Source organism: Oncorhynchus kisutch, linkage group LG28, assembly GCF_002021735.2.
Source record: "Oncorhynchus kisutch isolate 150728-3 linkage group LG28, Okis_V2, whole genome shotgun sequence".
NCBI classification, from domain to species: domain Eukaryota; kingdom Metazoa; phylum Chordata; class Actinopteri; order Salmoniformes; family Salmonidae; genus Oncorhynchus; species Oncorhynchus kisutch.
Window position 1 is genome coordinate 829,496 of NC_034201.2, and position 121,272 is coordinate 950,767.

General features: G+C 42.8%; 4 protein-coding genes across 5 annotated transcripts; 3 read left to right on the top strand and 1 right to left on the bottom strand.

Moving 5' to 3' along the window:
- Window positions 1–3,136: 3,136 nt before the first annotated feature.
- LOC109873121 (homeobox protein CDX-1) lies at window positions 3,137–10,812 on the bottom strand. The gene is made up of 3 exons (XM_020464668.2): window positions 10,299–10,812; window positions 4,249–4,397; window positions 3,137–3,951 (listed from the first exon to the last, which is right to left on the bottom strand). Exons 1-3 carry the CDS (start codon window positions 10,708–10,710, stop codon window positions 3,754–3,756), a joined length of 759 nt encoding a protein of 252 aa, XP_020320257.1. The 5' UTR covers window positions 10,711–10,812; the 3' UTR covers window positions 3,137–3,753.
- Window positions 10,813–24,938: 14,126 nt separating this feature from the next.
- Window positions 24,939–53,526, top strand: LOC109873120 (platelet-derived growth factor receptor beta). Of its 2 annotated transcripts, XM_020464667.2 has the most exons (24): window positions 24,939–25,441; window positions 28,382–28,460; window positions 30,918–30,991; window positions 31,168–31,449; window positions 31,828–32,085; window positions 32,258–32,388; window positions 37,756–37,915; window positions 38,121–38,304; window positions 38,424–38,539; window positions 40,528–40,648; window positions 40,951–41,162; window positions 41,482–41,576; window positions 42,175–42,307; window positions 42,442–42,546; window positions 42,668–42,778; window positions 42,879–43,041; window positions 43,213–43,364; window positions 45,102–45,220; window positions 45,384–45,506; window positions 46,136–46,247; window positions 47,896–47,995; window positions 48,109–48,214; window positions 48,309–48,580; window positions 48,833–53,526. In XM_020464667.2, the coding sequence occupies exons 3-24, from the start codon at window positions 30,943–30,945 to the stop codon at window positions 48,993–48,995; spliced, it is 3,267 nt and encodes a 1,088-aa protein (XP_020320256.1). In that variant the 5' UTR covers window positions 24,939–25,441; window positions 28,382–28,460; window positions 30,918–30,942; the 3' UTR covers window positions 48,996–53,526. The 2 variants fall into 2 exon arrangements, with proteins under 2 accessions (XP_020320256.1, XP_020320255.1); XM_020464666.2 differs by lacking the exon at window positions 28,382–28,460.
- A 5,650-nt stretch (window positions 53,527–59,176) lies between these two features.
- On the top strand, window positions 59,177–86,655 carry LOC109872961 (macrophage colony-stimulating factor 1 receptor 1). The gene is made up of 21 exons (XM_031808163.1): window positions 59,177–59,315; window positions 71,861–72,127; window positions 72,210–72,488; window positions 72,584–72,720; window positions 72,852–73,020; window positions 73,272–73,482; window positions 73,626–73,741; window positions 73,882–73,993; window positions 74,168–74,325; window positions 74,516–74,643; window positions 74,735–74,861; window positions 75,167–75,274; window positions 75,617–75,727; window positions 75,839–76,019; window positions 78,433–78,512; window positions 84,430–84,539; window positions 84,642–84,764; window positions 84,872–84,983; window positions 85,091–85,190; window positions 85,285–85,390; window positions 85,829–86,655. The coding sequence occupies exons 1-21, from the start codon at window positions 59,264–59,266 to the stop codon at window positions 85,961–85,963; spliced, it is 2,922 nt and encodes a 973-aa protein (XP_031664023.1). The 5' UTR covers window positions 59,177–59,263; the 3' UTR covers window positions 85,964–86,655.
- A 13,487-nt stretch (window positions 86,656–100,142) lies between these two features.
- LOC109873182 (vascular endothelial growth factor C) lies at window positions 100,143–113,505 on the top strand. The gene is made up of 7 exons (XM_020464768.2): window positions 100,143–100,727; window positions 108,670–108,883; window positions 110,526–110,716; window positions 110,913–111,043; window positions 111,845–111,948; window positions 112,150–112,486; window positions 113,166–113,505. The coding sequence occupies exons 1-7, from the start codon at window positions 100,632–100,634 to the stop codon at window positions 113,278–113,280; spliced, it is 1,188 nt and encodes a 395-aa protein (XP_020320357.1). The 5' UTR covers window positions 100,143–100,631; the 3' UTR covers window positions 113,281–113,505.
- The last annotated feature ends 7,767 nt before the right edge of the window (window positions 113,506–121,272 follow it).

Sequence of the window (121,272 nt, forward strand, 5' to 3'; positions counted from 1 at the left end):
CTGTCAATGGGTACAGTAGGTGAAAACATTAACATTACTGTCAATGTGTACAGTAGGTGAGAAACATTAACATTACAGTCAATGGGTACAGTAGGTGAAAACATAAGCATTACTGTCAATGGGTACAGTAGGTGAGAAACATTAACATTACTGTCAATGGGCACAGTAGGTGAGAAACATTAACATTACTGTCAATGTGTACAGTAGGTGAGAAACATTAACATTACTGTCAATGGGCACAGTAGGTGAGAAACATTAACATTACAGTCAATGGGTACAGTAGGTGTAAAACATTAACATTACTGTCAATGTGTACAGTAGGTGAGAAACATTAACATTACTGTCAATGGGTACAGTAGGTGTAAAACATTAACATTACTGTCAATGTGTACAGTAGGTGAAAACATTAACATTACTGTCAATGTGTACAGTAGGTGAGAAACATTAACATTACTGTCAATGTGTACAGTAGGTGTAAAACATTAACATTACAGTCAATGGGTACAGTAGGTGAGAAACATTAACATTACTGTCAATGTGTACAGTAGGTGAGAAACATTAACATTACAGTCAATGGGTACAGTAGGTGAGAAACATTAACATTACAGTCAATGGGTGCAGTAGGTAGAAAACATTAACATTACTGTCAATGTGTACAGTAGGTGAGAAACATTAACATTACAGTCAATGGGTACAGTAGGTGAAAACATTATCATTACAGTCAATGGGTGCAGTAGGTAGAAAACATTAACATTACAGTCAATGTGTACAGTAGGTGAGAGACATTAACATTACTGTCAATGTGTACAGTAGGTGAGAAACATTAACATTACTGTCAATGTGTACAGTAGGTGAGAGACATTAACATTACTGTCAATGTGTACAGTAGGTGTAAAACATTAACATTACTGTCAATGTGTACAGTAGGTGAAAACATTAACATTACAGTCAATGTGTACAGTAGGTGAGAAACATTAACATTACTGTCAATGTGTACAGTAGGTGAAAACATTAACATTACAGTCAATGTGTACAGTAGGTGAGAAACATTAACATTACAGTCAATGGGTGCAGTAGGTGAAACATTAACATTACTGTCAATGTGTACAGTAGGTGTAAAACATTAACATTACTGTCAATGTGTACAGTAGGTGAAAACATTAACATTACTGTCCATGTGTACAGTAGGTGAGAAACATTAACATTACAGTCAATGGGTACAGTAGGTGAGAAACATTAACATTACAGTCAATGGGTGCAGTAGGTGAGAAACATTAACATTACAGTCAATGGGTGCAGTAGCTGAGAAACATTAACATTACAGTCAATGGGTACAGTAGGTGTAAAACATTATCATTACTGTCAATGTGTACAGTAGGATAAATACATTACAGTCAATGGGTGCAGTAGGTGAGAAACATTAACATTACAGTCAATGGGTGCAGTAGGTGAGAAACATTAACATTACAGTCAATGGGTGCAGTAGGTGAGAAACATTAACATTACAGTCAATGGGTGCAGTAGGTGAGAAACATTAACATTACAGTCAATGGGTACAGTAGGTGTAAAACATTATCATTACTGTCAATGTGTACAGTAGGATAAATACATTACAGTCAATGGGTGCAGTAGGTGTAAAACATTATCATTACTGTCAATGTGTACAGTAGGTGAGAAACATAGTTGCGGCACCCTGGTGTCCAATACAGAGGACATTTCTTGATTAGCTCTTATTTAGCTCTTATTTAATGTGAAACAAATTTTACCCAGTTCTGACAACTCACTTAACTATTCCTGAGATATTCACTTACTAGAAACTATTTGAACATTAAACTCACAAAAAAATTATAACAATTACACACACTTTTAACATTTCCATAAAATATGCACATTTTGACAACATATTTTTTTTTATAAGAGCCAGAAAGATGAAGTTGTCAAGATCACACCCCCACACATGTGATATCATTGTAAAGCCCAGAATGCCCTCTCCAATGTACAACAATACTTAATACAGTGGCTTGTAGATAACGACGAAGAACTGATGTCTACTAGAGAGGACAGAAAATGTAGGGCATAGTGTTTTGGAATGAAACTTCATATCGCCCTCTGTCAGTCTTACAAGCAACACTTTGGTTTGGGCCTCATTATTCAAATAGGCCTTTCTTATCTGTGTGTGTGTGAGGGGGGACTAAAGCATGCTTACTCCATGTTTAATGACACTGTAGAGATAGTTTCTAACATTGTCTGCTAACGTAGGACTCCAAATGGGACAGTATTGGCTCTACCTGCACAGTTTACAGGGTCCTAGAATCTCACCACCCTCCGTACTCTTTCCTGGGCTCAGAATCTCACCCAATGGCCTTCTTCTCCCTGGCCTTGGGTCAAGAGATGTTCCCAAACAGATGGATCCTCCTGCTCTGTTTACTCACCGCCTTTCGCACCTTGCCCTTTGGACGCCGCGCCCTGCCTTTGGTAAGTAGATTGGCAAATAGGTCTGTGCGTGCGATGCAGCAGGGCTGATACCGCAGGCCTCCACAGAGTGCGCCTCTCCGTCGCGGGGCCGTGATAACGGGTAGAGATGATATTAAAAGGACTCTATCCTCCTGGTGCCAATCGCTCCTTATCATGCCACTCAGTTTTACTGTGCAAACAGTCCTGCCTCCTTGGTGAGTTGTCACTTTGACCACTGACTCTATCACTTTTTTTTATTTTTATGACATGATACCTCTCCTTGAACCTGCTGATGTTCGCACAAAGACCCACACAATAATGATCCAAACCCCCGAATAAATTCAATTCGATACGCAATGATCACTTACGTAGTTTTCTTTAACTTTCTCACGTTAGGTGGATTCAGAGACGAAGTGTCGGCTGAAATCACATTTCTCCAATGATGTTCGTCCCAATCGTTCCCATTTTAAATGCACTGTTGCCATTTGAGTGCCTCAAAAACAACACACGCTGCACGGTACGCTTATGGCCACACTTACGTAGCCTTAAGACATTGAAGGAGGATTTCCCATTGGGGACACTTTTGAAATGATGTACTCCTAAGTGTGTGACAGATGGTCATAATATAAACGTGTGATCCAAATCTCTTCCATTGTCCTTCTGTAAAGAATGAGCTCCAGAGTTGACAATAAAGCTTTTAATACAAATGACTTAAAAAATATACACTTATTATTATTCTGGCTTGGAATCAGAACCATTTACAAGTATTCCCAGTATGTGATGGGCAGAGCAGAAGAGATATCAACAACAGAAACAGTAGAAGCCATTATAACAGTGAAATACAACAATTTAATATCCATATATGTTTATAGCAGTTATTTTTCTCTGTTCATTGTCTCCCTTTCGGACAAGACAGACCAACACGAACGTGTGCAGAGCGGGTGGCCGTCCTATCGCCTTCAACCACAGCACATGGGCCGCCATTTTATGTTTATTTCCCGATGATTCTGCGAATTGAATTCGCCATAGTTTTTCGACACCCCGCAGGTGATGTACTGCGCATGGCCGACGTTCGTGTTGGTCTATCTTGTCCTTTAGACGTTTGTTATTATTATTATTATTATTTTTACAGAAGCGAAGGAAACAGCAGCAAGTCTATATTTCTTGTCTGTCTTTGGAGCTGTAGACTCCTGCATTTCACCCCATGATGCTCGAGCTGTTGACCGGGGGGCCGGGTCACTATTGCAGGTTAGATTTGGACAAAAGTATTTTTTTCCCCATCACGTCAGACCATCGTCCTCAGTATTCTTCTTTGATAGTCATTGGTATAGACGGAGACACTAAGCCGCCACTGCTGCTGGTCACCATGGCAACGTTGCCGGGCATGCCAGAGCCTGGGGGAGTAGGTGTTGTTGTGGACGCAGGCTGAGGCTGTTGCATCTTCTTCTTGTTCACTTTCCTCTCTTTGGCACGCCGATTCTGAAACCAGATTTTTACCTATGGAATCAAGAAAAGATTTGATGTAAGTGCTCCGTGACTGGTCCAGTAAACTTTTGAGAAAGGCGAGAGAAAGGCGAGAGAAAGGCGAGAGAGAGAGAGAGAGAGAGAGAGAGAGAGAGAGAGACAGACACAGAGAGAGAGAGAGAGAGAGAGAGAGACAGACAGACAGACAGACAGACAGACAGACAGACAGACAGACAGACAGACAGACAGACAGACAGACAGACAGACAGACAGACAGACAGACAGAGAAAATTGAGAGATTGTCCCCTGTCCCATGATGTTGTGTCTGACCTGTCGTTCTGAGAGGCTGAGAGACGTGGCCAGCTCTGCTTTCCTCCTGATGGTGATGTAGCGGCTATAGTGGAACTCTTTCTCCAGCTCCAACCGCTGGTGATCTGTGTACACCACCCGGTACTTGTCTTTCGTTCTTGTCTTACCACCTGCAACAGAGTACGGCCATCCGTCAACTTTTATATTGCGTGTGTCATGTAGAAAAACGACTTATATTTTGACTAACTTTAATCCTTAAGAGTCTATTGACGCCACCCATGCGTCAATCTAAGTAACAGTAAAAATACATCAATTTCAGCTGGAGATATGCACGGGCTGCATCTCAATCCAACGCATCTGCCTCTGTCGGCCTTCCACATCTGCGGTGGAAGGTGGCCGAGCTACAGTAGTGTTTGTCACATGAGACATCCCGAAAATCGGTCAAACGGTTTAGCCAACAAAACGAATATGACCACAAGATGAGATTCTCATGAACACGGTGTGTCACGGGACTCATCTGAAGGTAACCCATACAAATGAATGAAAGTACAGAGGTAGTTTTGTGCCAACAAAAATAATGGGTTAATTAAATATGTGTCCAAAAAACCTCAAACATTTCCTGAGCTTTCTTATATCTCCTAGATATAGGACAGACACTTTAAAACCATATGAGACATTTCCTGAGCTTTCTTATATCTCCTAGATATAGGACAGACACTTTAAAACCATATGAGACATTTCCTGAGCTTTCTTATATCTCCTAGATATAGGACAGACACTTTAAAACCATATGAGACATTTCCTGAGCTTTCTTATATCTCCTAGATATAGGACAGACACTTTAAAACCATATGAGACATTTCCTGAGCTTTCTTATATCTCCTAGATATAGGACAGACACTTTAAAACCATATGAGACATTTCCTGAGCTTTCTTATATCTCCTAGATATAGGACAGACACTTTAAAACCATATGAGACATTTCCTGAGCTTTCTTATATCTCCTAGATATAGGACAGACACTTTAAAACCATATGAGACATTTCCTGAGCTTTCTTATATCTCCTAGATATAGGACAGACACTTTAAAACCATATGAGACATTTCCTGAGCTTTCTTATATCTCCTAGATATAGGACAGACACTTTAAAACCATATGAGACATTTCCTGAGCTTTCTTATATCTCCTAGATATAGGACAGACACTTTAAAACCATATGAGACATTTCCTGAGCTTTCTTATATCTCCTAGATATAGGACAGACACTTTAAAACCATATGAGACATTTCCTGAGCTTTCTTATATCTCCTAGATATAGGACAGACACTTTAAAACCATATGAGACATTTCCTGAGCTTTCTTATATCTCCTAGATATAGGACAGACACTTTAAAACCATATGAGACATTTCCTGAGCTTTCTTATATCTCCTAGATATAGGACAGACACTTTAAAACCATATGAGACATTTCCTGAGCTTTCTTATATCTCCTAGATATAGGACAGACACTTTAAAACCATATGAGACATTTCCTGAGCTTTCTTATATCTCCTAGATATAGGACAGACACTTTAAAACCATATGAGACATTTCCTGAGCTTTCTTATATCTCCTAGATATAGGACAGACACTTTAAAACCATATGAGACATTTCCTGAGCTTTCTTATATCTCCTAGATATAGGACAGACACTTTAAAACCATATGAGACATTTCCTGAGCTTTCTTATATCTCCTAGATATAGGACAGACACTTTAAAACCATATGAGACAATTCCTGAGCTTTCTTATATCTCCTAGATATAGGACAGACACTTTAAAACCATATGAGACATTTCCTGAGCTTTCTTATATCTCCTAGATATAGGACAGACACTTTAAAACCATATGAGACATTTCCTGAGCTTTCTTATATCTCCTAGATATAGGACAGACACTTTAAAACCATATGAGACATTTCCTGAGCTTTCTTATATCTCCTAGATATAGGACAGACACTTTAAAACCATATGAGACATTTCCTGAGCTTTCTTATATCTCCTAGATATAGGACAGACACTTTAAAACCATATGAGACATTTCCTGAGCTTTCTTATATCTCCTAGATATAGGACAGACACTTTAAAACCATATGAGACATTTCCTGAGCTTTCTTATATCTCCTAGATATAGGACAGACACTTTAAAACCATATGAGACATTTCCTGAGCTTTCTTATATCTCCTAGATATAGGACAGACACTTTAAAACCATATGAGACATTTCCTGAGCTTTCTTTTGATTCATTTACCATTTATGAATATGTTAGTCCAGTGGTTCCCAACGGTTTACGATTATTGTACCAACAACTGAATGTAGCTTTGCCCCGAGTACCCTCGAAGGACCCCTTCATGTGCATTTCAGAGGCAGGCCTATGGTGTTATGTCTCTTCCTGAGGATCGGCCAAGTACCCCCTGAGGATCGGCCAAGTACCGCCGGAGGATCGGCCAAGTTGGGAACCACTGTGTTAGTCAATGCGTTTCTATAGGCTACAGGAGTAAAGGGCAAATTCAATATTTTATCAAATCGTTTAAAAAAAATACATATAGGGGTCCTAAAATAATAAATCAAATAGCTAAATGATCCATGGTATGACCATCTTAAAACAACTCCATATGTTAGCTTAGTAGACCCCAGTATAAACTAGCCGAACAGATGTGATTCTGAGTAGGACTCCTTTTCACTAGGAGACAGGGCTTGACCTGCATTGGTTATAATGGGAGGATGACTGGCCTACTGTCCAGTCACATTTCACATTAACTTGCATGCCGTAAATAAACAACATTAGAAGAGTAAATAAAGATGACATCAGACATCTGTGAAAATGTGGTGTCTGCTTCATTTCATACATGAAACCTTTCACTAAAACACACACACACACAGATAAAGTAGCAAAGATCTGGGATCAACCCGGCCTTTTTAATGAGGTACCGTAAATCAAAAGGCACTTCATTCTGTCCATAGTGAATGAGGCACCTAAGTGCAGACGCAGCGACCAGGTTAAAGATTCAAATGTGTGAGCTGAGAGGGTGAGGGGGCTGCCTGTGACGGCGCCAGGCCTGACGACCAGAGAGTTATCCAGACCATTAGGCTGTTGAAACACAGAACACACCCTCCTGCTCCCATGTTCCCCTAATTGTTCCTCTTCGCCTCCTGATTCATAATTCTCTCATGACCGTTGTTTTCAAACGTCCATGTTGACCGAGGAGGACCGCTCCTAAACGGACGGCATCTGAGGTAGTGAATGAGGCACGTCCTTATTTACGGAATGTGTGTCTACGGGGGTATTGACCCATACAATCGTAATACTGCGTTAATCAAAATCTGTACTGATTGTAGTGGCTCTCATCGCCAGCGGCGACACAGTTTGCGGTCACATGGGAAGGCCACCAAGGGGCTCACTTTGAGCCTGTACATTAGCATTTCATTTGAATGTCAGGTGGCAAAGCATTGTAACGCTGCACTGAGAGAGACGAAACCGCAGAAGAGACAGAAATATTCAACAGTCCGATGATAGTTTCTCTTGATGGAACTACTAAAAATGCCAAACAGCATTCAAAGAACCCATAAAAATAAAAAACATAATTCAGTCCAAATGTGAAAAGTTTGAGAAGTGGTGGTGTTTACATTGCATAGGTGGAGATAAATCTATAACTCTGCTTATTAAAAATGGCAACCACTGATGGCAAAACATTGCACTGTCCATTAATCTATGGAGCGCTGTACTTCTGTAATTACTACCATTGACGGCTGCTGAGATAAATGGTTAAGCAGTTGAGGTTAAGGAGATTTTCTGGCCGGTACGATAAAGTGACATGGAGATAATCTGTAACATGGACCGTAGAACTCTATGTCTGGGACATCCAGATAACCACATGGACTAGAACGACGAATTTTGGATAAAAATGTACTTTTGAAGCATCCACGTCCAATAGGTACAGTAAACAGGACATTTACGGAAGCCCAAAGTCTGTGCCCCTGAAGCCTTTGTAATCAGAAGCAGTCCCAGGCAGCCATTGACGACAACTTGATTTCTGTTGGGTTTTCTACACAGGAAGAAAAGCGTTAAGAGTCATCTAACTCTGAGTCTGGGCAGTTTGGTCTACAGGATTCACATGGGTTCAAACTGCATTCCTGGAATTCAGATTCAGTTATCTACCTATAATCTATGAGGCCAGAAGGAGCATGCATACATCTCTTCGGGCCTGCTTTCTTGTACTGATAAAGGTGATTTAACACAAACTACTCCCGCCTTGAGACATAATTCCTAACACAGTATTACAACATAGAAAACTATTCTAGAGCCCTAGGTCGCTGACATACAAGAAGACAATAAACCTCTTAATTTGCCTAACAAGATCTTCGAACCACAGCAGACTGTTTCTTTAATTTGATCACTTGCAGGTTTAGCCGTCTCAGCTGACTCTAAAGAATTCTTATTGAAATTATGAAAAAATCCTGTAACATTATGAAATATGCAGATGTCGGGGGAAAAGGAGTGATTGCTCACGTAATAATTGTGACATCTAAACCAGACAAAATCCAAATGAATTTGATGATGAGTATATTATGCCTATTATAGACTACATTATGCCTATTATAGACTACATTATGCCTATTATAGACTATGTTATGCCTATTATAGACTACATTATGCCTATTATAGACTATATTATGCCTATTATAGGCTACTAGCCGACTACTATTACTATTCACTACTGATGATAGGCAATTATAATCATAACTATAATCATTGAGCGCTTATTATTTGAATAGGTCAACACACAATGCAATTAAAATGCATACCCTGCTTTACCCTCAACTGTCAATACATTGATTGCCGTGATTGGGAGTCCCACAGGGTGGAGCGTCGTCCGGGTTTGGCCGGTGTAGGCCATCATTGTAAATAAGAAATTGTTTTTAACTGACTTGCTTAGAGGTTAATAAAGGTTAATAAAAAATATGTTTAAAAAAAATTCAACATTACATAGCCCAAACTACACAGATGTAGGATCTTCATTTGGGTGAGTTTGCTACAGCAGGAAAATTATTCTGCAGCAACAGGAAATGTGAATTATTAGGCTATGTGGATTATAATTCATTGAAATTTGTGTATGATAGAGTTTTTGTTGGGGCAAGTCAAGTCTGACATTTCAAAGTGGAAATGACAAACTTTAGAAGCCTTTTTAAAACTCAAATACACTAGAAATGTGCATTTGGGGCGGCAGGGTAGAGCGTTGGACTAGTAACCGGAAGGTTGCAAGTTCAAACCCCCAAGCTGACAAGGTACAAATCTGTCGTTCTGCCCCTGAACAGGCAGTTAACCCACTGTTCCTAGGCCGTCATTGAAAATAAGAATTTGTTCTTAACTGACTTGCCTAGTTAAATAAAGGTAAAATAATATCCTGCTGTCCAGAAAAAATTGCAGTAACAAAAGAGTGATCAAATTAAGATCCCACGTCTGTACCCATAAAACGCACGAGATAATGCACTAATTGAAGATGGCATGCGAGGTGTTCACACAAGCACTGCAGTGAGGAGCAACTGTGCCAATGAGCGCAAAATATAAAGATTATGTCAATGACATATGATATTATATGACAATACACAGCAATGTCATATACTTTGATGGGATTGGACAAAGAAGGAAAGAACTATGAAAAATCAAGCGACAGATAACCCGGTATTCCATCTTTCTGAGTTGAAAAACGAATTCGTCTCTGAATTTAGAGAACAGGTGCACGCATCATTCAAGGAATGTGACTCCCAAGGACAGTGGTTCTGGTTTAGCTTTTCCCTCTACAGTATGTCAGCATCTTTGATTTGAGAAAGAAAATGGGCCAAGATATTGAATTTAACCATTCATATTTCATATGTATGTGATTTGCTACATATACATATAGTTTATTATTATTTTAATAAACATTTAAAAACGTGATTTAGGCTTTACTTTCTATGGTTTTATGGACAACCAAATGATCCACTTCTGATGATTGATTACAAAAATGTATGAAACACCTCAGTAACCTACCTGAATTTGCCGGTGGTACGCTCCGCCTCATCCAATCATAAGGGTTTCTGCGCTGAGAATTGGGAGACAGCTGCCCAACAGATGAGTTGATAGACGGGAGAAGCCCGGATTGTGGAACTGGAGAGAACTCTGGGGGACTATAGCCTATTGGCCCCGGATTAGATGTGGACGGTCCTGTCCCCGGCCCATAGGGTGACCACTCTTCCCGGCTCGGCGGGTAACCGGGGTTCCAGGCCCCCGTCTGGCTGTGGTGAGGGTCATTGTTAATCCCAGCAACGTGGTGGTATCCGCTGAAATCCGAATACTGTGGAGGTGCGGGGACAAAGTTCTGATGGTTCAAGTTTAGGCTGGGATGTCGCACTGAATTTGGGTACATGCTGGGTTCCTTCTCCAAAAGATAACTCACGTACATCTTTCCGTATGGGAACTCGTGCGCATAGTGTGCGTCAAGCGCGTTGCTCCTGCCTCCTCTACCCCAGGTTTCTGTTGAACCAAGGCCTCCTCTACCTGGCTGGTCTATAGCCTACTCTTCAAATTCTTGTTTGCTAAACACGCTGCCAGTCAAGAGGTGTCGCGCTGACGTCAACATTTTATTGCCCTCATCTCCCTCCCTCACCTTATCCCACCAGGGACAATTTGCATTAGAGACGGGCCTGCATTTCAAAGGCAACAGAGCACCGGCATCAAAGCCGTCACGGGCATTTAGAAGAATGCTACAAATCGCACAGGAGAAACTAACATGAGTTCATGTTGATTGTCTCAATGGGAGAACCTGTCACTGCATTGTCCGCATAACGCCCATCCATGCCTTGTGGAGTATAATGGTGAAGGGTCGAGGAACGTTGTAGCAAGGCCTGGAGTGGCCATGGCCTTAAAAAAAAAAACTTAAAGCAGATAGCCTATCTATAAAATCATGTTGTGCATATAAATGTGCCCCAATAAATCCCTATTAAATGTAAAATGACCCTATATACTAACCATACAATTTCCTTAGATAGCCTACATCCTGCCATGTGCTCATCTCTTACTTGTTTTGGGTGATATACTTCTTGTAATATTAGGCCTATATGTATATTTATTTCATGAGTTGGCCTATATATTTGACTCTCCCACTGGAGCATAACATATTTCAAGTGACCTTAAGCGGGAAAGTATGAATATGTTCTTTCTGTGCTGTGCTGAAACAGGTAGCGCGGCTCCAATGGCTGTATCCGGGGATTTCAAACAGATCGCTGAGGTGATATGCCGGTCTAGTCTCGTTGTTCTGAACCAGGAGGAAGTGGCTCATGGAATATTTCGAATTTTAATCCAACTCATTGCTCTCTCGGTGCCCCGAGTTTAAGCTTCTCTGTTGTTACCCCTCTTGTGCTTTAGACATTGAATTGAACCAGTGAAAAAAACATGCAGGTTGTAGCTGAGTTTCATGAGGGTCACACATTTAAAATATATTTTTTCTACATTTAGAAACCATTGAAATACATTGACTTTCAAACGAAATACGACTTGAAAGCTAAATCACACCGTCTATTTTGTAAAAACAATTAAAGGTCAAACATTAGATGTCCATCCAGGTCATTATTCTACTGTAATTCATTCAGACCTCAATGTTCAAGTCATAATTACTAACGAAATAGAATAGAATATTTCAAGTTTTTTTTCTTCTTTAGATCTACAATGAGTTTATTTCAGTTGTATGTTATTACCGGTAATAACAAAACGTAATGGGAATGTCTAGAAGCATTTTTTTCATTGGTTGAAGCGTTTCAATAATACCGTTTTTGTTCTAAAAATATAGATAATTGTAGCTATTTATTTAAACAAAATGCTATTTATTTAAAAACGACATTTTAGATTTATGAAGGAGATTTCAAATATGTAAAATTGTCCTTTCATTCCTGTCATACAATAACACAGGTGCTTATCATAACAACGTCAACAGTATAAACAATACAAACGAAAATAATTATAAACATACAATTAGAACGATAACTATATCATAATAATTCATGAATTCACTGTATTTCAGTTCAAGTGACAGTTTTTAGCATTCTGTCAGTATCAAAAGAAAATCAGACCTAGAAGCATTTGATCTAATTCAACATAATATATTGAAGGCTGTTTATTATATAACACTTTCTTTCCTTGTGGTGAAGTAAGGCAGTTTAACAACCAGCACTAATCATTTTAAACCGTTTCGCCAGTTTGAACCAGTTAATGTTCAGATAATAACCCTACAATAACCTAGTAATAACAGTGGGAGCATACTGTACACCATGAAGAAGCATTTGTGGGCAAGGGTACAGTGCTACCGAGGCGTTGAGCTTCCCAGTGTCTCGTGGTATTCTACTGTTCTCTCTCCTCTCCTTGTCACCTGTGTAGCTTTCTTGGGAGCACTATGTCCTGTGTGGGCTGGTGTGTTCACCTGTGCTCTGTGAGGAGGAGGACTGTGCTGTGAGGTGACCTCTGTCTGGCCCCTGAGGGGGTTCCTCCACCAGGCTGAGGGCCCAGGGAAGTGGCCCTGCTCTGGTTCCCCATGGCTCCCCATGGCTCCCTGTCTGGGACAGTGTTTGTCGGGCTCCGGGAGGACAGAGCGACACAATGACATGGGGAAGCCTCTCCCATCTCACCCGCCCTTAATGGTAAATATGCGTCCCTATCTGCCATTCTCCCACTACTTCCCACAGACTACCAGTCTGCCTGCCTCTCTCAATTCAATTCAATTCAAATGGCTTTATTGGCATGGGAAAAATTGCCAAAGCAAGTGAAATAGATAAACAAAAATGTAATAAAATAATCAGAAATTGAATGTAAACATTACACTCACAACAGTTTCCCAATAATAAAGACATTTCATATTGTTATATTATTGGCTATAATAATGTATAACAATGTTCAAAAAGTTAAAGTACGAAAGGGAAAATAAATAAGCAGACGAATATAGGTTGTATTTACAATGGTGTTTGTAAAATGGCAACAGCTCACAAATCTTGCTGCTGTGATGGCACACTGTGGTATTTGGCCTAATAGATATGGGATTTTATCAAAATGTTGTTTGCTTTCAAATTCTCTGTGAGTCTGTGTAATAAGAGGGGAATATGCATCTCTAATATGGTCATACATTTGGCAGGAGGTTAGGAAGTGCAGCTCAGTTTCCACCTCGTTTTGTGGGCAGCATGCACATAGCCTGTCTTTTCTCAACAGCCAGGAACGTGCAACATCAACAGCAAGGCTATGGTCACTGAGTCTGTACATAGTCAAAGCTTGTATTATTTTTGGGTCAGTCACATTAGTTAGGTATTCTGTCACTGTGTACTCTCTGTCTGGGGCCAGATAGCATTCCAGTTTGCGCCGTTTGTTGGTTAATTATTTCCAATGTGTCAAGTAATTATCTTTTTGTTTTTCCTGTGATTTGGTTGGGTGTAATCGTGTTGCTGTCCTGGGGCTCTATAGGGTCTGTTTGCGTTTGTGAACAGAGTCCCAGAACCAACTGGCTGAGAGGTTCTCTAGGTTAATCTCTCTGTAGGTGATGGCTTTGTTATGGAAGGTTTAGGAGCCACTTCCTTTTAGGTGCCTCTCGATTTTAACAGCTCTTTTCTGGATTTTAGCGGGTATTGGCCTGATTCTGCTCTGCATGCATTATTTGGTGGGTTGACGTTGTACACAGATGATGTTTATGCATAATTCTGCATGCAGAGAGTCTCAATTTGGTGTGTGTCCCATTTTGTGAATTCCTGGTTGGTGAGTGGACCCCAAATGTCACAACCTTATAGGGCAATGGGTTCTATAACTGATTGAAGATTCTTTAGCCAGATCCTAGTTGGAATGTCAAATTTGATGTTTCTTTTGACGGTGTAGAAGGCCCTTCTTGCCTTGTCTCTCAAATCGTTCACAGCTTTGTGGAAGTTACCTGTCGTGCTGAAGTTTAGGTAGGTAAAAGTCTTGGCTCTAAGGCAACGGTGTCTAGATGGAATTTGATAGAATTTCTCTCTGTGTTCCTCAGTCAAAGACACAACTGATTTATAAACATGTTATAGATGAACATGAATGTGAAATGTAATTGTGAATTTTGACACATTTTCATGGGAAGAAATTAATAACACTCATGAAAATGGGTTAAGATGAGAAAAAAGTTCAAAGCAGGCTGGGGAGGGGTGACAGTGTTAGGTCACACTTCACAACCAAGTGTGACTTCCTCGTCAACGCAGGGTGCCATGGAGACAGTCAGGGGGAATGACCCGACCTGTGTGTCATGGAGACAGTGAAGTCCTGACTGACTGGCTGACTGCTCTATTGATTCAGCTCAATGCAACAGGTGGAGAAATGAAGGTGTACAGCCAAGAGGTCAATGTAATTCAGTGGAACAAGAGCAATGGTAAATTCACATTGTATACGTTTGTACAACATTATAATTTGGTCATTGCTTCACATTTAATTCATGCTGAATGGCGTACTCCATGACTATTCCAAATAAAATGTGCCTTGAGAGAGAGATCAAATCGTTTTAAAATAAGAATTTGAGTCTCATTAGGGATCAGTCAAAAAAATACATCTTAATATTGTGGAAAGGTGTTGTGGTGTAGGTTTAGTTGAGATTTGTTGTTTTGCATGTTATGTTACCATTCATTTCGACAAGATGATTGTTTTTAAGGCATGTAGTTGTAGTATTTGATCATATTTAGATCAGATTAAGCGAGGTAGAAGCATAAGCAATACATAAAGTGTAATAATGCTTAACATGGTTAAGCATTATTACACTTTATGTATTGCTTATGCTTATAACTAAATCTAGGATATTAACTAAATATCAATGCGAATATTAAGGAAACCAGGTGAGATGTTTTAGAACGGTGCCCTCAAAACAAGGGCAGCTGTGATTTGTGTCATCCACATTTCAAATATTCTGCAGTCAAAGTTGAATGGGCCAATCTGGAGTTTACAAAGCGCCTCTCTTTCGGCAAAAATCTGAGGGATGGGGATAGAGAAATTTGATCACTCTCAAATTCAAAGACAGAGCTATGGGTGTAAGGGACTGCCCATCAATGATATCAAAATGATAGTTTTAACCATGTTTGAGACGGTATAGAGTTTGTTTACAGTTGCTTTGTTTACAAACATTGGACCAAAAAAAAGCTTCTATTTTGGGTTCTATATTCTTCAAGAATCAATTGGTACATATTGTATCATTAATTTAAGGCCAAAAATGGATGTAGCAAATGCTGAATGCTCCTTTAACGATTGCTTGACACTACAATTTTCAATTCTAATGTCATCACATTTACTAATCTTTTATTTCACATCTGCCCACACACAGTTGTGCATGGTGGTCATACGAGATTGTATGTGAACTGCCCTCTGTCTCCCCCTGTTGCATAATTTAGGAAATTGCATGGGGTTTATTTATTAGTCGCACACGTAGCAAAATGTTTTACATCGTAGTAAAACGTTTTGCACAGTTTCTATTGGACACATTTAGGTAGGTCCCTCCCTGTTTCATTGTGTTTGGTTCTGTTTGGTTCCTACACCCCAGAAGTGGAATGGGAGCAGATAAAGAAGGCATTGTTTTCTTTAAACTTAATTTTGTTGAGATAGTAATAGCAAACAAAACCTTGCATAGGCTTTATAAGAACACAGCAATAGAGTGAAATATGTATAACTGACAAATTGATTAAAGAAAACTAAGTTGAGAGTAAAGAGTGAGTGAACAGCAAATGTAAAAATGTGCAAAGAAGTCATTATTCTCTGAGCTGCCTCCTTGGTTTGGGATTATGTCTTCATGCGTCATTTCCTTTCCCTCAACTCCATTGGCCAAAAGTTCTCTTAACTACTCCAAGTTCAAAATAAATAATTATGACCTCATATTATCTCTGTTTATCGCTGCAGATCACCATGGAAACTGAGGGTCATACTCTGGGCATGCTCCAGTATTGGGATGGATCTGTGCTGCTGGTTTTCATGTGCAGGATCCAGTAGGTTCTCTCTCTCACACACACACACATACTCACACACACACACACACACACACACACACACACACACACACACACACACACACACACACACACACACACACACACACACACACACACACACACACACACACACACACACACACACACACACACACACACAGCTGAAAGAGTCTTGTGTCTGCCTGCAGTCAAGCCTCCGCTCCGCTCCCAGTTTGTCCCACTTCCGGAGGAACATATGGACCTAAATATCCCACGTGTTGACAGATGTGCTGAGTTAGGCTGCTCAAGATAGCTGCTGGACGAACCTCCAACTCACAGAGCCATATGTACAGTGGGTGCTAACCCATTTAATTTGGTTTCTTTACATCAGTCTATTTAGATAAATTGCACTGTCAGATATAGATTTCCCCTAATGGCCTCCCTCACTTTCATTGCCATCCCACTGGGCACTGACTTGCTTTATGCTAAAGAAACATTAGAATACTGCCCACTGGGCACAGACATCAATTCAACATCCATTCCACGTTGGTTCAACAATATTTCATTGAAATGATGTGGAAACAACATTGATTCAACCAGTGTGTGCCCAGTGGGATGCTACTATAATGTGCTCTGGTGCTGTACACCACATTACTTCTCATGTCTATCTAGGCTTTGAGCACTCCAAATGAAATGTTGCTCTACCACTCCTTACTGAAGTCATACATAATTCTCTGATAAAACTGAATGGCAAGCTTAACGACATGCCAGATATGCCCAAGCACCATTCAGGCAACAGTAGAATATGTTGGTGTCTGTCAGCATGCTGAGTAGGGTGGTGAATAGTCCTATTGTTCCTGCCAATCTGGAATACCTCACCATCAAATGCTGATCGCATTACCTCCTTACACTGCCATGTATATTCAACCCCAAGCCGACACCGCAACAGCTCTCACTAAACTACACTGGACAATGCGCAAACTGGAAACCGCATGTCCTGAGGTATGTCCTGGGGAAACCGCATATCCTGAGGTATGTCCTGGGGAAACCGCATGTCCTGAGGTATGTCCTGGGGAAACCGCATGTCCTGAGGTATGTCCTGGGGAAACCGCATGTCCTGAGGTATGTCCTGGGGAAACCGCATGTCCTGAGGTATGTCCTGGGGAAACCGCATGTCCTGAGGTATGTCCTGGGGAAACCGCATGTCCTGAGGTATGTCCTAGGGAAACCGCATGTCCTGAGGTATGTCCTGGGGAAACCGCATGTCCTGAGGTATGTCCTGGGGAAACCGCATGTCCTGGAAACCGCATATCCTGAGAAATCTGAAGAAAACGCAACCGAAATTGTATCAACACATCTCCTTGCTTGGCTCTATTTTATCTCGTAGTGGTCACGAAGGAAGGAGGGTCCGGGCAGTTCTATTTCACTGCATAAATGCTCGCTCAGTCCAAACAACATTATTAGCTCAGAATTGTTCTCCAAGGACGGTGTTTTTGACGGTGACGACCTGCTGACGACCTGCTGCTTCAGAGGACACCAAACGACTGAAAAGAAAACACTTTCTTTACCATGTATTTGTCTTTATATAAGTACATATTGTTAAATAGGAATAATTTATTTAAGCTGTTTTTAGATTGACGTTGCTAGCTACTGTACTTATATACCTCAGCCTGCCTAGTCAGCTAGCCAGCTACAGTAGCCAGCTAGCTAGCCAGACAGTTTTATTTAGCTAACATTAGCTCGCTAGCTTGCAAGCTACTGTAACTGTTATTGCAGCTTTCTGTTTGTATGTACTTGCACTTCAATGGCATCCCTTGAGGAGATTTTATCTTATCTTTCCAACCAGGCAAAGTACTATGAAGACAGCACTGATCTCAGCAAGAGGCGCAACATGCAGAGAAATTCACAATTCAGGGTAATGTTAAGCAGTTAACTTCTATTAGATAACTAGACAGATTTAGCTATGTACAACCATTTTTCAACAACCATTTTCCATCTAACGTTAGCTAGTTGCTAGCTACAGTACAGCATTCCTCACAGAGTTCCCTGAATTCCTATCGGACCTTGTAGTCATGGCAGATAATATTCCAATTTTTGGTGACTTCAATATTCACATGAAAAAGTCCACAGACCCAATCCAAAAGTCTTTCGGAGTCATCATCAACTCAATGGGTTTCGTCCAACATCTCTCCGGACCTACTCACTGCCACAGTCATACTCTGGACCTCGTTTTGTCCTGTGGAATAAATATTATGGACCATTTTATTATGTTTACAATCGCAGCAAATAATTTGCTCAGACTCCAACCAAGGATCATCAAAAGCCATGCTATAAATTCTCAGACAACCAAAAGATTCCTAGATGCCCTTCCAGACTCCCTCCACCTACCCAAGGATGTCAGAGAACAGAAATCGGTTAACTTCATAAGGTATAGGAAGCAGCATTTTCACTTTTGGATAAATAGCAATTTCAACTTCCTGCTACTCATGCCAAGAATAGTTTCTAAAACTGTTTGAATCATGTCTGTGAGTATAACAGAACTTATGTAGCAGGCAAAACCCAGAGGACTAACCGTTCAGATTTTTTTTTTGTTTTGAGGTCTCTGTCTGTTCAGTATTATCTCATTGGGAAACAATATTTCTGAGGAACTTGTTTTCAGTTCCTACCGCTTCCACTGGAGGTCACCAGTCTTTGGAATTTGGTTGAGGTTATTCCTTTGTGCAATGAAGAAGTATGGCCATCTAGGAACTGTGTAACACTGTTGAGACTTGAAAAGTAGCTTGGTTTGTTGTCTTCCTGTATTGAACACAGATAGACCTGTCTTCAATTTGATCGATTATTAACGTTTAAAAATACCTAAAGTTTAAATGTTTTGGCAAAGTTTACAGGCAACTTTTGAAATATTGTGCATTTTGGAAGCTGTTTTTTTCTGGATCAGACGCGCCAAATAAATTTACATTTTGGATATATATGGACGGAATTAATCGAACAAAAGGACAAATTGCGATGTTTATGGGACATACTGCTGTGCTATCATCAGATAATAGCTTCTTATGCTTTCGCCGAAAAGCCTTTTTAAAATCTGACATGTTGGCTGGATTTACAACAAGTGTAGCTTTAATTTGCTATCTTACATATGTGCTTTAATAAAAGTTTAGATTTTTATATCATTTTATTTGAATTTGCCGCAATGCATTTTCCCTGGCTTTTGGCCAAGTGGGACGGTAAGCGTCCCCTATACCATAAGAAGTTAACCACCTAAATGAGGTACTACATTTAACCTTGCGTAATACCTTAGATGCAGTCACACCCCTAAAAACAAAAAACATTTGTGGTATACAGAAAATACCTGAGCCCTGAAGCAAGCTTCCAGATAATTGGAAAATAAGTATTTGGTCACCTACAAACAAGCAAGATATCTGGCTCTCACAGACCTGTAAGTATTTGGTCACCTACAAACAAGCAAGATATCTGGCTCTCACAGACCTCTTCTTTAAGAGGCTCCTCTGTCCTCCACTCGTTACCTGTATTAATGGCACCTGTTTGAACTTGTTATCAGTATAGAAGACACCTGTCCACAACCTCAAACAGTCACACTCCAAACTCCACTATGGCCAAGACCAAAGAGCTGTCAATGGACACCAGAAACAAAATTGTAGACCTGCACCAGGCTGGGAAGACTGAATCTGCAATAGGTAAGCAGCTTGGTTTGAAGAAATCAACTGTGGGAGCAATTATTAGGAAATGGAAGACATACAAGACCACTGATAATCTCCCTCGATCTGGGGCTCCACGCAAGATCTCACCCCGTGGGGTCAAAATGATCACAAGAACGGTGAGCAAAAATACCAGAACCACACGGGGGGACATAGTGAATGACCTGCAGAGAGCTGGGACCAAAGTAACAAAGCCTACCATCAGTAACACACTACGTCGCCAGGGACTCAAATCCTATAGTGCCAGACGTGTCCCCCTGCTTAAGCCAGTACATGTCCAGGCCCGTCTGAAGTTTGCTAGAGAGAATTTGGATGATCCAGTAGAACATTGGGAGAATGTCATATGGTCAGATGAAACCAAAATATAACTTTTTGGTAAAAACTCAACTTGTCGTGTTTGGAGGACAAAGAATGCTGAGTTGCATCCAAAGAACACCATACCTACTGTGAAGCATGTGGGTGGAAACATCATGCTTTGGGGCTGTTTTTCTGCAAAAGAACCAGGATGACTGATCTGTGTAAAGGAAAGAATGAATGTGGCCATGTATCGTGAGATTTTGAGTGAAAACCTCCTTCCATCAGCAAGGGCATTGAAGATGAAACATGGCTGGGTCTTTCAGCATGACAATGATCCCAAACACACCGCCCGGGCAACGAAGGAGTGGCTTCGTAAGAAGCATTTCAAGGTCCTGGAGTGGCCTAACCAGTCTCCAGATCTCAACCCCATGGAAAATCTTTGGAGGGAGTTGAAAGTCCGTGTTGCCCAGCAACAGCCCCAAAACATCACTGCTCTAGAGGAGATCTGCATGGAGGAATGGGCCAAAATACCAGCAACAGTGTGTGAAAACCTTGTGAAGACTTACAGAAAACGTTTGACCTCTGTCATTGCCAACAAAGGGTATATAACAAACTATTGAGAAACTTTTGTTATTGACCAAATACTTATTTTCCACCATAATTTGCAAATAAATAAATTAAAAATCCTACAATATGATTTTCTGGATTTTCTTTCTTATTTTTTCTGTCATAGTTGAAGTGTACCTATGATTAAAATTACAGGCCTCTCTCATCTTTTTAAGTGGAGAACTTGCACAATTGGTGACTGACTAAATACTTTTTTGCCCCACTGTATATGGCCCAGGAGGTCTGTAAACAGTAGCTAACCAGGAGGCGAGGCCTCATTTAGCACTGTATATTCATCAGGCTTAAGTCATGTTTCAGTCAGGCCAATCACATCAACATTATGATCAGTGATTAGTTCACTGACTATAACTGCCTTGGAAGTGAGGGATCTAACATTAAGTAGCCCTATTTTGAGATGTGAGGTATCACAATCCCTTTCAGTAATGACAGGAATGGAGGAGGTCTTTATTCCAGTGAGGTTGCTAAGGCGAACACTGCCATGTTTAGTTTTGGCTGGTCGAGGCACAGACACGGTCTCAATGGGGATAGCTGAGCTGACTACACTGACTGTGCTAGTGGCAGACCACTAAGCTGGCAGGGTGGCTAACAGCCTGCTGCCTGGCCTGCGCCCTTTCTCATTGAGGTGCTAGGGGAGTTAGAGCCCTGTCTATGTTCATAGATAAGATGAGAGCACCCCTCCAGCTAGGATGGAGTCCGTCACTCCTCAACAGGCCAGGCTTGGTCTTGTTTGTGGGTGAGTCCCAGAAAGGGACCAATTATCTACAAATTCTATATTTTGGGAGGGGCAGAAAACAGTTTTCAACCAGCGATTGAGTTGTGAGACTCTGCTTTAGAGCTCATCACTCCCCCTAACTGGGAGGTGGCCAGAGACAATTACTAGATGCCGACACATCTTTCTAGCTGATTTACACTCTGAAGCTGTGTTGCGCTTGGTGACCTCTGACTGTTTCATTCTAACATCGTTGGTGCCGACTTGGATAACAATATCCCTATACTCTCTACACTCGCCAGTTTTAGCCTTAGCCAGCACCATCTTCAGATTAGCCATAACGTCGGTAGTCCTACCCCCAGGTAAACAGTGTATGATCGCTGAATGTTACTAATACTACGAGTAATACTGCAGGCAATGGAGTCGGCATTGACTAGAGTGTTCAATTTGTCAGAGCTAATGGTTGGAGGCTTCGTCGTCTCAGACCCCGTAACGGTTGGAGGAGAGACCAGAGAAAACTCGGACTCCTGACTCCGACTCGTTGCTTTGATACGGCAACATTTTCTCTACGCCCCATAGCAAAATGTGTAAATTGCATACATTTTTATTTATTTATCCCCACTGCCAATAGGGGGCTGCTAAAATGTTTTGCTCGCTATGTGGTGGGGGGTATGTACATGGATACGCAGATCCGGGAGAAACTGCAGCCCCTCATGATGAGGTCAGATTTTTTTGTGGTCCCAACCCCCATCAAAGTTGCCCTTCTCTGATCTAGGAGGAGGAGACAGTACAGGTGCATCAAAGCTGGGACCGAGAGACTGACAATCAGTTTCATCTCAAGGTCATCAGACTGTTAAACAGTCACCAACAGCCGGCCTTCGCCGAGTATTCTCTTAAGAACTTTAGTCACTGTTACTAGCCGGCTATCACCAGGTACTCTACCCTGTGCCTTAGAGACTGCTTTGCCCTATGTACATAGATGAAAGAATGGCCCTCTGATTGGACACGATTCGGAAAGGCACGCACCTGTCTATATAAGTGTCACGCCCTGACCTTAGAGATCCTTTTTATGTCTCTATTTTGGTTTGGTCAGGGCGTGAGTTGGGGTGGGCATTCATGTTTTTGTGTTCTATGTTTTCTATTTGTGTGTTTGGCCGGGTGTGGTTCTCAATCAGAGGCAGCTGTCTATCGTTGTCTCTGATTGAGAACCATACTTAGGTAGCTGTTTCCCACCTGTGTCTTGTGGGTAGTTATTTTCTGTTTAGTGTTTTCTGCACCTTATAGGACTGTTTCGGGTTTCTTTTATTCACATTGTTGTTTTGTGTTTTAGTGTTCAGTGAAAAAAAATCATGAACATGTACCACGCTGCACTTTGGTCTACACCTTTTTCATGCAACGATGACCGTTACAATAAGGTTCCACAGTTGACAATGTCAGGGCAAAAAACAAGCCATGAGGTCGAAGGAATTGTCCGTAGAGCTCCGAGACAGGATTGTGTCGAGGCACAGATCTGGGGAAGGGTACCAAAACATTTTTTGCAGCATTTAAGGTCCCAAGAACACAGTGGCCTCGATCATTCTTAAATGGAAGATGTTTGGAACCCCCAAGGCTCTTCGTAGAGCTGGCCGCATGGCCAAACTGAGCAATCGGGGGAGAAAGGCCTTGGTCAGGGAGGTGACTAAGAACCCGATTGGAACTCTGACAGAGCTCCTCTGTGGAGATGTGAGAACCTTCCAGAAGGACAACCATCTCTGCAGCACTCCAACAATCAGGCCTTTATGGTAGAGTGCCCAGACGGAAGACTCTCCTCAGTAAAAAGGCAGAAGTTTGCCAAGTGGCACCTAAAGACTCTTAGACCATGAGAAACAAAATTATTTGGTCTGATGAAACCGAGATTGAACACTTTGGCCTGAATGCCAAGCATCACGCCTGGAAGAAACCTGGCACCATCCCTACGGTGAAGCACGGTGGTGGCAGCATCCCTACGGTGAAGCACGGTGGTGGCAGCATCATGCTGTGGGAATGTTTTCAATGGCAGGGATTGGGAGACTAGTCAGGATCGAGCAAAATATGAAAATAATAAAATACAGAGAGATCCTTGATGAAAACCTGCTCCAGAGTGCTCAGGACCTCAGACTGGGGCAAAGGTTCACCTTCCAACAGGACAACGACCCTAAGCAAACAGCCAAGCAGGGGTGGCTTCGGGACATCTTGAATGTCCTTGAGTGGCCAAGCCAGAGCCCGGACTTGAACCTGATCGAACATCTCTGAAAATAGCTGTGCAGCGACGCACCCCATCCAACCTGACAGAGATTGAGAGGATATGCAGAGAAGAATGGGAGAAACTTCCCAAATACAGGTGTGCCAAGCTTGTAGCGTCATACCTAGAAGACTCGATGCTGTAATCGCTGCCAAAGGTGCTTCAACAAAGTACTGAGTAAAGAGTCTGAATACTTATGTAAATGTGATATTTCAGTTTTTATTTGTAATAAACTTGCAAACATTTCTAAAAACCTGTTTAGCTTCATCATTATAGGGTATTGTGTGTAGATTGATGAGAGAAAAAAATGTATTCAATCAAATTTAGAATAAGTCTGTAACGTAGCAAAATGTTGAAAAAGTCAAGGGGTCTGAATACTTTATATATTTGTTCCGGACTCTGACATTGCTCATTCTCATATTTCTTAATTTCTTTCTTTTTACTTTTGAATTATGTGCATAGTGTTTTGTATTGTTTTCTAGGTATTATTACTACACTGTTGGAGCTGGAAATACAAGCATTTCGCTACACCCACGATAACATCTGCAAATCTGTGTACGTGACCAATAAACTTCGATTTGATTTTCGCGGTTACCCCCACACACTGGTCGAAAACTGGTGAGGTCAGTAATCAGGGTCTGCCTCATTTAATGTGGGTGTGTGTGTGTGTGTGCCAGTCCTCCCACAGAGCAGAGCCATGACAAACACTGCTGCGTCAGAGAGAGCAGGAACATGCCAGCACTAACATCTCCCTCTCTCTACAGCAGTGCTATGTGGGAAATCTCATATGAATATTATCCCGCACACATTCGGGATAAATAAGATCCAAATGCGATCTCCAAAAAGTCATAAAAGTTTTGAAGTATTGAATTTAGTTTCACTATTATAATATTTTAGCTAATGGAAGACGATTAAACTCATGCATACACAAACACACACTGAACATTTAGACGGTATATGTCCAAGAATGACTTCACAGAAACCAGTTAAATCCCTCCACTGACCTTGCTTCCCCTTCCCCCACAAAAAAAACACAAATAAAAAAGCTCTAGCCAAGGTTCTGGCGAGCGCCCTGCATTTTCTAGCCAGCCACTCACATCCTGAGAAGGAAAAAGAAGGGCTGAAAAGCCAAGATTGAAAACAGAATATAGAGCTTGGACCCTCAAAGGAAGGCAGCAGCCATTCTCTTTTCTCGCTCTTTATCGGAATGGAATGATATTGACTTTCAAGGCAATAATAGACTTCCGCCAGTGGATAAGATATTTATTTTGTATTGATTTGTTTGTCCTTTTGTAGTAAGAACGGACATAGAAACTCTAGCCAGAATGCTGTCCTGTTCAAGGAGGAGGAACTGCTTACCCTAATGGCTTCAAGAGAATTGTTGTGTATTGTTTACTTCCCATACACCCACTCTCCTAAAGCATGCGCCAGACGGAAGGTCTCCACCTATATATCCCTGCAAATTGAAGGAGCTCACTCAACATCAAAATCAAGGACTTCTCTCCAACTCAGAAAGGATACGAGAAATCTTACTAGTCAACAGACAAGACAGGGTGGTGAAAAATGTGGAGAGGAACTCTCCCAAGGTAAGTGACAACAACATCGTCCTTATCACCTTTCTTCTTCCCACCCTTATTCTAACACACAAAAAAGGAGGGTTTCAAGGCTGCGTCTCTCTGTCTGCAACCAGCCCAGACTATTGTACAACTGCCAACCCACACTTTTGCATGTGAGACAGTACTGGTTTCTCTGCTCTCAGGCATTATAAAACCCCCAACTTGGTGATGGGTGACAAAGCTATCCACATCCTGATGGGACTCTCTTGTGGCATTGCCAGAGTGAACAACACAAACGGGTGTTCTTCCGAATAGCTTGTCTCTCAGTGCAGCTGGTATGCGTATCCCCTGCTGTGCATCCCTTCCCATCAGGCAAGGCAGCTAAATGAGGATTCGAACCAAATAGTACTTCCAGATACGGAAGGCTACTCAAAGTACTTCAGTTCGACGGACAAGGTGGTCAAACAGCATATAACATGGGCTGAGAGCCACGACGGCCCACACACATCTATCTGTTGAAAGATTTACTGACCCTCTATGGATATCACTCATCTCCTTCAATGGGGGCTGTTCGACATGAACACTTGTTTGGATTTCAGTTCAATGGCACAATGGTCAAAGAGCACATAGACATCGCGTGTTACCATGCTGTTGCATAATGTGCCATAAGCCACACAGCTCATTATATATTGACTATTCCACTGCGGTTTCAGTAGCATCATTTACCAACATTTTATTATTCTGCACATTGGAGTCAACACTGCTGTGTGCTGCCGTGCTTCTTGCACACTTACCAAAGAACGAAGACAGGAGAAAAGGCATGCGTGGAATGTCACCGCGGATACACAATTCATGCGAAAGCAACAACAACAAAAAAGAAAGGAACCCACTACTGTATCTGTGATAAAAACAGCTCGTCTAGATCACATGGTTCAAAAAGAAAGGAACCCACTACTGTATCTGTGATAAAAACAGCTCGTCTAGATCACATGGTTCAAAAAGAAAGGAACCCACTACTGTATCTGTGATAAAAACAGCTCGTCTAGATCACATGGTGCAAAAAGAAACCAAATTGCAATAGCAGATTGTAGAGTTTCATGCCCATACGCCCTTCCATCTCTACCAGACACTTACTTTCCATCACAGAATGTACTAACCTCAATGGGTTTAAAGTAATACCGCAAGACTTCCCTCAACTAAAAACAATGGCATAAAATACTCTTCTAACCCAGAACTGGGTACCGCTCTATACCCTGTAACCTGATTACTCTATAACCTACCCCTCCCTTCAATCCAGACACTGCATGGAACATGTGTTAAATTGATTAAAGCCTTGTTTTGGTCACAGATGAACATTTGCTTAGTACTGAAAACGACGAAAATGTCTATCGATATACTGCTGCAGGGTCGTTTATGTAACATCTAGACAGGCCAAACTCTCAAGGAGTACAGCTTATTTACGCGTATTTGAAACGGTGAAATGATGGCCTCTGTGTGATTTCATTTCCATTGCATTTTGCTATAGCGGCTACTCGAGCGCCTATTACCATTTAATAGGCCTGCGACGATCTAGGAGGAGCTTGTGTTTCATTTAGTACATATTTTTTAAATAAAAATATGCCATACCCAATGAGAGGGTCTGCTGCAGACTGTACGTGGGCTGAAAATGTACCAGTCATGGAGTCGTTGACGGTGCTAAATCGGATACAGGAGCGTAGGCCATATGAAACAGAGGTTCAGTTTGTTTTGCAGCCTTTCCGATTGGTGGGAAACACATGGCATGCAGTGTGGCTATGGTAGGGTGCCACAGATCAGCATCTGTGTTCGCAGGCTGGTTGCGTCTGGTGTGTCAGTCACTCGCCCCCCACACAAGGGAGGCCAGTGTTCCTCATCACAGAGACACTGTGATGGCCAGGTTCTGCCTCCCTCACAATGATAAGAAAGCAGCTGGCTTCTTTAGCTCAGCTCAGAGGGCTTCGTAAACACCATGCTCCAGACTATAACTGATTGAACTGATGAGGTGATGCCCAGTTCAGTTCCGTTGGCAATTCAGTCTTATCCCGAATTTGCCTAGACCTCTAGATAAAGTATCTCTCACTTACTCAGTGGTACCTCCCTGGTGAGGAGGTAGTATGAGTGTGAAATGAGTTTGTGTGTGTTCATGTAAACAGCCTTTATTTGATCTGAGGTCAGGTCACATAGAGACAGTTTATTTTGTTTTATTAGACATTTTGACTCACAGCCAGCCCCTCTTGGGCAGCGGCTAACTAGCATTATAGGACCTGGGCCAATGTGCTTACATACTATTGATGCTTTTCTGAAAGAGTTCATTTGCAAACCTTTGCCAGAGAGAGGTTTTGGTTTCTGGCAAATAATGTTTGTTTTAATTCCTCAAAGAGCACGAGTCCTGAGAGGATGCTTGATTAGAAAAGAGCTGTTTATCTCAACAAGGTATTTTGATCGCATTGGCTTTCTGGCTTTCCGTGGAAAATTCCCCCTATCTTTGGGGCTCTTTCGCAACATCTCCCTCTATGTGGCCTCCTCCCTTAACCACTCTTCCTCTACCTCTTTATATTTTCCCCTGAAAACACATTGCTTCTTTCAGATGGAATTTCCTTATACTTGGCCTGCGTGGTCTAGTCATTAAATCCATGCCATATTCCGTTTGTTTCCAGAGGGAACACAAAATTGAAATGATCAGGTAGCTAGAGCAATTCTTTTTAATTCTGTCTAAAATGCCTGGGGTCTGTTTATTGAGTTGTTCATTCCCCAGAGAAAAAGGCAGTGTGATTGATGAAAGGATATAGGGGGGGGGGGGGAGTCTTTTTAGCTCTAGTAAAAACCAGGAGGGAAACAGGGAGAGAGAGAAAGAGAGGCTAACAGGGCAGTCACATCTCAGTGAGGTTCTGTCTGTCTGCACCTCTTGCCTGCGAGTTGCCACCAATGCCCCGTCTGTACTCTCACTTTCAGACATACTGTAGCTGGGAAGGACATTAACTTCACTTGCTGAGGATCACGATAGCTGCCTGAAGGGTCTTGTAGCAGAGAGGTATGCTTTTGATTCATGGTACCAGACAGACAGCAGAGCAGTGTCCTGCTGCTTTTTTGTTCGGCAGCCAGTGGTCTGAGACAACCAACGATGTTCGAATCCGAATAGCAATGGCCTTGACAACATAAGGTTACTATGACTGAATGGAAAAGATGAATCATACAAGATACCGTGACTCAGATTGTACAAACAAAATTGCTCTCAATAGGTTAATACAAACCTTTTCTAAAAGTGCAGAGGAAGAAAGACGTGCTGGTTGGTGTAGTGAATTCCAGAAGCAGTATGTCATACATTTTGGGAAACCCCAGCCGCGACATCTCTATTTTGACTGTGAGCTCAGCCTGGCCTCAAAGAGTAGGAGAAACATAGTAAATGCAGTGCCGTGTATCCATGCATGCCAAGGGAAGCAGGGCTTCCCCCAAATATTGACAAAGAAACAAAACAACATATTTAGTCTCTCTGTGTTTCCATAATCGTCCTTAAATTCGCAAGAGCCTGAATCTACCTCACCGGAGAAAGCATCCGAGCAAAACAGCGCCCCTCTGTCTCTGTAGGCCATGTATCTGGTCATAAAGAGTATGGCATTGTTGACGCCAGTAGCATTTTTTCAATTTAACTAGGCAAGTCAGTTTAGAACAAATTCTTATTTACAATGACGGCCTACTTTGGCCAAAACCAGACGATGCTGGGCTAATTGTGCGCCACAATATGGAACTCCCAATCACAGCTGGATACAGCCTGGATTCGAACCAGGTACTATAAAAGCATCTGATGCAGTGCTAGCCATGGATGAAGATAAGGATTTGGACTTGTGGTTTTTCTTAATTCTCAATACTGGCCAATGATTATAATGGCAACTCTGATCCAACCATTAATTCATACATTGTGTCCCTGGACTGGAAGTTCAAAATGTATCTAGATGTAGAAGGCTAATGTTAACTAGCTTACACACACAAATCAGAACCATGGAAAGCCACATCATATTTAGCTTATGTTGACTGAACTAAATCGTTTTTGGTATCCTTTAGTTGTCACTGTATTAGACTAACTATCGGTGAATTTGTGATGTTGAAATGGTGCTGGAATAGTGGAGGCAGCTTGTGTTTTCTTTGCGACTTGCGGTAACTCTCCGTGGTTCTAAATCAATAGTTGTTTAGCAGTCTGAAAATGCCGGAAACATTAACTTGCATGACCATGCTGTGGGTCATGTAACCATTTGCAATATGCTTGTGCTTTGTGGATTTCACCGGACTGAGGTTGCTCTCTGGTTTTGTGAGGAAACAAAGGTGTGGTTGAATTTATTCTGCCACTGTGTCTTCTTATTGTCTCGGTCTTAGGCCTATATATCACAGTCGCAAGGCAAATGAACTAACAGGTCACAGAGCAAACAACGTAATTCTCTGACTTTTCTGACTTGGCTTCCCCAGTGATTTTAGCCACGCACCGCTACTGAGTAAATGTGAATCTGTGACAGATGTGTTACATTTCGTATGGTTATTTAAGCCAAAAATGAAAGAAGGGCGTTTGGGCGGGGGGCGGGCGGGGAGGGAGGATGGGTGGGCGTATACCCAAAGTTTGCGTGTTCGGATCACGTCACGGACAACTTTAGCATTTTAGCTAATTAGTAAGTTTGCAACAACTACCTAAAACGCTTTAGCTACTTTGCAACTACTTAGCAGGTTAGCTAATGATTTCCTTAACGCTAACCTTAACTCCTTAACTCCTGACCCAAACCTTATCCCTAACCTTATTAAATAAAGGTGAAATAAAAAAAATAAAAAATAAAAACCTCAACCCCTATCTTTAACCTTAACCCCTAGCCTAGCTAATTTGTAACATACACTCTTAGGGGAAAAAAGGGTTCCAAAGGGATTCTGCGGGATGTCCCCACAGGAGAAACTTTTTTGGTTCCAGGTAGAACTCTTCTGGGTTCTATGTATAATCCTCTGTGGAAAGGGTTCTACATGGAACCCAAAAGGGTTCTACCTAGAATCAAAATGTTTCTACCTAGAACCAAAAAGTGTTGTTCAAAAGGTTCTCCTATGGGGACAGCCGGAGAACCCTTTCTGGTTCTAGATACAAAACAACTTTTTTTTCTAAGAGTGTATCATACAAAATGGATGATGGACATCCCCAAATTAAAACATACCATACGAAACGTAACATATCATCCTTAATGGAGGGAGACAGATTTACACGTACTATGTTACATCTACCCCTGGCTGGTGAGCTTCCAATTCACAGACCTTATTTACTTCAGTTGACATGCTCTGTGCACTCCCAGTATACCCACTCATTCCTGTCCCAGTGTCCTCGCCATCTTTGTGCTCTCCACTCTTTGATTTGAGCCTAATTGTTTCCAGACACGGCAAGTCCTCCATGTTTACAATCCCTCTAAAAACATCACATACATCTCTCTACACAGTACTCCTTCACCATTCAATGTTTATTTTCCAGAGTGTTATCAATTCACACTGGCACTATGGAGTTGGGCTTGGCAAAGTCTCTGCCTTTGGTGGCCATCTTTACAGGTAAGAAAAAGCTAAATGGGTTTTTACACTGTAGTTGGATCGTGAAGTAGTCAAGATTGCACATTTGTAACGTGTTCACGTTGTTCATCTCATTATGTTTGAACCCCAGGAAGAGTAGCCACTGCCTCGGCAGCAGCTAATTGGGGATCCTAATAAATACTAAATACATTTCCCAGTGCTGCTGCAGTTTTGTCCAGAGGGCTTCAGTCTGGAGCTCAGCCCCAGTGAGAAGGAGGTCATACTGAGCACCAACTCCTCCTTCACGGTGGTCTGTTCTGGTTGGAGCAAGGTGTCCTGGAAGTCTCCCCGCGACCCCAGCCTGGAGGGAGTGGCTGTGGAGGACAGGGGAACCACCAGTGTGCTGGTCCTCCACAACGTCACCTGGAGGCACTCTGGGAACTATATCTGTGAAGAGCCCTCTACAGAGGAGGCCAAGGACATATCGGTGTTTGTACCAGGTGAGACCAAACACCCTCTATGAACCTTCTATTTTCTTTGTCATGCATTTGTCTTTTATTTGATTGGATAGGACAAAGGTAGAGAGGAAATATAGAGGAGCGAGTGTGCTGAAATAGCAGTGGGCTGGATTTGACCCATGCTGCAGCGATATATGTGATCTGGAGGCATTGGCTTAGACCACTAGACCATCCTAGACCACTGAACCTTCTATTGTAGGAGGACTATGGAGGAACAAACTGTTACAATTCGAAGCTAATACAAGTTAGTGCTGGTTTCACAATTGACACCACCCCATACTGTTTGAACACAATATCCCCGTGTCTCCAAAGGCTATTTTAGAAATGTCATTGTTTTTACTTCCCTTTTTACTTCCCCAGACCCTGAGGAATGGTTTCATCCCCTGCAGCAAGCAGTAGTGATGAAGGAGGGAGAGGAAGGTACCATTCCCTGCGTGGTGACTGACCCTGGCATTAACGTGACCCTGTACGAGAGGGCCAGCAAGGCCCGTGTGGAGGGAACATACCACCCCAGTAAAGGGTTCACCGCCATCCTGAAAGACAGCTCCTACATCTGCCGAGGTGCCATGAACGGAGAGGAGAAGGCGTCCCAGGTGTATTATGTCTACAGCATTGTGGGTAAGGCTCTGTGTCAACCCTCAAAGTGAAACTTCAACCAAAATAAAAATAAAAAGTGTCTCAACGCACAATCTTTAAATATTCTTTCAAAAGCTGTAAAATGCTTATTGAAGACCAGGCTGCAGGAAGGTCTGACCTGTTATAATGTCCTCTTCCGATTGACTCTTTCCAGTCCCCAAATCCATGAACGCCTTCATGACACTCTCAAAGACGGTGCTGAAACGAGGCGAGGCCTTAATGGTTAATTGTACTGTAGAAGAAGCAGAGATGGTTTACTTCAAATGGGATTTTCCCCGTAAAGAGGTGAGTGGACAATATGTGACCTATATGACGTGACGTTGTATTAGTTAATGTGACGACTGTTGCTCATCGAATGATTACAAGTTTCTAATTACGTGATTAACTGAATCAAGCAATTATTAACTCATTATCCTGGGGCACCATGAGAAAACTAGTTTTTATTGAGTTTCTATTTCCCAAATTAACTCAAAGAATATCAGAATATCGATTTTACACCAGCCGCTAATTAACCAGTTGCCTCTATCAGTCTCATAATCTGAACGTCGTATAGCCCTTGAATCTGCACGGACCCGGGTCCCACTAATGAATTTGCACCACACCAATCTTAGTTTACTAAGAAGCTAAAATGATGCTAAAAGATACACACAGACAAAACACATTATAGGCTATTGATTTGAACTTAGTACAATGGGGATTTCAAAAGAGAGAGAAAAAAGAAGTACATAAGAGAAATATACATTTGGTGAATTTGTCAGCTATGTTATTCTAACCCTAGCCTTGCCTCAAACTGCCGCTCTCCAGGAATTCTCTGCGAGGACCATTCCACGGTTCGATGACGTACTTCTCCTGCGCGTCCTCCCGGTGTCACTGTCCTTTTTTGGCTTAGAAGTCTGTTCCCCCACTCCTTTCTCTGGAAGGAGGACAGACAGCTCTGTAGCTCAGAGCTCACAGCATAGGAATGAAACCCTTTAGATACCACGATTCGATGGGAGATGGAGGCTAGGTGGTTCGACTTGAATTCACCCGCTTAGACACAGCTACTCATCCGTAGCTTGGGTAGAAAAGGATTGACTTTTGGTTGACTTTTTCAGACCCTGCTGCAGCTGGGGTCACGTAGTCCTGTTGTAGATTCTTTACTCACAGGTTTTATACCCTCGGGTCAGAAGTGGGCGTAACCGCCTTTAGGGACATTCTCTGGGCGTACCTGTTACGGCTTTCTAGTGGTGATGAAGGACAGTCGGACCAAACTGCAGCGTGTCGATTGCGATCCATGTTTATTAGACAAACGTAAAACACGAACTAAACACGAACACTACAAAAACAAATAAACGAAACGAAAACCGAAAACAGCCTATACTTGTGTCAAGCTAACATAGAGTACACATAGAACAGATAGGACAATCACCCACGACAAACTCAAAGAATATGGCTGCCTAAATATGGTTCCCAATCAGAGACAACGATAAGCACCTGCCTCTGATTGAGAATCACTCCAGACAGCCATAGACTTTGCTAGAAAACCCCACTAGCTACAATCCCAAATATCTACACACCAAAACCCCAAGACAAAACACACCACAATACAAAAACTCCATGCCACACCCTGGCCTGACCCAATACATGAAGAAAAAACACAAAATACTAGACCAGGGCGTGACAGAACCCCCCCCCCCCTAAGGTGTGGACTCCCGAACGCACCTCAAAACAATAGGGAGGGTCCGGGTGGGCGTCTGTCCAATGGTGGCGGCTCTGGCGCGGGACGATGAACCCACTCAGTTGATGTCTTAGTCCCCTCTCCTCGCGTCCCTGGATAGACCACCCTCGCCGCCGACCATGGCCTAGTAGTCCTCACCCAGAAACCCACTGGACTGAGGAGCAGATCGGGACTGAAGGACAGCTCGGGAGTGAGAGACAGCTCGGGAGTGAGAGAAAGCTCAGGAGTGAGAGAAAGCTCAGGAGTGAGAGAAAGCTCAGGAGTGAGAGAAATCTCAGGAGTGAGAGAAAGCTCAGGAGTGAGAGAAAGCTCAGGAGTGAGAGAAAGCTCAGGCAGGTAGGTAGATCTACCAGATCCTGGCTGGTTGGCAGATCCTGGCCGACCGGCAGATCTGGAAGAGTCTGGCTGACTGGCAGATCTGGAAGAGTCTGGTTGACTGGCAGATCTGGAAGAGTCTGGTTGACTGGCAGATCTGGAAGAGTCTGGTTGACTGGCAGATCTGGAAGAGTCTGGTCGACTGGCAGATCTGGAAGAGTCTGGTCGACTGGCAGATCTGGAAGAGTCTGGCTGAATGGCAGATCTGGCGGCGCTGGGCAGACTGGCGGCGCTGGGCAGACTGGCGGCGCTGGGCAGACTGGCGATGCTGGATGAAGCAGCCAGAGACGTCAGTCTGCATAGAGCAGCCAGAGCTGCCAGTCTGCAAGGAGCTGTCAGTCTGCATGGAGCAGCCAGAGCTGTCAGTCTGCATGGAGCAGCCAGAGCTGTCAGTCTACATGAAGGAGCCCGAGCTGCCAGTCTGCATGAAGCAGCCAGAGTCTGGCTGAATGGCAGATCTGGCGGCGCTGGGCAGACTGGCGGCGCTGGGCAGACTGGCGGCGCTGGGCAGACTGGCGGCGCTGGGCAGACTGGCGAAGCTGGGCAGACTGGCGGCGCTGGGCAGACTGGCGACGCTGGGCAGACTGGTGACGCTGGGCAGACTGGCGACGCTGGGCAGACTGGCGACGCTGGGCAGACTGGCGGCGCTGGGCAGACTGGCGGTGCTGGCTGCTCCATATGGGCTGACAGCTCTGGCGGCTTCTTACAGACTGACAGCTCTGGCGGCTCCGTGCTGACTGGCAGCCCCTTGCAGACTGGCAGCCCCTTTGCAGACTGGCAGCTCATTACAGACTGACAGCTCCTTGCAGACTGACAGCTCCTTGCAGACTGACAGCTCTGTGCAGACTGACAGCTCCTTGCAGACTGACAGCTCCTTGCAGACTGACAGCTCCGTGCAGACTGACAGCTCCGGCTGCTCCATGTAGACTGGCAGCTCCTTGCAGACTGGAAGCTCTGGCTGCTCTATGCAGACTGACAGCTCTGGCTGCTTCATGCAGACTGACAGCTCTGGCTGCTCCATGTAGACTGGCTGCTTCATGCAGACTGGCAGCTCGGGCTCCTTCATGTAGACTGACAGCTCTGGCTGCTCCATGCAGACTGACAGCTCTGGCTGCTCCATGCAGACTGACAGCTCATTGCAGACTGGCAGCTCTGTCTGCTCTATGCAGACTGACAACTCTGGCTGCTTCATGCAGACTGACATCTCTGGCTGCTCCATGTAGACTGGCTGCTTCATGCAGACTGGCAGCTCGGGCTCCTTCATGTAGACTGACAGCTCTGGCTGCTCCATGTAGACTGGCTGCTTCATGCAGACTGGCAGCTCGGGCTGCTCCATGCAAACTGACAGCTCTGGCTGCTCCATGTAGACTGACAGCTCTGGCTGCTCCATGTAGACTGGCAGCTCCTTGCAGACTGGCAGCTCTGGCTGCTCTATGCAGACTGACATCTCTGGCTGCTTCATGCAGACTGACAGCTCTGGCTGCTCCATGTAGACTGACAGCTCTGGCTGCTCCATGCAGACTGACAGCTCTAGCTGCTCCATGCAGGCTGACAGCTCTGGCTGCTCCATGCAGGCTGGCTTCTCCATGCAGGCTGGCAGCTCCAGCTGCTCCCTGCAGGCTGGCAGCTCTGTCTGCGCTGAACAGGCGGGAGACTCCGGCAGCGCAGGAGAGGAGAGAGGCTCTGGTTGCGCTGAACAGGCGGGAGACTCCGGCAGCGCAGGAGAGGAGAGAGGCTCTGGTTGCGCTGAACAGGCGAGGCGCACTGAAGGCCTGGTGCGTGGTGCTGGTACTGGTGTTACTGGACCGAGGACATGCACAGGAAGCCTGGTGCGGGGAGCTGCTACCGGAGGACTGGAGTGTGGAGGTGGCACAGGATGGGCTAGACCGTGAAGGCGTACTGGAGATCTTGAGAGCAGTGTTGGCACAGGACGTGCAAGGCTAGGGATGTGTACAGGAGGCCTGGTGCGTGAGGCTGGCACCAACTTCACCAGCCGACTAACCCGCACCTCAGGACGAGTGTGAAGCGCTAACCCAGGTGCCATCAAATCCCCGACACGTTCCATCGGGCGAATTCCATGCAAAAAGCACCAACACAGCAACTCCCTCATTTCTCTCTCCTCCAATTTCCCCATTAACTCCTTCACAGTCTCTGTTTCGCTCACCTCCAACACCGGCTCTGGTTCTGGTCTCCTCCTAGGCTCCTCACGATAAACAGGAAGAGTTGGCTCAGGTCTGACTCCTGACTCTGCCACACTCTCCCTGAGCCCCCCCCCCAAGACATTTTTGGGGCTGATTCTCAGGCTTCCTTCCGAGTCGCCGTGCTGCCTCCTCATAACGGCGCCTCTTCGCTCTCGCCGCCTCCAGTTCTTCTTTGGGGCGGCGATATTCTCCAGGCTGAGGCCAGGGTCCTTCTCCGTTTAGGATTTCCTCCCATGTCCAGAAATCCTTATAGCGCCTCTCCTCTTTGGGCTGCTCCTGCCTGTTGACACGCTGCTTGGTCCGTTGGTGGTGGGTGATTCTGTTACGGCTTTCTAGTGGTGATGAAGGAGAGTCGGACCAAACTGCAGCGTGTCGATTGCGATCCATGTTTATTAGACAAACGTAAAACACGAACTAAACACGAACACTACAAAAACAAATAAACGAAACGAAAACCGAAAACAGCCTATACTTGTGTCAAACTAACATAGAGTACACATAGAACAGATAGGACAATCACCCACGACAAACTCAAAGAATATGGCTGCCTAAATATGGTTCCCAATCAGAGACAACGATAAGCACCTGCCTCTGATTGAGAATCACTCCAGACAGCCATAGACTTTGCTGGAAAACCCCACTAGCTACAATCCCAAATATCTACACACCAAAACCCCAAGACAAAACACACCACAATACAAAAACTCCATGTCACACCCTGGCCTGACCCAATACATGAAGAAAAAACACAAAATACTAGACCAGGTCGTGACAGTACCAAGTTAATGAGGCAAGGGCTAGATTTTTCTCAAATACCATTTTAGACAACTAACTTAACATTTCATCTTCCCCAAAACATTCTCTTTGATTTGGATATTGTCCACACAACGTACAATGTATAAACATCAAACATATACTAGGAAAACTCTTCACGTTACAATGTTTTCGTAATAACGTCATATATTAACCTTTAATAACAAAACAAAAATGACATACATTTTCATAGTCCATCTATCGTCATGACCACCATTGTGGCTGACGGAAACCATTGTTCCAAAGTCCCTTTATTTCATGTTTACTGTTCTGAGGCTGGTTCTCCATAGTAACAGGACAAAGGAATTTGTCTGTGGCCTGAGATTTACCAGGGGCGTGAGGGGTCATAAAACCCCCACATCTTCAGACCCCTAGATCTCTCCTCTGTTGGGGTTGAGAGATAATCTGTAGGGTTGTGGTCTCCTGTAACCTGACCTGATCAAGACAGTCATGACATATATTACCAAGCATAATCATCTCTTTTGTTGATAATTAGGTTGTTGCTATGCTGTTCTTACCTCTGTTATAATTTGTTTCCATCTGAAGACAATTGAGCCACTGACAGACTTTCTATCGGAGATTAGAATCCGCTCCTTCTTGAACATCTCCACTGTTACTCTGGAGGACTCTGGCCATTACATCTGCCGAGTGCAGGACCCTTTTTCCGGAACGTCAGCCATGGATAATCTCACTGTCACTGTTCTGGGTGAGCAAACACCCTCAAAACTTTTCCAAACTCACAACAACATAAGCGGAGTAACTTTTCATTAAATCGAATGAAAAGGTGGAAATACTATGCACACTGTAATAGGACCTCAATGGGCTTTGTGTGTGTCTGCTTTGGAAAGTATCTAACTGATTGATGTTCTTGCCATAAGGTAGTGATCTTCTATTCAAATGTCATTTTACAGAACGGGGCTTTGTGGATTTGGAACCCTCCATCAACACCAATGTTTCAGCGCTGCAGTATCAGAGCGTTGCGCTCACAGTGCAGATCGAAGCGTTTCCCAAACCTCAGGTGCTCTGGACCAGAGACAACACCACCCTTACTGGGGAAACTGTATCCATTGACACCAGAGAGGTGCATGAGACCAGGTACCCGTCATATATGATCATGAACAGCCCAACAAAGAAATCTATTATTATGGTGACAATGAAATTGAGAATCAGTACATAAGCCCCATGATATTGATTGTGTTCTGTTTGACCTTAAGTTACCTCAGTACTCTGACCTTGGTAAGGGTCCGGATGGAACAGAGGGGGCTCTACACTGTCCAGGTGGCCAATGAAGACGACGTCAAGGAGATAACCTTTGATCTTCAAGTCAAGTGTAAGATACACGCCTGAATCATTATCAACTCTGGACAGACATATCTACATTAGATGGGATCACTATTCAGCCATTCTTTATTGAGTTATCATGTTTGAATTTAAAGGATGTTGAACAGTTTCTTCTATTGATTAAACAATCAACTACACTGAACAAAAATGTAAACACAACAATTTCCAAGATTTTATTGAATTAAAGTTCATATAATTCAAATAAATTAACTACGCCCTAATCTATGGATCTCACATGATTGGGAATACAGATATGCATATGTTGGTCACAGATACCTTAAAAGAAAATGCAGGGACGTGGATCAGAAAACCAGTCAGTATCTGGTGTGACAACCACTTGCCTCATGCAGCGAGACACATCTCCTTTACATAGAGTCTCACTACTCTTCAATGGCTGTGCGAAGTTGCTGGATATTGGTTGGGAACTGGAACACGCTGTCGTACACATTGATCCAGAGCATCCCAAACATGCTCAACGGTTGGCATGTCTGGTGATTATGCAGGCCATGGAAGAACTGGGATATTTTCAGCTTCCAGGAATTCTGTACAGATCCTTGCAACATGGGACTGTGCATTATCATGCTGAAACATGAAGTGATGGCGGCGGATGAATGGCACGACAATGGGCCTCAGGATCTCGTCACGGTATCTCTGTGCATCTCTGTGCATTCAAATCTCACATGATTGGGAATACAAGATATGCATATGTTGGTCACAGATACCTTAAAAGAAAATGCAGGGACGTGGATCAGAAAACCAGTCAGTATCTGGTGTGACAACCACTTGCCTCATGCAGCGAGACACATCTCCTTTACATAGAGTCTAACTACTCTTCAATGGCTGTGCGAAGTTGCTGGATATTGGTTGGGAACTGGAACACGCTGTCGTACACATTGATCCAGAGCATCCCAAACATGCTCAACGGTTGGCATGTCTGGTGATTATGCAGGCCATGGAAGAACTGGGATATTTTCAGCTTCCAGGAATTCTGTACAGATCCTTGCAACATGGGACTGTGCATTATCATGCTGAAACATGAAGTGATGGCGGCAGATGAATGGCACGACAATGGGCCTCAGGATCTCGTCACGGTATCTCTGTGCATTCAAATTGCCATCGATCAAATGCAATTGTGTTCATTGTCCGTAGCTTATGCCTGCCCACACCATAACCCCATCGCCACTATCGGACACTCTGCTCACAGCGTTGACATCATTAAACCGCTCGCCCACACGACGAGCACACTTCTCCAGCGTACAAGTGGCCATCGGAGGTGAGCATTTGCCCACTGAGGTCGGTTACGAACTGCAGTCAGGTCAAGATCCCGGTGAGGACGGCGAGCACGCAGATGAGCTTCCTTGAGACGGTTTCTGACAGTTTGTCCAAAAATTATATGGAAGTGCAAACCCACAGTTTCATCAGCTGTCTGGGTGGCTGGTCTCAGACGATCCCGCAGGTGAAGAAGCCAGATGTTGAGGTCCTGGGCTGGCATGGTTACACGTGGTCTGGGGCTGTGAGGCCACATTCTCTAAAATGATGTTGGAGGAGGCTTACAGAAGAGACATTAACATTCAATTCTCTGGCAACAGCTCTGGTGGACATTCCTGCAGTCAGCATGCCAATTGCACTTAATCTCAAAAGTTGAGACATCTGTGGTATTGTGTTGTGTTGTGTGACAAAACTTCACATTTTAGAGTGGCCCTTTTTATTGTCCCCAGCACAATGTTCTTGATATGCCACACCTGTGAGGTGGATGAATAATCTTGGCAAAGGAAAAATGCTCAGGGATGTAAGCAAATTTGTGCAAAGGAATTGAGAGAAATAAGCTTTTGGTGCGTATGGAAAATTTCAGGGATCTTTTATTTCAGGTCATGAAACATGTGACCAACACTTTACATGTTGCGTTTATATTTTTGCTCAGTCTATCTATGTTTCACTACCTTTCACTGTCTCATTGGATATTTCCACTCCCTGCAGCTTCCCCGAAGATAATAGATTTGTCTGACCAGCACATAGACCAGGGCCACGGAGTGCTCTGTGTCACAGAGGGGGTCCCCACACCCACCGTCCACTGGTACAGCTGTGAAAGCATTGGAAAGTAAGGGAACAGACCCCTGGAAATACTGAACAACACAATGAAGCATATTCAGGCTTTTCAGTTGTGTTTTGACTTTTAACTCTCAATCTGTATAGGGCAGTGTTACAAAGGGGTCACACGTTGTAATTAAACAATTGAGTGATATTTGTTAGACCTGTTGCTTATTTTGGACTCTCAATAGTCTACATCTGTTTTTTTTTCTGTCCCAGTCACCCCATATCTCGCTCAGACAGAAAGTCTCACGACCTGAACAAGCATTTTTTCTATCACCATTCGAAGCTAATTATGACATCTTCACCCAGATGCAGTAATAAGACCACAGCATGGAAGTCTCTGTCGGCTGACCAAGAGAACGTCAGCATCCAGATGAACGTCAGCTACATCGAGGCCTCAGGGGTCAACCAAGTCCGCAGCCTTTTGACCTTCCAGACCATAGGGGGTATTACATCAGTACGCTGTGAAGCCCGCAACGAGAGAGGGCGCAGGGCCTGGGACATCAAACTGGTCTCGAACTGTAAGCATTCATGCAAATAAGCGATACGTATTTACATATATGCAAATAAGCTATAAGTAGTTACAGTAACTCTCATTTAAAACATTTAATTTAAAATGGAAACAATTTGATTACTTTTGATGTACTATTTCAAATCACAATCTATTTAAAGTGCATTGGTCAAAAGCCTCAATACACTTTAGAGACATATTTATCAAAATAAAGTCATAGAAATGTATTAGTCTTTGGCTAAGTCTTTGACTTTCACTAACAGAGTATGAATAAGGAACGCTGAGGTTCTCCGCTTGTATGAGCTCCTTCTCTGTGTGTGCATCTGCAGCTCTGTTCTCCCAGGTGGCTGTCTTGGCTGCAGTGTTAGCCCTGGTGGTCATTGCCGTCATCTTCCTCATCATCCTCATCGCCCTTTGGAGAAAGGTGAGCCCCCAAACAGAAACCCATCTGTTTGTCTTGATAGTGATGCTACTGTTGAACGATGAGACTGTAAAATTAGCGAAGACTACAATAATTAACTGGAGCCTGGTCAGTAGGTCTGAAATCATGTGGAACTGCCTTAAGTCACAGCCTTGCATGGCATAACAAACTTTCTGTTGATTCTATGTATTCATGTATTTTTGTGGAAGTAGCAGCACTCTTTCATTGTCCAAGACAAATTTCCCCTCGGGGACAATGAAGTATAATTCTGTTTATAAACTGGGTGGTTCGAGCCCTGAATGCTGATTGGTTGACAGCCATAGTATATCAGACCTTATACCACAGGTATGATAAAACATGTATTTTTTACTGCTTTAATTACGCTGGTAACCAGTTTATAATAGCAATAAGGCACCTCAGGGGTTTGTGCTATATGGCCAATTATTCACGACTAAGGTCTGTGTCCAGGCACTCCGCGGTGCGTCGTACATAAGAACAGCCCTTAGCTGTGGTATATTGGCCATATACCACACCCCCTCGTGCCTTATTACTTAAATATATGATATATAAAACTCTGACAGCCTTTTGTACCTGCCTTTAGAAGCCCCGGTATGAGATCCGTTGGAAGGTGATCGAGTCAGTGAGCTCAGATGGCCATAAGTACACCTACATGGACCCCATGCACCTGCCATATGACTGTGTATGGGAGGTTCCCCGGGATAGCCTGGTCCTGGGTGAGCGACTACTAAATTACAGGGAATGTTTTAGTATAATTGTGTGAATACTGCAGCCTATTTATGAATCATCATGTATTGATATATTTGACATTAGCTAAGCTAACAGTACACCTCATGTTCTGTCATACCAGGTCACACTCTGGGTTCTGGAGCATTTGGGAGGGTGGTGGAGGCCACAGCCTATGGCCTTGGTCACTCTCAGTCCACCACCAAAGTGGCTGTGAAGATGCTCAAGTGTGAGTACTTTATGCTTCACTATTACCAACAACTTGACATTTCCTCTATTTTACACACTGACCTCGTTACTCGTTACTCATTCTACAACGCTGCATGTTCTGCTATTGTTTTGACTGACAGCCACAGCAAGGACAAGTGAGACTCAGGCTCTGATATCTGAGCTGAAGATAATGAGCCACCTTGGGCCCCATCTAAACATCGTCAACCTACTGGGGGCTTGTACGAAACAAGGTGGGAACTGGAAAGCATGCCACTGCTTATAGACTTAACATATTCTGATATGTTAGTCAAAGTATGTGTTAACAACTGCCCGCTTTCCTCTGTCCTGAAGGTCCCATTTACCTCATAACTGAGTACTGTTGCTATGGTGACCTGGTTGACTACCTTCACCGCAACAAGCATACCTTCCTGCAGTACTACGCAGACAAAAACCGCAGGGATGCTGATATGTGCAGGAACAGCACAGAGAGTACAGTCCAAATCCAAGGAAAAAGGCAAGACTGATGCCTTCCCGAAGTACACACTACTAATTTTACATTGCAAAATCACCCATCAACATTCTATGTTAAGTTGCATTGGAAAATGGATTCAGAGGCCAATGCTTTCTGTCAAAGATGATAGTACTATCACTTATTGTAACAAATTATGCCCTTGGTTTTTGACAGTGAGTGCGATGGGGGTTACATGGACATGACCAAGGAAGATTCTTTAAATTATGTCCCAATGCAAGAGCTGAGTGACAACATCAAGTATGCAGACATCGAGCCCTCAGTCAATGAGACACCCTACCATCAGGACAGCAACTACCAAGGACAAGGTACATTTTTGTACACATTATCCACCGGGCACACACTGGTTGAATCGACATTGTTTTCACGTCGTTTCAACTAAATGACGTTGAACAATGTGGAATAGTTGTTGAATTGACGCCTGTGCCCAGTGGGTACTTTCTTTTTCAGGGGTTGGAACCAATTCAGGGACCAGTACCGAAAACCTGAAAAATAACTTTACAAAAAAAAAAAAAACTACAAGGAACAGAATCAGAACCGGGAACGAAAGTGATCTATACTTTCCTGGAACAGGAACCGGTTAATAACGTTGTTTAATGTTCTGGCCATTTCTTCCAGTCCCATAAAAAACGCAGCGCCTATTCAAAGCCCTCCCTCTGTCAATCAGAAACTTCCTCCAGTGTCTGCCTGCCAGCTGACAATTTTTGACAGTATGTGTTCATTTAGGCTACCTGCCCATCCCCCTCCAAGCATTGTCTAGGAGCCTACTGACTTAAGTATGATTCAGAAGTTAGGGAGAGAGATTTTTTATTGGAGGAGAATGGATGCAATTTTGCCAATGCTAGTTAGGGATTCTATAGTTATCACATTTCACATTGGATGTATTAACTACAAAAAGCTAAGAGGTGCTTTTAATTCAGGTGCCGCTCTTCACACACAAGCTTGTTAGCTAGCTAGCTCTGGTCCAACATTAAACCAACTCTGAAGTTCAAAGACATTCAAAGTTCCTCTATAAAAGCCAATCCTCCAGGTATGATTATGTGGGCCTAATTCAGATAATGCATGTCATCACAAGATGCCCAGCACTTCAAGCCAAGCTTCCTCCTCCTTCACCCTCTCTTGCACTCTCCACACCAGTAAAGTTTCAGTTGCATCTCGTGCCCTACACTTGTCTTTCTATCACAGCATGTAAACAACTCACTGAGCTATAGTTTTCCTGTTCCATAGCAAGCTGCTCTACCCGCAGTGCATGATTGGTGAATTCATTTAATGTCGAGCTAATTGTTTAAAAAGTATGATTTCAGAGGTTTAACAATGAACAGAAAAGAACGATATAAACCGGTACTTTTTGGGAGGTTTGAACTGGTTCAGAACTTTATTTTGCTGATTGGAGCAGTAGAACAGAATAAAATAAATCATGGTTCTGTTCAAAATGAACCGATTGGAAATGTATTTTCGTTCCAACCCCTGCTTTCTACAAAGAAATGTGTGTTTTATGTCACCTTATTCCCAATATAGTGCACAAATTTTGACCAGAGTTCTATGTGCCCCGGTCAAAAGTAGTGCACTATATAGGGAATAGGGTGCCATTTCAGACACAGGCACACACTTTTTATTAATTGGTTTAAGCAATGTAAATACTGAAGGCATAAAACACTTCATAAAACCAACATTTTATTTGATGAAAACTTGGTTGTTCATCATGTATTATGGTAAGCAGCAGCAAACAATGGTCATCCTCACGCTACTTTTGTCTGTTGAAGACATTTCAACATCCCTGTCAGGCAGATGGTGAGCAGACAAACAGACCCCTGATGTTGAAATACTACCGGAGAGACCAAAATAGGGAAGCCTTTCTCTCCACTTAGAGTTTTGACAACCAAGCATCTTTCAGAAAAATATATACATATGTTTCAACCTCTTGTGTAACCAGACAATGCCTTTTAACACGGTTCTTTTGATAAACACCATCAGTTGATCAATTTGTTTGCGCGGTCTGGCTCAAAGTTTATGACAATTTGATGTTCTCTTTTCATGTTGCTCAGGCCAAGAGAGAGCAGACGTCGCGTTGTCTATCAGTGACTCCCCAATTCTGAGCTACACAGATCTGGTGGGCTTTAGCTACCAAGTGGCTAAGGGCATGGACTTCCTGGCATCCAAGAATGTATGACAATGGAATAGCTTCATAATACATCCTTATTCATATCATGACATTTCTTGCCATGTCACATCGAACGTTCCTTAATTCTTGAGAACACGTGTAACTTACCTTACTGAACCCACATGAACTTCAATAATAGTCTATACTGTTGGCCCTATCCTCACAGTGTGTTCATCGTGACCTGGCTGCCAGAAATGTTCTCATCTGCGAGGGAAAGCTGGTGAAGATCTGTGACTTTGGCCTGGCTCGTGATGTCATGAACGACTCCAACTACATAGCCAAAGGCAAAGTGAGTTCATTTGTTTAGTTTTTTTTGTCGTTGTGTATTTGTTTACAGGCCATTGGAAGATGTACAGTAAGCAAAGGAGGGGAAGAAACAACCAAACAGCCATTCTGTTCGGAGATGAAAGTGATTGAAACTGAAAGACAATTCTTTTATAAGGAACTTCCAGAGATGTGGGTTAATATGACCTACTTATGCAAACTATCTGACCGACATCACTGTAATGTTTAAAAGCGTTTTAGCTATTTTTTCCCCTAACAGACTGCTGTATTGCTGGTAAATTCTGCACATCCTGAGAGTAAAATATGTTTTAGGTTAAAAAGATGGCGCAGGCGCCATTTTCAGGGTTTTTAAATGCTAAAACTTCCTAGTAGGGTGAAGTTGTTTTTGCCAGAAATGCGGTTGAGTTATTGGATATCTGGGCTGCAGACTCTTTCCACTGGGGTTTTCTTGGCTTTTGTTTTTTTTGGTCTAAGATCAGAAGAGGATGTGAAACAGCTTTCCAAAAGTCATTATGCCATAGATGGTACAGGACTTCGGTCAGAATACCAAAACAATGTCAATTTTCTTCACTGTACCAAAAGCAGAAGGCCATTTTCCATAATTACATCTGTAACTCTGTATCGATATCATAGACATTCCTGCCACTGAAGTGGATGGCTCCAGAGAGTATCTTCCAGAACCTCTACACAACCTTGAGCGATGTTTGGTCTTTTGGCATTCTGCTTTCAGAGATCTTTACTCTAGGTAAATATAAAAATCTCTGCAATAGAACAGATGTGTTTTGATTCTTTACTTATTGCAACTAGAGATAATATCTATGAATGTATGTCTTGATATTAGTTACAGTGCATTTGGAAACTAATGAGACCCCTTGAATTTTTCCACATTTTGTTACGTTACAGACTGTATTAATTCTAAAATAAATAAAATATTTTTTAATCTACACAAAATAGTCCATAATGACGAAGCAAAAACAGGTTTTTCCAAAATTTTGCAAATTTATCACAAATAAAAACTGAAATATCACATTTACATAAGTATTCAGACTCTTTACTCAGTACTTTGTTGAAGCACCTTTGGCAGCGTTTACAGCCTCAAGTCTTCTTGGATATGATGCTATAAGCTTGGCACATCTGTATTTGGGGAGTTTCTCCTAATCTCCTCTGCAGATCCTCTCAAGCTCTGTCAGGCTGGATGGGGAGCATCGCTGCATAGCTTTTCTCAGGTCTCTCCAGAGATGTTCGATCGGGTTCAAGTCCGGGCTCTGGCTGGGCCACACACGGATATTCAGAGATTTGTCCCAAAGCCACTCCTGTGTTGTCTTGGCTGTATGCTTAGGGTCGTTGGAAGGTAAAACTTCTCCACAGCTTGAGGTCCTGAGCACTCCGGAGCAGATTTCCAACAAGGATCTCTCTGTACTTTGCTCCATTCATCTTTCCCTTGATCCTGACTAGTCTCCCAGTCCCTGCCGCTGAAAAACATCCCCACAGCATGATACTGCCACCACCATGCGTCGCCTTAGGGATGGTGACAGGTTTCCTCCAGACATGACACTTGGCATTCAGGCCGAACAGTTCAATCTTGGTTTCATCAGACCAGAGAATCTTGTTTCTCATGGTCTGACAGTCCTTTAGGTGCCTTTTGGCGAACGGCAGGCTGTCATGTTCCTTTTACTGTGGAGTGGCTTCCGCCTGGCCACTCTACCATAAAGGCCTGATTGGTGGAGTGCTGCAGAGATGGTTGTCCTTCTGGAAGGTTATCCCATCTCCATAGAGGAATTCTGGAGCTCTGTCAGAGTGACCATTGGGTTGTTGGTCACCTCTCTGACCAAAGCCCTTCTCCCCCGATTGCTCAGATTGGCCGGGCAGCCAGCTCTAGGAAGAGTCTTGGTGGTTTCAAAGAATGATGGTGGCCACTGTGTTCTTGGGGACCTTCAATGCTGCAGAAATGTTTTGGTACCCTTCACCAGATACAATTCTGTCTCGGAGCTCTACGGACAATTCCTTTGACCTCATGGCTTGGTTTTTGCTCTGACATGCACTGTCAACTGTGAGACATAAATAGGTGTGTGCCTTTCCGAATCATGTCCAATCAATTGAGTTTTAATCAAGTTGGAGAAACATCTCAAGGATGATCAATGGAAACAAGATGCATCTGAGCTCAATTTCGAGTCTCATAGCAAAGGTTCTGGATACTTATGTAAATAAGGTATTTCTGTTTTTTTGTTTCTAAAACCCTGTTTTCACTTTGTCATTATGGAGAATTGTGTGAAGATTGATGAGGGGGAAAAAAGCAGTTATCAATTTTAGAATAAGGCTGTAACGTAAGAACATTTGGAAAAAGTCAAGGGGGCTGAATGCACTGTATATACCTTGTTTCGGCCTAACTTCAGGAGGAACGCCCTATCCTGGCATTCTCATGAATGAGCAGTTCTACACTGCCTTGAAGAGAGGCTACAGGATGCCTAAACCTGCTCATGCTACAGACGAGATGTAAGGCCTCATCTGTCTCTCTTTGTCTGTAGGAGCTTTGTGGTTATAAGTCAAATAACGTATGCAAGCATAGGACAAGGTGAAATTCACTCTGAATAAAAATGTTATTTCAGCTATGATATCATGTGCAAGTGTTGGGATGAGAAATTCAAGAAGAGGCCACTCTTCTCCTCTCTGGTTAATTTGACGGGAAACCTGCTGACGGATGCTTACAAAAAGGTATAGAAAACTAGAATAATTCTCAAAACTATGACTATGACTATTTTGATTGCTCATGTATTAATAACTCCATATAATTTCCAAACCATCCCAGAAATACACCCAGGTGAATGAGATCTTTCTGAAGAGCGACCACCATGCTGCAATCAGGTCCAAACCTATACCAGCAGGGAACCCGGCTGTGTCTTCAGATGACCACTCCTCAGGTGATCGAACGGGTCAGGAGACAGGGGAGATAGAGGAGACTGGGACGGAGGCTGGCCCCTCCCAGACTGACTACATAATCGCCATCCCAGATATCCATGTAGCCAAAGAGGCAGAAGCAGGTGGTGAGGTGCTGGACACCGCCACACAGAGTACATCAAGGTAACGTAGGATCTTCTCTCCACAGAATATGTCTCTTGTCTGTCAACTCAAACTGGCTGTTTGCCACAGGAAGAGTGTGGCTGCGTGAGTCAGAGGACTTCCCGATTCTGCACAATCTTTTCTTATGTTTGGTTTTTGTTTATTGCTTATTGTTTTGAATGATTTCCAGTTGACACTCGGTCTTATTGATTTTCCTCTGACATGAATAAAGCAGTAATAATGTAGAAAACAATCTTTGTTCTGCCTTCTTAGTCCTCCGAGCACAACCGACCAGGCTGATACAGCCTCCCTGGATGGACCAGAAGTACCCCTAGAAGAACCAGTACCCACAGAGGAAGCGGTGCTTGCCCCCACGCAAGAAGACAAGCTCCCCCAGTCTCCATGTGTCCCTGAAGTGGAGGAGAGTTTCCTGTAGAGAGCTGAAGTTAGAGGTGTCTACTGTATAGGACAATGTTGTACATGACAATGTGTGTTGTTAGTTAAACACTAATGTTGTAGGCCCTTTTAGGAAACATTATATCGTTATTATTTTTGTATATTGGTAATATACTGTATATCTTTCAGGTACTTTTCCCCTTGTAATGCTATGATTCACAAAAAAAGCATCAGCAGTTTGACACATGGCAATGGTAATATTATATACAAATGTAATCAAATTGAAGTTGTCAAACTGTAAAGAAAAGTATATTTGGCATGGGAATATATTTAATTTCAATCATTAAAAAAATATAATTTAAAGAGAATGTAAGCTTGCAATAATGCACCTCATATTTGCACTACTCATTCTCAATTTTAGACAAAATAATGTTTTGAAAAAGCGATTCAATAAATTGAGGCATACATTTTTGGGACTATTAAATGAATGATATATACCCATTGATTCTCGAAGAATATAACTTATAAATGCCTGCTTAGCTTAACTGTCCTACCCCATCAGAACCCAACATATAAGCTTGCTTTAACTCCACTGTTTGTAAACAATGGGATTGTAAACAAACACTGTAACAAACACTGCCTCGAAACATGGGCCTAAATTCAATCAGATCAAGCTTTAACCGGTGATAGCAGACAGCTTGCATAGGATGCTTTGGCGTGTTGGAGGTGGAACTGCACTGGAGCGATCTCTTGCGATCATTGTAATGAAGCAACACACGCCCCACTCGCGTTAGAAGTGTAGGCAATCTAGAACCTAAAAGGGTTATTTGGCTGTTCCCGTAGGAGAACCCTTTGAACAACCCTTTTTTTGTCATTCCTATTCCATTCACCCAGTTCAACGTAACATCGATAAGTTTAGGCTACTACATGATACTCTAATTTTCCCTGTACCCATCATGAGTTTGCTAAAAACCTAGCCTATTAATGAGTTTAAAACATAGGCGCGCACAAGTCGAGAGAAATTTGAGTAATCAAGGTGACAGACATTGACACATTCATCCGCCTTGCACAATCTTGCCTGCATCTGGCTGATCTAGGGTGTGATCATTAGTCCAACAGTTGCAAACGAGAGTTTCCATTGGACCAATTCAGTTATGTTTATCCCCATTTCAGCTTTTTTTTTCAACAGAATGGGCGGAATGAATACACCCCTGATCACACTCAAACAGTTCAATTTCATAGCAGCCACATACAAACAGCATGATCCCTTTGATCGTTGTAGAATTCCTTCTTGCATCTACTCCTCTCACCTTTTCCCTTGGCTTTTGTGGACTTCAGTGCACAACATAACAGCTGTTCTGTGACCAGGCGAAAAAAACACAGACTACATCTTTGTCACCATATTATCTAACGTCAAGTCAACAGAGCTACTAGAACTAATGCGTTAGTAAACCCACTACATTGCCGTACAGTGTACAGTTAGCAAGCAGTTTAGCCGTTACATTGGCGGCCCCGGTGGCAATAAATTAATCAAACCAAAAGCTTACCTTGACTTGGAAGAGATCCACTGTTGGATAGCCATAGTCAGCTAGGTAACATAGCATCCATCTCTGTTTGAGCCGGGAGTTTGAGTAGGCTAAACTAGCTAGCTGCATTCCCTAGCTAAGAAAGTGAAAGTGAAAGAAACAAAATATAGCTCTCCCTCTCTTTGATCTTCATTTTTGAAGAAATGTATTCGTTCTGTAAAAGTAACTGTTCAACTATTGTCCTTCTCTCTCTTTCAGTCAACTACTTACCACATTTTATGTACTGCAGTGCTAGCTAGCTGGGCTTATGCTTTCAATACTAGATTCATTCTCTGATCCTTTGATTGGGTGGACAACATGTCAGTTCATGCTGCAAGAGCTCTGATAGGTCAAAGGACATCCTCCAGAAGTTGTCATAATTACTGTGTAAGTCTATGGAAGGGGGTGAAAACCATGAGCTTCCTAGGTTTTGTATTGAAGTCAATGTACCCAGAGGAGAATGGACACTAGCTGTCCTCCGGCTTCACCCCCCGTGGTGTTAACCTACAGAGTGCTGTTGAGGCTACTGTAGACGTTGATTGCAAAACAGTGTGTTTTAAACAATTGTTTGGTGACGTGAATATATTTAGCATAGTTTTATCTAAAAAGGATAACTTTCTTAATGTTTCACCAAAAAATAATATTCTGAAATTCACTGAGGATGGTTCTCTGAGGACCCCCCACTGCTTTCCACAGAGGGTTCCACATGAAGCCCAATAGAGTTGTACCTGGAGCCAAAAAAGGGTTCTCCTATAGGCACAGCTGGAAAAACGCCAATTGCAGCAACGCTCCCCAATAATGCCAAAATCCTTTTTTTCTGAGAGTACATAGAAATAATTTTCTTAGAGCTCCAAGACAGGATTGTGTCGAGGCACAGATCTGGGGAAGGGTACCGACACATTTCTGCAGTATCGAAGGTCCCAAAGAACACAGTGGCCTCCATCATTCTTAAATAGAAGACGTTTGGAACCACCAAGACCGGCCAAACTGAGCAATCGAGGGAGAAGAACCTTGGCAGGGAGGTGACCAGTAACCCAATGGTCACTCTGACAGAGCTCTAGAGTTCCTCTGTGGAGATGGGAGAACCTTCCAGAAATACAACCATCTCTGCAGCACTCCACCAATCAGGCCTTATATGGTAGTGGCCAGACGGAAGCCACTCCTCAGTAAAAGGTTCCAAACTTCTTCCATTTAAGAATGATGGAAGCTACTGTGTTCTTGATGACCTTCAATTATGCAGACATTTTTAAGTACCCTTCCCTAGACCTGTGCCTCGACACAATCCTGTCTCAGAGCTCTACGGACAATACCTTTGACCTCATGGCTTGGTTTATGCTCTGACATGCACTGTCTACTGTGGGACCTTATATAGACAGGTGTGTGACTTTCCAAATTATGTCCATTCAATATAATTTACCACAGGTGGACTCCAATCAAGTTGTTGAAACATCTCAAGGATGATCAATGTTAACAGGATGCACCTGAGCTCACTTTCGAGTCTCATAGCAAAGGGTCTGAATACTTATGTAAATAAGGTATTTCAGTTTTACATTTTTATAAATTTACAAACATTTCTAACAACATATTTTTGCTTTGTCATTATGGGGTATTGTGCATAAATAGATGAGGATTTTTATTTATTTAATCAATTTTAGAATAAGGCTGTAACGTCACAAAATGTAGAAAAGGTCAAGGGGTCTGAGTACTTTCCGATTGCACTGTATATAAGCAAACTGTTTGGACTGGGAAGCAAATGGTAAGCTTAACACAGTTCCACCTCAGACACCGCCAAAGCAGCTGCCTTGTGGTTGCAGGGCAGGTTGCAGGTTGCATTTCTCCAGCCCCATCCCTCAAGCTGTTTGCCCAAAACAGGGGCAGGGTGCCGGCTTTGTTATTGTTTGAACTGCAGATTCCCCCCTTAAGCACTACATCTCATTCCTTCCAAGGTCAGGGTTGTTCCATCAGGTTTCGTCAGCATATTAAAAGGTACTGATTGTAAATGCCAGAATTCATTTGTGATGTTACATTTTTCATCAATAGTATATATTCATTGTTTCTAATCTGTTTGCCTGGCTAGAGTACTGTCTTGTACAAAATGCTGTTGAATTTCCAACTCCATATTGAAAGGTCTGTGGCATGTATCCTTGAGTGTTAACTCAGACACATTGAAAGGGCAGTTGATACTTTACATGCAATTTCTTGAGTTGTACTAAATGACTGAGTTTTAATGTTGTTTTAAGGATTTTTCATGTGGTTTAATTTCAAATGAAGTGCCTTTATTGTTAACATTTTCTTCATAATCTTTCAATTTGTACTCTCGGTATGGTATCATTTGTATACAGTCTGTAATGTATGGTACCTCTATATCAAAGCAATGGTAGTATATTCTTATTTATAAACTGGGTAGGTTCCTGAATGCTGATTGGCTGAAAGCTGTGGTATATCAGACAATATACCACAGATATAATGCAAAATTACTTTTAATTATTTTTGTAACCAGTTTATAATAGCAATACGGAGCCTCGGGGGTTTGTGGTATATGACCATTATACCAGGCTAAAGGGATATATCCAAGCCCTCCGCATTGTGTTGTGCATAAGAACAACCCTTTGCCATGGTATATTGGTCATATACCACAGTTCCTCGGGCCTTATTGCTTAAATATACACTTTTCCTTACTGTAACCAGGGCTGGCAAAACATGTATGTGTTCCCTGTTCTGTTAGGTATCTAAATTGTAAATAATAGTAAGATGGAAAGGCAAGCGGCAGAGGGATGTTTGAAAAATATTGTCGATATCTAAACATCTTAGACGGGAAAAAAGGTGCACATTTCTATTTTTAATGAACTCCATACGTTAATTGAGATGCATACATTGCTACACAGCAAATGCACTGCGAGTTGTTTTTTAAAGGCATTTGCTTGCATATTTTTTATATCCGTTAAAATGAATAATGGGCAGCCCATTCTACTGTACATGCAATAAAGATGTTCACTATCATTTCCACTCATGTCTAATTGAATTGACCATCTGTAAATACATTGTATTAACTGTGAACGTTGTTATGTTGTAAAAATGGCATTAGTCATGTAAACGCCGTACTCTGCTGATCTTAATCGGCGTAAGGTCATAATCGAAGTAAGCATGCACTAATTAAAACACCTGGTTTTCTGAGCAATCTTTAGACTTATGTAAGGGATAAACATCGGCGTTCTGTACATTACCTTGGAAACAATGGATGAAGCAGGAGAGTCTCTTTGGGGAGTTCATTTTTCCAAGGTAATGTACATAACAGGTGTTTATCAGGCATACACCACAATTGCCAAAGAAAACAATATCAAGGCACACATTTACAGGTATAAACTATATTTTCATTTTTAGAAGATAATTCATACTTTCGCATCTTTGGGTTGCTAGAGATGCGACCCAGTCTTTCGTTCGACTAGTTCAACATATACGGACGCGACAGAGTTGTTCATTCTATATGCTCTGTTGCCATGCTCACTGGCAACATACTAGTCCCTTGCTTGCTACTGTAGCTAGCCTGCCAACTAGCTATGGCTAACACAGTCACAACCTCTGCAGCCAGAATAAAAGCAAGTAGCCGGATTTGCGTTTGCTTAAGCTGTTTTCTATTAACATTCATTTGGATACATCCATAACAATGAGCTGATGATGTCCGATTGCCTTGGGTAGCTAGAAAAGGTTGCCTTCTTGTCATGACACTCAACACTGTTCATTATGAGGAGATCGCATTGCATATCTAACACTAGACTAGAAGCGAGCTAAATAGTTTGTTTCCAGAAAACCTACCAGTATGACAATCGAATTAAAAGATACCAGTAGCTGAAAACAGCTGTTCAAACTAGAAACATGTGGGAGGATTTGACAGCATAGCGCCACTTGGTCATGACTGCAACAAAGGGACCGGAAAAATTCATGCAGATCACTCACTGCATTAAGTCACCAGATGCTCCCCCAAAACTATGTCTCTATAAAAAAATTAAAAACTATGCTGGCTAGCTATGTTTTTCCTAGTTGGGCCAGCGTTTACAATGTATCCCATTTCGGTTTGTATGGTTGTAGGTTTTAGCTTTCTGTAACTTTGTAGCAAGTATGGCCTGCATTGTGTAGGCGCATATTGTGTCATGATTGCAAGGTGTCCCGATATCTTTTCTAACTGTCCTGAAATCTTTTCCAACTGTCAACTCTAGAATGCCCTTCTAGCCAATCATAAACGAGTATTCAACAATGTTGTGCTATAATTAAGCAATAAGGCCCGAGGGGCTGTGGTAAATGGCCAATATACCATAGTTTAAACTTCTTTGGGATAGGCGTGCCGCTAGCGCCCCAGCTCGACATCATCCAGGTGAAATTGCAGAGTGCAAAATTCTAAATACAAAATTTGCAATATTAAACATTCATGAAAATACAAGTGTCTTACATCTTTAAAAGCTTAACTTCTTGTTAATCCATCCGCTTAGTCAGATTTCAAAAGGCTTTACAGCAAAAGCACACCATGTGATTATCTGAGGACAGCGCCCCGCATACAAAAGCATTACAAACATTTTTCAACCAAGCAGAAATAGCGATAAAATAAATCACTTACCTTTGAAGATCTTCCTCTGTTTGCAATCACAAGGGTCCCAGCTACATAACAAATAGTCCTTTTGCTCGATTAAAGTCCTTCTTTATATCCCAAAAAAGTCAGTTTAATTGGTGTGCTTGACTCAGTAAACCACCGGTTTCCCTCATTCAAAATGCATACAAATGAATCCCGAAAGATAACAAATAAACTTCGCCCAAACAATTCAAACAACGTTTCTAATCAATCCTCAGGTACCCTAATATGTAAATAAACGATCAACTTTAAGACGGAGAATAGTATGTTCATTACCGGAGATAAATAACGAAGTGCGCGCCCTCACCGATATGCGCCACAACACTACAGCCAAAATGGGAGCCACCTAGAAAAACTACAAATTTTAGATCATTTTTCAAAAACCAAGCCTGAAACTCTTTCTAAAGACTGTTGACATCTACTGTAAGCCCTAGGAACTGCAATCTGGGAGGTATTCCATTGATATTCCCATAGACAGCCATTATAATGAGTGGTGTGCTCAAAAACAAATTCCAGGATGGATTCTCCTCGGGTGTTTGCCTGTTATATCAGTTCTGTTATACTCAGATATTATGTTAACAGTTTTGGAAACTTTAGAGTGTTTTCTATCCAATACTACTAATTATATGCATATCCTAGCTTCTGGGCCTGACTAACAGCGAGTTCATTAGAATGTGCGTTGAAGATGTCGTTCCCATAGCAACGATTAACACATTCCCAAACCAGAAACCGTGGATTGATGGCAGCATTCGTGTGAAACTGAAAGCCCGAACCACTGCTTTTAATCAGGGCAAGGTGACCGGAAACATGACCGAATACAAACAGTGTAACTATTCCCTCCGCAAGGCAATCAAACAAGCTAAGCGTCAGTATAGAGACAAAGTAGAATCTCAATTCAACGGCTCAGACACAAGAGGTATGTGGCAGGGTCTACAGTCAATCACGGATTACAAAAAGAAAACCAGCCCAGTCACGGACCAGGATGTCTTAATCCCAGGCAGACTAAATTACTTTTTTGCCCGCTTTGAGGACAATACAGTGCCACTGACACGGCCCGCAACTAAAACATGCGGACTCTACTTCACTGCAGCCGACGTGAGGAAAACATTTAAACGTGTCAACCCTCGCAAGGCTGCAGGCCCAGACGGTATCCCCAGCCGCACCCTCAGAGCATGCGCAGACCAGCTGGCTGGTGTGCTTACGGACATATTCAATCAATCCCAGTCTGTTGTTCTCACATGCTTCAAGAGGGCCACCATTGTTCCTGTTCCCAAGAAAGCTAAGGTAACTGAGCTAAACGACTACCGCCCCGTAGCACTCACTTCCGTCATCATGAAGTGCTTTGAGAGACAAGTCAAGGACCATATCACCTCCACCCTACCTGACACCCTAGACCCACTCCAATTTGCTTACCGCCCAAATAGGTCCACAGACGATGCAATCTCAACCACACTGCACACTGCCCTAACCCATCTGGACAAGAGGAATACCTATGTGAGAATGCAGTTCATCGACTACAGCTCGGCATTTAACACCATAGTGCCCTCCAAGCTCGTCATCAAGCTCGAGACCCTGGGTCTCGACCCCGCCCTGTGCAACTGGGTACTGGACTTCCTGACGGGCCGCCCCCAGGTGGTGAGGGTAGGCAACAACATTTCCACCCCGGTGATCCTCAACACTGGGGCCCCACAATGGTGCGTTCTGAGCCCTCTCCTGTACTCCCTGTTCACCCACGACTGCGTGGCCACGCATGCCTCCAACTCAATCATCAAGTTTGCGGACGACACAACAGTGGTAGGCTTGATTACCAACAACGACGAGACGGCCTACAGGGAGGAGGTGAGGGCCCTCGGAGTGTGGTGTCAGGAAAATAACCTCACACTCAACGTCAACAAAACTAAGGAGATGATTGTGGACTTCAGGAAACAGCAGAGGGAACACCCCCCTATCCACATTGATGGAACAGTAGTGGAGAGGGTAGTAAGTTTTAAGTTCCTCGGCGTACACATCACAGACAAACTGAATTGGTCCACCCACACAGACAGCATCATGAAGAAGGCGCAGCAGCGCCTCTTCAACCTCAGGAGGCTGAAGAAATTTGGCTTGTCACCAAAAGCACTCACAAACTTCTACAGATGCACAATCGAGAGCATCCTGTCGGGCTGTATCACCGCCTGGTACGGCAACTGCTCCGCCCACAACCGTAAGGCTCTCCAGAGGGTAGTGAGGTCTGCACAACGCATCACCGGGGGCAAACTACCTGCCCTCCAGGACACCTACACCACCCGATGTCACAGGAAGGCCATAAAGATCATCAAGGACAACAACCACCCGAGCCACTGCCTGTTCACCCCGCTATCATCCAGAAGGCGAGGTCAGTACAGGTGCATCAAAGCTGGGACCGAGAGACTGAAAAACAGCTTCTATCTCAAGGCCATCAGACTGTTAAACAGCCACCACTAACATTGAGTGGCTGCTGCCAACACACTGACTCAACTCCAGCCACTTTAATAATGGGAATTGATGGGAAATGATGTAAAATATATCACTAGCCACTTTAAACAATGCTACCTAATATAATGTTTACATACCCTACATTATTCATCTCATATGTATATGTATATACTGTACTCTATATCATCTACTGCATCTTTATGTAATACATGTATCACTAGCCACTTTAACTATGCCACTTTGTTTACATACTCATCTCATATGTATATACTGCACTCAATACCATCTACTGTATCTTGCCTATGCCGCTCTGTACCATCACTCACTCATATATCTTTATGTACATATTCTTGTTCCCCTTACACTTGTGCCTATAAGGTAGTAGTTTTGGAATTGTTAGCTAGATTACTTGTCGGTTATTACTGCATTGTCGGAACTAGAAGCACAAGCATTTCGCTATACTCGCATTAACATCTGCTAACCATGTGTGTGTGACAAATAAAATTTGATTTGATTTGAACTTACAGGCAGTTTACTTTGGGCACCTCAGTCATCCAAACTTCCGAATATTGCCCCCTATCCCAAAGAACTTTGCATTCAGGGCTCGATGAGAAGGCAACCTTTTCTAGCTATGCCAGGCATACTTAGCTCATTGTTATGGATGTATTTGAATGACTATCAACAGAAAATATCCTGAACAAATGCAACTACTTTGCGGTTATTCTGGCTGCAGAGGTCGAGACTGTGTTGTCTAGTTAGTAAGCAAGGGACAAGAATGTTGCCAACACGTAGAACTGGGTTGCGTCTCAAGCAACCAAAAGATGAGAAATAATGAATTATCATTAGCATTTTTTTTTATTGCTACCCGTAAATGTGTGCTTTAGTATTGTTTTCTTTGGCAACTGTGGTATAGCGGGATAAACGCCTCGGTTCTGTCCAAATGAACTCCGCAACGAGACTTGGCTCCACCTCGGCTCCGCCTCGTCACGCCGTGTAGTCCATTATTTTCAAGCTAGTGTACAGAACGTCAGTGTTCATCCCTTACATGTAAAAGTAATAAAATGTAAAAGCCTTCAATCAGAATTATAAAGTTGCGCAGTTGATCTGCGCATGTGCTAGCACAAGCAGCGCAAACCTCTTTCTTTTGCACAACAGAAGTGAGCTCGAAATAGCTGAAAGTAGGCATCTTAGAAAGAGTTTTCACATACAAACATTATGTTTCCGAACTCAGAATCAAACATTCTTCACAAAAAAATAGCATGGGCGCTGAGGTAGAATGTTTATTTTGATTGGGGATTTTCTGCATTTGTCAAAGTCCCATCAGGTAGCCTGATTTCAGATGTGTCCATGTAAACAGGATTATTATGGAAATCATGCACAGCTTTTAACTTAAATCAAACTATTATATTAATCTGACTATTCACAGGAATCGCATTATTGTGTGCACACAACCGTACTCATTGACTCGTCCATCAAAAGGATGAAAGAAAACTTTAACATGCACTGTGCGAGGTGAGTAAGGGGAAGTTCTGATGATATTAGGCTATAAGGACTGAGAAGCCACACCAATCAACCAGTTCCTTAACTACCCTGGAGTAGAGCGGACAGACATTTGCACAGAGAGACAGAGCAGTCAGAGACAGACAGAGGCAGTGAGAGGGACAGAAGATGCTCTTCCTAGCTCTTCTCCTGGGCATCATGGTCTGCTGCACAGCCCAAGGTAAGCACATGAATCAAATGCTGCCCTAGTAATACTGTAAGTAGTTGAAAATCAGCTCCTATGGCTGCGTAATTTGTCTTTTGACCAATCAGATCAGATCGTTTGGCAATAACTGGGCAAAATATCAGAATTGGGCTGCCTGCGTAAACGCAGCCTTTGTTCTCCGAATACTTGGGATTTCTTAACCAACGAGACCTAATTTAAAATCATATGGTTCTGTTAATATTCACTAAAAGGTGTAATAAATGTGTCATGAGTTATTTTGATTGATAAAAATATTCATTTTATTGTATTTTTCACAGATAATTTGTCATTACATAATTCAAAAAAAGTCATCCGAAAGTGTATATTTCATATAAAATGTTTCTGTAGTTTCTAATGAATTAATAAAATAAATAAAAACCCACAATATTCTGTGTGGTTGTATTATATTTGACATATTCTACAATATAGATACATTATATTTTGTCCATGGGTGTAACAGAATTTTGACTCAAATTGATAGTGACTTTGAGGTGTTCTGCGTTAGTGAAGACAGTTACAGTGAGAACAGGTGTTTAGTTAGCTCTGTAGGTTCTGACATCTGAGAGCTGGGGGGTGGGTAGAGGTAACGGGACCTGTCCAGTTCCTGGTGACCCCCCCACCCCCCCACTCACTTCCCCACATCCTCATAAAAAGCAGAAGTAAGAGTGAGAATGGGAAACAGGCCCCCAAAGACCTCGATCTGCCTAAGCAGGTCCCCAGCCCAATGTGTTTCCTGGAACTAGACGCTATGTGGGGTTTCGTTTCAAACATTTCCACACACACAAAGACACACGTCAAACCAACTCAGGCACACTCTCATTTCCCCTTTCTCCCTAAAAAAAAAACTGAAAAGAATATGAAACAAATAAGAAATATGCCAAATAATTCTCTCTGTTGACGTTGGACCACACCGAGAAATGACATTTTCCTTGAATCATTCCTTTTTTCTATGGATGATTTCTAAGGCACACCACTGAAGTAACTCATCATTCATCATTATGAGACAATTCTATCATGTCAGTAAGAGCAAATTACATAACTTTGGTACTCAAGTGTTGGCATCATTCCTGACAGAGGAGAAATTCAAGAAGATGCGCTTCACTGACATAAAGTAAGGGGATTGTTTGATGCCCATTTGAGTATTTTACACAAAAAAAAGTGAAATACTCTGTTGTACAGTAAAAAAAAAAAAGAATTATTGCCGGTTTGTTGCCATGAATTAAAATGGGATGTCTTCACTCACCACAAAATCTCTTTCCTTCTCACTGTTGGCGTTGTCGTGTCTTTACTATCATTAAATTGAAACTTATAGTTTTTATCAAAGATTCTTCTCCGGAACGTAAACATTGTTCGGACCTGTGAGGTGGAAGAAATTCCTTTGTTCTCTATGAAACTTCACTCTCTCTCTATACTGTGTGGCCATGAGGAATTTACGACCTCTCTCTGACCACAGCAGCCTAGTTGAAGGAGGAAAAGGGGAGGGGGATGGTGCTTGCTGTACCCAAAGAGGGCAACGTCATGAGGGTTACCCTGTGGGCCGGGTGTGGGGCTACACCATTGCCATTGCCATGATTACTGTATATATGTGATAACCTTTGTATGCAAGGCGCAATGATGGCGCATTACTGGGTAATGGAAATGCATTGCTATAATCTCAGGATGAGAACTGCCTGCCCGTGCTGATAGTCACACAGAGTGAGAAACCACAATCTAGACATGTTTTTCTCATCTTAGATACTTTGTATCTAATCCAAAGCAACAATTTTTTTATATTTTATTTTACCTTTATTTAACTAGGCAAGTTAAGAACAAATTCTCAACTACCTGTTCAGGGGCAGAACGACAGCTCTTGCCCTTGTCAGCTCGGGGGTTTGAACTTGCAACCTTCCAGTTACTAGTCCAACGCTCTAACCACTAGGCTACCCTGCCGCCCCAATGTTAAGGTATGATTGACGGTAGGTTGTCCACACCCACCAAAGTGTTGTGTCCTGTTTCGCCACACAGATCTTTACTATGGACTACTGAGGTATGCTGTATGTGAATCTCTGTCTGCAATTGTATTTTATTACTAAAGAGTTTTATACCAAGGTTCCTGTATCTGTGTCATCTATCTGGAAGACTAATTGTTGAAGGAAACTTACATCACCCCATGCAAAGAACCACCCAACATCACTCTCTTTCAGGTAACGAAGAAGCCCCTGCCAATGAACCAGTTGGCATGACCATGGGGGCCCCTAAATCAGCCATCCTCCCTGCCAACCCAGAGTCCAGTCAGGCTCCCCCAGTGGTAGCCCCTCCATCCCTCTGCTGTGGCGTGGACGAGCTGAAACAGTTACTCTCGCAACTAACCCACGACCAGCGAAGAGGTTGATAGCTGGAGAGGAGAGGTGGTCAAGGTGCTGTCTCAACTGGTCCAGGAGCACCAAGAGGTGTCCAGCGGCTAAGGGGAGGTCATCAAGCTGCTGAAGGCTATGAAGGACCAGGGAGCACAGCACCTGAGTGAGCTGTGGAACCTGGCTACACACCAGAGTCTCCTGGTGGAGAACCACCAGGCCCTGCTGCTGCTACCCACCTCCAGGACCTGGCCAAGAAACCCAAAGCTCACCCTGCCGCTCCCAGACAACGAGATGCTCAGATCTTAACCTGCATGAGACAGGTTGTCCAATCAGGATGAATATTAAAGCTTTATAACAAACTAAGCAGCTCAATACAGTTTTAGATTGTGGGCGTCAACCTGCTACTAAACCAAGCTTGGTCAATAAGGCATATAATTATACAGTTCATTTGCTTGTGATAGATTTAAAACCCATTACAGTCCAAGCCCTGTCTAAGCCGGGGGAGGGGGTTCTACTACGCTATCTGGCATTGTTTTAAGAAGGTCATACCATGGATCAGTTTGCTATTTGATTTGACATTTTAAGACCCATTGAAGTATATATACAGTGAGGCAAAATAGTATTTAGTCAGCCACCAATTGTGCAAGTTCTCCACTTAAAAAGATGAGAGAGGCCTGTAATTTTCATCATAGGTACACTCAAACAATGACAGACAAAATGAAGGAAAAAAAATCCAGAAAATCACATTGTAGGATTGTTAATGAATTTATTTGCAAATTATGGTGGAAAATAAGTATTTGGTCAATAACATAAGTTTATCCCAATATTTTGTTATATACCCTTTGTTGGCAATGACAGAGGTCAAACATTTTCTGTAAGTCTTCAAAAGGTTTTCACACACTGTTGCTGGTATTTTGGCCCATTCCTCCATGCAGATCTCCTCTGGAGCAGTGATGTTTTGGGGCTGTTGCTGGGCAACATGGACTTTCAACTCCCTCCAAAGATTTTCTATTGGGTTGAGATCTGGAGACTGGCTAGGCTACTCCAGGACCTTGAAATGCTTCTTACGAAGCCACTCCTTCGTTGCCCGGGCGTTTGGGATCATTGTCATGCTGAAAGACCCAGCCACGTTTCATCTTCAATGCCCTTGCTGATGGTAGCCTTTGTTACTTTGGTCCCAGCTCTCTGCAGGTCATTCACTAGGTCCCCCCGTGTGGTTCTGGGATTTTTGCTCACCATTCTTGTGATCATTTTGACCCCACAGGGTGAGATCTTGCGTGGAGCCCCAGATCGAGGGAGATTATCAGTGGTATTGTATGTCTTCCATTTCCTAATAATTGCTCCCACAGTTGATTTCTTCAAACCAAGCTGCTTACCTATTGCAGATTCAGTCTTCCCAGCCTGGTGCAGGTCTACAATGTTGTTTCTGGTGTCCTTTGACAGCTCTTTGGTCTTGGCCATAGTGGAGTTTGGAGTGTGGCTGTTTGAGGTTGTGGACTGGTGTCTTTTATACTTTCAAACAGGTGCCATTAATACAGGTAACGAGTGGAAGACAGAGGAGCCTCTTAAAGAAGAAGTTACAGGTCTGTGAGAGCCAGAAATCTTGCTTGTTTGTTGGTGACCAAATACTTATTTTCCACCATAATTTGCAAATAAATTCATAAAAAATCCTACAATGTGATTTTCTGGATTTGTTTCTGTGATGTGATTTTCTAGATTCATAGTTGAAGTGTACCTATGATGAAAATGACATGCCTCTCTCATCTTTTTAAGTGGGAGAACTTGCACAATTGGTGGCTGACTAAATACTTTTTTGCCCCACTGTATATTGTATTTGGCATTACTACTATTAGCCCATACAAACGCATTGAATAACAGATTCACTACATGGAACAACAGATATTCCCTCCAAAAAATCTAAAGGAAGTTTGTTCTGAGAGATATAAGAAAGATCAGGAGACATATTTATTTGTTTTACCCCTTATTATTGGCACTAAACAGTCTAAACCATGTCTAAGCCAGGGAAGTGGTAGGGCTATATGGATTTTTTTTAAAGATGGTCATATTAAGGCTCTTTTTGCTATTTGATTTTGCATTTTTATTACCCTTTGAGGAATAAAAAAAATATCAACCGACATGTACGTGTTCGTAAGCGCCTCACTTTTCCACATATTAGTGTGTAGCCCAAACTGTTCAGACGCTACAGACTGAAGTTGGCAGATCGGCTGTACCTACTTCAGACGAGTCTCAAGACGCTTGTGGGGATCGTAAAGAGGGGTCATAATAGTTTGAACACTAAACCGTTCGGACGCTTGTTAGAAATACGCTACAAACAATTTTGTGAGGAAAACGATTTTCGCGATGTCTCTTTGTCTGACAAACACCGCTCTAGCTCTGTCACCTTTCACCGCAGATGCGGAAGTGTGACACCGGCTGATGCGGTATACTGATACTGAGACGCATCCAACGCAAAACATATGTTTCTAGCTTAGACTGACGGATTTTGATAGGGTATGTTTTTATTGTGGGGGGGGGGGACATCGACTCAAGGTTAACAATTAGGTGATAAACCAATCACAGTCTGATACTCAAATAATGTGAATATAAGTCAAGGTTACTCTCCTATCCCAGGTTCTCTGATATTATGAGTGAGATATCTCACATATGGGATTCACCTGAATCTCATAATATCTCTTTCGATATCTCAAATGTGGGATATGGCCAAATCCGTATGGCAAACATGCTCTTCAGAAGCCAGGTCATCTCAACGTGCCAACCCTCAGAGGCCCTGACACAGGACGGTAATGCACCAAAGAAGGCGCAGTGACGTCTAGCCAGTAGAACCTCAACAAAAGTATGAGGAGATGATGCCCAACAAGCCACATTGCAAATCTCCTGTAAGGAGACACTCTTGAACGGTGCCCAACAAGCCACATTGCAAATCTCCTGTAAGGAGACACTCTTGAACGGTGCCCAACAAGCCACATTGCAAATCTCCTGTAAGGAGACACTCTTGAACGGTGCCCAACAAGCCACATTGCAAATCTCCTGTAAGGAGACACTCTTGAACGGTGCCCAACAAGCCACATTGCAAATCTCCTGTAAGGAGACACTCTTGAACTGTGCCCAACAAGCCACATTGCAAATCTCCTGTAAGGAGACACTCTTGAACGGTGCCCAACAAGCCACATTGCAAATCTCCTGTAAGGAGACACTCTTGAACGGTGCCCAACAAGCCACATTGCAAATCTCCTGTAAGGAGACACTCTTGAACGGTGCCCAACAAGCCACATTGCAAATCTCCTGTAAGGAGACACTCTTGAACGGTGCCCAACAAGCCACATTGCAAATCTCCTGTAAGGAGACACTCTTGAACGGTGCCCAACAAGCCACATTGCAAATCTCCTGTAAGGAGACACTCTTGAACGGTGCCCAACAAGCCACATTGCAAATCTCCTGTAAGGAGACACTCTTGAACGGTGCCCAACAAGCCACATTGCAAATCTCCTGTAAGGAGACACTCTTGAACGGTGCCCAACAAGCCACATTGCAAATCTCCTGTAAGGAGACACTCTTGAACGGTGCCCAACAAGCCCTCAGACCTTTCAGAGGCTGTAACTGTTTGCCATTATAGGCCAATATAATAGCTTCCACAATCCAATGTGATAACCGTTGACAAGAGAGGGGCCTCCCCTTGCAGGGCCCAGGACACAAAGAGTTGACTCCTCTTGCGCAATGCTCTTGTTCTATCAAGAATATGTGCAATGCGTGTAAGGGAGGTAGAAAGCCACACGAGCCAAGGCGAAACAATTCTAATTGTCGCTGACCTTAGGCATAAAGGCAGCGTTAGGCAACAAGGAAACCTTGTAAAACCCTGTGGCAAACTGTAGGCATGAACTGTGAACTAAAATCACATGCAGCTCACTCGCTTTGTGGCCATAAAGGGCAAACTGTAGGCATGGCTTTGTGGCCATAAAGGCTAGTAGTAAAGCGGTCTTGAAGAGGAGAGAACTCTCAATGCTTTCCAGAGGCTCAAAAGGCTGCTGTGAAATACCCTCAAGCACAATAGACAGATCCCAAGCCGCGGCTCAAGGCTTGGAAACGGGACTTAATGAAACAACATAACAAGGGATGTTATCCCACCGTGTTATTGTCAAAGGCCTATTATGACAGGACGAAAGAGCGGCTAGATAGACCTTAACCATTAAATACATATACAGTCAGGTCCATAAGTATTTGGACAGTGACACAATTTGCATCGTTTTGGCTCTGTACGCCACAACAATGGATTTGAAAGGAAAGAATCAAGATGCGCTTTAAGTGTAGACTTTCATCTCTAATTTAAGGGTTTGAACCGTGTAGGAATAACAACCATTTATATACATTTATAACAAAAGTGCTTTCGCGCAAAAAAGCACAATCGTTGCACCAATGTACAGTTGAAGTCAGTAGTTTACATACACCTTAGCCATAATAATAGTGGAGAGAATTATTTATTTCAGCTTTTATTTCTTTCATCACGTTCCCAGTGGGTCAGAAGTTTACATACACTCAATTAGTATTTGGTAACATTGCCTTTAATTTGTTTAACTTGGGTCAAACGTTTCGGGTAGCCTTCCACAAGCTTCTCACAACAAGTTGGGTGAATTTTGGCCCATTCCTCCTGAAAGAGCTGGTGTAACTGAGTCAGGTTTGTAGGCCTCCTTGCATGCGCTTTTTCAGTTCTGCCCACACATTTTCTATAGGGTTGAGGTCAGGACTTTGTGATGGCCACCTTGACTTTGTTGTCCTTAAAACTTCTTATGTCTGGGGGCAGTATTGAGTAGCTTGGATGAATAAAGGGGCCCAGAGGTGCCCACAGTAAACTGCCTGCTACTTGGTCCCAGAAGCGAATATATGCATAGTATTAGCATAGTTGGATAGAAATCACTCTGAAGTTTCTAAAACTGTTTGAATAATGTCTGTGAGTATAACAGAACTCATATGGCAGGCAAAAACCTGAGAGAAAATCCAACCAGGAAGAGGAAATCTGAGGTTGGTCGTTTTTCAACTCATTCCCTATTGAAGATACAGTGGGATATTGGTCATGTTGCACTTCCTAAGGCTTCCACTAGATGCCAACAGTCTTCAGAACCTTGTTTGAGGCTTCTACTGTGAAGGAGGGGGGAATGAGAGGGGAATGAGCCAGGTGTCTGTCAGAATGCCATGCACTCGTGACGCTCGTTCACGTGAGTGTTACCTTGCGTTCCATTTAAATTCTACAGACAAAGGAATTCTCCGGTTGGAACATTATTGGAGATTTATGATAAAAACATCCTAAAGATTGATTCTATACTTTGTTTGTTTCTATGGACGGTAACGGAAATGTTTGACTTTTCGTCTGCAACTAGTGAACGCGTGTCATGAATTTTGATTTGTGAACTGAAAGTGCTAACAAAAGGAGCTATTTGGACATTAATGATGGACATTATCGAACAAAACAAACATTAATTGTGGAACTGGGATTCCTGGGAGTGCATTCTGATGAAGATCATCAAAGGTAAGTGATATTTATAATGTTATTTCTGACTTTTGTTGACTCCAACATGGCGGATATCTGCTTGGGTTGTGTTGGTCTCTGAGTGCCGTACTCAGATTATTGCCCGGTTTGCTTTTTGGCAACATTTTCTGGAATTTTGTTGAAAGGCACAGTCAATTTAGTGTATGTAAACTTCTGACCCACTGGAATTGAGATAAGTGAAATAATCTGTCTGTAAACAATTGTTGAAAAAAATGACTTTGTGTCATGCACAAAGTAGATGTCCTAACCGACTTGCCAAAACTATAGTTTGCTAACAAGAAATTTGTGGAGTGGTTGAAAAAAAACCTAAGTGTATGTAAACTTCTAAATTCAACTGTAATTGGACAAACTAACATAATCATACATTAAATTGTGAGTTTTAATACTTGTTTGCAAATCCTTTGCAGTCAATGACTGCCTGAAGTCTGGAATCCATAGATGTCACCAGATCCTGGGTTTCTTCCCTGGTGATGCTCTGCCAGGACTTTACTGCAGTCTTCAGTTCCTGCTTGTACTTGGGGCGTTTTGCCTTCAGTTTTACCTTCAGCAAGTGAAATGCATGCTCAATTGGATTCTGGTCAGGTGATTGACTTGGCCATTAAAGAACATTCCACTTTTTGCCTTAAAAATGTATTGGGTTGCATTCGCAGTATGCTTCGGGTCATCGTCCATCTGCACATCGTCTCATCTGTCCATAGGATGTTGTTCCAGAACTGTACAGGCTTTTTAAAATATGTTTTTTTTGGCTAACTCAAATCTGGTCTTTCTGTTTTTGAGTCATAACAATGATTTACATCTTGTGGTAAACCGTTTTGTATTTTCTCTGGTGAAGTCTTCTCTTGATTGTTGACTTTGACACAGATACGCCTACCTCCTGGAGGGTGTTCTTGATCTGGCCAACTGTTGTGAAGGGTTTTTTTCTTCACCAGGGAAAGAATTCTTCTGTCATCCACCACAGTTTTTTTCTGTGGTCTTCCATGCCTTTTGGTGTTCCTGAGCTCACCAGTGCGTTCTTTCTTTTTAAGAACATACCAAATAGTTGATTTGGCCAAAACTAATGTTTTAGCTATCTCTCTGACAGGTTTGTTTAGATTTTTCAGCCTAATGATGGACTTGCTTCATTGGCAGTGACAGCTCTTTGGACCTCATATTGAGGGTTAACAGGAACAGATTCCAAATGCAAATGCTACACTTGAAATAAACTCTTGACCTTGTAAATTAACTAATGAGGGAATAACACACACCTGGCAATGGAACAGCTGAGGAGTGAATGATGGAGGCCACTGTGTTCTTGGGAACCTTCAATGCTGCAGACATGTTTTGGTACCCTTCCCCACATCTGTGCCTCGACACAATCCTGTCTCAGAGCTCTACGGACAATTCCTTTGACATTATGGCTTGGTTTTTGCTCTGACATGCACTATCAACTGTGGGACCTTATATAGACAGGTGTGTGCCTTTCCAAATCATGTCCAATCAATCAAATGTACCATCTCACGAATGATCAATGGAAACAGGATGCACCTGAGCTCAATGTCGAGTCTCCAAGCAAAGAGTCTGAATACTTTTATAAATAAGGTATTTCTGTTTTTAATTTTTAATTACATTTGCAAAAATGTCTAAAAACCTGTTTTTGATTCTTCATTATGGGGTATTGTGTGTAGATAGATAAGGGAAATTATTAATGTAACAAAATGTGGAAAAAGTCAAGGGGTCTGAATACTTTCCCGAATGAACTCTACTGTAGGTATTGGAGTTACAAATGTGTTAATTCAAATATGAAGTATATCATTACAGTAGACCAGTGGTTCCCAAACTTTTTATAGTCCCGTTCCCCTTCAAACACTCAACCTCCAGCAGTACCCCCTCTATCACCAGGGTTAGCGCACTCTCAAATGTTGTTTTTTTGCCATCATTGTAAGCCTGCCTCACACACTATACAATACATTTATTAAACATAAGAATGAGTGTGAGTTTTTGTCACTTCCCACAAGCAAAGTTGTGACAAAGAGCTCTTATAGGACAAGGGCACACATAATAATATAATAATAATTAATCATTTTGCTCTTTGTTAGCCATCTAACATATAAAACCTTATTTGTTAATAAAAAATGGTGAATAACTCACCACAGGTTAATGAGAAGGGTGTGCTTGGAAGGATGCACAGAACTCTGCAATGTTAGGTTGTATTGGAGAGTCTCAGTTTTAAATCATTTTCCACACACAGTCTGACTGTATTTAGTTTTCATGGTAGTGAGGGCCAAGAATCCACTCTCACATAGGTATGTGGTTGCAAAGGGCATCAGTGTCTTAACAATGCGATTTGCAAAGGCAAGAATCTCTGAGCACAGCCCTATCCAGAAATCTGGCAGTGGCTTCTGATTAAATTCAATTAGAATAAAACCGCTTGTTGCAATTTCGATGAGGGTCTCTTGTTCGGATATCGGTAAGTGGACTGGAGGCAGGGCATGAAAGGGATAATGAATCAAGTTGTTTGTGCCATCCATATCGGGAAATTACCTGCGTAATTGCGTGCCCAGCTCACTCAGGTGCTTCGCTATATCACATTTGACATTGTCCATAAGCTTGAGTTCATTTGCACACTAAAAATCATACAATGATGGAAAGAGCTGTGTGTTGTCCTTGTTAACACAGACAGAAAAGAGCTCCAACTTCTTAATCATAGCCTCAATTTTGTCCCGCACATTGAATATAGTTGGGGAGTGTCCCTGTAATCCTAGATTCAGATCATTCAGGTGAGAAAAAACAACACCCAGACAGGCCAGTCGTGTGAGAAACTCGACATCATGCAAGTGGTCAGACAAGTGAAAATGGTCAGTAAAAGAAAACTTTAAGCTCGTCTCTTAATTTTAAAAAAACGTGTCAATACTTTGCCCCTTGATAACCATAACATGCCCATATCATTGCATAATGCAGAAAATTCACAAGAGTTCAGGGGCCTTGCTTTAACAAAGTTAACCATTTTCACTGTATTGTCCAAAACGTCTTTCAAGCTGTCAGGCATTCCCTTGGCAGCAAGAGCCTCTCGGAAGATGCTGTAGTATACCCATGTGGCTTCGGGAGCAACGACTTGCTCATGCGTTACCCCTCCACTATGTCTCCCTGTCATGGCTTTTGCTCCATCAGTACAGATACCAACACATCTTGACCACCAAAGTCCATTTGATGTCACAAAGCTGTCCAGTACATTAAAAATATCCTCTCCTGTTGTCCTGGTTACCAGAAGAGGATGTCCTCCTTAATAGGGCAGTTGTACAACTAAATGCTTTCAACTGAAATGTGTTTTCCGCATTTAACCCAACCCCTCTGAATCAGAGAGGTGCGGGGGGCTGCCATAATCGACATCCACGTCTTCGGTGCCCGGGGAACAGTGGGTTAGCTGCCTTGCTCGGGGCCAGAACGACAGATTTTTACCATGTCAGCTCGGGGATTCAATCCAGCAACCTTTCAGTTACTGGCCCAATGCTCTAACCACTAGGCTACCTCCCGCCCCCCTCCGTTACGTTAACGTAACGTAACGGACATATATCAGGAGCTGTGCCAGGCCCGACACATCTGTTGGCTCATCCAGCTGTAGCGCATATAATTCACTGGCTTGTATGTGAAGCAGTAATTGTTTCAAAACATCTCCTTTCATGTCAGTGATGCATCGTGAAACGGTGTTGTTTGATGAAGATATTGTCTGTATAGTTTTTATGGCCTTTTCCCCCCAGCAGTGTCCCAGTCATATCCGCGATAGCAGGAAGAATGAGGTCCTCCACAATAGTATGGGGCTTGCCTCTCCTAGCCACTCGGTAGCTCACCATATAAGATGTGTCTAGCCCCTTCTTATTAATGGTATCTGTTGATTTTATACATGTCTTACTACTCGAAAGTCATCTTTATTTTTCAAATTGTCATGTTTTCTTTCTAAATGTCTACGCAAGAGTGACGTTTCCCACAAGAGAGTAACGGTTAATGTGATTGGATGTTCATTATTTGACTAGGCTACCTGTATTTGACATTTTGTTGCTATTTCGCTGGACACTAGATAGTTTCATTTTATTTTTGGAAGTGAAACGAGGCTACTCAGGCGAGAGAAAAAAAATGTGGATCACGGCCTCCCGGGTGGCTCAGTGGTCTAAGGCTAGCTGTGCCACCAGAGACTCTGGGTTTGAGCCCAGGCTCGAGCGCAGTGCGCGCTGACCAGGTCGCTAGGTGCACGGTGTCTCCTCCGACACATTGGTGCGGCTGGCTTCCGGGATGGATGCGCGCAGTGTTAAGAAGCAGTGTGGCTTGGTTGGGTTATGTTTCGGAGGACGCATGGCTTTCGACCTTCGTCTCTCCCGAGCCCGTACGGGACTTGTCGTGATGAGACAAGATAGTAACGACTAACAATTGGATACCACAAAATTGGGGAGAAAAAGGGTAAAACATATATTTTTTCAAGGAAAACAAAGAAAATGTGAATAACATTTTTGTTTGCCGTACCCCCGACGCCATTGTACGTACCCCAGTTTGGGATTAGCTGTGTAAGACTATGTCTGCGTTCCATGAAACAGGAGATTGCTAGATTTGTTTATGTGTGTTATTAATTCCTGGTTCTGTCTTTGGTTTGTTGACAGAGCAGAGCCCTCCAGTGATCAAGCTGAACTCGGTGGTGCTGAGGGAGGCTGTGTGGACTATCCCTGTTGGAACCTCATCTTTCACATTGACCTGTGAGGGGTACAGCACAGTCACCTGGTCAACCACTGCATTCAAACTCATGAGGAAAACTAGACTGGGGAGTGTGATTACCACCAGGCACCTTACAGTAGACTACACTGGCACATACAAGTGCATGTATGAGAACCAACCAGACCTCCTCTCAGAGGTCCACATCTATGTGAAAGGTAAGTGTATAAGTATTGTCATATTCAGTGCTCAACCTGAAGACTCACATGCACCATATATCACGTGTTATGTTTCTTATAGATCCCCATAACATCTTGGTGACCCCTCGAACCCTGGGAGATGTGAAGGAGGGCAGTGATGTTCTCCTCTGTCAGCTGACAAACCCCATAGCCACCGACCTATCCGTCCGTATGGCCAACGGAGACCCTACACCCCCCGACATGAACTACACTGTCAACCCAAAGAGAGGAATCCTCATCCGATACCTTCTGACAAGCCACAGCGCAGACTACGTCTGCAGTGCAAAGATCAATGGGGTCACGAAAGTCTCCAAAGTTGTCCCCATCTTCGTCATTCAAAGTGAGATGAAGTTGATGTTTGTGTTTGTTGGATATTGAGGTTATTAGCCCCAAAGCATTTCAACACATCTAAACACTTCTCTACGTCTGTTCCAGGCTTGCGTTTTCCACCATCTGTGCTAATTGAGGTAAATGGGTATGTTCGTATTGTTGGAGAGCAGCTCCTGATCCCCTGCATTACCAGCAACCCTAACCACTTCTACAACGTGACGTGGAAACACTCCTCCCTCAAAGTCAGTTAAACAGTAGCCTATTGTCAATTTCTGTCATTAAATCATAGATGTTTTCCCTACCTACGTGTGCTTTTAACTTGTATGATACATTTCTGAAGATCTGAACTGATATGTTGGTGTTGTTTTTATAGGTATTGGACTTTTCACATAAAATGATACAAGAGGACCAGAGTAATCAAGTGCACATCACCAGTAGTGTGACTATCCCAGCTGTGGCCATGTCTCACACAGGGAACTTCACCTGTACAGTCATGAATGAGGCTGGGTTCAACAGCTCCACCACCTACCTGCAGGTTGTAGGTAAGCATTAGGTAGTGTTGATCTAGCGTCTAATATGTTTCACTACACAGACACATACAGTAGTTATGTTATCCTGCAAAATTGGGATGGTAGTACGAGGCTCGGAAAACAAACACGGAAACCTGTTTTAAAAGTGAAACTCAGCTCAGCATCCTCAAAAGGAAATTGGGGTGTGACAAGCTCAATTTTCAGTTTAGTTCAAGTTCGTGGTCACAATAACGTTCTCTCTATTTTCCCTCTCACCTCATCAGATAAGCCTTACATGAGGCTCATACCCCGCCTGTCACCAGATCTCTACTTAAATGGCTCCTTAGTTGAAGTGAACGAAGGAGAAAACCTTGAGATAAACATTCAGATCGAGGCGTATCCCCAAATCAAGGAGCAGTGGTGGGACATCCCCATGTCTCACAATCACAACATCTCCACTCATGACGACACATGGGCCGTCCGATTCAATAACAGGTCATTGTTTTCCCCTCTAGTTTCACTGGACATGATTTGTCTGATTCTGAATGTTTGTATCGCATCATTTATAAAGTAAGTACAGAATCTATTTATTGAAACTGCGCTGTTATTTGAAACCAACTGATACGGTCACCCTGTAGGTACGAGAGCAGCCTGCTGCTACAGAGAGTGAGGTCTGAGGAGAGAGGCCAGTACACCCTCCACACCAGGAGCACATGCCTCAATGGCTCCATCACCTTCAATGTCCAAGTCTACCGTAAGTGATCTCACTCCAGCGTGATCGGTCACATCAACATTCAAACTGGCAGGAAAATATGGACCGCAATTGTGACCCGATCTGAGAATGTGACGGCGACTTAAAAAGCGTGATGCCGTTTGTCCTCTCTGACTGAGTAGAGAAACCCAGTGCCAAGGTCAGACTGAAGAATGTTACCACCCTGACCTGCACCTCCTCTGGATACCCAGCTCCCACAATCCTCTGGTACCAGTGCCCAGGAATACAAAACACGTAGGTGGAAAAACTGCTGATGTAAAAAAAAAAGGGCTGTATAAAATACATTTGATTGATGGATTGTAGATTCTCTAACTGGATTGCAATCGAACAAGATCTTTCCAAGGCACAAGATGCAGAGAGAGCTGTTTTGACTCTTCTGTGCTCATCCTGATGGTCCTCTGTTGTCAGGTGTGATGGTGATAATGACACCGTGGAGGTGCAGCCTCTTCTCACCAGCACCATGGCGGTGCAGAGTGAGCTGACCCTCAGTCCCTCAAGTATGGAGGTCACAGTGGAGTGTGTGACCTTTAACCTGGTTGGTAAAGAGCGGGACATCTTCGTATTGCGTAAGACAACCTTTGCAGATATACAATATACTGTACAAAGAAAGGTTTTGTGAGGTTCTCACATGGCGCTGGTTCTATCACATCATGACTAGTATTAAAACAGCTACAGGTAGTGTTATATCTAATCACTTTTCAGTACTGAATAATGTCATGAGCTGACTTCAGGGGCATGTTGTTGATTATGTCTTAGGTGTCCCTGCTGCGACTTTACCAACATTTGTAACGCCCAAGCTGTTCACACCCACTTTCATTGGAGCCACCAGCACAGCAACCCTTCTGTTCCTTCTGCTTGTCATCGTCCTGTACAAATACAAGCAGGTGAGCTGCATTTACTGGCCCATTCACTGGCAATCAATGCCCAAAGACATGTGCAGTTAGACCATTACTCAACATATGTTTTCTCTCACAGAAACCAAAATATGAAGTCCGGTGGAAGATCATCGAGGCCAATGATGGGAATAACTACACCTTTATTGACCCTACACAACTTCCTTATAACAAGAAGTGGGAATTCCCTCGTGACAAGCTGAGGCTTGGTGTGTTTTATTGCAGTTTTGGGGGGTAAAAACAGAGACCAGTACACCTTTATTGACCCTACACAACTTCCTTATAACAAGAAGTGGGAATTCCCTCGTGACAAGCTGAGGCTTGGTGTGTTTTATTGCAGTTTTGGGGGGTAAAAACAGAGACCAGTACACCTTTATTGACCCTACACAACTTCCTTATAACAAGAAGTGGGAGTTCCCTCGTGACAAGCTGAGGCTTGGTGTGTTTTATTGGGGGTAAAAACAGAGACCAGTACACTAAACAGTAATGACTGACTGAATACTGTGTGTTCCAGGCCAGATTCTGGGAGCAGGGGCTTTTGGGAAAGTAGTGGAGGCCACTGCCTATGGTCTGGGGACAGATGACAACATGACCACGCGCGTGGCAGTAAAGATGCTCAAGCGTGAGTTAGCCTCCTCATACTGTGTGTAAAATCTTTCCTGCAGCGTTGCATTTACATTACAGAAGGAAGTCAACTGTTATTGGATACTTGCTGTTATTGGATACTTGCACCCATCGTAGAAGAAGCACTACCTCAGTACATGTAATAATGAAAAAATGACTTCTCCTCCTCAGCAAGCGCCCACTCCGAAGAGAGAGAAGCTCTGATGTCAGAGCTGAAGATCCTCAGTCACCTGGGATCTCATGACAACATCGTTAACCTGTTATTGGATACTTGCACCCATCGTAGAAGAAGCACTACCTCAGTACATGTAATAATGAAAAAATGACTTCTCCTCCTCAGCAAGCGCCCACTCCGAAGAGAGAGAAGCTCTGATGTCAGAGCTGAAGATCCTCAGTCACCTGGGATCTCATGACAACATCGTTAACCTGTTAGGGGCGTGTACTCAAGGAGGTGCGACAAACTCTTTTCTGTCCTTGCATTTCCATACAAAAAGGTCAACACGACTTGGCGAGTGTCATTGTTAACCAAATCGATCATCCCATTTATTGTGTTCGACCACAGGCCCAATGCTGATGATCACGGAGTACTGCAGCTATGGCGACCTGCTGAACTTCTTGCATGGCAAGGCCAAGCTGTTCCTGTACTCTATCCCGAGCGGACCAGGGACTCCAGAGGATCCACGGGTTCCAGAGAACCGTGATCACTACAAGAACACATGTGCACAGGAGTCCCGTGTAAGGAGGTAGGCTGTAATGATCACTAACACGCCTCTCTCGTCTCAACTCACTCTTCTTTTTCCAATCTCCCAGCAGACACATGGTTCCTGTTTAAGTGAAAGCACACCAGAACGAGAAACAGATGTGAGACAAAGTTTCAGTCTCCACAAATGGTTTATGTAATGTGTATTCCACTAGTCAGTGACCTCATGTGCCCCGATTTTATTCACTGCTCTCTGTGGTGCCGTATCACAATCCCCATTCTAACAAGACATGCATGCCTCTTCACACGTGTCAAGGTCTTTATGCTTTCATTGAAACCACACATTATAATGCCTACACAGAATATATGTACAGTGTAGACCGTAGTGTAACCTTGTCATGTAAGCAGGCTCAGTAACATGAGGACACAATGGGTATAATTAAAGGGTAGGATTACTCTGCAAGCTTAGCATTCCATCACAGCAAACATCATCCGCACATGCATACTCTTCTTCTACATATCACTACATCATCTCCGTAGTGGTGTGCAGTTCACAAACGATTTGTTCTTTTTGTACGACTTTTTTTACTGACCCGAGAGTCATGACTCGTTCATTTTAGTCGTTTGACCTGCTAGTGCTGGCCGCAATGAGTCCTACTGCAGGATTGATACACACTCCTCCAGCTCATTGGCTCCAGAGACCTGCTCCGACCTCCAACTGCCTGTCACTATGCTCGCGGAAAAATAGATCATGAGCATAGAGAATTTAAAAAATACATGTTTAGAACTCATGATAGATCGCATGGTGCAAGAATGACTACAATTGATTTATTATGGAATTTTATAATGGACACAGCTTTGTAGAAGCAAAACATACACGCCCTCTCCTCAAAAAAATTCAACTCGGGAATTAATTGTTTGGGGGGTGGGGGGGCTGCGGTTTACAAACGATTGTGCTTATCACCCTCACAGGTTTCTCAAATGATTGCCTTGCCTCGTTTACCAACCACTTTTCTGATAGAGTTCAGTGTGTCAAATCGGAGGGCCTGTTGTCCAGACTTCTGGCAGTCTCTATGGGGGTGCCACAGGGTTCAATTCTCTCGCCGACTCTCTTCTCTGTATACATCAATGATGTCGCTCTTGCTGCTGGTGATTCTCTGATCCACCTCTATGCAGACGACACCATTCTGTATACTTCTGGCCCCTCTTTGGACACTGTGTTAACTAACCTCCAGACGAGTTTCAAAGCCATACAACTCTCCTTCCATGGCCTCCAACTGCTCTTAAACGCAAGTAAAACTAAATGCATGCTTTTCAATCGATCACTGCCCGCACCTGCTCGCCCGTCCAGCATCACTAATCTAGACGGCTCTGACTTAGAATACGTGGACAACTACAAATACCTAGGTGTCTGGTTAGACTGTAAACTCTCCTTCCAGACTCACATTAAGCATCTCCAATTCAAAATTAAATCTAGAATCGGCTTCCGATATCGCAACAAAACCTCCTTCACTCATGCTGCCAAATATACCCTCGTAAAACTGACCATCCTATCGATCCTCGACTTCGGTGATGTCATCTATAAAATAGCCTTCAACACTCTACTCAACAAATTGGATGCAGTCTATCACAGTGCCATCCGTTTTGTCACCAAAGCCCCGTATACTACCCACCACTGCGACCTGTACGCTCTCGTTGGCTGGCCCTCGCTTCATACTCGTCGCCAAATCCACTGGCTCCATGTCATCTACAAGACGCTGCTAGGTAAAGTCCCCCCTTATCTCAGCTCGCTGGTCACCATAGCAGCACCCACCTGAGGCACGGGCTCCAGCGGGTATATCTCTCTGGTCACCCCCAAAACCAATTCTTCCTTTGGCCGCCTTTACTTCCAGTTCTCTGCTGCCAATGACTGGAACGAACTGCAAAAATCACTGAATCTGGAGACTCAGATCTCCCTCACTAAGCTTTAAGCACCAGCTGTCAGAACAGCTCACAGATCACTGCACCTGTACATAGCCCATCTGTAAATAGCCCATCCAACTACCTCATCCCCTTGCTGTATTTATTTATTTATCTTGCTCCTTTGCACCCCAGTATCTCTACTTGCACATTCATCTTCTGCACATCTACCATTCCAGTGTTTAATTGCTATATTGTAATTACTTCGCCACCATGGCCTATTTATTGCCTTACCTCCCTTATCCTTTCCTTATTTGCACACACTGTAACTAGACTTTTTCTACTGTATTATTGACTGTATGTTTGTTTATTCCATCTGTAACTCTGTGTTGTTGTATTGTGTCGAATTGCTACGCTTTATCTTGGCCAGGTCGCAGTTGCAAATGAGAACTTGTTCTCAACTAGCCTACCTGGTTAAATAAAAAATACAAAAATTCTGTTCTGTAATTCTGCCGCACAAAACAGAACAAACCTCTCAGTACTGTGTGTGTCTGCAGTGACAGTGGGATCTCCTGCTCCAGCTCAGACAACTTCCTGGACATGCATCCAGCGCAGAGACCGAAACACTGTCCTATGGGTAATTAGCATCCTTTTACTCATCACAGTAGCATAGAGAGGTTTGTGGAGCGTCTTAAGGTTGCAAAGCTACTGGTCATTTACAAAAAAGTTACCAGCATTTTCAGTACATTTTGTAATTAACAGGTAATTGCAAATGTGGTCATTTATACCTGAATAACTTTTAGACATGTAATCATATAAAATATATTTTCTTAATCTTTATATCTGACCATATTGTCCATGAGTTTCTAGTTGATAGACCATATGGTTCAAGAAGAAATAGTTGAATTATTTTAAAAAGCGTCTAATCAACAATGACATTTTATTGTTGGGACTGTAGTAAGGTTCTATCTGCGCAAAGCATAGTTCTGAGAAATTGAGCATCAAAAATGTTTACAACCCAGATCTCAGAACTGTTTTGTAGTGAATTCCTCTTTCATAACCAATTCAGGTCTTCACCTTAAAGTACCTAAAGTGCAGAGTATCAAGATACGGAGACGTTTGTAAAACAGTCTTCCTGGGCGGGGGGGATGTTGTCGAGAAACAGCTTTGCCAGCTGAATTTAAGAATCCACCACTTATTGTCATAGGAGAGGTCGCAATTTACACTATAAAATGGTCGCAAAAGAAAATCAGCCAGGCTCTTTTACGCCCTCTTCCAAATGGTAGCTTTTAATGCAGAGGTTGCGCACAGTGCAAGTGTGAATATTTTTGCCACCCACTCACAGGAAAACAATTCCAAACAAATGACATTATTACGTACTACACCACCCATGTTATCGACATGATTAAATGTCCATGTGGGCTGTTACGTCGGTAAAAACTCTCGTTCTCTCAAACAAAAAATTACTGAACATAAAAGTTCAATCAGGAGAAACCACAGGGACTATCCAGTCGCAGTACATTTTAATGACCTAAAACATGACATTTCCACCTTTAGATTGGAGAAACCACAGGGACTATCCAGTCGCAGTACATTTTAATGACCTAAAGCATGACATTTCCACCTTTAGATTGGAGAAACCACAGGGACTATCCAGTCGCAGTACATTTTAATGACCTAAAACATGACATTTCCACCTTTAGATTGGAGAAACCACAGGGACTATCCAGTCGCAGTACATTTTAATGACCTAAAACATGACATTTCCACCTTTAGATTGGAGAAACCACAGGGACTATCCAGTCGCAGTACATTTTAATGACCTAAAACATGACATTTCCACCTTTAGATTGGAGAAACCACAGGGACTATCCAGTCGCAGTACATTTTAATGACCTAAAACATGACATTTCCACCTTTAGATTGGAGAAACCACAGGGACTATCCAGTCGCAGTACATTTTAATGACCTAAAACATGACATTTCCACCTTTAGATTGGAGAAACCACAGGGACTATCCAGTCGCAGTACATTTTAATGACCTAAAACACGACATTTCCACCTTTAGATTGGAGAAACCACAGGGACTATCCAGTCGCAGTACATTTTAATGACCTAAAACATGACATTTCCACCTTTAGATTGGAGAAACCACAGGGACTATCCAGTCGCAGTACATTTTAATGACCTAAAACATGACATTTCCACCTTTAGATTGGAGAAACCACAGGGACTATCCAGTCGCAGTACATTTTAATGACCTAAAACATGACATTTCCACCTTTAGATTGGAGAAACCACAGGGACTATCCAGTCGCAGTACATTTTAATGACCTAAAACATGACATTTCCACCTTTAGATTGGAGAAACCACAGGGACTATCCAGTCGCAGTACATTTTAATGACCTAAAACACGACATTTCCACCTTTAGATTGGAGAAACCACAGGGACTATCCAGTCGCAGTACATTTTAATGACCTAAAACATGACATTTCCACCTTTAGATTGGAGAAACCACAGGGACTATCCAGTCGCAGTACATTTTAATGACCTAAAACATGACATTTCCACCTTTAGATTGGAGAAACCACAGGGACTATCCAGTCGCAGTACATTTTAATGACCTAAAACATGACATTTCCACCTTTAGATTGGAGAAACCACAGGGACTATCCAGTCGCAGTACATTTTAATGACCTAAAACATGACATTTCCACCTTTAGATTATTTTGAGGCTTAGAGAAAGTTAAGATATCTGACAGGGGAGGTGATATAAATAATACTCTCAGCAAATGAGAATGTTTTGGGATTTTCACACTCCAGACATTATTTCCTCAAGGTCTTAATGACGAAAAATCTATGTATATGTTATGTTGTGAATGTGAACATAAATGAATGCCCCCATTTCAGATTGCTCTGACGTTTTGCTTGCGCTGTACCCAATGATTTTAGAAAACTTGCTTGGTAGGTCGATGTCCTCATTGTGATTGTACAGGCATGTTTAATACGTTTTATGTACACACTGAAATAGAATATTTGTGAAATGCAGATTGTTATATTTGGTAGCGCTTACTTGTTTTCCCTCGACTCCAACCACATTCGATGCGTGGAACGGATGTGGGTGAGGCTATGTCTACATAAGGGTGCAATGTTGTTTTTTTTTACTCACAAAAGCTCTGACGAAGGCCTTGGGGCCGATGCGTAAACTTATTAAACAGCAGTGATACTATCAAGAGCAGAGACACTATCAAGAGCAGTGATACTATCAAGAGCAGTGATACTATCAAGAGCAGTGATACAATCAAGAGCAGTGATACTATCAAGAGCAGTGATACTATCAAGAGCAGTGTGCGAGTTTCTTATTTTTTTCACAATAGAAAATGACAGACATTTAATGAATAAATAAATATAATACCCTTACGTCTTTCTAATCACATCAAAGATACCGTGACTTGGGAAAGTATTCAGACCCCTTGGCTCGTTCCACATTTTGTTAGGTTACAGCCTTATTCTAAATTTGATTAAATTGGGTTTTTCCCTCATCAATCTACAAACAATACCCCATAATGAAAAAGCAAAAACATTTTTTGTGTGCTAATTTATATGAACAAAAACGTAAATATTACATTTACATAAGTATTCAGACCCTTTAGTGCTTTGTTGAAGCACCTTTGGCAGCGATTACAGCCTCGAGTCTTTTTGGGTGTGACGCTACAAGCTTGGCACACCTGTATTTGGGGAGTTTCTCCTATTCTTGTCTGCAGATCCTCTCAAGCTTTGTCAGGTTGAATGGGGAGCGTTGTTGCACAATTATTTTGAGGTCTCTCTAGAGATGTTTGATCGGGTTCAAGTCAGGGCTCTGGCTGGGCCACCCAAGAACATTCAGAGACTTGTCCTGAAGCCACTCCTGTGTTGTCTTGGCTGTTTGCTTAGGGTTGTTGTCCTGTTGGAAGGAGCAGGTTTTTATCAAGGATCTCTGTGTACTTTGCTCCATTCATATTTGCATCGATCCTGACTAGTCTCCCAGTCCCTGCCACTGAAAAACATCCCCACATCATGATTCTGCCACCATCATGCTTCACCGTAGGGATGGTGCTAGATTTCCTCCAGCCGTAATGCTTGGCATTCAGGCCAAAGAGTTCAATCTTGGTTTCATCAGACCAGAGAATCTTGTTTCTCATGGTCTGAGACTTTAGGTGTCTTTTGGCAAACTCCATGTGGGCTGTCGTGTGCATTTTACTGAGGAGTGGCTTCCGTCTGGCCACTCTATCATTAAGGCCTGATTGATGGAGTGCTGCAGAGATGGTTGTCCTTCTGGAAGGTTCTCCCATCTTCACAGAGGAATTCTAGAGCTCTATCAGAGTGAGTGTTGGGTTCTTGGTCACTTCCCTGACAAACGCCCTTCTCCCGATTGCTCAGTTTGGCCGGGCAGCCAGCTCTAGGAAGAGTCTCAGTGGTTCTAAACTTCTTCAATTTAAGAATGATGGAAGCCACTGTGTTCTTGGGGACCTTCAATGCTGCAGACATTTTTTAGTAACCCTTTCCCAGATCTGCACCTCGACACAATCTTGTCTCGGAGCTCTACAGACTATTTCTTCGACCTCATTGCTTGGTTTTTACTCTGACATGCACTGTCAACTGTGGGATCTTTATATAGACAGGTGTGTGCCTTTCCAATTCATGTCCAATCAATTGAATTTACCACAGGTTGACTCAATCAAGTTGTAGAAACATCTCAAGGATGATAAATGGAAACAGGATGCACCTGAGCTTAATTTCGAGTCATAGTGAAGGGTCTGAATACTTATGTAAATAAGATATCTGTTTTTTATTTTTAATACATTTGCAAACCTAAAAAAAACTGTTTTCGCTTTGTCATTATGGGGTATTGTGGGGAGACCGATGGAGTTTTTTTATTGAATCCATTTTAGAAAAAAGCTGTAAAGTAACTAAATGTGGAAAAAGTCCATGGGTCTGAATACTTCCCGAAGGCACTGTATTTATTAATGTTCATCACACATTTGTTAAAGCGATAGTTCACTAAATTGACAAATACTCTATATCCTATGGAAAACTAGCAACATTGCTAAAGTTTAGCCCTGGGTGATATATTTTTCTGGTCTCTGACACCCGAAATCAGTAAACTATTTGCTAGTTATCAATAAACTGTAGTACATTTTTTATTTGAGTGAAATACCCCTTCCATGGAGGTTTTCATATTGCTATAGAACAAGTCAACAAAATAGCGATGCCTCTCCAATGGGCCTTAAACAAGCTGTAAGGCCGCTGCATTTATTTATTTTTACCACAAAGACCATTCTTCTGTAAAAGTGGTGAAAACATTCTAAGTACTTGCAAAAGCAGACCAGAACTTATGATACGAATAATGAAGGACTATGGTTCTATCTGCAAAATGTGTGGTTGGAGATAATTAGTATTTTTCAAGTCCCAGATCTCAGAACTGTTTTGTCTTCTTCTCTCAAGTACATCACCTTACATACAATTATTTTCTATTTACAACCCAGCATTGTATGATTGGATTGCAGCTAGAACCTTATAGAACCAAGTTCAAAGGTGTTGGCACAGACATAACTTTTTTAGTTCATTGTAAATCGTCTGTTTAACAAATCTGACATCTCAGATTTGAAAATATAAACTAGAACACAACATAGAAATTATAAACTAGAATACCTCCTAGTCACGCCCTGACCATAGAGAGCCCTTGTTTCTCTATGGTGTAGTAGGTCAGGGCGTGACTAGGAGGTATTCTAGTTTATAATTTCTATGTTGTGTTCTAGTTTATAATTTCTATGTTGGTGTTATGTATGATTCCCCATTAGAGGCAGCTGGTAATCATTGTCTTTAATTGGGGATCATATTTAAGTAGCTATTTTTCCCACCTGTGTTTGTGGGATATTATATTTTGTGTTTGTGCATCACGTAGTCACGTTCTGTTGTTCGTTTATTTGATTTATTGTTTTTGGCTTAAGTTTCACTTTGGAATAAATATGTGGTACTCAATATCCGCTGCGCCTTGGTCCCGTTCTTACGACAGCCGTGACACAACCTAAAGAACAGCTTTATGTGAACAACCCATTCTAGACCAAAATGTCAGATAGATCCTTATACTCCCAAGGTCTCGACTAACAAATAACTATGCAACACTTCCAATGATTTTTACATTTCTCACAACTGACACCAGTTTGGCACCAAAACATTTACAACAAAGACCTATTGGCATTGTAAAATAAATAGAAGCATGTGCAATAGATAAAGAAAACGATCATATTCAACACCAATGGTATTCACTTAGTTGATGGGATATATTTAGGATAATGTTTTACAGCTTTGTCATTCCATTTGTTATATTACAATTATATATATTTGATTATTCTATACCTTTTATATGTTATGAAAATTCCATAAAAAACCTTGAATGTTTCCAAAATGTCAGTAGTTTACTGGTAAACTTAGAAAGGTTATCTGAAATATACCCTCCCTTTGCAACCCTAGGTCTCATATACTCTCTCTCTCTCTTTCTCTTTCTGATAGGTTCCCTATGTGAGGATCCAGAGACAGGCACCTGGTCGCTGGACATAGAAGACTTGTTGAGGTTCTCCTCTCAGGTGGCTCAGGGAATGGACTTCCTGGCATCCAAAAATGTAATAGAACAAAACAAATGTAATTAATAACATAACTCATGTAGTGTAACATGCAGATGCACACACGTACATATGAATGACGCCTATGTCGTCTTCGTGCAGTGCATTCACAGGGACGTGGCGGCCAGGAACGTCCTCTTGACCGATGGCCGTGTGGCTAAGATCTGCGACTTCGGCCTCGCCAGAGACATCGAGAATGACTCCAACTATGTGGTGAAAGGAAATGTGAGTAAATAACATATCAAGAAATCACTTTAGTTTTAGAGGCTCCGATCCTTGAATGATTGCGAACTATGATATGATGATGATCTCTAAATCTATTGTATTCCCAGGCCCGTCTGCCAGTGAAGTGGATGGCCCCTGAGAGCATCTTTGAATGTGTGTACACAGTGAAGAGTGACGTCTGGTCCTATGGGATACTGCTGTGGGAGATCTTCTCCCTGGGTGGGTCACACTGGCATTTGATGACAAAAATACTGTCTTATGTTGAATTAATCAAAGTTTGTGTCCAAATGAAACATCTGAAATAAATATTTGGTTGGTATTTCTAGGTAAGAGCCCATACCCTAATGTTGTGGTGGACACCCGGTTCTACAAGTTGATCAAAGATGGATGCTACATGTCTCAGCCGGACTTTGCCCCTCCAGAAATGTGAGTATTGTTCTTCAAGATGGGTATATCAGTGAAGAGATATGACGTTACCTGCCAGCCTGCTGCACTATCTGAAACGGATTGTTCTCCTCAGATACACCATCATGAAAATGTGCTGGAACCTGGAACCAACAGAGCGTCCAACCTTCAGTACCATCGGCCAACTCATCCAAAGGCTACTGCCTGACCAGCCAGACCATGTAAGATGGACTTAAGTGACACACTGCCTAGTGGTTAGAGCATTGGGCCAGTAACCAAAAGGTTGCTGGATTGAATCCCAGAGCTGACAAGGTAAAAATCTGTCGTTCTGCCCCTGAGCAAGGCAGTTAACCAACTGTTCCCCGGGCACCGGTGAATGTCGATTAAGGCTGCGCCCCACACCTCTCTGATTCAAATGCGGAAGACACATTTCAGTTGAAGGCATTCAGTTGTACAACAGACTAGGTATCTCCCTTTCACTGTAGAAAATATGTTAAAGTTTAGTCTCACTCTTAGCATTCCACTAACTTCTAATCATTCCCTACAGCTAGATCTACTGTACTTCTAAAATGTATTTAGAGTTTGTGGAAGAATATCATTTGGTGGGAGAAAAAAAAAACGTTTTTGAATGTGATACTAAGTATCCTGACTTCTGCCAGACCTACAGGAATGTGCAGGATAAGACCCCACAGCAGGGGGACCCAGCTAAGACGAATGGGGATTGTGATCAGACACTGAACCAGGAGGGAGAGGAGGAGCCCCTGATGAAAAAGAACAACTACCAGTTCTGCTGAGAGCACATCAGACCATCATCAATGACTATACATTCACGTTAACATCTGTCAATCACAGGCAAGAGATGGGTGGATACACACCAGTTTATCCAAATGTCTTGATTCTCATTGTACTGAACATGATTTCAGTGCCATACAGTAGCTGCCAGTAAGCAACATTGGGAACTAAGCTTTTATGCCTTGATCATTGATCAAATGACCAAAAGCTCATAATTAGGTCATATAAATCTAATTATCTTTAAAGCTGCAATATGTACGCTTTTGGGTGACCCCACCAAATTCACATAGAAATTATAGATCTGTCATTCGCAGTGAAAGCAAGTCTAAGAAGCAGTAGATCTGTTCTGTGCACTATTTCTGTTCTGTGCACTGCTTTTCCGTTCACAAGTTTAGTTTTTGCATCTTTCACTTTCTATTTTGTACACAAGCTTCAAGCAGCTGAAAAAAACCATATCTTTTGTTATTTCACAGCGGTTTAGACGGTACAATGATTCACAACACTATACTTGCTTGTTTAGTCATAAACTGAAATGAGGCATTCTATTAGAATGTTAGCAACCAGGAAATGGCTGAGGGATTTCTAGATAATGTACCTTTAACATTTATGAGATACTTTACTAATGTCACACCCTGACCATAGTTTGCTTTGTATGTTTCTATGTTTTGGTTGGTCAGGGTGTGATCTGAGTGGGCATTCTATGTTACATGTCTAGTTTGTCTAGTTCTATGTTTGGCCTGATATGGTTCTCAATCAGAGGCAGGTGTTCGTCATTGTCTCTGATTGGGAACCATATTTAGGTAGCCTGTTTGGTGTTGGGTTTGGTGGGTGATTGTCTATGTTGATGGCTTGTTTCAGCGCAGCAGTAGCTTCACGGTTGTTATTTTGTTTACTGTTTTTGTATAGTGTTTCAGTGTTCAGTTCTTTCTTTATTAAACATTCAACATGAACACATATTACGCCGCATTTTGGTCCTCCGATCCTTCTCGCCTCTCCTCTTCGACCGTGACAACTAACTGATCTAACCGGCTTGATAAACTTGATGAATGTCTATTGGAGGATAAAGGCAGTTACATATGCAGCTTTATGTTTCCAAAATTCTCAACACCAATTTCACTGAACTGAGATCAACATTTCAGCACACCTTAGCAGCACAAAAAGACATAGTTATTGCAAACGTTTTACTATTATAGTGTATAGTAGCAACATAGTCTCTTTTGAAAGTTATTCTTGAGTGTTTGAAAATCTGAAGTGTGTGAACTTCAATGGAACCAAATGATTTCTGTTCAGCGTAAGAAATGCTTTACATTCAACTGAAACGTACTGTAACTCTTGGCTCAACACCAGCTTCACAAGGTAGTGACCTGGAATCAATTTCAATTAACAGGTGTGCCTTGTTAAAAGTTCATTTGTGGAATTTCTTTCTTTCTTAAAGTTTTTGAGCCAATCAGTTATTGTGCGGAAAACTTCAAGAACTTTCAAAGTTTCTTCAAGTGCAGTCGCAAAAACCATCACGCGCTATGATGAAACTGGCTCTCATGAGGACTTCCACAGGAAAGGAAGACTCAGTGTTACCTCTGCTGCAGAATATAAATTCATTAGAGTTAACTGAACCTCAGATTGCAGCCCAAATAACAGAGGAGACTGCGTGAATCAGGCTTTCATGGTCAAATTGCTGCAAATAAACCACTAAAGGACACCAATAAGAAGAAGAGACTTGCTTGGGCCAAGAAACATGAGCAATGGACATTAGACCAGTGGAAATCTGACCATTGGTCTGATGAGTCCAAATTTCAGATTCTTGGTTCCAACCGCTAAAGGTGAATGGATGATGTGTACACGTGTGGTTCCCACCGTGAAGCATGGAGGAGGAGGTGTGATGGTGCTTTGTTGGTGTCACTCTCTTATTTATTTTTTATTCAAGGCAAACTTAACCAGCATGGCTACCACAGCATTCTGCAGCAATACACCATCCCATCTGGTTTGAGCTTATAATTTGACTTCAACAGGACAATGACCCAAATCACACCTCCAGGCTGTGTAAGGGCTATTTGACCAAGGAGAGTGATTGAGTGCTGCATCAGATGACCTGGCCTCCACAATCACCCGACCTCAACCCAACTGAGATGGTTTGGGATCAATTAGACCGCAGAGTGAAGGAAAAGCAGCCAACAAGTGCTAAGCATATGTGGGAACTCCTTCAAGACTGATGGAAAAGCATTCCTCATGAAGCTGGTTGAGAGAATGCCAAGAGTGTGCAAAGCTGTCATCAAGGCAAAAGGTGGCTACTTTGAACAATCTAAAATATTTTTGTTTTGTTTTTGGTTACTATATGATTATTTCATAGTTTTGATGTCTTCACTATTATTCTACAATGAAGAAAATAGTATAAATAAAGAAAAACCTTGAATGAGCAGGTGTGTCCAAACTTTGACTGGTACAGTATATATATATACAGTGCATTTGGACCCTTTGACTTTTCCACATTTTGGAACATTACAGCCTAAGGAAGGAATTGTCCATAGAGCTCCGAGACAGGATTGCGTTGAGACAGAGATCTGGGGAAGGGTACCAAAAAATGTCTGCAGCATTTAAGGTCCCTAAGAACACAGTGGCCTCCATCATCCAAGGTGGCATAGCAGTTCAGACGTCTTTTGTCCTCGTCTTGTCGTGTCCTGTATATATATATATATATTTACAACTTTTTCACATACATTTTATTTTTATTTTCCATCAACTCATCTTCAAAACACTCTCCTGCAACCCGCCTCACCAATGTATATTTATAAAAAAGTATTATTTACCTCAGATCTGTAATCCTCCAAGAAGCTAGCCAGAAACTCCAAGAAGCTAGCCTGAAACTAGCCAGAAGCTAATCCAGAAGCTAGTTCAGAAGCTAGTTAGCTCCTCTACTGGCAAATCGTTAGTATTCAGCTAACCACGGTTTGTGGTCATCAGCTACCCTTTAGCTCGAAAATCTATCGCCAGTTCTGTACGGTGCAGCGCGGCTCGGAACGGAACATACCGGACCAATTTTTCTCTCCATGTCCCTGGATTTCGACTGCTCTCTGGACATTCATACCCGGATCTCACAGCTAGCTAGCTGCAATCCGTGTGACTATCGGCCTTCGTCGATTCCGGAGCAAACATCAATTATTCCGGATCTAGCAAGCTCCGTCAATCACTCCTGAGTTCCATCAATCACACCTGGGCTGCAGTCACCTATCCGGACCCATTTTACTGCCTTCGCGGAGCCCCACCGGGCCTTCACAACTGGACTGCCGACGTTATCTACCCGAAGGAGTTATTCGGCTGGCTCCTCCGTCGCGACGTTACCTGAACGCCCATCTGCGGCCTGCTAACCGATAGCTGTCTTACCGGCTGCTATCTGAATAGACAATCGGACAATTTTTTTATTTTTTTATTGTTATTATTATGTTTTCTTCTTGGGCCTCTATAACTATATCTATTGTTTTTATTTTTGTTGTTGTTGTGTGATTTGGATTAATCCCCTCTACCACACGGAACCCCACTAATCTACTGACGGAACGCAAGAGGTGGCTAACAACAGACCTCCATCCTATGCTAGCTTGCTACCGATGCCCTGGCTAGCTGTCTAAATCACCAACCAACCTCTCCACTCACCGGACCCTTTTGATCACTCGACTAAGCATGCCTCTCCTTAATGTCAATATGTCTTGTCCATTGCTGTTCTGGTTAGTGTTTATTGGCTTATTTCACTGTAGAGCCTCTAGTCCTGCTCACTATACCTTATCCAACCTATTAGTTCCACCACCCACACATGCAATGACATCTCCTGGTTTCAACGATGTTTCTAGAGACAATATCTCTCTCTTCATCACTCAATACCTAGGTTTACCTCCACTGTATTCACATCCTACCATACATTTGTCTGTACATTATACCTTGATGCTATTTTATCGCCCCCCAGAAACCTCCTTTTACTCTATGTTCCAGACGTTCTAGACGACCAATTCTCATAGCTTTTAGACGTACCCTTATTCTACTCCTCCTATGTTCCTCTGGCGATGTAGAGGTGAATCCAGGCCCTGCAGTGCCTAGCTCCACTCCTATTCCCCAGGCGCTCTCTTTTGACGACTTCTGTAACCGTAATAGCCTTGGTTTCATGCATGTTAACATTAGAAGCCTCCTCCCTAAGTTTGTTCTATTCACTGCTTTAGCACACTCTGCCAACCCGGATGTTCTATCTGTGTCTGAATCCTGGCTTAGGAAGACCACCAAAAATTCAGACATTTTAATTCCAAACTACAACATTTTCAGACAAGATAGAACTGCCAAAGGGGGCGGTGTTGCAATCTACTGCAAAGATAGCCTGCAGAGTTCTGTCCTACTATCCAGGTCTGTACCCAAACAATTTGAACTTCTACTTTTAAAAATCCACCTATCTAAAAACAAGTCTCTCACCGTTGCCGCCTGCTATAGACCACCCTCTGCCCCCAGCTGTGCTCTGGACACCATATGTGAACTGATTGCCCCCCATCTATCTTCAGAGTTCGTGCTGCTAGGCGACCTAAACTGGAACATGCTTAACACCCCAGCCATCCTACAATCTAAACTTGATGCCCTCAATCTCACACAAATTATCAATGAACCTACCAGGTACCTCCCCAAAGCCTTAAACACGGGCACCCTCATAGATATCATCCTAACCAACTTCCCCTCTAAATACACCTCTGCTGTCTTCAACCAAGATCTCAGCGATCACTGCCTCATTGCCTGCATCCGTAATGGGTCAGCGGTCAAACGACCTCCACTCATCACTGTAAAACGCTCCCTGAAACACTTCTGCGAGCAGGCCTTTCTAATCGACCTGGACGGGGTATCCTGGAAGGATATTGATCTCATCCCGTCAGTAGAGGATGCCTGGATATTTTAAAAAAATGCCTTCCTAACCATCTTAAATAAACATGCCCCATTCAAGAAATTTAGAACCAGGAACAGATATAGCCCTTGGTTCTCCCCAGACCTGACTGCCCTTAACCAACACAAAAACATCCTATGGCGTTCTGCATTAGCATCAAACAGCCCCCGTGATATGCAGCTGTTCAGGGAAGCTAGAAACCATTATACACAGGCAGTTAGAAAAGCCAAGGCTAGCTTTTTCAAGCAGAAATTTGCTTCCTGCAACACTAACTCAAAAAAGTTCTGGGACACTGTAAAGTCCATGGAGAATAAGAACACCTCCTCCCAGCTGCCCACTGCACTGAAGATAGGAAACACTGTCACCACCGATAAATCCACCATAATTGAGAATTTCAATAAGCATTTTTCTACGGCTGGCCATGCTTTCCACCTGGCTACTCCTACCCCGGACAACAGCACTGCACCCCCAACAGCAACTCGCCCAAGCCTTCCCCATTTCTCCTTCTCCCAAATCCATTCAGCTGATGTTCTGAAAGAGCTGCAAAATCTGGACCCCTACAAATCAGCCGGGCTAGACAATCTGGACCCTTTCTTTCTAAAATTATCTGCCGAAATTGTTGCCACCCTTATTACTAGCCTGTTCAACCTCTCTTTCGTGTCGTCTGAGATTCCCAAAGATTGGAAAGCAGCTGCGGTCATCCCCCTCTTCAAAGGGGGGGACACTCTTGACCCAAACTGCTACAGACCTATATCTATCCTACCGTGCCTTTCTAAGGTCTTCGAAAGCCAAGTCAACAAACAGATTACCGACCATTTCGAATCTCACCATACCTTCTCTGCTATGCAATCTGGTTTCAGAGCTGGTCATGGGTGCACCTCAGCCACGCTCAAGGTCCTAAACGATATCTTAACCGCCATCGATAAGAAACATTACTGTGCAGCCGTATTCATTGATCTGGCCAAGGCTTTCGACTCTGTCAATCACCATATCCTCATCGGCAGACTCGACAGCCTTGGTTTCTCAAATGATTGCCTCGCCTGGTTCACCAACTACTTCTCTGATAGAGTTCAGTGTGTCAAATCGGAGGGTCTGCTGTCCGGACCTCTGGCAGTCTCTATGGGGGTGCCACAGGGTTCAATTCTTGGACCGACTCTCTTCTCTGTATACATCAATGAGGTCGCTCTTGCTGCTGGTGAGTCCCTGATCCACCTCTACGCAGACGACACCATTCTGTATACTTCCGGCCCTTCTTTGGACACTGTGTTAACAACCCTCCAGGCAAGTTTCAATGCCATACAACTCTCCTTCCGTGGCCTCCAATTGCTCTTAAATACAAGTAAAACTAAATGCATGCTCTTCAACCGATCGCTACCTGCACCTACCCGCCTGTCCAACATCACTACTCTGGACGGCTCTGACTTAGAATACGTGGACAACTACAAATACTTAGGTGTCTGGTTAGACTGTAAACTCTCCTTCCAGACCCATATCAAACATCTCCAATCCAAAGTTAAATCTAGAATTGGCTTCCTATTTCGCAACAAAGCATCCTTCACTCATGCTGCCAAACATACCCATGTAAAACTGACCATCCTACCAATCCTCGACTTTGGCGATGTCATTTACAAAATAGCCTCCAATACCCTACTCAACAAATTGGATGCAGTCTATCACAGTGCAGTCCATTTTATCACCAAAGCCCCATATACTACCCACCATTGCGACCTGGACGCTCTCGTTGGCTGGCCCTCGCTTCATACTCGTCGCCAAACCCACTGGCTCCATGTCATCTACAAGACCCTGCTAGGTAAAGTCCCCCCTTATCTCAGCTCGCTGGTCACCATAGCATCTCCCACCTGTAGCACACGCTCCAGCAGGTATATCTCTCTAGTCACCCCCAAAACCAATTCTTTCTTTGGCCGCCTCTCCTTCCAGTTCTCTGCTGCCAATGACTGGAACGAACTACAAAAATCTCTGAAACTGGAAACACTTATCTCCCTCACTAGCTTTAAGCACCAACTGTCAGAGCAGCTCACAGATTACTGCACCTGTACATAGCCCACCTATAATTTAGCCCAAACAACTACCTCTTTCCCAACTGTATTTAATTTTAATTAATGTATTTATTTTGCTCCTTTGCACCCCATATTTTTTTACTTTACACATTCTTTCATTGTAAAACTACCATTCCACTATTTGACTTGCTATATTGTATTTACTTTGCCATCATGGCCTTTTTTGCCTTTACCTCCCTTCTCACCTCATTTGCTCACATTGTATATAGACTTGTTTATACTGCATTATTGACTGTATGTTTGTTTTTACTCCATGTGTAACTCTGTGTCAAATCAAATCAAATCAAATCAAATTTATTTATATAGCCCTTCGTACATCAGCTGATATCTCAAAGTGCTGTACAGAAACCCAGCCTAAAACCCCAAACAGCAAGCAATGCAGGTGGAGAAGCACGGTGGCTAGGAAAAACTCCCTAGAAAGGCCAATACCTAGGAAGAAACCTAGAGAGGAACCAGGCTATGTGGGGTGGCCAGTCCTCTTCTGGCTGTGCCGGGTGGAGATTATAACAGAACATGGTCAAGATGTTCAATGTTCATAAATGACCAGCATGGTCGAATAATAATAAGGCAGAACAGTTGAAACTAGAGCAGCAGCACAGTCAGGTGGAAGTTGAAACTGGAGCAGCAGCATGGCCAGGTAGACTGGGGACAGCAAGGAGTCATCATGTCAGGTAGTCCTGGGGCATGGTCCTAGGGCTCAGGTCAGTTGAAACTGGAACAGCAGCATGGCCAGGTGGACTGGGGACAGCAAGGAGTCATCATGTCAGGTAGTCCTGGGGCATGGTCCTAGGGCTCAGGTCCTCCGAGAGAGAGAAAGAAAGAGAGAAGGAGAGAATTAGAGAACGCACACTTAGATTCACACAGGACACCGAATAGGACAGGAGAAGTACTCCAGATATAACAAACTGACCCCAGCCCCCCGACACATAAACTACTGCAGCATAAATACTGGAGGCTGAGACAGGAGGGGTCAGGAGACACTGTGGCCCCATCCGAGGACACCCCCGGACAGGGCCAAACAGGAAGGATATAACCCCACCCACTTTGCCAAAGCACAGCCCCCACACCACTAGAGGGATATCTTCAACCACCAACTTACCATCCTGAGACAAGGCTGAGTATAGCCCACAAAGATCTCCGCCACGGCACAACCCAAGGGGGGGGGGGGGCGCCAACCCAGACAGGATGACCACAACAGTGAATCAACCCACTCAGGTGACGCACCCCCTCCAGGGACAGCATGAGAGAGCCCCAGCAAGCCAGTGACTCAGCCCCTGTAATAGGGTTAGAGGCAGAGAATCCCAGTGGAAAGAGGGGAACCGGCCAGGCAGAGACAGCAAGGGCGGTTCGTTGCTCCAGAGCCTTTCCGTTCACCTTCCCACTCCTGGGCCAGACTACACTCAATCATATGACCCACTGAAGAGATGAGTCTTCAGTAAAGACTTAAAGGTTGAGACCGAGTTTGCGTCTCTGACATGGGTAGGCAGACCGTTCCATAAAAATGGAGCTCTATAGGAGAAAGCCCTGCCTCCAGCTGTTTGCTTAGAAATTCTAGGGACAATTAGGAGGCCTGCGTCTTGTGACCGTAGCGTACGTATAGGTATGTACGGCAGGACCAAATCAGAGAGATATGTAGGAGCAAGCCCATGTAATGCTTTGTAGGTTAGCAGTAAAACCTTGAAATCAGCCCTTGCTTTGACAGGAAGCCAGTGTAGAGAGGCTAGCACTGGAGTAATATGATCAAATTTTTTGGTTCTAGTCAGGATTCTAGCAGCCGTATTTAGCACTAACTGAAGTTTATTTAGTGCTTTATCCGGGTAGCCGGAAAATAGAGCATTGCAGTAGTCTAACCTAGAAGTGACAAAAGCATGGATTAATTTTTCTGCATCATTTTTGGACAGAAAGTTTCTGATTTTTGCAATGTTACGTAGATGGAAAAAAGCTGTCCTCGAAATGGTCTTGATATGTTCTTCAAAAGAGAGATCAGGGTCCAGAGTAACGCCGAGGTCCTTCACAGTTTTATTTGAGACGACTGTACAACCATTAAGATTAATTGTCAGATTCAACAGAAGATCTCTTTGTTTCTTGGGACCTAGAACAAGCATCTCTGTTTTGTCCGAGTTTAATAGTAGAAAGTTTGCAGCCATCCACTTCCTTATGTCTGAAACACATGCTTCTAGCGAGGGCAATTTTGGGGCTTCACCATGTTTCATTGAAATGTACAGCTGTGTGTCATCCGCATAGCAGTGAAAGTTTACATTATGTTTTCGAATAACATCCCCAAGAGGTAAAATATATAGTGAAAACAATAGTGGTCCTAAAACGGAACCTTGAGGAACACCGAAATTTACAGTTGATTTGTCAGAGGACAAACCATTCACAGAGACAAACTGATATCTTTCCGACAGATAAGATCTAAACCAGGCCAGAACATGTCCGTGTAGACCAATTTGGGTTTCCAATCTCTCCAAAAGAATGTGGTGATCGATGGTATCAAAAGCAAAAGTGTCGTTTTATCTGTCGAACTGCTTTGCTTTATCTTGGCCAGGTCGCAATTGTAAATGAGAACTTGTTCTCAACTTGCCTACCTGGTTAAATAAAGGTGTTCTCAACTAGCCTACCTGGTTAAATAAAGGTGTTCTCAACTAGCCTACCTGGTTAAATAAAGGTGAAATAAATAAATAAAAAATAAATTCTTATAAAGGAAGAAGTTTGAAACCATCAAGACTCTTCCCAGAGCTGGCCGCCTGGCCAAACTGACAAAATCGGGTGAGAAAGGCTTTGGTCAGGGAGGTGATCAAGAACACGATGCTCACTCTGACAAAGCTCCTCTGTAGAGATGGCAGAACCTTCCAGAAGGACAACCATCTCTGCAGCACTCCACCAATCAGGCTTTTATGGTAGAGTGGCCAGACGGCAGCCACTCCTCAGTAAAAGGCACATGACAGCCCGCTTGGAGTTTTCCAAAAAGGCACCTAAAGGACTCAGACCATGAGAAACAAGATTCTCTGGTCTGATGAAACCAAGATTGAACTCGAAGGCCTGAATGCCAAGCGTCTAGAGAAAACCTGGCACCATCCCTAATGTGAAGCATGGTGGTGGCAGCATCATGCGGTGGGGATGTTTTTCAGCGGCAGGGACTGAGACTAGTCAGGATTGAGGGGAAGATGAACGGAGCAAATTACAGAGAGATCCTTGATGCAAACCAGCATCCAAGCGCTCAGGACCTCAGACTGGGGTGAATATCTCGTGGAAGTATGAAATAGTATGAATAAATTCCTTAAAACACGTTTCAATCATTTCAATCATTTTTTGAAAATGTTGGTAACCCCTTTTATAAAAGTGATAATTCCCTCAGAGCCGGTGTTCGTGCCAATATATCCTACAAACACCGGCTTCCCGAGCATTATCACTTAAATATATACTGAGTGTACAAAACATTAAAGACACCTGCTCTTTCCAGGTGACCAAGTGAATCCAGGTGAAAGCTATGATCCCTTATTGACGTCACTTGTTAAATCCACTTTATTTTTGTAGATTAAGATTTTTAAGCCTTGAGACATGGATTGTGTATGTGTTCCATTCAGAGAGTGAACGGGCAAGACAATAGCTTTAAGTGCCTTGAACAGGTTATGGTAGTAGGTGCCAGGTGTCAAGAACGGCAACACTGGTGGGTTTTTCACGCTCAACAGTTTCCTGTGCGTCTCAAGAATACCCCACCACCCAAAGGACATCCAACCAACTTGACACCACTGTGGAGTGTAATGCTATGAATTTCATTGACTCCACATAACCAGTCCCGGTAAAGGGTACACTTTCCCATGCATGTAACTTGTCTTGAGGAAGTCGATTGTGTATACACATACCCAAAAATGTGCATATTAGCTTTTATTTTTACTACCAGGAAGTGCTGAATTTTGCACACATTTCTTGAAAACAAAGAGTCCAGACATTGCAAAAAACAGTCAAGTTACTTTTTTGCAATTCTGGAAGATGACACCCGCCCTTCATAAGCACAAAAACTAACCATCAAAAAATAAGAATTCAGAAGAGGGGTTGGATATAAAAAAGGTAAGGCAGAGTGATGACAATCCACAGGTGAATAACTGTCATTTATGCCGATCTTTCATGGACAGTTGCCCAATTGACCTCATTCCCCTGTATGTGACTGTTTGTGACACTAGGGGGTACCCTTGCACACAATTTATTAACAGAGTTCTAACAAAACAGCCACTCGGCTCCATCTCAGATCGACCCTCACCGACATCCTCCTCTCTGTGTGGCCACATCACGTACTTTCTATAGCCCGTTCTATTACGTTGTTATGAGCCAGACAGCTTGGAGTGTGGCTCACTGAGAGTAACTTCAGACTAGCCCGAGACCAACGTTTCCTTCTAATAAAACCCCTCAGACATACAATAGGTATGAAAACGAGGTCCACTGTCAGATAACGAATTCTCCCTACTGTGCTCTCAGCAAAGGACATTGCTGTATTAACCTTTCGAGCCCTTTCCCAAACTTTCATGAAAGCTTGGCATTTTACAAGACGCCTGAGGGCTATATTTGTCTGAGACAAAATAGTTTGAGAGGCCTTCTATATTTAAAGGAATTACAAAACAAATCCAAACAAAGTCTTCGCTTTCAGAGTTGCCTTCTGAAAAGTGCTGAAACCTCAATCTCTAATGGGTACATACAGTAACATAGATCTGTCTTGGTTCTATGATAATGGTGTTTGGGTTTGTGTTTTCCTGTGAAACCATTGAGGGCCCCAGGCCATGGCCCACAGTGTATGTTGGAGAAAGACAACATTCCATCGTGTTTCCTGCCATTAATCCAGAGCAGGTTCCTGGGAACCTGCCTGTCACTCACATCGCAGAGATTTACTGGGTCTGAGGCTGGATCTGAAAAGCTTCCGCCTTGTTCTCATGTCTCACCTGCAGCCTTTGTCTGTAACGTTACACACTGGGATGACATTTCAATTACCTTTGTCTTCTTCTATTTGGCAGAATAAAACTCATTTTCCGGCATCTGTTGCCCATCAACCCTTCGTTGTGATTAGATCACATCTGCTAAGAGAATCTACAGAGATCTATTGCATCTAACAGCGTGTCGTTTATGAATCGCGTATACCAACTTCATGCTTTACACATCCTTCAAATTTGACATTTGACGTGCACATTTAACGTGGCAATCCAACCCCAAAATGCAGCGTAGATTTGATCTACTTTATGGTTATTGTCTACCAATCCAGCCATATTGTAATCCCCTTTTGCCTCGTTGTAGAGTTCACGTTTGTGAGTTGCGTTAGATGCGAGCTCCAACACGTCCCCAATAGTAAGGGATCTACCACACACAGATATTTCAGATATGCACTGGCAAGACCTGCTACTGTGCACTACAAAAGCCTTGATCGCCTCCAGCACTAAAGGCACTAGCAAGATTTGTACTCATAACATTTGACATTTATAAAAAAAGGGTATGTGGAGAGAAGAGAGTTGTGGCCCGAGAGAGGAGCTGCTCATCACTACTGTGTCATGCAGAATATTGTCTAGTCTACAAACTGGAGCAATCTTTGGTAGTCCCAATGACGAGCTGTTGAGCTTACAGCATACGATGGCCAGCTGCTGACTTTCACCCTGCAATACCACTCGTCTTCCATTTACTTTCTCTGTTACTCCAACTTAGAGACAATTCATATACAGAACACTTGTGCTCCAGTTATACAGTATGTTATGTGAGTGTGTCTCAGTTTGAAAACACCTCCCCCCCCAAAAAACCTCCAGGCTACAGTATGTCTCTATCATCCGGGAGAAAACAATGGGGGAAACAGAGCAGTTGTTGGGTGGAAATGAGTGTTTTGTCTGTGGGAGAATTGAATTAGCCAGATATTGTAGATGGGGAGATGTTCATTAGGATCGGGATAAACATGGCCCTACTTGAGAGGATTGAGCCCATTAAGTGTAATGACTGTGGCTGGCCGGAGCCGAGCCATACTCTCTGCCTGGCTGGCTGTCCCCACGCCAGCAGCATGATGACGACAGAGGTATAGCAGTTTTACACTAGGTGGACTCAAACAACCGCATTCAACAAGTATGATGTGAGATTGCTTTGCAGATATTGATTAAAGTCCATTGCATCAATACACTCTTCGGGGGAAAAAAGGTGCTATCTAGAACCTAAAAGGGTTATTTGGCTGTCCCCATAGGAGAACCCTTTGAAGAACCCTTATTGGTTCCAGGTAGAACCCTTTTGATTACAGGTAAAAACCCTTTTGGGTTTCAGGTAGAACCCTTTCCACAGAGGGTTCTACATGGAACCCAAAGGGGTTCTACCTGGAACCAAAGAGGATTCTTCTGTCGGGACAGCCGAAATACCCTTTCGGAAGCTTTTTTCTAAGACTGTACCAAGAAATCAGGGAAGTCAACTTCTCAGCATAGCCATATTCAATGACTCAAAATGTGTAAATCCTTTCATACAGCATAGTAACTCATAAACAGCCCTATCTGTACTACTAAAATAAAAACAATTGCCATTTAGCAGATGCTTTTATCCAAAGCAATTTACAGTAATGCATGTGTACATTTTTACATATGGGTGGTCCCAGGAATCAAACCCACTACCCCGGCTTTACAAGCACTATGTTCTACCAACTTAGCTACAAATGACCACAACTCCTTCTGCTGCTCAATCATCCATGAAAATAAACATTGCTGTACAGTTGGACTGACTATTCACTCACTAGACCACCATGCCAGCATTGACACCCATGTCAGGGATTTACAAAGACAGGCATGACATATCTAAAGTTTACTGTAGACTGTCGGCGATGGGAGGGTCGAGGAGGACAGTAGACAATCTGCTTCTCCCCGCTTTACAGAGCAGTACAGTAGACCACCCTGAAAAGCAGGAGGCCAGGTGGTATGGTGATAAGAGAAGAGGCCAAGTCAGATACGAACACCTTTCTGGAGAAGCACATTGCCTCAGCATGTTACAGGGAAATATACAGAGTGAGCATATGAAAATAAGAGATTATACTGTAGATATTGAAAATATAGCACCTTAAAAAGTGTGCTCACCAAGCGTCAGAGACAACAGTACTCGCTGGTACACAGGCTCACACACACACACTAACTCCCAGTCTGGAGAGGCGGTTGCAGCTACTCCCAAAACAGAGAGAGTGAAAGGGAGAGAGAGAAAGGAGGGCACTCTGCCGAGGGAGCCTGCCTGCTGTCACATGTGTCTGCGCTCACTTCCTCTGTACTCGGGCTTCACTGGAGACAGACACAACCCTACACTCTCTCACCCCATCTGGACCTGCAGGAGCCCCTATGGAATCTGGCCTCTCAATCTCTACACCTCTTTTCTGATTAAGATCATCTACAAGGATCTGATCCCAAATACAAAGCCTTCAGAGGGAAACTCAAGGGAGTAGCGATGGAAATAGTTGGAATGAAACAATGAAAGTGGTCTCACATGCTGTACGAAGTGAAAGAAAATCCTTCCTGGAGGAAAATGCTGTGTTTGAAAGGCACTCTACGGGGCTCATCTTATCTCAAGGTCAGTTCCTGGCTAAGGAACGAGGAGATCCTTGTGCTCTGTGGGATGAGAGTTCAACTGTGGGGCATTAGCTGATCCTTCATCATCTCCCCCTCGTCCTCCTCCCGCTCCCCCTTTCATCCCAGACACACCATGTGGATATTATCTTTAGTCCTTTGGATTCTCAATGTCACCAATCTCACTCATGGTTATGACTATGATGAGTACCCGGGTGAGGAGGACACAAAGGTGAGTAACTAAACAACACGCTGCTGCTTTTGGATGATGTGTCATATTGTACGGTTCGGATAAGAATTGGCCAGACGAGGCTCTTTCCCAATGAATCTTCATTATGCTCTGAACTCTGATTTCAGTACAGAAATAAATAAGCATGTGAAGGGAATAGACTACTGTTATTGACTAAATCAGTTTGTTGACTAAATTAGTTGTCACAATAGTTTTTTTAAAAAAAGAGACAGGCGGTTTCCTTGTTACTCGTCAGTGCTTTCACTACAGCGGGTGTGTCTTTAGTTGGGCAATAAAACATCCTCCTCGCCTTGTGGCTACATTGTGCATCATTAAAGGTGAATGAGTTAGTCATGTTGTACCTGTCTACTTCCACTATTGAGGCGGGTAGTAGGCCATACCTTTAGACAGACATCTGCCGTTGAAAAGGTTGAATGGAGAGAGAGGGACTGTCAATTTGGACAAAAGGAGACGAGTGAGGTTGAATAGCAAAAGTGACTAGGGATGGTTACAATTGAGTTGGCTACCTTGTTTAAATTGTGAGGTAAACTGACAATGGGTTGTGTGTGATGATAAACACTCACCCTGAGTGATCGATCGTGTGGGAGGTATACACCGTTTATCTATTGGTCAGCCATGATCTCATGTTGCCAAGGGGATGACCTCATGTTGTGTGATCTGAGCAGGTGCTTACCGTCAGCCACAAGGGGTGACATTTGCAAGTCCAGTGGAACCGAAATCACACAAGCGGCTTACATAAAAGGCCACGTTCAAAATGTGAATACTAAACAACATTAGAAGCAGCTACAGTGCCTTCAGAAAGTATGCATGCCCCTTGACTTATTACAAAATGTGAATAATAAACAACATTAGAAGCAGCTACAGTGCCTTCAGAAAGTATGCATGCCCCTTGACTTATTACAAAATGTGAATACTAAACAACATTAGAAGCAGCTACAGTGCCTTCAGAAAGTATGCATGCCCCTTGACTTATTACAAAATGTGAATACTAAACAACATTAGAAGCAGCTACAGTGCCTTCAGAAAGTATGCATGCCCCTTGACGTATTACAAAATGTGAATACTAAACAACATTAGAAGCAGCTACAGTGCCTTCAGAAAGTATGCATGCCCCTTGACTTATTACAAAATGTGAATACTAAACAACATTAGAAGCAGCTACAGTGCCTTCAGAAAGTATGCATGCCCTTGACTTATTACAAAATGTGAATACTAAACAACATTAGAAGCAGCTACAGTGCCTTCAGAAAGTATGCATGCCCCTTGACTTATTACAAAATGTGAATACTAAACAACATTAGAAGCAGCTACAGTGCCTTCAGAAAGTATGCATGCCCCTTGACTTATTACAAAATGTGAATACTAAACAACATTAGAAGCAGCTACAGTGCCTTCAGAAAGTATGCATGCCCCTTGACGTATTACAAAATGTGAATACGAAACAACATTAGAAGCAGCTACAGTGCCTTCAGAAAGTATGCATGCCCCTTGACTTATTACAAAATGTGAATACGAAACAACATTAGAAGCAGCTACAGTGCCTTCAGAAAGTATGCATGCCCCTTGACTTATTACAAAATGTGAATACTAAACAACATTAGAAGCAGCTACAGTGCCTTCAGAAAGTATGCATGCCCCTTGACTTATTACAAAATGTGAATACTAAACAACATTAGAAGCAGCTACAGTGCCTTCAGAAAGTATGCATGCCCCTTGACTTATTACAAAATGTGAATACTAAACAACATTAGAAGCAGCTACAGTGCCTTCAGAAAGTATGCATGCCCCTTGACTTATTACAAAATGTGAATACTAAACAACATTAGAAGCAGCTACAGTGCCTTCAGAAAGTATGCATGCCCCTTGACTTATTACAAAATATGAATACTAAACAACATTAGAAGCAGCTACAGTGCCTTCAGAAAGTATGCATGCCCCTTGACTTATTACAAAATGTGAATACTAAACAACATTAGAAGCAGCTACAGTGCCTTCAGAAAGTATGCATGCCCCTTGACTTATTACAAAATGTGAATACTAAACAACATTAGAAGCAGCTACAGTGCCTTCAGAAAGTATGCATGCCCCTTGACTTATTACAAAATGTGAATACTAAACAACATTAGAAGCAGCTACAGTGCCTTCAGAAAGTATGCATGCCCCTTGACTTATTACAAAATGTGAATACTAAACAACATTAGAAGCAGCTACAGTGCCTTCAGAAAGTATGCATGCCCCTTGACTTATTACAAAATGTGAATACTAAACAACATTAGAAGCAGCTACAGTGCCTTCAGAAAGTATGCATGCCCCTTGACTTATTACAAAATGTGAATACTAAACAACATTAGAAGCAGCTACAGTGCCTTCAGAAAGTATGCATGCCCCTTGACTTATTACAAAATGTGAATACTAAACAACATTAGAAGCAGCTACAGTGCCTTCAGAAAGTATGCATGCCCCTTGACTTATTACAAAATGTGAATACTAAACAACATTAGAAGCAGCTACAGTGCCTTCAGAAAGTATGCATGCCCCTTGACTTATTACAAAATGTGAATACTAAACAACATTAGAAGCAGCTACAGTGCCTTCAGAAAGTATGCATGCCCCTTGACTTATTACAAAATGTGAATACTAAACAACATTAGAAGCAGCTACAGTGCCTTCAGAAAGTATGCATGCCCCTTGACTTATTACAAAATGTGAATACTAAACAACATTAGAAGCAGCTACAGTGCCTTCAGAAAGTATGCATGCCCCTTGACTTATTACAAAATGTGAATACTAAACAACATTAGAAGCAGCTACAGTGCCTTCAGAAAGTATGCATGCCCCTTGACTTATTACAAAATGTGAATACTAAACAACATTAGAAGCAGCTACAGTGCCTTCAGAAAGTATGCATGCCCCTTGACTTATTACAAAATGTGAATACTAAACAACATTAGAAGCAGCTACAGTGCCTTCAGAAAGTATGCATGCCCCTTGACTTATTACAAAATGTGAATACTAAACAACATTAGAAGCAGCTACAGTGCCTTCAGAAAGTATGCATGCCCCTTGACTTATTACAAAATGTGAATACTAAACAACATTAGAAGCAGCTACAGTGCCTTCAGAAAGTATGCATGCCCCTTGACTTATTACAAAATGTGAATACTAAACAACATTAGAAGCAGCTACAGTGCCTTCAGAAAGTATGCATGCCCCTTGACTTATTACAAAATGTGAATACTAAACAACATTAGAAGCAGCTACAGTGCCTTCAGAAAGTATGCATGCCCCTTGACTTATTACAAAATGTGAATACTAAACAACATTAGAAGCAGCTACAGTGCCTTCAGAAAGTATGCATGCCCCTTGACTTATTACAAAATGTGAATACTAAACAACATTAGAAGCAGCTACAGTGCCTTCAGAAAGTATGCATGCCCCTTGACTTATTACAAAATGTGAATACTAAACAACATTAGAAGCAGCTACAGTGCCTTCAGAAAGTATGCATGCCCCTTGACTTATTACAAAATGTGAATACTAAACAACATTAGAAGCAGCTACAGTGCCTTCAGAAAGTATGCATGCCCCTTGACTTATTACAAAATGTGAATACTAAACAACATTAGAAGCAGCTACAGTGCCTTCAGAAAGTATGCATGCCCCTTGACTTATTACAAAATGTGAATACTAAACAACATTAGAAGCAGCTACAGTGCCTTCAGAAAGTATGCATGCCCCTTGACTTATTACAAAATGTGAATACTAAACAACATTAGAAGCAGCTACAGTGCCTTCAGAAAGTATGCATGCCCCTTGACTTATTACAAAATGTGAATACTAAACAACATTAGAAGCAGCTACAGTGCCTTCAGAAAGTATGCATGCCCCTTGACTTATTACAAAATGTGAATACTAAACAACATTAGAAGCAGCTACAGTGCCTTCAGAAAGTATGCATGCCCCTTGACTTATTACAAAATGTGAATACTAAACAACATTAGAAGCAGCTACAGTGCCTTCAGAAAGTATGCATGCCCCTTGACTTATTACAAAATGTGAATACTAAACAACATTAGAAGCAGCTACAGTGCCTTCAGAAAGTATGCATGCCCCTTGACTTATTACAAAATGTGAATACTAAACAACATTAGAAGCAGCTACAGTGCCTTCAGAAAGTATGCATGCCCCATGACTTATTACAAAAAAAATGGTGCTACAGCCTGAATTCAAAAAGTATTAAAAAATAATAATTCTCACCCATCTACACACAGTACCCCATAATGACTAAGTGACAATGTATTTGTTTGATTTTTTTGCAAATGTATTGAAAATTAAATACAGAACCATCTAATTTACATAAGCATTCACACCCCTGAGTCAATACCTTGTAGAAAGCACATTTGGCAGCATTTGCGTAGCTTTAAGAGCTTTCACACCTGGATTGTACATTTGCCCATTATTCTTTTAAAAAATTCTTCAAGCTCTGTCAAATTGGTTGTTCATCATTGCTAGACAACCATTTTCAGGTCTTACCATAGATTTTCAAGTAGATTTAAGTCAAAACTGTAACTCGGCCAACATTCCCTGACTTCTTGGTAAGGAACTCCAGTGTAGATTTGGCCTTGTGTTTTAGGTTATTGTTCTGCTGAAAGGTGAATTCATCTCCCAGTGTCTGGTGGAAAGCAGACTAAACCAGGTTTCCTCTAGGATTTTGCCTGTGCTTATCTCCATTCCATTTAAAGCTCTCCCGTCCTTAATGATTACACACATACCCATAACATGATGCAGCCACCACTCTGCTTGAAAATGGAGAGTGGTACTCAGTAATGTGTTATATTGGATTTGCCCCAAACATAACACTTTGTATTCAGGACAAAAAAAGTGAATTGCTTTGCAACATTACTTTAGTACCTTGTTGCAAACAGGATGCATGTTTGTTTTTAAATATTTTATTCTGTACAGGCTTCCTTCTTTTCACTCAGTCATCAAGGTTAGTAGTGTGGAGTAATGACAATGTTGTTGATTCATCCTCAGTTTTCTCCCATCACAGCCATAAAACTCTGTAACTGTTTTAAAGTCACCATTGGCCTCATGGTGAAATTCCTGAGCGGTTTCCTTCCTCTCCGCCAACTGAGTTAGGAAGGACACCTGTATCTTTGTAGTGACTGGGTGTATTGATACACCATACAAAGTGTACTTATTAACTTCACCATGCTCAAAGGGATATTCAATGTCTGCTTTTTAAAATTTGTACCCATCTACCAATAGATGCCCTTCTGTGCAAGCCACTGGAGAACCTCCCTGGTCTTTGTGGTTAAATCTGTGTTTTTTCAATTCACTGCTTGACTGAGGAACTTGTATGTGAGGTAGTCATACAAAAATCATGTTAAACACCGTTATTGCACACAGAGACCATGCAACTTATTATGTGACTTAAGCACATGTTTACTCCTGGACTTATTTAGGCTTGCCGTGACAAAGAGATTGAATACTTATTGACTCAAGACTATTCAGCATTTCATTTGGTTTTAATTCACTTGTAAAAAAATAAAAAAATAAATGTTTTAGATTTTAAAAAACTTATTCCACTTTGACAGTATGGGGTATTGTGTGTAGGCCAGTGACAATTCAGGCTGTGACAACAACCACATGTGGAAAAAGTCATGGGGTGTGAATACTTTCTGAAGGACCTATAACGTATATTTGAAAATATCTGATAGTGAACTCAAGGCTTTCATCTGAAAATGGAGACCTTTGATTGTAACAGACATAATAACCTTGTTCCTTATCTCTAGGAAAGAACTTGGCTGATCTCAATGGAAAAAAATATGATCTTGCGTTGCTTTGTTTTCCCTGGGCTCAGACAGACACAGTGCTCCATACTGGCTCAGTTTCCATTCCATCCCTGACAGAAGTGACAGTCTAGCATTACCAACCTGGGGGGAAAAAATAAGAGCATTTGTTTCCATAAGAGATAATGACAAGGTACAGTGCCTTGCGAAAGTATTCAGCCCCCTTGAACTTTGCGACCTTTTGCCACATTTCAGGCTTCAAACATAAAGATATAAAACTGTATTTTTTTGTGAAGAATCATCAACAAGTGGGACACAATCATGAAGTGGAACGACATTTATTGGATATTTCAAACGTTTTTAACAAATCAAAAACAGAAAAATTGGACGTGCAAAATTATTCAGCCCCTTTACTTTCAGTGCAGCAAACTCTCTCCAGAAGTTCAGTGAGGATCTCTGAATGATCCAATGTTGACCTAAATGACTAATGATGATAAATACAATCCACCTGTGTGTAATCAAGTCTCCGTATAAATGCACCTGCACTGTGATAGTCTCAGAGGTCCGTTAAAAGCGCAGAGAGCATCATGAAGAACAAGGAACACACCAGGCAGGTCCGAGATACTGTTGTGAAGAAGTTTAAAGCCGGATTTGGATACAAAAAGATTTCCCAAGCTTTAAACATCCCAAGGAGCACTGTGCAAGCGATAATATTGAAATGGAAGGAGTATCAGACCACTGCAAATCTACCAAGACCTGGCCGTCCCTCTAAACTTTCAGCTCATACAAGGAGAAGACTGATCAGAGATGCAGCCAAGAGGCCCATGATCACTCTGGATGAACTGCAGAGATCTACAGATGAGGTGGGAGACTCTGTCCATAGGACAACAATCAGTCGTATATTGCACAAATCTGGCCTTTATGGAAGAGTGGCAAGAAGAAAGCCATTTCTTAAATATATCCATAAAAAGTGTCGTTTAAAGTTTGCCACAAGCCACATGGGAGACACACCAAACATGTGGAAGAAGGTGCTCTGGTCAGATGAAACCAAAATGGAACTTTTTGGCAACAATGCAAAACGTTATGTTTGGCGTAAAAGCAACACAGCTCATTACCCTGAACACACCATCCCCACTGTCAAACATGGTGGTGGCAGCATCATGGTTTGGGCCTGCTTTTCTTCAGCAGGGACAGGGAAGATGGTTCAAATTGATGGGAAGATGGATGGAGCCAAATACAGGACCATTCTGGAAGAAAACCTGATGGAGTCTGCAAAAGACCTGAGACTGGGACGGAGATTTGTCTTCCAACAAGACAATGATCCAAAACATAAAGCAAAATCTACAATGGAATGGTTCGAAAATAAACATATCCAGGTGTTAGAATGGCCAAGTCAAAGTCCAGACCTGAATCCAATCGAGAATCTGTGGAAAGAAACTGAAAACTGCTGTTCACAAATGCTCTCCATCCAACCTCACTGAGCTCGAGCTGTTTTGCAAGGAGGAATGGGAAAAAATTTCAGTCTCTCGATGTGCAAAACTGATAGAGACATACCCCAAGCGACTTACAGCTGTAATCGCAGCAAAAGGTGGCGCTACAAAGTATTAACTTAAGGGGGCTGAATAATTTTGCACGCCCAATTTTTCAGTTTTTGATTTGTTAAAAAAGTTTGAAATATCCAATAAATGTCGTTCCACTTCATGATTGTGTCCCACTTGTTGATGATTCTTCACAAAAAAATACAGTTTTATATCTTTATGTTTGAAGCCTGAAATGTGGCAAAAGGTCGCAAAGTTCAAGGGGGCCGAATACTTTCGCAAGGCACTGTAGCACCCAGGCTGCTTGGTGGGTGTTGATCTCTGAGGCAGACAGTGATAATGTTACAGTGACGCCCTTAGGGTTCTTATCGTAGTAGTGACAGATTACAACTTAGTTACAGACAGTTCTGACTTATCAAATGGTCTTTATTACAAACATGTTTTTTTCTATATGTTGAGATACCCATCCGTGTCATTTTATATATTATTTTCTACATAATATATAGCAGTGGATGATCAACATAAACTGAATTTTGGTAGATCAAAGATATGAATTTGATGTTCTCGTTGCTCATTTTTCCGATTCCTCATCAGGCCCCACTGGTTGGCGAAGGTATTAGTGGTTTGGACACCGTCTCCAATGTGGACGAGCTGGTGGAGCTGTTGTACCCAGAGTACAGTCTGGTGCAGCACTGCCTACGTAGGAAAGCCTTGCGCACCTCCCCTCCTCTCCATGCTGAAGACGATATCTGGGCCTGGGGCAAGCCCAGGGAGCTGGCACTGGTCAAGTCTGACAGCACCATTGAAGGTAAGGCTCTTTGGTCGAATGGCCCTAACAACAGCAAACACCAATTGAGAGAGAACGTTGTCTGCCTATCTCACACGGGGGAACTGCTAGCGTGATAGCCCATTTCTCTTCCCCCCCCAAACCCACAGATGGGAGCAGTACAGCTGTGTGTCGTTGTTAAAAAGGAGAGAGAAAAGCCTGTTCTTGTTTTCCTAACAGTTAAAGAGGCCCCTCACTCTTCCCTCCTCACTCATCAGAGACTGAGGGTTCTCTCTCTGCGCTCTAGTATAAACTAGCTGTGTCTGCTTCCTGATCACAGGAGCTCATCACAGAAGATATAGGCCCTACTGGAGAGCTGATTAAGGCTGAGTGGACCCTTATAACCTAAAGGACAATGAAAGGAGGTGGCCTGGCCTCAGTTCACCCATTTACACAACAGACCTCCAGATGCCATTGAGAGAAAGTTGTACAAAGGGCACATTACAAAACAGTTGATCATTGCCTTTCATTGACCAGCCCCAACCTCTATGAAATGATGCCAGAAACAATTCAAAGAAAGGACATCAGATCCACAGACTAAAATTAAGCAAACAGTCAGCTCCAGTGACTAAAAGTCTTATGAGGGAAACAGTCACGCTGGCCAATCAAACAGTCACGCTGGCCAATCAAACAGTCACGCTGGCCAATCAAACAGTCACGCTGGCCAATCAAACAGTCACGCCGGCCAATCAAACAGTCACGCCGGCCCAATCAAACAGTCACGCTGGCCAATCAAACAGTCACGCTGGACAATCAAACAGTCACGCTGGCCAATCAAACAGTCACGCTGGCCAATCAAACAGTCACGCTGGACAATCGACCAGTGGCAGAAAGTAGGACTTCAGATTGAATTAGAAGACATTAAACAATGATACTTTACAAGAGACATCCCAAGATGAAAGAGCTGGGCAAACAGTCAAAGCCACCCATTGTGTCCTTCCATCAGACAATAATAATAGAAGTTTATTGGCCAGACGCCAAGTTGTCTAAAAAGTTAATATCATTAGGGGTTAGCTTTTCTCATTCTCCTCTCTTTGAGTATTTGCAGTCTGTTGTCCTCATATTCTGTTACCGAGACAAATTGCACATTGTTACGGTGATCATCCGACAACAGAAATTGCACTAAAAAGGAAATTATTTGTTGAATTCAATCTTTTAAAACATGGACATTACTCTTACAGAATGTGGCTTAGTGGGTGGCAGTGTGGTTCTGTGGTTAAGTTATTGGGATGGGCTTTCCAAAAGGAAATTGCCCTTTACAAATCCAACCAAATTTGTAGGTGTCGATGAGGTTGCAACCAATTAGCGCAGCAATATAGCCTAATCATGCAGCTACATTATTACCTGGGTGGCTGAAGATGGTCAATAACAGAATGTTCCTGACGATTCTATTCGACATGAGTCATGATTAGTTATTATTCTTTAGGCCTTGGTGGTCCTGTGTGGCTCAGTCGGTAGAGCATGGTGCTTGCAACGCCACAGGTTCGTTTCCCGCTGGGACCACCCATACGTAAAACGTACGCACGCTCAGGTCGCTTTGGATAAAAGCGTCTGCTAAACGGCATATTGTATTATATCATCCCTGATAACCCGTCTCTGCTAACGCCACTCCATACATCCCCAGTCATTCTGGAGGAGATCCAGCGTACCATGTGTACTCCTCGGGAGGTGTGTCTGGAGGTGTCTAAGGAGTACCCGGAGAGCACCAGTCACTTCTACGTGCCTCGCTGTGTGTCTGTGCACCGCTGTGGGGGCTGCTGTCCCCAGGAGGGTCTGTACTGCACCAACACCAGCCACATCTACATCAACAAGACGGTGAGCAGCGGAGGACAAACTAGATATCATTTGACATTTTAAAATGACGCTACTGTACAGCGTAACACTTTACATCAAGTCGCTCTTATACCCGCGTTGTACCAATGGAACAGCTTTAGTAACAACATTGTATTCAATAGATGCCGAATCCGAATGTTAGTCATTGACACCATGTTGTTTTCCCCTGTGGCCTCAGCTGGTGGAGTTGTCTCACCGTGACCGCTCTATGGTGATGGTGGCGTTCGTCAACCACACGTCCTGTGAGTGTCTGTCCAAGAGGCCGCTGCACTCCGTCATCAGGAGGGCCGCTGCAGCTCACCTCACCGTGTGAGTGAGTAGTGAGGACTAGTCCACTTTAAGACGTAACCTCTGACGCTGTCGATCGAGACACAATGTGCACACACACACACACACACACTTCATTATTATTAAAGGCCCAGTGCAGTCAAAAAAATTGGGTTTTCCCTGTGTTTTATATAGACGGGTTGGCTGACAACGTCACAAAAATTATGTGTGCGCATCGATGGGGCCGGAAGCCTTGCCAACAACTGTAACCACTCCCAGAAAAAAAAATGTAAATTTGAAAACAATCACAGTAAGGTACTTAATTGTTACACAGAAAATATTTGATATTGAGATAAAAATGGCTGCATTGGACCTTTAAGGAATACAGTATTTGGTTCATGTTAAACAATATCGTCCAGTTTTAATGCAATGTAATAATATAGCTGACTGACTAAGCCAAGGATACTAAACCATTCCATCTAATCCTATTTTATGTGGACCAGCATCTGACGATGCAAGTGAATGAGCTAGACCATCAGCTATTCCGTCACAAGTGCTTTGCGTGTGCATTTGCTTTTGAACTGAGGCCATGGAGAAGAGGCCATGTTTCCCCCTGCTCTCTCCTCGTCTTTCTGTGTCCAGCCTAACTGCTCCAGACGGCTGTGTGTAGGCTGTCTGCCAGGCCAAGGCCAGCAGGGAGGAGGGCCAGGGGATTCAGTTCCCTCTCACAGACCGCCCATGGTGTCCAGCCCATTCACAGGAATGCTTTGTGAGAGTAGCAGTCCCCCTAAGCCAAGACCTCTGATCTGATCCTGGCCTGTGTGTCCCTCCTTCCCTCTCCAGGTGTTCCCCGCCAGATGTTCCCTGCAGTACAGGACTGGTCTGGGACCCCACCAGCTGCCTGTGTGTTCCCATGGACACAAGCTCCTTCTCAGAGAGAGAGCTGGGTAAGTTAAACTAGCCCGTACCCATACAAACCCAGTACAGTCGTTTCCGTTTGCCAACACAGAGAGATACTGTAGCCCATTGGTAAATGAGAATGATATAATGCCTCGCCGCATTGAAGTGAAATGTACTAAACCACATGTCTGTCTAGAGGTCAAGAAGTGACACTAACTAGCCTCTCTCCTCTCCACCATCTGTTGCAGAGCCCCTGGAGTCAGCCTTGCTGGAGCTGTGTGGCCCCAACAAAGTCCTGGATGAGGACAGCTGTGAGTGTGTGTGTCAGAACGGTCTGACGGAGGCCAGCTGTGGGCCAGGCTGGCGTCTAGACCAAGAGTCCTGTGAGTGTCTCTGTGAGGACCAGCCCGGCCCAGGGACCTGCCCACCCAACCAACGCTGGGACCCAGCTCTGTGTGGCTGTGTGTGCCGGGCAGAGTGCCCCCGTAGTCAGCCTCTCAACCCAGAGACGTGCCTGTGCCAGTGCAGGGAGAGTCCTCACACCTGCCTTCTGCAAGGCAAGAGGTTCAACGCACATAATTGCAGGTAAAACAATTGACTCAAAAACACAGACAGCACAACAGAAGAGGGTGAAAGTTCAAACACTTCACATTTCATTAGGCCTCATGACTCCGGTGGACATCCCCATTGCCATTTCTAGAAAACTATTCCCAGAACTATGATGCGGGTCAAAGTAATAATATGCGGTTGACCTAAGTGTGACAACTTGGGAACACATAGTACAAAAGCTATACCTGCTATAGCTACAGGTTATTTTAATTTGGCAATATGTATTTCAGGGGAATCTGTTCAAACGTAATGATAGTTATACAAATACCATTTCACACTTCCGGATAATGACAAGACATTAATGTGCAGAACTACTCCAGCGTGAGAATTCATATCCTGTTTTACGTCCCTTTACAATGAATCTGGATAAGCGAGGCAAGGCACCTGCCACATTTCTTTGGAATGTAGAAACCAGACTTTCCAGAAAGCTCAGAATTTCCCTCTTGCGAGAGATTAAAAATATTGTTTTATGTTCTATCCAAACAGCGGAGAGTTAGAGCATGTTTTATCAATGAGACAATGGGGATTGGTCCGAGATCACACACACAACTCGCTTACACACGCAGGGTCATGCAAGTGGGTCACAGTTGAGTTGAAGCTACAGTACATTGCGTAAAACCAACTGTTCTATCGGTTTCTCTTCCCCTCCACCAAGCTGTTACCGGCTGCCCTGCAGAAAGCCACACAAGAACTGTCCAACTGGCTTCTACTACAGCCACTACGTCTGCCAGTGCATACCCAACCACATGAGGTCAGAGGAGTGGAACTGACAAAGCTGGCACTGGTGCCCAACTGCAATGTACTGTAACTGTATGGTGAAATAGAGCAGAAATGACCTGACCACAACTATTGTCCACATGGGCCGGAATAGAGAAGAAGGTGTGGCAGAGAGGACACTGACCAAATGGTATTCTATACTCAACAATAATATAAACACAACATGTAAACTGTTGGTCCCATGTTTCATGAGCTGAAATAAAAGATCCCAGAAATTTTATATTTGCACAAAAAGCTTATTTCTCCCCCCCCAAAAAACACACATTTGTTTACATCCCTCTTAGTGAGCATTTCTCCTTTGCCAGGATAATCCACCCACCTGACAGGTGTCACATATTAAGAAGCAGATTAAACAGCACGATCATTACACAGGTGCACCTTGTCCTGGGGACAATAAAAAGTCACTCTACAATGTGCAGTTTTGTCACACAACACAGTGCCACAGATGTCTCAAGTTTTGAAGAAGCGTGCAATTGGCATGCTGAATGCAGGAATGTCCACCAGAGTTGTTGCCAGATAATTTAATGTTAATTTCTCTACCATAAGCCATTTCCAATGTGGTTTTAGAGAATTTTACAGTATGTCCAAACGGCCTTACAACCCCAGACCACGTGTAACCACGCCAGCCCAGGACATCCACATTCGGCTTCTTCACCTGCGGGATTGTCTGAGATCAACCCCTTGGACAGCTGATGACACTCAGGATTATTTCTGTCTTTAATAAAGCACTTTTGTGGGGGAAAACTCATTCTGATTGGCAGGGCATGGCTCCCAAGTGGGTGGGCCTATAACCACCCAGGCCCACCCATGGCTGCGCCCCCTAGATTAGGACCCAATTAATTTATTTCAATTGACTAATTTCCTTATATGAACGGTAACTCAGTAAAATCACTGAAATTGATGCATGTTGCTTTAATATTTTTGTTCAGTATATTTCTATGTCTGTGAGGAGGAGCCATTTAACTGATACAGCTGTGAGGAGTCCCCAATTTTTTTCACTCAGGGCCCCCTAATACAAAAATGTAAGCTGACATGCCCCCTCCCTCTCTGCCGACCGCCCCACAGTTTGGAAGCCACTGATTTAACTAATTCGGCACATGAGAATGTACTGAAATGGTTCCCAAAAGAGTAAGAAACTTGTAACAGATGACTTGTGTTTTTATGTCACTAAAAAAACATGTAATGAACAAACCCAGCCCTTTGTAACAATCAGTGTGTTATAAATTATAACGTTTTGATCTGTGAAAAGTGACAAAGCAACTCGCTGTAACTTTTGTAATAAATACCAACAATAGCTATGTTTGCAATGTACAGCAAGTACGTAGGCTATATGTATCTCAAAACCCTTTCACATTCCCTCTACAACACAACATGGAGACTAGACTGTGGGAATATTTTCATAAATTCTCCTGATAGGCCATGATCAACATGTTCTCCATCTTCAGGCCAGGGAACATAAAATGGAGCACATTCCCCATTCCACAATTATCAACATTATGTAGTTGTCTACATACTGCAGTCATGGACATCATTGACATTGCCTCAGATACAGTGGCTTGCGAAATTATTCACCCCCAATGGCATTTTTCCTATTTTGTTGCCTTACTACCTGGAATTAAAATGTTAAAATGTTTTTTTTTGGGGGGGGGGGGTTGTATCATCTGATTTATACAACATGCCTACCACTCTGAAGATGCTAAATATTTTTTATTGTGACACAAACAAGAAATTAGACACAAAAAACGGAAAACTTGAGCGTGCATAACTATTCACTGCACAATTACAGCTTCAAGTCTCTTAGGGTTTGTCTCTATAAGCTTGTCACATCTAGCCACTGGGATTTTTGCCCATTCTTCAAGGCAAAACTGCTCCAGGTCCTTCAAGTTGGATGGGTTCCGCTGGTGTCCAGCAATCTTTAAGTCATCCGACAGATTCTCAATTGGAATGAGGTCTGGGCTTTGACTCGGCCCTTCCAAGACATTTAAATGTTTTCCCTTAAATCACTTGAGTGTTGCTTTTGCAATATGCTTAAGGCCATTGTCCTGCTGGAAGGTGAACCTCTGTCCCAGTCTTAAATCTCATGAAGACTGAAACAGGTTTCGCTCAAGAAGTTCCCTGTATTTAGTGGGATCCATCATTCCTTCAATTCTGACCAGTTTCCTAGTCCCTGCCGATGAAAAACATCCTCAGCATAATGCTACCACCACCATGCTTCGCTCTGGGGATGGTTTTCTCGGGGTGATGAAAGGTGTCGGGTTTGCGCCAGACATAGCGTTTTCCTAGATGGCCAAAGAGCTTTGCAGCTCCTTCAGGGTAATCTTTGGTCTCTTTGTTGCCTCTCTGATTAATGCCCTCCTTGCCTGGTCTGTGAGTTTTGGTGGGCGGCCCTCTCTTGGCAGGTTTATTGTTATGCCATATTCTTTCCATTTTTAATTATGGATTTAAACAGTTCTCCGTGGGATGTTCAAAGTTTCTGATATTTTTTTATAGCCCAACCCTGATCTGTACTTCTCCACAACTTTGTCCCTGACCTGTTTGGAGAGCTCCTTGGTCTTCATGGTGCCGCTTGCTTGGTGGTGCCCCTTTGCTTAGTGGTGTTGCAGACTCGGGGGCCTTTCAGAACAGGTGTATATATACTGAGATCATGTGACACTTAAATAAAGTCCACCTGTGTGCAATCTAACTAATTATGTGACTTCTGAAGATAATTGGTTGCACCAGATCTTATTTTTTATTACTTTTTTTTATTATTTTTTAAATATTTTTTAAATATTTTTTATTACTTAACTAGAACAGTTAAGAACAAATTCTTATTTTCAATGACGGCCTAAGAACAGTGGGTTAACTGCTTGTTCAGGGGCAGAACGACAGATTTGTACCTTGTCAGCTCGGGGGTTTTGAACTTGCAACCTTCCGGTTACTAGTCCAAAGCTCCAACCACTAGGCTACCCTGCCGCACCCGGGGGCTTCATAGCAAAGGGGGTGTATACATATGCACGCACTACTTTTCTGTTTTTTATATTTTAGAATTTTTTAAAACAAGTTACTTTTTCATTTCACTTCACCAATTTGGACTACTACAAAAATCCATTTAAATTACAGGTTGTAATGCAATGAAATATGAAAAATGCCAAAGGGGATGAATACTTTGCAGGACAGTGTACAGTATTTGCTGCATTTAAAATGAGTTAAAAATTACATTTATATTTATTATAAGTGACCCTGCACCTCTCTGAGATGACAAAGTCATGATGTAATTGGGAAGGAAGAAAATACCTAAAATGTAAGACCCATGCATATACTGTATTGTACAAAATGTGTGACTTAACTTGTGTGACATACTGTAGTCAGTGGTGACTGTGAATGAAAAGTGTGTCTACACTACATGGCCAAAAGTAAGTGGAACAATTCATTCCAAAATCATGGACATTAATATGGAGTTGGTCCCCCCTTTGGTGCTACAACAGCATCCAGTCTTCTGGGAAGACTTCCCACTAGATGTTGGAACATTGCTGTGGGGACTTGCTTACATTCAGCCACAAGAGCATTAGTGAGGTCGGGCACTGATGTTGGCCGATTAGGCCTGGCTCGCAGTCTGCGTTCCTATTCATCCCAAAGGTGTTCAATGGGGTTGAGGTTAGGGCTCTGTGCAGGCCAGTCAAGTTCTTCCACACAGATCTTGACAAACCATTTCTGTATTGACCTAGCTTTGTGCACGGGGGGCATCGTCATGCTGAAACAGGAAAGGGCCTTCCTCAAATGGTTGCCACAAAGTTGTAAGAACAGAATCGTCTAGAATGTCATTGAATGCTGTAGCCTTAAGATTTCCCTTCACTGGAACTAAGGGGCCTAGCCCGAACTATGAAAAGCAGCCCCCAGACCATTATTCCTCCTCCACCCAACTTACAGTTAGCACTATGCATTGGGGCAGGTAGCGTTCTCCTGGCATCCGCCAAACCCAGATTCGTCAGATGGTGAAGCGTGATTCATCACTGCAGAGAACAATTTTCCACTGCTCCAGAGTCCAATGGCGGCGAGCTTTACACCACTCCAGCCGATGCTTGGCATTGCACATGGTGATCTTAGGCTTGTGTGCAGCTGCTCAGCCATGGAAACCATTCCATGAAGCTCCCGACAAACAGTTATTGTGCTGACGTTGCTTCCAGAGGCAATTTAGAGCTCGGTAACCAAGGACAGACGATGTTTAGGCGCTACGCGCTTCAGCACTCTGCGTTCCCATTCTGTGAGCTTATGTGGCCTACCACTTCACAGCTAAGCCACTGTTGCTCCTAAATGTTTCCACTTCACAATAACAACACCCACAGTTGACCGGGGCAGCTCTAGCAGGGCAGAAATGCGACAAACTGACTTGTTGGAAAGGTGGCATCCTATGACGGTGCCACGTCGAAAGTTACTGAGCTCATCAGAACAGGCCATTCTACTGCCAATGTTTGTCTATGGAGATTGCATGGCTGTGTGCTCGACTTTATACACCCGTCAGCAATGGGTGTGGCTGAAATAGCCAAATCCACTCATTTGAAGGGGAGTTCACATATTTTTGGCCACGTAGTGTGTTTTTAATGTCTTATCATATTTGTATGGTATTTCAAATAAAACTTGATTGGCTTTGGTAAATGTGTACGGTGTGTGTTTGATACAAGTGTGTTAAAAGGGGTATTCCCAGGTAGCACATAACATTCTGAGAATCCTATGCTCGGTGAGCACGTGTTGTCCTATGGTTATTTTGCATACAACCTTCCCACAATATTCTGGGAATGGTGCAGGTTAGTTGCTTGGCTTTGGAACATTCTCAGCACATTTAAGGAATTTGACAAAATAACAATTTTCTTGGCATTTCATTACTTTAACAGAACGTTTCCTAAAAGTTCAAACTAATTCAGTTACAATTAATTGCATTGGTAATGTTCCAGGAACGTTCTCCAACTTGTTTGACATTGGGAATATTCTCAAATAGTTCAGAGAACGTTAAGAAACAACATTCTTCTGTGGGAATTTCAGTACATCAGCATAACATTTTCTGCAGGTTTCCTCATTCTTCCATTTAAAGTCATGTTCTCAGAACATTAAAACTTTAGTAACGTTCAAAGAACAACATAGATATTCTGTTCTCAGCGTCAACAAAACTCTCTCTATCTTGTTAAGTGCCCACTAATTGACCACACCTGATCTTAATTAATGAGTGCTTGTTTCCTTTGAAATGGGGCCTGTTTTAATATACATAACTGTTCATTTTAGTCTGAGTAAAATAAAAAATAAAAAACATGGCATGCTATCCATGTGGCACAGTGGACTAAATCCATGTATAGAGAACAGAAGATCATAGGTTTGAATCTCACTGATGCACTGCCACAAAGAAAATCTATGTGTTGCATGATTAATGCCTAAGGAAATGAATTTCAATGTGTCCTATCTGTGCTTGGAGTTCAAAACAGTTAACCTAAGCTAGCAGTGTTATTGAAACATTCAGTGAAAGTTAAGGAAATTATTTTAAAAACTCTAAATTCCCTTTCATTTCCATTCTCAGAACGTTAATAAAACCTCCCACTCAAAACGTTCAATTTTACGGGTAAGGAAACTTATGGCTTCGTTCCTAGAACCAATGGGAAACCAAAAACGTACGCTCCCACAACTTCCAAGGAACCATATGTGCTAGCTGGGTTGGTTGCATGTCAGGGAGTTTGGCAACAGACTATGGGAACCAGACCAGACTAGCACCATGGTGTGTGATGTGTTCACAACACCTTCTCCAATCACAAAAGAAAGGCAATGAAAACACACCCCCCTGCAGTGGAAATGGATCCAGGACCTTCGTCTCAAATTCCTCATACCCGCCATATGTGTCCGGAACAATAAACACACTACACCGAGGTCAATTGAAGAGAGATCTAATTCCCTTCTGGCTTGTGTCTGTAGAAACTGCCATCCACAGTTGGTACTCTAAACCAGCTCATTCCTCTGTACAGAAACGTGACCGCATAGCTAAACTGAGTGATAGTATCTTTTGTTTGTGATATTCAAAAAAGTTTGGTTTATACATACAGAGTAGAGACAGTACTTGAGACAGGAAGGTTGACTTCACTTTTTATCAAGGGTGATATGTTTTCTTAGAGGTCACATCGTTTTGTTTTTACAAGGTTAAACACTGAATGTCACCACCAGGAAAAGCCATTCAATTTCAAGGCTGCACCTCAATCTTACATAAAGTGTCTATCGTCTTGTGAAAATTTTATTTTATCTTGTACAAACCTGGAGCATTCATTAATCCATCAACGGGTGCCATTATTGGGGGTGAGGAATGGATACACACAATTCTCTTGGCATAAATTGTGGTAAAGATACTATGTATTGCCTGGACACTCAAGTCTGAATCTGCATTGTGAAGTCTTAATAATCATCACGAATTCATCTGAATAAAACAACTGACTGCGGCAACCTTTGATTTCGATACACGTTATGTGATGCTGGACACGTTCATTCATGAGTTCTCACCTCATGGGAAAAACAACAGAGAGAGAAAAGTATAAAATGGGCAGTAGAAGGGTGGATTTACATGATTAAAATATGTCTCGTGAGATCTCGCTCTTCAACATCAGCCTTGGATGTGGTGTGGCCAAAGCTACATTCCTGCTTCATGTGTGCACCTATTACTGTAAATACAATATAGGCAAACCAAGTGAGGATAGCAATTCAAACTGCACAGGTGCTTCTCATCTAAACCATATTGCACAGTTGATACATGCAATGATTGGCATATGTGTGGATATTTTAAAATCCTGCGTGCAGTTCTAAAGAAATGGCTAACTAGCGCTGCACAATGACTGCAAGTCTACGGGTATCTGCAAGCACACTAGAATATACCCATACACTTCCAGTCCTTGTGCTAACGCTAGTTAGCATTGGCTAGGGACATTACCTCCAACGTCCTTGACACAGAGACTTAAAAATGGTTCATCTGACTCTGGGGAAGTAGATCAAGGGTTTCATTGCCAAAATCCGGAAGTGTCCCTTTAAAAAGGTAATTGGGGTAATTACTGGGAAAGGGTAAGGTGGACACCTAGTCAGTTGTACAACTGTATGCATTCAACCCGAGATGTGTCTTCCACATTTAAACCAACCCCTCTGAATCAGGGGTAGTGTGGGAGACGTCGCTTACAGTGAGTTTTCAATCTAAATCGTGTCTCTTTACCCGAGTAGCTCTCCAGGACCTAGTTTGTGTCGAAGTAGCGTAGCGTAAAAGAGGCCCTAAGATTGCAACCATCTGGCTACATTCAAAAGTGAGATGTAGCAATAAAGCGATTGGAAGTGTATTAGTGCTGCTAAGGGTATGTATATGACTTAGAGGCCTCAGCAGTCACCACCACAGCGGGAGAGAGTGACTGTTGCTTTGCCACTCATGTCTGGAGAGAGGGCGTTTAATAGCCCAGCAGGATTACTGTGATTGGGTGTCGGTTCTCCTTTCAGCCAGCGTGAGACGATCAGTCTCACAGTATCTTAACATATACAACCAAATGGGGCCGCGGAGAAATAGAATGATGGCTTTTCTGTCAATTTCCTTTTCCTCCACCACCTGTTCAAACACAGAGGTCTCTTGAGACAGACACCCATGTTTTAGGAAATATTGATTTCTGTGAAACTAGCCTGTGGAGCTCGGTCTGTTCCTCTCTAAGGAAATGTGGTATAGTACCCCTTCTGCTTGAAGCTATTTGTCAGTGAAGATACACTCCCACCATATGTATTTGGACAGTGAAGTCGTCAAGTATTTGGGCAAAATGACTCATGGTCAAGTGTCGAATTTGGTCCCATATTCCTAGCGCGCAATGATTACATCAAGCTTGTGTCTCTACAAGCTCGTTGACTGCATTTGCAGTTTGTTTTGCCTAGTAGTAAATGATGACCATATAGACGGGATGTGACTGAGGCTGATTGAGCTGTGTTGTGAATGCTGTAATACGTTTGACACACGG

Excerpts from the sequence above, each read along its gene's own strand:
- LOC109872961 (XM_031808163.1), top strand. The coding sequence starts at position 59,264 with ATGCTCTTCCTAGCTCTTCTCCTGGGCATCATGGTCTGCTGCACAGCC. Across the intron at positions 72,128-72,209 it reads GGTCCACATCTATGTGAAAG|ATCCCCATAACATCTTGGTG; the intron begins GTAAGTGTATAA and ends TGTTTCTTATAG. Across the intron at positions 72,489-72,583 it reads CCCCATCTTCGTCATTCAAA|GCTTGCGTTTTCCACCATCT; the intron begins GTGAGATGAAGT and ends CGTCTGTTCCAG.
- LOC109873121 (XM_020464668.2), bottom strand. The coding sequence starts at position 10,710 with ATGTACGTGAGTTATCTTTTGGAGAAGGAACCCAGCATGTACCCAAAT. Across the intron at positions 4,398-10,298 it reads CGTACCACCGGCAAATTCAG|GTGGTAAGACAAGAACGAAA; the intron begins GTAGGTTACTGA and ends ACTCTGTTGCAG. Across the intron at positions 3,952-4,248 it reads TCAGCCTCTCAGAACGACAG|GTAAAAATCTGGTTTCAGAA; the intron begins GTCAGACACAAC and ends TTGATTCCATAG.
- LOC109873182 (XM_020464768.2), top strand. The coding sequence starts at position 100,632 with ATGTGGATATTATCTTTAGTCCTTTGGATTCTCAATGTCACCAATCTC. Across the intron at positions 110,717-110,912 it reads ACATCTACATCAACAAGACG|CTGGTGGAGTTGTCTCACCG; the intron begins GTGAGCAGCGGA and ends CTGTGGCCTCAG. Across the intron at positions 111,044-111,844 it reads GCTGCAGCTCACCTCACCGT|GTGTTCCCCGCCAGATGTTC; the intron begins GTGAGTGAGTAG and ends TTCCCTCTCCAG.
- LOC109873120 (XM_020464666.2), top strand. The coding sequence starts at position 25,419 with ATGTGGAGAGGAACTCTCCCAAG. Across the intron at positions 42,779-42,878 it reads GGGGGCTTGTACGAAACAAG|GTCCCATTTACCTCATAACT; the intron begins GTGGGAACTGGA and ends TCTGTCCTGAAG. Across the intron at positions 48,215-48,308 it reads TGACGGATGCTTACAAAAAG|AAATACACCCAGGTGAATGA; the intron begins GTATAGAAAACT and ends AAACCATCCCAG.